The sequence below is a fragment of the Rhamphochromis longiceps genome, linkage group LG23, assembly GCF_057381845.1.
Source record: "Rhamphochromis longiceps isolate RC_006_pf linkage group LG23, R_longiceps_female_GT1.1, whole genome shotgun sequence".
Lineage (NCBI taxonomy): Eukaryota > Metazoa > Chordata > Actinopteri > Cichliformes > Cichlidae > Rhamphochromis > Rhamphochromis longiceps.
In genome coordinates this window covers 968070-1101722 of record NC_140578.1, presented here as the reverse complement: position 1 = coordinate 1101722, position 133653 = coordinate 968070, and the positions used below count along the sequence as shown (strand labels likewise).

Here is a 133653-nt window from a genome sequence, read left to right as displayed (position 1 = left end):
CGTGTGTGTGTGTGTGTGTCTGCGTGCATGTGTCTGTGTGTGTTTGCGTGCATGTGTGTGTGTGTGTGTGTCCGACCCTGTATCTCCCGACCTCTGTGTCCTTTTTTTTGCTCTTATAGGGCTTCATAGCTTCCTGGTTGTGTGTCTGTGTGTTGTGGTTTCCTTCTACATGAACACTAAAGGTTTTGTGGGTCATTCTTCACAGTGTGAAAGCTGACGTTTCTCCTGAGTGTGTGTTTTTGGTGGTTTGTTTTCCTAACAGAGATGTTTTGTCACACCCCGCTTTACTTCTTTTCCTTCCCTCCTTCTTTGCCCCTTCTCTGTTTCCCCCCCACCTCTCCTGCTTCCCCTCCCTCCCCCCTGTTTACGCCGATTGTGCGTGTGCGTGCGGTGTGATCAGAAACATGCATGCAGAGATCATCAGCTCCATTAAGAACTTGCAGCTGGATGGTGAGGACCCTCGCAAACTGCTGCAGTCCTGGGGTCGCCTCCGCTTCCCGCGACACGTCCTTCAGTGAGTCTGCAGACAGACCTGGCATCAGCTCCTGCTCAGATCAGTGCAGCTCAGGCAGACCATGCTCATGTTAAACTTTATTTAAATAATAAAGTAGATCACACGTCTTTGGAGCTGGAGTCGATATTTCCAGCAGTGACTAGTTTCCGCGGTCACATTTAAAGCCAGATGATTCCAGTCTGATGTGATTTGATCAAATAAAATATTCATTATTGCGTTTTCATATTGTTAGCTCTGGTGTGTAGGTGCCGAGGTTTCTTGAAGGCTGAAATGCCATGAATACTTTTGCTGCTGCATGAATTTCTAGACTGTTGGCATGCAAGGTCCTTCAGAGCATCTTGTGACGTAATGGCCCAGCAGCCTTGCAGCATGTTACATTTTACAGCAGAAGCAGCGGCGAGGATTTGAAGTTTAGGGTTTTGTTTTTATGCAGTGATGAAAGAGAGAGTACGTCTGAGTACGAGCCTCTGCTGGGCTCATTGTGTAGAGTTACATCCCGTCTCCTGCAGCATACATCCTCTTCCTCTGTCTGTCGTCCTTCCCTCGTCACTCACCTTCTCATCAGTCTTGCTTCTCGCGCTCGTCATTCATCCGATTCAGGTCCAAGCCTAATGTTCATCACTGTCTGCGCATGAAGGAGTCACCCATCCATACTAACCTGGCCTTCACGTACATCATCCGCTTCCTCATTAAGTCGTCAGGCGTTCAGCACTTCTGTCCGTCAGACTCAAAGTTTGTTTCTTCACTTTTTGCAGGAAAAACAAGGGCATCAAAATAAGGCAACCCATCCCAAAGGTAAAGTGTAAAGGCAGATAAACCTGAGATTGTGCTCTTCCTCAGTTTGAAGATTGCAAGCAAAGGAATTCATCTTCCATTTATTGCTCTGCAGAGTTTGCTGGATTCTCGATCTCTAAAGTTCATCGTGAGCCTGACGTTGCAGGATCGCACTACCAAGTCTCTGCTCCACCTGCACAAGAAGAAGAAGCCTCCCAGCATCAGTGCCCAGTTCCAGGTAACTTTACCTGTAACCTTATCTGCACATTGTGCTTGCAAACAATCGCCTCTGCGAAGCTTCGGCAAACCGCTGTTTTTGTTGTCCTCAGACTTCTCTGACCAAACTCTTAGAGACTCTAAACAGAGCCGAGCCTTTCTTCATTCGGTGTATCCGCTCCAATGCTGAGAAGGTAAGCGCGATTCTTTAGTCGTTGATGTTTTCTTTCCTTTTAAATGCAATAACAGCGTAAATTCTTGGTGCTTTTAATAACAAGAACTCGTCACATTGTTACCACTTTGTAAATGAGGATCGTGGGTATTTATGTCAAACTGAGCAGAAGGAGATGCATCTGGATGAAGCCTTGGTGCTGCAGCAGCTGCGATACACGGGTATGCTGGAGACCGTTCGCATCAGGAGGTCCGGCTACGGAGCCAAGTACACATTCCAGGTATTGCAAACGTGCCCTTCCTTTGGGAAATTTACTTCAGGCGTGGAGTTCATATTTTCATGTTGATTAGATGTTAATATTCTGGTCTGCGTCAGGGCACATGTGAAAAACAGAAGTGGAAACTGCTCCACCTGCTGTATTCATATGCTTTTCTGTTCCTGCAGGACTTCATGGAGCAGTTCAGGGTTTTGCTGCCAAAGAACGCGACTGCCTGCAAAGAGGACATCTCAGCGCTGCTTGAGAAGAAGATGGGCCTCAACCCGACCACATACCAGATAGGCAAAACAAAGGTACAACCTGTTACGCTCCTATAAACGTGGTCCTGCAGACACCAGCATCCACATTCGTGATGCCACCCTGGTGTGTTTTGTCCTTTCAGGTGTTCTTGAAAGAGCTCGAGCGACAGCAGCTGCAGGACGTGCTGCACAAGGACGTAATGCGCAAGATCATCTTCCTGCAGCGCTGGGTCAGAGCTCACCTGCAGAGGAAAGAGTTTCTAGAAATGAGGCAGGCGGCCGTCACGATCCAGGTAAACACAGACCCGATTCCAAACTCTGGGAGGTATTTTAAGAACGGTGCTGATTGTTTTCACCGTCGCCCTCTCTCTCAGCGTTCATGGCGTCGGTACCGCAGAGAGGAGCAAAGACGGCAGGCGGCCACTCTGATCCAGGCGGTGTGGAGAGGCCACAGACAGAGATCGGCGTACGCCAAGCAAAGAAGAGGCGCTACCAAAATCCAGGCCCTGGTCAGAGGACACTCTGCACGCAGAAGGTAGAAAACACACTCGGCAGGGCTGCCTGTGTAATCTGCTGCGTGAGAGGTGACGCTGACAGTCTGGTGTCGCATTATCTGCTGTGCATTTCAGGTGCCTTTCAATCCGTGAGGAGAAACGGAAGAAAGAGGAGGAGGAAGAAGAGGCTCGGAGGAGGGCTGCAGAAGAAGAGAGGATGCGAAGGGAAGAGGAGGAAGAGGCAAGAAGAAAAGCAGAAGAGGAGCAAAGGCGAAGAATGGAAGAAGCAGCAAGGAGAAGGGCAGAAGAGGCAGCCAGGAAAGCAAAGGAGCAACGACTTGCAGAGGAACCTCAAACGAGAGAGGACTCGGATATAGAGCTGGTCACTGAGGAGATGCTGGATAAAAACCTCAATGCACAGGGTTTAGAGGAGGAAGAGGAGGGTGAAGATGTTAATAGAAGTTCAAATTCAGAGGAAGAACGTGGCAAAGAGAAAGAGCTGGAGCGTGAGGCAATGCATTCGGAAGCTTGCAGTAACCAAGCTGAGGCTGGACCCCAGCTGGATGAGGAGGAGGAGGATCTGGAGAGCCAAACACTAGAAGAGTCAAAGGCTGATCTGCCCTCTGATAGGCTCATCTCCAGTGCACTTACGCCCACATCTCCAGCTGAGGGCGAGGATAAAGAAGCTAGCACAACCTCCACACCTCCAAACGCTGAACAAAAGAGACCACAATCTTCGACTGTTAACAGGGGCCTGTCAACCAGGAGCCAGGAGAAGAGGGAGCAGAGGAGGCAAAGAGGGCTGGAACACAGCCGCAGAGAGTCCGAGCGAGTCGCCTCGTCTTCATCCACCAACAAGGATCCCACGACCACGCCGAAGAGCAAAAACCAGGAGCCATCGAAGCTAAAAGAGCGCTCAGACAGCAAGGAGCTGGACCAGTACACCTTTGTGAACTGGAAAGTGAAGGAAGACAAGGGAGCGAAGAAGGAGGCAAAAAGTTCTCCTCCCTCCGCCGGTCCTGTCCGTCCGTCTTCATTACCTCTGGCGCCCGCCGACTCTTTGTCGGAGAGAAACGGCCTCAGCGAGAATGTCGGCGCGGTAAATCTGCAGCGTCGGCCTGGGGCGATAAAGGAGAAGCCGGAAAAGTGGAGGGGGAGGAGGAGTAACGGGGAGCTCTCTGAGAACATCAGCCCTTCTCCACCTCAAAGCAGAGAACAGACCAAAAAGCTGTACGTCTCATTCTGCTGGCTGAAGCTACTTTACAACAGTTGGTTCAGTTCGGCTTTTCTTTAATCGATCTTCCTCTTCTGTCTACGTTTCAGGAATGAAACATTCTCGTCGATCGACAGCTTGTCTCCCGGCTCTGATGCCGGCGCTTCCATCAAAGAGGTATTTTCCGTCGATTCAATGTAAAGTGACCGTTATAGAGAAACGTTTGTCAGTTTGTGGAAACATCTGCGCTCTGATGTCGTGTAAGTAACTGGATATTCTCTGCTGAACAGCTTTCCCCGACTGACAGCTCTGGTGATGTTTCAAAGGGAGGCTCCGTGAGAAAGAGACAGCAGGAGGCTGCCGGGTACCAGGATTCAGCCCACTCAGTCGCATCCACACCTGACAGGTACCACAGCTGCTGATGGAGTGCAAACACATGTTCTGGTTGCATAAAAAGAAACGAATGAATGTCAGGCGTGTCTGTGACGTGAACTAATGTGTGGTCGTTCTTATGTGTTTTGCTTCTGTGGATCGCAGGCCCAGCGGTTTCTTCAGCAAAATCTTTAAAAAAGGCAAAGATGCCCAGACTCCAGACAACGGGGAGCTGACCTTCGCTCAGACTCTCAACGAGAAGTCGACCGCATGGGAAGGTAAATCGCACAAGAGGAGTAGCTGAAGCTGCTTTGCTCACCTGCTGTAGTTTCTGGCCTTAACGACTCGGGACGCATTCTCTCTTTCAGCCCCGATATCCGGACACGCGCCCCGATCTCAATCCGGTGACCGCGGCGGCAAAGCTATAGGCAGAAATCCCAGCATTAAAATCAGCCGAGCCACACGAGTCTCTGAACAGTGGAACGCCTCGCTGGATCGAGAAATCACCAACGCCAACGAGCTGCGGCACCTCGACGAGTTTCTGGGCAACCAGGTGAGCGAAAGGCGACAAGATGACAGACTCGATGAAGGAAATGAGATTCGCACGTTTCTAAAAGGGTTTTATTCCTCTGCAGGTGAACGATTTCCGCTCCAGGAGCAAGACGCTGTCAGAGACGGAAAACATCTTTGTGACAGCCACCATGCAGTTCAGAGAGAACATCAAAGCCATGTATTCTCTTCCTGTAAGTCTCTGAGCTGCCATCAAAGCAGCTTCATCACACGATCAACGTTCACCCTCACCATCGTCTCTTCTTCCTCGTTTTCCCTCCCGTCTCCTAACAGAAACCCACCATCGGCTACAAAGGTCTAATGTCAGGCTACCAGAACAAAGTGATGCACCTGGCAGGGAGCAAAAGGAAGGAAGAAGTCCAACTGGTGGTGAACCTGTTCCAGTCGGTGCTGGATGGTTTCATCAGAGGAGAGATGAAGAAGGAGGAGGCTGAACCTGCAAAGGTAAAAACAAAGCAACTCGACTTGTTCAGCCTCGTCACTGCGAATAAGAAAAACAGTGTTCACACCTGTGATTTGTGCCTGTCTGTCGTCAGCCCGCCAAAGCGAGAAAGAAGAGGAGGAAGAAAGACAAAAGTGTAAGTGATGCAGCGTTTGACGTCTTTTATCACAGTAATGATTTTGTCTTTAATTGATTGGTTGTCTTTTCAGGTGGAAAATCCGCTGGATCACATTTTCAGTAACTATCAGGTCAACATTATGCAGTCATGTGACCAGTGTACTTCCTACATCTGGGGCATGGAGAAGGCCTACATGTGCAGCAGTGAGTGAGCCCGACGAAGCGTTTTCAGCACAGCATGCTGTAAAAGACTCAAGTTCAGCTTCGACTGAGTTCAATTCTTAATCTTTTCTCACAGATTGTAAAATGGTGTGCCACAAGAAGTGCATCTCCAAGATAAACATCGACTGCTCCACCTTCTCTGCCAAAAAGGTGGGTTTTCATCATAGACTGTAAGTAAAGGATGGCTGGTTTGCATTTGCCCACCAAAGGTTAGACCTGCACACTCCTGCAGCATGTCGGTGCAGTGGTTCTCCTCCTCCCACCGTCTGCTAACATTCACATCTGGTTAATCCGTGATTTGAAGTCGTGGATGAGAGGAAGACGAAGTGTTTAAAGTTTGTGGAATACTGTAAACGAGTTAATCCAGTGTTTTAAATGATTCTCATCTACTTAAAATTACCTGCTGTTCCTGTTAACTCAATTTAAAAAACACAAACATAATAAAAATGATGTGCTAGTTGACATTGTGTGTAAATGTATGTTCAAAGGTGGTGTGTAGTCTAACCTGCACGGAGAGGTCAGGAAGACTACGAAATGTCACTCCCTTTCATGTCATAGCCACAAAGTAGCCACGCCCAGAATCAAACCTCACTTTGTTTTTAAATGTAACCATAATTTCCTATCATCATGAAGAAGTTTGAAACTCATGTTTGGGACCATGAACTCATCACGAGACGTTCACTGAACTAAAGTCGAGTCATTTTTCTCTCCAGTTGAGGTTTGTTACCATCAGCGTTGCCCTCTACTGGCCATTGGAGAGAATGCAGTTTTAAGAACATTGGCTTCGATTTGCAGTGGTATCCATCTTTTATATACAGTCTGTGTTGTGCATTAAATAAAATACAGGGCTGGGTTAGTGATTAGTCATAAACACTGTGCATAAAAAGTTTTCTAATCCAGCCCCTGTTCCACTAGCTTTGAATAAAAAATAAAATTTTCTAATCAAGTAATTTTTTTTCTGCTGGTCTTTTTAAGAAGCATTTTTGCACTGTCGCCGTCGGCTGCATATTTATCTTTGATCATAGACACGCAGTGTTTGAAAACGTTAAATAAAGTTAATGAAAGCGGCCCTTCGGGAGGAAGCAGCTGCCTGGGAAGCACGCTTCCACGTGTTCAATAATATTTGGGAACATGTTTTTATATATAACAGCGCAGTGAAGTTTGTAGTGAAGAATGTGTGATTCGGATGTTGTGGGTGGATCATGGCGAGGTCCGACTGACCGCTGCCGTCTGGTGACTCCACAGAATGATGACGAGTTTACCGGGCAGCACTTCGGGGTGCGTGTGTGTCACCTGCTCAATGAAAAGAATCCGGTACCGATGGTGCTGGAAATGATGCTGGAGCACGTGGAGATGCACGGCCTCTACACGGAGGGCATCTATCGCAAATCGGGCTCTGCCAACCGGATGAAAGAGCTTCACCAGAAACTGGACACAGGTCAGACATCAACTTGGTTTCTGCTTTTTCTGACTCCTAAAACGACATCGCTGAGCTGACGACGACTTTGTGTTTAGACCCCAACTCAGCCTGCCTCGAAGACTATCCCATCCACACAGTGACAGGCTTGGTAAAGCAGTGGCTGAGGGAGCTGCCAGACCCACTGATGACCTTCACACATTACAACGACTTCCTGCATGCAGTCGGTGAGGAGGACGTTTCTCACTAGTGCGCTCGTGTCTTTGCATTTTTGTCTGTTTTTGAAGAATTGATTTTTGTTGCATTTTCCTCTCGTCAGACCTTCCAGAGAAGCAGGAGCAGCTTCATGCCATCTATAAAGTGCTGGACGAGCTCCCGACTGCAAATTACAACACCTTGGAGAGGCTCGTCTTCCACCTCGTCAGGCAGGGATCCTCGTTTGTTTGATTCTGATCACTTCTCCTGCGCTGAGATGGCTCATTGCGTCCCGTCTTATTTGTTATGCGTGTATTCAGTTAAACGGCGAGGTGATCATTTACAGCAGTGTGTGATTCTCCTGCAGGGTGTGCAAAGAAGAGGCTCACAACCGCATGTCTCCCAACTCACTGGCCATAGTGTTTGCACCGTGCATCCTCCGCTGCCCGGACAGCGCAGACCCACTGCTCAGCATGAAAGACGTTGCCAAGACAACCACGTAAGACCGCCAAGAAATCTCATGAATGTAATATGAGGGTTGAATTGGGTGGGTGTGGGGTCTTTGTGTTCACTTGGACTCTGAAAGAGGAAATATTTACATTTTAATTTGTTCGGTTAAGTCAGTTTATTTTATATAGAACCAATCCTCAAGATGCTTTGTATTGTAATGTTAAGCCGCTAAAATAGTAGAAAGAAGCCCCACCAATCACATGAGCCCCTCCCGTGAGCCGTCTAATCGGTCCAAAACCTCCCAAAGGCTGGAAGGAGTGTGGGTCCTGATCGCTCTTTTGTTTGCAGATGTGTGGAGATGCTCATCAACGAGCAGATCCGGCGCTACAACGAGAAGATGGAGGAAATCGAGCAGCTGGAGTACGCCGAGGCTCTAGCCGTTAACCAGCTGAAGCTCAAGAGGCAGAACACGGTGAGGAAGAGAGCGCCGCTCGCCTCTGTCCGCGTCCTTGTCCATTTAGACAAATTAAGTCGACACTAAGAAGCTGGATGAAGGTCACGTAATAAAGTCGACCCCACTGTCAGAATCTGATATCTTTAGCTTCCGTGCGTAACGTGTCCAATGTTCCTTGTCTCTCTTTAGCACTACTGGCGTTTACCGCTCAGGCTACCAGCTCCTTACAAAGGAGCGGTGGTACGTATCATCGATTTCTCTTGGTAGAGTCGACCTTGTAGTTGTAGTTTGTAGTGGTCTGCCATGTCGAGGCGCCTGTGCATGGCATGTAAGATGTGGGTCAAACTTTGGCTGTCGTGTGTGTGTTTGGGGGTTTTTCTTTCCTTAATACTGTTTATTCTTCCATACTAACTGGGAATAGACTGCATGTTGCTGTTAACTGGTTTGTGCCCTGCTTGTGATGTGAGAGCACACCGTGGTTCTGGGTTTGAAGGACTGTTACTACCTAAGAACAGCTGTTTTGTGACTGATTTGTTCAACCTTAAGAGGAAAGAAGGCCACAGAGCTCTGAAGGTGGTGTTGTCTACAGAGCAATCACTCGGCAGCACATTTTGGTGAAAAGAGTAAAAGTGTGTATTCACTTGGATCTCTTTGAATACTTTCTGTAAGAATTCCTATGCAGGTGCATGAAAACCTCCCCATCGACCTCACTAACACCTTTTGGTTCAGTTTCAGGTTTGGGTTAAAGTCATGTGTGTCTGTTTCTTTAGCGTTTGTTATACTGTGGACGTTTTCAGTTTGGGTGAAGGTGTGATCCTCTGTCTTGTGCAGATGCACGAGAAGGTCAGCACTGATCTGAGCGTGGTCCCCGAGAACGAGCCTCTGGATTCGGACACGGAGGCCGAGAAGAACCTGATGGAACGTATCAAGTCCATCAAACAGGAGAAGTAAGATTGCGCTCTCAGCACTTTTCAGTTCCTCAGGTGTGCTGTCTTCATTGTCCAGTTCCTAATGCATGTGATTTCCTCTTCATCTCACCTTCAGAGAGGATCTTGCCTGTCGCCTGCCAGAGATGGAGCAGCCTGGTTCAGACCAGGAGAATCTCGACTCCGAAGCCTCGCTGAGCTCTGAGAGCCTCTTGGACGAGCAGCAGCGCTCGGCTCACAGCTCGGAGCCTGAAGGTCAGTAGTAAGGTACAGTCTGGACTTCCTACCTGTTTCTGTCTCCTGCGGGTTTCTGACCAGACCGCGGGGCCTGCTGGGCGGGGCCCTTCCTGTCTTTTGTGGCACAGGTCTGGACCAGTGATGGTGAAGGTGGGCGGTGACGTCTGCTCTGTAGCAAAGCAGGTCGGAGGAACGGCAACCGTGTTTTTGTGTGTTTGTGTGCATGTAAATGCATGTGTGGCACGGCTACATGCTCACGTTTCACCCAAAGTTGATTTGCTGAACATTTGGCGTCCACATCAGATCAGATGCTTGTAATTGTAACTCACTGGGTGCATTTTGATTTTTCTTCTTGCCTAACATGGTTGCATGATCTTCCTTTTGGCTTTCACTCTGCTGTGAGCCTCTTGGTTAAATATTCCTCATCCTTCCTCTATCCTCTTCTCTTCCAGGACGCGGTGCTCATCAGCTGAGGAGATCCAAAGCGCTTTGTCTTCCCAAACCTTCAGATCTGACCCAGAGGCCTAAAGTCCCCAGTGGACGCATCTCTGTGTCGACCCTCACCCCTGCTAGCTCCACCTCTTCTTTGGCTAGCTGCACTTCTTCAACTTCTGAATCCTCCAACGCCTCCTTCAGGCATCCGCTTCAGCGTCGCAACCCCATCATCCCAAACACAGTTAAACTCCCGCAGGGAGTCTGCTCCCAGGCGCCAACCTCGAGTCCACCTCAGTCTCACGCCCCTCCCGGAAGCCGAGCGCCTGCCTTCTCGGCCAAGAGACGAGAGCAGCCTGGCCGCCGTAAAGACAGCACCCAGTCCCTTTACCTCGACGGGTCAGAGTGCGACTTGCTGCTGCGTTTTTCTTCCTGTCCTCCTTCAGCCGCCTCTTCCTCTTCTTCCGTCTCCACGGCTGCGCCCACTCCTCAGCTCCAGCACAGCGACATGAAAGTCTCAAACGTCCACAGACGGTTTTCTGACCCAGACATCCCGTACATGGATGATGAAGTCTGAGCGGGGAGGAGCACAAACGACTGGAACGGTGAAGAGGATTAAGGACGGCGACCCGCAAGCAGACAAACAAAAGGAATTCAACCGCTCTCGGATTCGACGCAGCAGAGCGCTCGGACAGGCTGGAACTTGATGTGTGTAAAGGAAAGGAGAGACGCGACGCAGGCGCAGCTGCTGCGGCTCCACATGCATGAACCCAGCTCGCACAAACTGCAGCTGCTGCTGTCTGAGGGAACTAACGTGTCGTTAGTCAAAAGGACTGGACCACATGTTGCCAAGCACCTTTTCAATCTTTTTAATATGTTGTCCTCACTGTTGATTACTTCAGTGGGACCAGAGGCAGTTTCCTCCCGTAGCCTCATAATGATTTTTTTATTAATTTGTGCTAATTCAAGAAAATATTGCAGGTTTCAGTCGCACTTTTCATTTCTTAGTTCTCCCAGTGAGTGAAACCCGCTCGCTGAAACGTTAGCTAGTGCCTTGATGTTGTACATTGACTTGTTAAAAAGCTCATTCTCATGTCATGATGATGGAACGGTGCTCGCAGAGGGAGGGATGTGTTTGTCGTGGAAAACAAGGACCTAAACCTGCACATTGTGACTGTTGCACACACACAGCATTCTCTGTTCGCCTTCATGTTTTACCCGCCGCACAACACACCAAATAGGAAGTCATTGCATTCACGCAGCAAAGGGAACGGGAGCAGCACACGCCACTTTCTCCACGGAAACCCACACAAACCCAGCCACGATCCAAGAGCGGTGCCACCGCGTGTCCTTGAACTTCCCCTCCTCTAAAATCACTCGGTCCCATTATTAGAAAAGTCTGCTGAAGCACAGCTCCGGCCAACTTTGTATGAGATGTAATACTAATGTTCCTCTCTGACTGCTGATGATGATGATGTATGATGATGTTAGTTCGTCTGGATTATGAGGAAGATGTTCTGATGTGTAACAGAGTGCATGGTGACTTTGACTGAATGAGCTGTAATGTTTCTTAGTATTAACATGAAAATACAGTACATGATGCTTGTAACGTGCGCTGCTCTGTGTTTCCATCACGCACAATTAGAACGATTTTCTTTTACGCTGGAAACAGAAGCTGGTGATAAACAAGAGTTATTAAAATAAAACTGTAGGACGTTTATAAACTCTCCAGGAGTTAGTCTGCTCCAAATTAGGTTCATAGGTTGACTTGGACCTTCAGCACAGACAATATGTAGTAACATGAAACTAGAAATACTGCACATCATGGCATTACATTAGGTACATGTTGCTAGTACTGGGTACAGACCACCTGGTGTGGTCTCCTGCTGGTGTAGCTCATCTGCTTCAGGGTTTAACATGTTCAGAGATGATCTTCTGCACTCCTATAAGCTCCAAGCCGTCGGGCCAGCCTCTGATCTTTAGCATCAAACTGCCGCTTGCTGGATATTTGCTCTTATTTGGATCTTTATCTGTAATCCCCAGAGATGGTTATGTGGGACAATCCCAGCAGATCAGCAGTCTTTGAAATCCTCACACCAACAACCAGCCCTGTTCAGTATCACTTAAATCCCCTTTCTTGCTCATTTTGATGCTCATTTTGAGCTTCAGTAGGTCGTCTTGATTATATCTGCGTGTTTAAAAGCACTGACTCGGCTGATTTGATATTTGCATTAACCACTAGGTGAACAGGTGTACCTAATAAAGTGGCCGGAGTGTGTATGTTTAACATTTTGCTTTAAGATGGCTAAAACTCCCAGAGGTGGGTATAATTTTACAGTCTCACGGAGCCATTCCTGCCTTAAACAGTCATTACAACTCGGGTCAGGTCTTCTTAAATGAGCCGCTTCTTTGTCACAGTAAACTGCAGCCGTCTGCACAGACCTCGCTGCTTTTGATTTTGTGTGGAGTGGAATTAATGCACCTTGAGCACACAAAGGCTCCACAGTTCAGGATCAGCTGCCACAATGCAAGATCTGTTTTTCAAGTGATGTCATACAAGTCATTTCTTCAGACTTCATAAAGCTGCACCAGAGCCGCGCACAGGAAATTACACCAACATGAGTTTTAACAGTGTCACGCAAGCGCCCCTTGAAGTGGTTACATTTATTTTTGCCGTTTTTACGCCCTGAGCTGTGGTCAGCATTTTCCTTCCTGGTCATGGGTGATTTACCAGCCTCGCACACCATCCACTGTTAAGCAAATTAAAGTTTATGTTGTGTCACGTACCTCCATGCGGGTTGGGATACGTGAGTCTGATAGATGATTGTTCTCCTCTCTGCACCACCCACACAGCTGGGCATGCTCAGGTGGAAGGGCGCTGCAGTGATAGGTATGTGGGGTCTTTGAACTAGGTTAACAAATCATTAAACAAAGTCCTGAACAGACTGGGACTATTTTTTTGACATGAAGACTAAAATTGTTGCTCTGAAGATTTGAACAGGCTGTGTCATGTGACCTGCCGGATGACCTCCTTCTTGGACTTGATCCACAGATGCCTCATATCTGGAAAACGCAGCTCCAACTTCAGCCCGTTGGTGGTGCAGAAGTTTCCGGCTACAGATTAAAACTTTGGTGAGAAGATTCAGTCAACTGTCTCCAATCGGTGCTCCACGTTGCAAAAATAGTTATGATTCTAGGAGCTGTAGATGATGTAGACCATAAGAAAAGGTCTAAACACTGAGTGCCCTGACTCATCTTTGCTGCGCCACTAAATAAAGTGATGCAGACCGTGCACTAAATGGGCTATTATACTTTACGCACTGTAGTGTAGTGATAAGCACAACATGACTTTATATCCAGTGCTAATCTTTCATTCCATCTGTTTACATGTAAAGCAGTTTGAGTGTCATAGATACCGTACAGCAAAATAACCCATGTATTATAAAACAAAACATAATCAATACAGTCAATATAGGCATACATGGATACTTGATAAACTATCAGGCCACCACCCAGTGTAATGTTTATGCCACAATTACCCTAAATTAACAGTACTGAAAATATCAAACTCATTTTCTATGTTTCTGTAACGACTGAGACGCCAGTTTGTCCAAGCTTGTCAGTCAAAACTCATATTTTTAATTTTATTTATGTAATCTTTTACAAAAAAGCAGAAAAAATAGGAAAGCACATTATTATTATTATTATTATTATTTACTGGCATTGCGTAAAATAAAAAATCGTTGTGCTTGACTCTCAGAGAAGTCCAGTATGGCGCCTCAAATTGGGGTATAAAAAAGTGAATTTAGTGTTTTATTTGCCCAATAAATAAAATTTACAAACAATATTTTTAACTTTGTTTTCTTTTAGTGTTTTTATGGCAGTATTTTTTTTAAGAACTGTATATAAACACATGCAAAACATACATAAATAAAAAAGTACTACATACAGACATGTTGTGGGTTTCGTGCCAGAATGATGTGTTTTATATTTATTTTATTATTTTATTTCTCTCGAATAGAGAGAAATAGATTAAGATAAAACTTTGGGATCTGGCGAGATTATTATTATTAATATAATTAATATAATAATTAATGTATTATTATTATTATTATTATCATTATTATCATTATTATAAGTCTAGCTTTTTAAAGTAAAATTTTCATTGACAACGTAAAAAAAAAAGAGGCGGGGCGACGCTCCGCCCATAACGTCTGCGCCGCTCGGCTTGACGTCAAACTGCTGCGCCGCTGTGTCGGCTTCAAACCAAACATGGCTTCCAGACTAGAAATCAATTTCATCAGGTTATTGTCTCGCTGTGAGTCTTTGGCGTCGGAGAAACGGGGAGAGACGGAGTGGAGGCTTGAAAAGGTAACCCGGCACGGCTCGGAGCGGCTGTAACGACCGTGTCGTGATGACGTTAGCCTGACTGTTGTTGTTGTGAGCCGCTGTTAGCCACGTCGTCGCGCAAACCGCTTTCTGTTTTTGTCGGGAGGCACATTTAAGCTGTTCGCCCCTCAGGCACAGGTTCAATCACAGCCGAGATGTCACTGTAGCGACACACGGCGAGTCTGCTGCAGCAGATTTGCTGTATTTTAGTGTTTAATCTCGTTTCCGAAGCTTTCCTTTCACCCATGTTCCTCACAGAAGATCCTCCATGTGTTCATATCTTTAACAGTAACTGTATTTATTTATAGCTTCTTCTTTTTTTAATAAGAACGATCGGCTGAGAATCAGCTGCAACCCGAGTTTTCCTCCAGCCGTCCAACCCCTGCTGCCTCATAGACAGTTAACCTAGTCAGGAGCTGCAGACTCAGCTTATGCGCACCAGCGGGGTGTGATGCAGCCTTTAAATTACATCGCGATATTTCAGAGAAATATTTGCGACAATATTTATTATGCTATGGAAAATAGTGCGCATCATGTTGGGTGAAGGACAGCCATCCTTTCTTCCTTTCCAGTGAGCTGGTGACCTTAAAGTGTGACTAAGCAGCAGTGACACAGCAAAAGTCAAATGTAAGCACACAGGTGCTCTAGCTAGTCCCAGAAAGCTGTTTCTGTTCATCTGTTTGTTTTCAGTGGGAGAAACATTTCATCACTCACCTGTGACTTCCTCATTCTCAGCTCACTGCAGTTTCCCAGCCTTTTAAACATTTGCATATCAGCCAAAACTAGCACCAGCCAAGTTTCATGATCTTCAATATACTGTTGTCATACTCATTGATGGTGGGCATGAGAACCATTCAGAGGTCACAGGGGAATGGCTGCAATCACAGCATTGTAAGAAAGTGAAAGACGTGCTCTTAGGCCCCCTCCTCGGTTCAGAGATGGACTTTCCCTTTTCACATAAATGACCTCCTTTCCTCCTCACTCCTTTGAAAGCCGCAGAGTTGCAGTGAGATACTCTGGGTCGAGTTTTCTCTGGAAGTGTAGTTTTAGTTTTTGTTAAACTAAAGTAACTTAAACTTGTAATTCTTAAGTATCTGCACAATCCATCAATATTCCTTAGGGGGGGGGGCTAACCTTAACTGTCAAAGGATGAGGGGGAGGGTACATCCTGGCCAGGTGAGGTGTGTCACAGGGCTTACATGGAGAGACAGATAACCACTCACACCCACACTGTTGATCTGTGGAACCAGCACCCCCAGTACAGGAAGTCTGGATCGACTCCCTGTCTAACTAATCTGATCTCTGAGTCTTAACCAGTAGGCAGTGGAGATCTTAGAGCCGATGGGTGAGGGGACTGGCCCGATTTAGAATCACCAGTTAACCACAGATGCATGTCTTTGTGCTGTGTAAACTCCACACAGAAAGGCCCCACACTGGATTCCAACCCGAGACACCAGCTCCTGGTGTCTCCTCCTTCGGAGTATTTGTGCCTCTAGTGGTGAAACATGTTTGTTGTTGCCATTTTCATCAGGAACAGCTCTTTCATGTTTTGCAGAGCAGTGAGGTTGTTGAGTAGCTCCCTCATTAAGTCCTCACACTGCTCTCGTACTCAGATATGCTTGGGCGGGGCCTCAAATCAAAACAATTGAACATTTTACCTCGATTAACATTAACGAAGGAGTTTCCTTTATGTACTTGTTCTTGCCCCGACAGTTTGCTGGCAGGGTTTGACCTGTAAATGCGCTCGGCTGTAAAGCTGCGATATTGTGATTGTGCTCCAGCTGTTGAAACAGATTGGTGGTATTACGTTTGGACGCTGAAACTGTGTTGAGGTCTTTTTACATCATGCTTCATGTCATGGAGACACGTTACTGTGTGAACTCTCATTGGGTGAAATGTTAACAGAATTTAAATTTAAAACAAAGATGACATGGACCAGATCACATCTGTTGAGAGTTCAGAACATCAGTTTTGATTTATTTTCAATTAATTACGCGGCTCTCTGTGCGGCTTATGTGCTAGGAAACACGAATGCATAGAGTTGCTATATGATCGATGTCGTGATGTGACACTTCTGTAACGTAGAGATTTGTACCACCGTTTTCATGGACGATTGTGGTTGTTCGGTGATGGGAAATTACGGCTAACTTTTGTTACTAAAACTTTGACCACCAGGGGGCAGCACTGCTAACAGTTTTCTTTTTAGTAAAGAGCCTCGTGAGATCTCGTCTTTTGCCAGGCTGTCATATAAAACAGCGCTCTCCAACCTTTTCTGCGCCATGGACCGGTTTATGCCCGACAATATTTTCACGGACCGGCCTTTAAGGTGTCGCGGATAAATACAACAAAATAAAACTAGTACCGGTACCGAAAAAAAAGAAGATTTATTCATAACACACGTGTTACCAAGTTAATGATAAAAACCCTGAAAACCACACATTTCACACCTGAGCCTCAACTCTCGCGGCCCGGTACCAAACAACTCACGGACCGGTACCGGTCCGAGGCCCGGGGGTTGGGGACCGCTGATTTAAAATACACAGGTTACGGTGACACACTGCACTGCACCCTCTTGTGGCGCAAAGTGGTCTTACAACAAAGTGCAGCTTTTATCTTTGACACACACGTGTTTGGTTAAATTCAGAGCATTTGCCTGTTTAAATTCCACTGAAAGCTTTAATTTAGTTTATGAGGTTTAATATTTTTTACACCCAAGAATGAACAATAAGCAGCTTTAAAGGAACAGTCGCTGAGTTAAACGTGTGACCTGTAGCTTTAACGCAAACGAGTAACAACAGGCGTCGCCAGGCCACTTGGGACTGAATAAATCAAGACGCCTCTTCTCAGTGACCTCGTGTCACGCTGTACCGAGTGGCTCCCTACAGCTGAGCAGTGAAGACCCTTTAATCTGAACCAGCAGGATGAACCAATCAGCTGCATGGTTTTTACTTTTAGAGTAAATGAAAGGTTAGAGTAACTAAAGTAAGAACAGTCAGTGCGACTCTGACAGCTGTCAAACACGTTCATCTTGCACTGCTTCCTCCTTATTACATTTGTCATTAGACCACATGCACACTTGGTCTGATGTGGTGAGAGTCTGTTTTGTTTCTCTCAGTGAGCCGACTCACTGTGACAGCAGACGTCACCAAATCAACAATTTGACTCATCCGTGCCAGCGTGGCTGGAAACTGCAGCTTGACTGGTTGGTGGAGATCAGCAACCACTGGGCGTTGGTGGGAGTTTGAGATACGGTGCATTTTGCCGTGACTTATTTTCTAACAGCTGCAAACTGAAGGTGTGTTCAGTGTGTGTGTTAGTGTAACCTCAACGATGCTTTGCTACAAACAGGAACTATTAAAGATAAATTTAAGGAGCCTCCACTTGATGCTGTTTACTGCACAGAGTCATTTGCTTTTCTCAGGAACCGTCTCTGCAGCGTCACAGCTGTTTTTCCGCATTATCTGTGTGTGTGTGTGTCGATGAAGACTACACTAGTGTCCACCTGCAGCAGTGAGTGTGTGCTGTCATCAGTCATCCTAAGCTGGTCTCAGTGGCTTCTGTGTGGCTTTGTGACCCACCCTCTGTAAGAAACTCAGCCTACTTTTACAAGAACCTCGTCAGTTAAACTCTGTTATTTGGCCCAGTGTAGTCTATGATATACGGATGTTTATTTAACATTTGTTACTTTGAAATAAAGATGTGATTGATGAGATGAACGAGAGCATGTGAGCAGCATCACTGTTTCTGTTTGGTCTCCTCCAGTATGTGGGCGCCCTGGAAGAGATGCTGGTGGCTCTGAGGAAAAGCCCGAGGTAACACCAGCCTCCACTTTTCTGTCTCAGTGTTTTCTTTTTTTGCCTGAAATGTACATATATTACTAAGAACCTATTTTAAACATGTTTGGTGTTTAGGGAAAAGAGTATATCTTCTAACAGGTCACATCAGGCTTACGTGTTATGAGCGCAGATGTTTGATCTGCTCGTTGCAGCTTAATAACACAAAGCTTTGTCAGTAAGCGGTTGTGTGTCCTTGCAGCAAACCAACACCAGAGGTCCTGGCTGAATACACGAGAAAAGTCAACTTTCTGAAAGGAACTCTAGAAGCAGAGAAGCTGGTCAGTTTTTCCTGTTTTTAACACGACACAACTGTGTTTTCTTTATTTTGAAGTGAAGCTTTGAGTTTTCTGACTTCCTGTCCCTCCCGCTCTGCTTCAGTCTTCACCAACAGAAAAAGCTTTAGCTAATCAGTTCCTCGCCCCCGGTCGGACGGCCACGATGGCCAACGAGAGGATGTCTGTCACTAAAAAAGTCCACACGCAGACGAAGGCGCGGTGCACGGGAGAGATGAGGGACGAGCTGCTCGGCACGGTAGGACGCTCTGACCGTACTGCAGACGTGACCTCTTTGTACGAACTGCAGCGCGCCTCCTAAACTACCACAGTGTGGTAGAAACATCTAAATAAAACGTTTCCCACATTTTGTCTTGAACTCATAAATGTTCTTTTCTGTCACTGCAGGGGTCGTCGGGAAAAGGTACGAAGTACTCGGCCTCTTGGATTTAATAACATCAGATGGAAATATGACGAATTATATTTCGATAGGATTGTATTTGTTTGTTTTTAAGACGAGGTGATTTTATTTTTCTTTTCTCACGTTAGACGGAGACTTGAGGAACCGAAGGTAAAGTCGAGCTTTTCTAAATGATCTTGTGTGTTGGACTTGTTTTTGGGTGTAAAAGCTTCAACCTGTGTCACCTCTGCGCAGATGTTTTCCTCTGGACGAGCGTCAGTCTGCCGCAGAGCTGGACGCCGTCCTGCAGCATCACCACAACCTGCAGGAGAAGCTGGCTGAAGACATGCTGAACCTGGCCAGAAATCTGAAGAACAACACTTTGGCTGCGCAGAACATCATCAAACAAGACAACCAGGTAAGCAGACAGATATATGGAATAAATAAATAACTCACAGATTTGATGCAAAACTGTTTTTGAGTCTGTGTTTGTGGAAAAAAAAAGTTTAATGGCAGATTTGTTTCCAGATGAAGAAGTTGAAAAAATTCACCTTTTAATTTGCATCTCTAAACCGAATGCATGCACAAATCTAAACGCACAAAATAGTTAGCAGTTCAAATAGACGCTTTTCAGACCACAACGAGCTCTTGCACCTGGCTAATCGAGCCAAAGCACGCCCCCAAGCTGCAGCGCGTTCAGCCGAAACAGTGCGAGTCCTCCAAGAAGGAAATGCAACACATGTTGTTTGCTCCCAGTCAGCTGTGTCTAAACTCAGGAGCAAAATGGGAAGACTGTGGGAACATATGGTCAGAACAGTGAGTCAGTGTGGTGCTGAAGCTAAACAGGAAGTCAGCTCCCACACTTAACAGCAGAAAACACACAGTGGGCTAAAGAGAAGCGTCCTGAATGTGCAGATGATTCTGGAACTTTAGCTGTGTCGAGGTGAAGCACAACCAGCACAGTTCTCATTTAAATATATATTAAACTCGCCGATCGTGACCAGTTCTGACACTTTGAGCTGCTTCTGTCGATTTCTGTAGGACACGGGGGCGACACATTCAAAGCCTTTCTTCCTGATTCACTTCTGACTCTGGGAACAAACTTTTATGATGGTTGGGTCGGTAAAAGATATGGGAATGATTAGCTGAGGTTTGGCCACTTTCCTCAAGTTGTTTCAGGGTGATCATGCATCCTGCCCAATATAAATACAAGCTGAAAGTGAGAAATTAAATCCAAATAAAGTGAAGTCAGAGTATACAAAGCCCAAGCAGAGGGGTGTGCTATGAGGGGAGGTTAATGGTCAGAAGGACCTTTCTTTTTACTAAATCACAGAGATCACTTGTGATGAAAATCTCTGTGGGAGCAGAGGATGCTGGAAGGGCCAGATTTCCACTGACTTATTATTTACAACAGCCATTTAGTGCAGTATAGACCCTCTGCTGTACCCATATACATTTTGTGTAGGTAGGCTGTTAAGCCAAAAACTGTCTCTAATCTGCTGCCGAATCTCTTTTACGCTGCTGGAATTGCAGCTGCTGCATCAGGTTGCAGGACGGGAGCAACGTTTAAGCTGTAATGCTACAAATAAGCAGCAGCACTAAAAGCGCACTCAGAATAAATCTATTAAGAAGAACAGCCTTTGGGCTTTTTTTTAATGTTTGACATAGATTTTTATCATAATTATCCGCTAGCTTCCCTGATTGCAGTAGGGAACACTCGTAGGGATCGTTTTGTGCAGAGGAGTCACATGATGTTTCATGTGAGCACGCCCAGAGCCTGAAGAAGAAAGAGGCGGGCTTCCAGCTGCTCCCAGGTCCTCCTGCAGAGTCTCTCAGCAGCTGGGGATCAAAGCTAAAAGCTGCCCTTTCCAAACCTTTAGTTACGTTAATAAGAAGATTTGTGCTGAAGGACCTGATGTGGCCGCCAACCGGCCCAAATCTGAGTCTTATGATGGAAACTTGGAAAAAACTTGGTCCATAACAAAACTTGTTTTAACTGCTTATCGGGAAAACTCGAACCAGCTTAAATAAAAAATAGTTTTCCATGAGTGAAGCCCACACTTAACGAATTCAGGGCATCATAAAAAGGTGACAAAGTGCTAATTGTGATATTTTTATTGAAGATCCTTTTTTCCCTCCTCTCGTGCTGGCAGTATTTACATTTATTAAATCTTTGAAATCATTTATTTTAAGATTTATTTATTTATTTGTTAGAAAGAAAAAAAGTTGTGCAACCTCTAGAGCTATTTCTGCCTCTCTTTGAGAAACTTGGAGGAGTTTAACTGATTCTGGCCACAAGGGGGCAGTATAGGCCAGCTAACAGCCTTTGGAGCCACACTGTGCATAAAGACTCCGAGTGTTCCCGTCAGCGGGCTTGTTTGTCTGTGGTTTTGATGTTTATATCGGCGACGTCTCCCTCTGCCTCCAGACTCTGAGCCAGTCCATGCGTCAGGCGGACCTGAACTTCGAGAAGCTGAAGACGGAGTCCGAGCGGTTGGAGCAGCACACGAAGAAGTCTGTGAACTGGCTGCTGTGGCTGATGCTCATCCTAGTCTCCTTCACCTTTATCAGCATGATCCTCTTCATCAGAATCTTCCCCAGACTCAGATGATGACCGTGATCATCCTCTGAACTCTTAGTCCCGACACGCTCCCGTGTTTACAAGAGCAGAGTCTTCACAGGCCTCCGTAGAGCTACAGCGATACAGATCAGTAGCTGTCAGCACCAAAACAAATCAGTTTCACGGACTGTCACTTTACACTTTTGAAACTGAAATCTTTCTCCTCCACATTAAAGTTTAAATCACGACTCGAAGCACCAGAATTCTCTTTTTTGACACAGCAGAATCTGCTGGGAGCAACAGCAAAGTCTTAATGCACGGACGGCAGGACCTGAGCCTTAACTATTTTAACCCTCATCAGGACGGCTGCGAGCCAATCAACACATGTATGCACTTTGTCACCAAGTGAAACTACAAACACACACACTCGTCTTTGGTGGAGCATCTGTTTAGTACCCGTGCACACTGAAAGGCGTTCATGGACCGTCGCCGTCAGCTGTAACTCAGTTTGTAACAAATGTGCCATCGTTTGCTAATGCTTTACCTTAAATCCCCAGTTTAGTATATTTGATTTAAACATCATACTGTGATGTGGCTGTAAGCAGATAGAAACATGCTGTACATTTTTATGCTTGGTCATGTTTCTACACATCCAGTTCTGACCTGAGGGGCTGAAAAATGAAGAGTCAAAAACTGCAGTTCCACCAGTGGCCACTTGAGGCCCACTCCCAGATTGAGTCATTTACCCACAGACTCGCATGTTAAAATGCAGCATTACAGAAGAAGTAAGCACATTAACAGCCTGCTACTAGAACCAGTTTCATCTTGACCTTTTTGACAACTTTACTGTTTCTTTTCTTTCTTACCTCACTTGTTTAAACTTTGCTGAGGCTTAAAGTCGGGCCGAGGTGAATGTGTGACAGGCAGCTGCAGGCCTGTGTCTGTGATTCACCTCCAGTGAAGTTTGCTCTCACATGTGGTGGCTTCCAGTCCAAAAAACAACAACGTAGTGATGACCAAAATCACAAACCACAGGGTGATGTTCTTTAAAGTAAAGCATCACCAGCTGTTCACTGAAAGCAGCTCGGTAAACTCGCACTGGTGTTTATCACTTAAATGTTTAAACGTCGTTAAGGGTCAGAGCCAGCGTCGTCAGCCCTGTTATAGTCGGTTTCCTGCGTCAGGTGATCCTGTTTGTTCACGTCCTGTTTGACGGCTCACGTGTTGTGCGTAGTATCACTAAAATGTCATCTGATTCAAGAGAGAAATAAAATAATTTAATTTCCCTCCGTCGTTGTCATTGTGAGTCCAGAGTGCGTTTTCCTGATAGATGCCTGAAGGCGTCCTCTTGTCAGTGTGGAACTAACTAATGCAGTGGCATCACACGGCCAGTGTGCGTCAGTCACAAGCTTTGAGTATCAACGCACACAATGACCTCTGTGACCCCGGTGGCCCGAGCGAGCGGTGATTCCCAAATTAAACCTGCTACTCATTTAGGAGTGCCCCAAGGATGAAGTAAAGCTAAATAAGAGCCGCTGGCTGCGGAGGGGAAAGCACACGGCGATCGTGTGTGAGTCTGTGCGTTGTCAGCTTTTGTTCCTCCTTAATTTAGCCTGACAGCAGCTTCAAGTCTGAACGTTTCTCACAGGTTAAAGTTGCTCTTGTCAGCCTGACTCTTGTTTGAGGTCTGTGAGGCTGCAGCTCTGCCCCTAGCCCTTCCTCTCTTCCCCTCCCAGCCTGCTGCTGAGACCTGGCCTGCTGTGTATTTTAGGATCCCTGGGGGGCATTTCGCCTGCTGGAAGCCAAGGTATGCAGGCCACCGGGAGACCAAATGAGGCTGTGTCTCAGCAGAGGATCGTCATCCCTCAGTTTAATCACAGCTGTTTGCGCCTCCATTCTCAGGCCTTCGCTAATGCTCTTGGCCGTGTGATCAGCCCTGCGAGCGCGCGGTGCCGCTTTTGAACCGAAACGGCAGCGCATGACTTCATCCTTGGTGCGGTTTCCCATGTTCATTATGGTTTTACCCCGACGGCCGAACGAGACCGGAGGCTACGTAGAAAACCAAAGTTCAGCAGGGACCGAGACGTGTGAAGTTCCTAAAGTCAGAAAATGTATCTCCTGTGACGCCTGTTGAGGGCGCTTTTAACCTCTGACCCAGGAAAGCTGAATGGGTTCCTTCCTGGAGTCTTTTCCCACAGGGATGAGCTGAAAATAGTGTTGGACTGCCTGCACTCACACATGTTTAGTAAATTTAGCTTAATTCAGTGCCATTTCCTAATAGGGTGCTCATTACAGGGGCTTAACCAGCAATCCTTTAAAAAAAAGCTACAAAACACAACTGCTTCACTTTTCACCCTAATTTATATACTTCCCTTTCAAACTCTACAAAGTTCATTTACAAGTGCAGATAAGCATCGACGGCTGCAGAAGCACTGAGTGATTTAATGGCCACGCGCTACCAGCAAAAGCTACTTTCTTCATGGGTGTTAATGGGTCACGCATTTCAGACTTCATTTCAAATGACTGTTTCCAGTCAGCTTCCAGCAGAAGGAGAAAAGCAAACGACAGTGAGCACAGCTTCTAACCCTGCAGTTACTTTCTGATATAAACTCTCCAGTCATTTGATTACTCGTTATTTTATTTTGTTAGTCGCTGGTAATGTGTTGGACCCTTTGTGCCCCTGGAAATGCTTTGAATCAAAGGTTCAACAAGGTGCTGGAAACATTTCTCAGAGATTTTGGACCAGTTGACTCAACAGCATCACACAGATGCAAATCTCCTGTTCTCTACTAATCTGTTGGAATGACATCCGGTGAGTTCATAAAGGGACAGACACGGTTACCAACAGTAGTCAGGTAGTGTGTAAATGATGCTTAACCCCCCCCAATTATTACATCATCACCAGCAACATGAACCAATAAAACAGGCAGGATGGATCCAATCTTTCTAATCAGATTCTGACCCCACCATCCAAATGTTGCTACGGAAACCAGGACTCATCAGATCAGGAAGCGTTTTTGTGATCTGTAGCTCAGATTCCTGTTCCTAGCTGACAGGACCCAGTGTGGTCTTCTGCTGCTGTGGCACATCTGCTTAAAGGTTTGCCGTGTGATGAGAGATGCTCTCCTGCAGCCTGGTTGTGATGTGTGGATTCTCAGCCAGAGCTGCTGCTCACTGGATATTTCTTCCAGGGTGATTCACAGATCACGCTGCGCTCTGGCAGCGACGGTGTTACTGTCCAGTTGATTTTGGACTCTGCTGGTGGGTCTATGACGATGTTTTCTTATCAAAATCTGTATCTGAGGTTTACTTTGTGTTGCAGTATGGTTGTCGTGTTGCACGGCCGATGAATTGTGGCTTTTATTTTGGCCATTACATATTTTACAAGCGCTTTATAAACCTTGACGCCAACAATAACTCCTGAGCCGCCGAAATTAAAACGAAAGCTGCTTGAGCTCAAACAAAAGCTTCACACCCTTCAAAGGGCTGATTGATATCTGTGACTCGGTTCTGGGTTAAGGTTGGAATTAGCTGGGAATGCGTCAGCGAAAGTCCTCACGGAGACACGAAAAACGTGTGTGCGCTCGTTTTTCTTTTAATTGGTGTGAAGCCCCTAAAAGCCGGAGAGCACGGGGACAAATGGCGGGACAACCTCCGGCCGCTCAGCTCAGGGCTGCGCCTGTCAAACATCCCAACACTCCGGTCTTTTTAATTTGGCTTTTGGCCGCAGCCTCGGCGAGGATTTGGGTTGCCTACAGAGATGAAGGAGCTTTTTATTTCATTCTCTCTTTTCTTTTTTCCATGCACTTCCTTTGAGGGAGCAAAAGAGGTTAAGAGGGATTTTTCTCCCCCCTCCCACCAGCACCACCACCACCCTCCTCCTCCTTTCTGCCAATGCTTTGAATGTGCTGTAACGTTAATGAGCTAATGGGAGCGCAGAAAGCTGCACTTATTAAGCTTATAAACTGACTCACTGCCTTGAACACACACACTCAGCTCCAGGCCTCGGAGCTGCAGAATTTATACATTTTATAGCGGAACCTCCACCAGTCAATAAAGCCCTTCAATGTGTTTTTTAGTGATAGTTTGTTTTTATGGTTTCATTTCCCAGCTATTAGCGTTAATTTAGTTTTATGTATTTCTTAGATCAGACATGGGAAGCCTGTGTGAGTGTTGATAAAGGCTGGTGTTAAAACCATGACAGTAGTTTTCATCGTTCTGTGGCAGAAAAACAAATCTGTCAAAAAGCCTGAATTTGGTAAACGTGCATTTTTGTAGAACAACTTTTCTTTTCCACACCGTGTCTTCTGATGTGAGGCGCGCTGATTACAATCTCATAATCTCTCGTCTACACAGGTGTCGTGGAAGTTTGTGTGCTTTCATTTTGCCGTTACTGTTTCCCTCGGCAGCACCCGTCTGACTGTGTGGTTGTGTTGTGTCTGTGGCTCTTCCTCAGTCTTAACAGCCTAATGAGGGTTCCTCTCTGAGCGCGCGCGCACACACACACACACACACACACACACACAAAGCTGTGTTGTGGGTTTAGTACAGAAAACATCTAGAAGGACACTTTCACCTACAGTAAGAGTTCCACAAGATCACCCAGACAGACATAACCTTTCTGCTTTTGGTCTGTTTCCGTGCATATGCACATATGAATTCCAGCCACACGTCCTTCCCTGCAGCCACCTATCGCCCTCCGTCTCTCTGCTGCCAGCGTCAACATGTGGGTTAAAGCGCTGAACCTGGCAGCGCTGAGCAGGGAGGTTTTTCCTTCCCGGCTGGTTTCAGCCTTTGATGTAAGGAGCTCAGGTAGTGCTGCTGCTGGGAGGCTTAATTTCTTGTTTCTTTGCTCCTTCTCCTTTTAGTGATTCGGGATCTCCCAGTGGGAGTGCGGCTGCTGGTATTACTGGTGGCTTTGAGGCTTGAAGCAGGCAAGACAAGCTTGTTGGCCACAAAACAGCAGATTTCATTGTTAACTATCCAGGGAGAGAGATTATTATCAACTTGCCAAAACAAAGAGATGAACTAATACAATTTAATAGGGGACTACTTTAGATTAGCCTAGCAAAAAAACCAAATCACAAAGGGAAACTGCTAGCTTAAGTTAAAGCTTATTTATTAACACGTCTCTCATTTATTCATTCATTTTGAACCAAAGTGTAAACACAGCAGGTTTGTTATCTTCACTAAGCTAGTCGTTTCCCACTTTGTCCAGTCTGCAAGCTAAAGTAAGCTAACAAGTCAACCGGTGGACCAAAACGTCAACCTCCAGACCAGAAAATGAAGCTGAACGTACCAAATGTACACAATATAGACACAATATCAACACAGACACGTGTTAAAAAGCAGAAACCCACACATAAATAACAAAGGCTCGAAATTTTGACTTATGATTCGCATGAACTGTTTACGTATTGCTATGTAAGGATAAAAGGATCTAACAATGTACTGTGTCTGAAAAATAACGAGTAACTAAAGCTTTACAGTAATAAATATGGTGGAGTAGAAGTAGAAAGTAGAATATTACTCTGTAAAGTATTCCTGGTCCATCCATGCTCTCATCCAGTCCGTGGTTTTGGGCAATGCTAGCTTAGCTGTAGCTAAGCTAGCATTGGGGTCAGTCATATTTGGGGGGGGGTCAGCCTTGGAAAGTAGCATAAAGTGTAAAATAACAAAAACAAGTTTAGTTTTTTGTTTCCAACATTCGATGGTACCAAGTTTACACAAAACGAAAACGTTAGCCTTCCTCTGTAACTCTCGTAGGAAAAAGACGCTGTTTCACAATCTGGTGATTTTTTTTCCTTCAAATCTAGAAGTAAATGCGGCAGGAAGTTGCAGTTGGCTCAGATTTATGGGGCGCCGTTTGTAAAGTGAAACATGCTGAAATTAACGGCAACATTTTTCCACATTTAGCTCAAAACCTTACAAAAACATATTTTTTCGAGTAATTTTTTACAACATTTAGTAAAATATTTGTAACTTTTCATCAAATGTTAAATCCATCCATCCATCTTCATCCGCTTTATCCGAGGCCGGGTCGCGGGGGCAGCAGCCTAAGCAAATGTTAAATATTAAATCTAAATGTTAAATATTAAATCTAAATGTTAAATGTTAAATCTAAATGTTTAGGCTAATATGCAAATTTATTGTACGGATCAACGGAAATACCAAAATAAAAGCTTCCCGAAAACCTCCGGTGCAAAATTGTGTCTGTTCTCCTCCTCACTTCTTCCCGCCATGTGCTGCTTCACTTCTTGCCTACGAGCATGTCCAGCGATTTTACTGGACATGTGCTGCAGCGATTGTGAAGTGGAGACTGCAGCTGCTAAGAGTGCACTACTGCTAAACCTTTGGATGGCCGACAAAACGGATCTTCCGATGTTTTCAGCTAAATCGCCGGACGTGCTTTTTCATGGCCGGGTTATGGCTGAATTCCAGTGGAATGACGGTCCCGCCATAATGGACGTTCCAGCCAGTGGCGTGTCTAGAAAATTTTTGTTGGGGGGGCCAGGTAGGGGCACAGATTTGGAGAAGGGTGGCAGATGTAATTGGCAGATAATGTTAAAAACAATTCTACCAACCGTTAACCATAATTCAATAACCCTGTAAACCTAATAACCGTAACCTTATTAGAATGAGATTTTAACCACTACGGTGCAAAGTGTTTAGATACTGTGTTGATTAAGTACAAGAGATACAATCAGTCAGTGTTTATTCAGCATTCAAGGACATCAATATTTGCATAGTATTTTTACTGACATGTAGTGCACATGTGTTTTGGGCAAAAACATTTTTGAATATTAAAATACGAACATTTTTAACATACAATTGGCAAATTAGCCAATTCCAATGCAAAACCAATGCCTGTTAAAAAAAAAAAAGAAGATAATCTTCTCACAAACTGGTGTTTGATTTTGAAACAGGAAAAAAGTGGAGAAACAACTGAAAAGACTAACATTTGAATAAAACCTGAAAGCAAGTAAATACTTTATATGCTGCCTTACTTTGGTAATATTGAGAACAACACTGGCTGATGATGAAATGCAGTCAGCTGGCATGGTGACACTGCCAGTATTAACCTGCAGGGCTGGACTGGGACAAAAAATTGGGCATTTTCACTACAGATTGGCCCACCAGGTATTAAAGCCATAAAGCCTTTGAATGAAAACAAATGCTGTTGTGACAGTGATGTATAGTCTTTTTGGTATATGTATGATTTCTATACATTTTACGTCAGATAAAAACTTTCTTCGCAAGATTCAGATAATTATTTAATAAAAGCTAGATATTTTAAATGAGAATAAAAAAGAAAAGTATTTCTTTATGCCCTCCTCTCCCTGTTAATGCCCTACCTGCCCCCTGGCAACACTTTGCTAGACCCGCCCCTGCACAGTTACCAGCTGTCAGCTACATAAAAAAAGGATCCTGGTGTTATTTGTCTCTCAGAAACAGTTCATAACTTCAACTCATTCATGTCACCTAAAAGGTAAACCTGTTTCTCCATCACCTGTTCAGCTCTGATGGTTCAGTAAGGACATCTCCTGGTTTCATCTTCATGTTTCCCTCTCACCACATATCTAAACCGACATCATGACCAGCAGCTTTACAGCTGTGGCTCCAGCAAACCTTCTAACTAAATAAATTCTAACAACAGCTGATCAAGCTTAAACGTGCTGCTGCTGTTTAGCGCGACATCTGCTGGTTTCCTCTTTCTGGCTCAAAGTGGGTGATAAACAAACAAGAGAGACGATCAGCTGATCATTGATCAGTTTCATGATTGAAGTAGCAACAGGAGAGAGAGGAGAGAGAATGAGAGGAGAAGAGGCAGCTGTGCAGCGTAAACACACAGAATAACTCCAGTTTTGTGTCTTTTTCCATCCTAGCTGAAGTCCGGGACAAACTGCGTCTCTTCTCAGCTCAATACCAAACGCGTAATATTTTCTATGAATGAGGGACCATTCCATTTTTAAGGAGCTGTTGGCAACTCTACTAACTAACCTTATGAATAAAATAAAGTTCACTATCAGTAACATCATAGCAACCGAACATCTGTATAAACTTGTCATGCTAGCTCACACAGTATGAGGTATTGTAACTGACTGTAAAAAGTCAGCACAACGAAAATAAACTCCACCTAAACTTGGTTTATATCTGACCCAGATAGACTGCAGCTCATAACTTCTTACCTGAAGTTCAGTTCACCTGACACTCGGACTGGTGGCCGCCTCGGGGCTCTCCTCCTGCCTCCCCTTCCCTCATCCACCTGCTGGCCTCTGTGGAAGCCCCGCCATAGCCACCACCAAACCACTGAGTTATTTTTACACATCGACCTGCATCTTATAACTCATAACTCTTATGTTAGCTGCCCTCTGTAGCATACTGTCTGAAATATTCGATGGTTGCAAAAATTCTTTAAGTGTTATTTTTTCCTTGGTATTCTAATTTCACCGAAGTTTACTAAACTCAACAAACTTAATATTACTTACCGGGACATTTATTCTGTCCTCATTTTCTTTCACCGAAAAATTGTTTCCTGCAGTGTTGTCCTTCGCGCTTGGCTCTCCTACCTTTGCTAACGTGATGCACATAGCGCAGAAGCCGATGCTGCATTCACTTACACTCGGATATCTGAGCTTCACCGTGAAAACATAATCGTACATTTGATATTTGATTGAATTTTATTGTTTTACCTTTGGGGTGGCACCTGGGGTGGCCAGTCTGGTTGGGGGGGTGGCCTGTGCCCCCCCAGGCCACCCCGCTGGACACGCCATTGGTTCCAGCCATGTGTTCCAGCCCTAAACCTAACCTTATCTAACTATAACCTTATTCCTAACCTTTACTAGCAGTTAAATGACGTAAAATAGTGTTTTCCAAAGCGATTTTTAGAAAATGAACGACCGTGTAGATTGAGTCCAAACGGTTCTCACGTGCTCTCCTTTTTCCGTTACCGTAATTTAGGAACGTGTTGGGTACCCGAAAGCATAAAATGTTGACAATTTGTCACCTAGCGAAAATTATTACGCTTTGGGAGTGAGAACGTGTCTGACCACTACCGGCACACTTTGGCACCGGAGGTTTTCGGAAAGCTTTTATTTTGGTATTTCCGCTGATCCGTGCAATAAATTTGCATGTTAGCCTAAACATTTAGATTTAACATTTAGATTTAGATTTAAATATAATATTTAGATTTAACATTTAAAATTCTGTTTTAAATATGAAAAGTTACAAATATTTTTACTAAATGTTGTGAAAAATGACTTGTTTTGAGCTAAATGTGGAAAAATGTTGCCATTAATTTCAGCATGTTTCACTTTACAAACGGCGCCCCATACAGATGCCACTCTCATTTGTTTGTGGGTACACTGGGCCTCGGACTGGGGATTTGTGCTCAGACAGGGAGACGACCTTGAGGATAAAATCTATCAAATGTGCTACAGATGGGACGAGGTGGGGTAGGAGGAGACGGCTGTGTATGCTGTGGGGTGGCGCTGAGGCCTCAGCCAGACTGGGCTGTGTGCAGACACACCTGCGCTGGGCCCCCTTTTCCGAAACCCCCAGTGCCCCAGTCTACCACAGTAGGTGCTCCTCCTGACATGAGGGAGGCTGCTGATTAGGCAGCTTTCTGTTTTTGTTTTCATCTGTCAGGTTTTGGTTCCCAGCAGAAAAAGACCAAATTTGTTCGGAAACAAATGTTTGACATAGAAACACTAAAACTGACGTCTTTGCATGGATGCAAAACACTTTGTTGATACAAGGACCAAATCCTTGGCTGTGCTGTTATTTGTGAGGATGTTTTCAAGCCAAGGTTTCTTTCAAGGTTAGCGTGAGCGTCATTCATCAGACGTGGTATGTCGAGGCCGGCCAAACGATCCACGATTGAATACAAACATGCTACATTTTCACAAAATTCTTCTCCAAGGTTTTCAACAACTTGTCTCTTTCTCATGTGAAGCCTTCGAGAAAGCACAGATCGAATCATGAATGTCATTTCAAACTCAACAGTTCTATTTTACAAAGCTCAAATGTTGTACTTGGTCATATTCTCAGCTTTTCTATCCGTTCGTACCCCAGCGAGTGGAGTGGGCAGCACAGTGTTCACCACAGTGAGGTGACTTGTTCAAACGTTAGACAAAAACCAGCTCTTGTAGTCTGGTTTTTATTCTTCTCTCTAAGTATTATCAAATGACTGGATGTATCAGAAGCAAATGTCACAGGTGCAGTCATGTCAAAGAGGAAGTCTGCCCTTTTGTGTTTAGCAAAGACAATAAAAAAAATCATCTGGGCCTTACCGGGTTAGTACCAGGCAACAGGACCGAAAACCCAAATGAGAGGATGAGAGCGACAATAACAGCAAAGAAAACATGACGGTCTGTCAGCGAACTCACAAAGTGATTTGGGAATGAGGAAGAGGTGCTCATCTCTTCCTCATTCCCACAGAGTGGGTGTGGGAGTTACCCAAAAATCCCGCTGAGGTGTTAGTTTGGCCGAAGGCTTTCCTGGAGGCAATAACGACATCTTCAGCTCGTGTCGAAAACACCTCTGCTGAAAATGTAAATGCATGTAAAGCAGCAAATACTTTAAATACAAATTTCTGTTTGTAGTATTTTGATGTCGAAGTTGGAGTATTTTTAAGCTCTTTCACCACAGACTTTATTAAGTGTCTTTTTGGGGGCTTTCCTGCACAGCCTGGTGAGAAATTCTCAGTAAATGTCACGCTGACCTCGACCACTGCTGCCACTGATCTTTCATCATCTCTCCACCTGCGTCTCCTCCACCTATGCCGTGCTCACGTCTCCCTGCGTACTTTTACTCTCTACACCGTTTGTCTTCATCTATCTCACATCGCCGCACAGCAAGAAGGGAAATGTTAAAGCTAAATAGAACTTCAAAGGATGAGTGAGGAGGCTGGAAGAAGCCAAACAGAGTGGAGTGTTTTTAAATGTAGAGACTGAGAGATCTTCAGGTTAAATCCTTACCAGGGCTGATAGCTGAGCACATACAGACTAACTGCACTCCTGCCACGATATCAAATATTCAGAGCAACTGAAACAGGCAGCTGATCACGGCTCAAACATGCCATCAAACATCACCTTGCGGTGGAATATTGAGGTGAAGGAGGTTTTACTGCGTGTCCAGTATTCGTCAGACACTTGATATTTTCTCCCATTTAAAACAAGAACAATATAAACAAAGTTGAAATGTTTTTTCCCCACTGTGTGTACGAATGTTCCTCAAATGGAAACACAGGTGAGTTTGTTCTAAAGAGAAGCCTCAGGAGCAGTAAATGCAACGTGGAAGTAACAACAACTTCCTCCTGACGCCGGCTCCTGTTAACATCTGTAAAGTGTTAAAAAGCAAACGACACACAGTTTTCACCTCCACAGGAAGTTTCTGCCTGTGTCACAACTCGTTACTCTTTCCTGTGCGCTATCGGAGCCTTTGGAGTATTTCTGACTAATGTCACGGCTTAGTGTTTGATAGACGAGCCAGCTAGCGCGTACTTCAGCGCTGGTGAGGTATCTAATAGCTTTATTGTTTACGTGGCACCGAGGAGCAAATACACATGCAGCTGACATCAGACGTTTATCTCCATAAACATGTTCTTGCTGAGTTTATCGTCTCACTCGATTGGGTCATACTGCGAAAAAGTCCATGTTGTAAATTTTGGTAATTGCAGGTGTCCGAAAGGAGGAAATGACCCACGCCTCGTTGCCACGCCCAGTCCCAAACCTGCGGGTGGTAGCTTTGTCCAGCCTCGTGCGTGTAAGTGTCCGTGCACTGGACTCTTAAACCTGAAGAAAGCACCTTTCTGACCGAGTTTGGTAGAATTACTGGCTAACACAGCCTTCTTGCTGTCAGTTTGGGCTCCAAAATGTTAATATTCAGGATATTCAGGCTTCACAAACCAACAGGTGAAGTCGTGGTGGCTACGTCCGTCTTTTCTACACAGTCTATGGGCAGTAGTCAATGTTTTTGTGACGGTGACTCTGTTTTGGCCACTGCAAAAGCCATTTGGGTGTTATTTGATAGCACTCTGGCTAAAATGTAACCGTAGAATCTGGACTTGTGTGTCGTATGCGTCGGGAGCACTGCAGGGAGGTGTGACCTTTGGGCGTAATCAGGGCGCATTTTGTTTCAGACAAATAAGTGAATTTCACAATCACTGTGTCACAGAAAAAAGTTGCCTAACGCGTCAGTATTTAATGAACGCGGCGACGCCACACTCGTGTCGTAACAGCGCGCTCCTCAGCCTGCACGCTTGGTCAAAGCGCTCGTTTTTGCACACTCTGAATACTTATGTCCTAATTTGAGCTATTTTTCTCTAATGTTTTCAAACGGAGGTTTATTTATAGTTGAGCAGACACACTATACTCACGCAGGCGGCCTCTTTCAGGCATGCGAGCACCACTGCCATTGCATTACAATAATTCCAGCTTGCGTAAGTCTGCAGCCGCAGCTTGTTTGTTGACTCTCAGACCTCTCGCTGAACTTTTACACTCACCCTACTTCCCTGATCCCCAACTTCCTCACGTCTCTTCCTCTCCTTGTGAGAACATAAACAAACAGTGTTTTTATTATAGTCATTCTTGGAAGTTTCAAGACACCCCCCCCCCCCCATCCGTACCGTGGTCCCTCCCTGTTCCCAGTGTGCGGCGTGCTGGCCCTGGGGGTCATAGAGCAGCGCTGTGGTCAGTCAGGCCTGAGTCGCAGGATGTTGAAGTAAGTTGCCTCCAGGCTGTGTCTACAAATAGGACCTGAGAAAAGTGAACAGTTAAAGCCTCGATGCCTGGCTTCACCTCTTCTGTGGGTCAGAGAATAACAGACCCCCCCCCCCCCCCCCCCCCTCTCCGTCAAAGAAGTGACGTGAGCTCAGGGCCAGCACTTAGGCTTCATTCCTCAATGTCAGTAACAACAGTAAAAGGCAAACTGGAGGAACTAATCAAAGACTTTGGCCGATAGTTTGGTGATTGAGTTTCTTCTAACTCTGTTTGTGGAACAGAGTCCGTGGAGGAAGTAGCTTTGCAGCCACTGGGCCCATGTTACAATCCAGAGTAGCAGTTATTCTCCCGCTGCCCTGTAATTGATGCTGTCGTGAATGCTGCAATCTGTCTTTGATCCTCGGAGAAGTACAAGTTCTCACCTTCGATGTGGCGTTTGCAACGTCCACGATGGGTGGTGTGCGCTGGGTCTGTTTCCTCTGTAAACACCAATACAATGCTGCTGCATTTATCCCATAACCATGCCTCTGTCACTCAGGAAGCAATTAAGTGTTTCCCCTTTCTCTCATTTGGACTCGATCGTGTGAGAGAAAACTCCCACCGTGCTCAGACCTGCAAACGCCCGCCGGCTTTGTTTTTGTAAATACATTTCAAGGAAAACTTGACTTTTTGTATTATTGTTATTATAGTTCTTTCACGACACATCTCTGCAGTACACAGTGCAGTTTGCTGTCAGGAGCAAGCTGTGCTATATTCCTTTTATTATTATTAGATGAAGGATTTTAAAAGATCTTCTTAACTTCCTACTCAGGTCGTGGATCAGGAAAACACACTGATAAAAATGCTTTTTAATGAATATTTAGATCTTTGTCAGTGTTATTGCTGCTGCATGAAGTGATTAAAAGAAAACAGAAAACTGCTGCCACATGAGAGCAGCTGCCCATAGACTGTACATGGAAGATGGCCACAGATAGCCCACTGGTTTTAGTGTCTGTGTTCTGAAAACTCAAAGCTAGCACTGTGTATGCACACTGCATGATTCCAGTTCACAGACATATATAACAGACATGTAAGGGAGGAGAGCCCCTCGCTGTCCCCCCAAAGCCTGGGGAGAACACAGAGCTCTCACACAGACACGTGGGGAGAGAAGTCAAGAGAAAGAGCTCTCAGGTGGACTGGCCAAGATAGACCAGAGCCAGCTCACCGGCAAGTGTACGTTATGGAGCTACAAGTTCATCCTCGTTCAAAGAGGGATGTGGCCTCTGAAGATGAGCAAAGTCAGAAGATACAGAAGATGGGCTGTTACATCCAGAAGTGTCTGGGGCTGCTGAGATGTTTCTCTGACATTGGCCTGGACTGTAGGGAAACCACAGATCAGTTGGTAAGAGCATCTAGCAGCCAGGTATGAACAGGGAGGACATGGAAAGCTGAGGAAGTTGTTGACCAAGCAACCAGTAGTCGTCAGTCCCAGGAGGTTGTCGAAAGAGTCCAAAGAGTACCCACCAGAGGTTGTAGTTCAGTGAATTGAATTAGAGGATATATTGGTACACCTATCACCCAAACCAAAAAATCAACGACTGAACAGATGTTACAAAGAGATATTTTAAATTATCCAGAAATAACACACTTTTTAAGCTGGTTTAGCTGTCCATCTGTGGGGACTGACTTTTGGAGTCTCAACCCTGGAATCTGTCACTTGGTACTTCCTGAAATACTACAGGTAGCCGTGTGCCGCTTAAGACGTCAGCCACACAGGCCTAGACTGGTCTGCGACCCCTTGAGAATCTCCTGTGAGGGGAAAACGGATTTGCAAGTGGCTGCTGGCAGTTATCGACTGAAATCGGTTGCAAAGAATGTGCTCCACCAAAAACCTCTTTATCATAGGTTTGGCTGCTTGGAGCGTGCTGGTGGCCACAGATAATGCCGACTTCTCTGCAAACATTCACCAACTAATCACCAAGTGATAACTTGGAAAAAGTGCTACACAAACTGGAAACAGAATGTTCACTTTCAAAGTAAAAGTTGTCCCTTGGAGCTGAAATGTACTTCAAAAAGCTTTTACTTTGAAAGCACATGGTCTCTATTTCCAGTTTGTGTGACACACTTCACAGTTTGGTGCAGGTTGGCAGACAAGTCAACATCCTAACTACCAACTAACTACTAACTTTAGGCAGTGGCGTCAGTCTGGTCGTATACCTTGTTGTGACCAGTTTCACCTAATGATTGCCACCAACCTCTAGCGACCAGTCAGTCAAGGAGTACACATTTTTCCCTGGCGACCAATGAAATGCTGGAAAAGCTGAAAAGGTGTTGGACATGGAAATGAAATTCCTACCCTGATCATCAGGGACTTGTTGTATTTTCTAACGTCATATATACTCTTATCGTAGTGGATGCTCATACATAACAATGGCAAAAGTTTTGTATGATAAGGTCGGTGTTTGCCTTTAGTAAAGCTCAGATGTCAAACTGCTCCAAACACACAAACTCAGAGGTGTTGTGTCCTCTTAGATGTCATCGAGAACATGTATCCTTAACATGGTCACTTCCAGCACACCCATGTTCATATCTCCTGTTTGTACGAAGCAACCAATCACAAAATAGGAAGAGGAAAAAAATATTGGTGTTTGCACCAAGGCTCAATATAAGGTAAATAAGGATTTTTTAAAACTGTGAATCATGCAGAGCTACTTGGTGCTGGAAATGAGCACGATGTGTTTTTTGGTTTGAGATTTCTTTCTGCAAATAAACACCAGCTTCAATTTGCGTTTGCATGCTAAGACATTTATTTAAGACCTTGAAGTGCAGGATCTGTCCATTTAGCGAGGAGACAGTGGGTCATTGTCAGGTCCCCACGTCACTGGAATCCTGGGAATTTTTATCCCCACTCTGATCTGCACTCACAAGTCTCCACACTGCTAATTTCAAATGCAGTTGAGGAAAGAGACTGAGGGGGGAAATGACACAACAGACGTTTGATCACTGGACTTAGTGCAATGAAAAAATCAATTCAATTCAATTCAATTTTAATTATACAGCAGTCACCCCAAGGAGCTTTGTATTATAAGGAAAAGACCCTACAATAATACAGGGAAACCCCAACAAGCAGACAACAGCCTCTGAGCAGGCATTTGGTGACAGTGGGAAGGAAAAACTCCCTTTTCTGAAGAACAGGAACAGGATGAAATGTCTGGTAGAACCAGGCTCAAGGCAGCTGTGTCCAAATTCATAGGCTGCACCCTCCAGAGGACCCGGCCTTTGAGGTCTATGTGGGCTGGGTCCTCCGAAGGCCGGGTAGGCTGGAAGTGATCAGCGTGAAATGGGACTAGCCTTCAGATTTACGTCACCGCTGTCTCGGTGGAGTTTAATAAACTCCTTGCTATCGAAAATATAACAGGACACTGGCGTAAACTCTCGGCCGTCTCACACTTCTGATGATCAGCTGTCTGTTTGATGTTTATTCAGCTGTGTAAAAACTATAACTTTAATCTCAGCCAAACCGATTTACTCAGGAACAAATAAAAGACCAAAAAAAGCCAAACAATAACATTTTTAAGTGACTCATACATCATGTTTAACCTGAGTAGCGAAAGACCGCGGAAAACGATTTGCCGGGAGTTCACTGTTCTCGCTGGTGTTCTGAGAAACCATCCTACTCTGACAAAACGTCCTACCCGTATTATAGTTTGACGGTGACTTGTGACTAACCCTAAACCTACCCCTACCCCTAACCTAACCTTAAGAAGTATTCCGGATGGGTGAGAGATAAAGAAGTTAATTCGGCGTTGGTTTTGTGCGCATGCACCGCGTCTGCGCAGAAACATTGGGTAGGATGTTTTTTCAGGTAGGATGGATTCCCAGAACACCGGCTCTAGTGAGCCTTGAACCCCGGCTAGCTATCGAGCTGTTGACGTCTCCGAAAACGTCAGAGCGCTTTTACAAATATGGGGTGTCTTGATAAACCGAGCAGCTACATTCTGGTCTGAAAATATGTTAAAGTTTATTTTGTGTAATAAGAGTAATATTAAAACTTAGTAGCTGCTGCCATTGTTGGAAACTGGGAGTGGCTGAGCTGCGCTATGAATCCTGTAGGATTACATCGCTGTGAAGTAATCCTATGGTGGCCCTGCAAAAACGAACCAAAACATGCTGGTAAGTGTGTTTTAATCTCATGAGTCATATAATACTGATGACGGATGTTTAGGCTAGTTAGGTTAGCACACTTACCTCTCATCTTTTCTTTCCTCACAAACCGATAGATCCTCCACTTCTTTTAAGTGTCTCCCAGCGCAATTCTTAGAATATTTTGGTTCCTTCAACTGGTCCGTCGGATTATTGTCTCCCCAGAAACACTTCCCTTGTGCTTTTGGAAATCAGTTTTTTCCTATTTCTGTTGTGTTTTGTGTGCTTTTGCAGCGTTTTTCTTATTGCTGGTGTTTTCTTAAGCTCCAGTCTGTTTGGCCTCTGTAGTAATCGGCCTACAAATGCGGCCTGAGGAGGATGCAGCCTATGAATGTGGACACAACTAGTGTGTGAAAAACCCACTGCACCCTTCCTGCATACATAGAGATTATAAGAGGGTAAGCAGCATAAGCAGCAACCAGGTGCTGTTAATCAAATGCTCTTTATTAACCAATTATCAGCAAGTGTGAGGATCTCTATAAAAATTGAGGTTTTGGCAGTTTGTCATGTGTTTGTTAACATGATGCCTGGACCCTGGTGGGTCTGAAGTCCATCATTGTGCTGTGTGAAGAGAAGAGCTCCATCTCGGATATCTGGTGAAAACAAAACACCAAACAACACAAACACCTCACAGCAGCTGTCAAGCACTCTGGTGAAGAGCTGATGGTTTGGGCTTGTTTTTCAGCCACAGGACGTGGATATTTTGGAGCCACTGAGTCAACCATGAACTGCTCTGTGTGCCAAAGTATTCTAGAGTCAATATGGAGGAAAGACAAAAGAGTCAAGGTGCTTCAACGGCCAGAAAAAGTCCCGGACCTTCAGAGGGCTGTGCATAAACAAATGTCTGCGAACTTCATTAAAAGAAGCCAAAATGTGTCCGCTGATGAAGTCAAACAGGAAACAGTGCTGCTAATCTGGTTCTAATACTGACTGAATCCTGGGGTGTACATGGTTTTTCACATGCGTGCATGGAGTCCTGTGTAAACCTTCATTTTCACATGACCGTCTCATTTTCTTTTTCATCACAGACAACTCTCCTCTTCACCTCTTTGTGCCTCTTCTGACTATCTCAACTCTTTCCGGAGGAAACGTTTCCAAGAACTGAGCTTGCATGCATATTCACACGTGGCAAGGAAGTAACAAAACAACACTGTCCACAGATTCCCAGTGCGCGAGGAAGTACATGGCCATACGTTGATGTTGTGCAGCACATACTAGTTTCCTGCAGCCAACACACATTTTCCACTCAAGCCTATGCTGGACCTGTAACTCTGAACTGACCTTGACTGCGCTACGCATTTTCTCTGCCTCTTACCCTGGATGTGCTGCTCTTAATGTCACTGTGACAATACCTGGATAAAGCTGTCGCTGACACATCCTCTAAGGAAAGGCATCGAGGCGCTGCTCCCCAGTTCCTTATCTATGTTCAAGCCTGCGCACTGCTGAACTGCCCGTCAGTGTGAGACCGTTTTTCCTCTTGTGAGTAGGAGGAGGGAGCGAAGAGACAAGGAAGAGAGATGAAGGAGCAAAAGAAAAAAACAGAAGACAAAAAATAATTCAGTCTTGGCAGTACGACCGGAAAGAGCAGGTGATAAGAGCTGGAATGGGGAACTGCAGAGGAGTGGACAGCAGAAGTGACCTTGACAGTCTAATCTGTTTATAGATAAGTGTGTTGTGATGCATGTGTGGGAAAACAAGGCACTCTGGAACAAGCGCGTGACCCAGGGTTAAGTGTCTTACACACAGACGGGCCTCTATAGACACAGGAACATGCAACACACATGATGGAGCAGGTTATAATCAGAGTGAGGCCGGTGACACTGTCAGAGACAGCTGTGTGAAACAGGAAGTAAAGTCTTTGCTTTAGAAAATAAAACTCTTCTTTTCTTACCTCCAGAGGGATTTGACAATTCACTTGTTCAGCATGACACGTTGAGCGATGGGAGGTTGGGACTAATTTCAAATTAGAACCTACTGAACCCGGAATAACCACAAAGACAGTTTTGGCTGTGATAGTGTCACAACTCTGGAACAGTCACTAAACCTCACCAGTGTGAATCCAGTCTAAGCCACGAGTACTAAATAAAGGGCATATTTGTGACTTCCCATATAAAGTATCTTCACTCTTACCAACCGCGGCAGCATAGCAGACATTGTTTTCACCTTGTGAGTCTTCGTGTGTGTCATCGTGGCAAAATGTGGCGCTAATGTACGTGTTTGTCTGCGGACAGATTTTGGCATCGGGTTGGTGTCACAACTGTGCGAGATACATTGACGACACTTCGCAGGTGTGTAGCTGACACCACAAACTAGGCTTAACTTAACAAACGGTGTAATCTCATTCGGGTCCAAGAAGGTCTCCAGTTACCCCGTTGTAAACCGACGTCCATCATAAATTTGGCAAACGTTCGGACTGAAGCACAGCCGAGGGTGATGGGAATGGTTTTGTAGGTTATACATCCTGACAGTGGACTAATTTTCAGCCTCACGATGGCACCAGTAAGAGGTGATCGAGGTCAGTATTGATTCTGAGCAAAACATGAATGAATGGGAAGTTTACAGTCACAAAAGTCCGGATCTACTCAAAGTACAGCAAAGATATTTCAGTCTGGATGAAAGCGGTTGGCCATTCAACCCAGTGATAATTCCATCCTAACCTCTGGAGATTTGCTTAACCTGTACAGGTCTGTGCCTCCCCGGACAATCACTGACCCAGCACGACGTTCTCAGATCTGTCACGTGGGCTCTGGTGAACCTGCTCACATCTGTGGAAAGCCCACGGTGCCAGTGGTGGACCTGCCACTTCTGGCATTATATGGCAAATGCCCATCAGGGTCCACAGTGCTTGGCAGTGAGCACAGGGCCCACTATTTTCTGATTGTTTGGCAGAGACATTCACATGCTGGAGGTCATTTGTTAGGACTTGCAGTGGTCGTCTTGTTCCTTTTTGCACAAAGGAGCAGATACAGGTCCTGCTGATGGGTTAGCTCTCCTGTTCAGCTCTTCTAGAGGACCTGCCTGTCTCCTGGAATCAACTCCATGCTCTTCAGACTGTGCTGGGAAACCTTCTGCCATTCTGGAGAAGTTGGACTACCTGCGCAGCCTCTGTAGTGTAGAGCTGATTATGTATTCTCCAACATGAGTGTAATAACACAGCTCATTGTTTTTACGTGCTGACAACAGCTGAACCTCAGTTACTTCACTTGTGCTATGAAACAAATGGAAATCCACTCGTTTGATGCACATCTGTTCTGCAGATGCATGAAAACCCACCGCATCCTATTTGAACTGATAATGTGCATGCACGGTGTCAGGCATATATTATGTTGTATTTACTTTTGGAAGCACACTCTCTCCACATCACAGGAGTTTTCTCGTGTGAAGTGGACATAAGAGGGAAAGGTGTGGACTATTTGGCTTGAATGATAGTAAACTGTGTGTGATTATGCTGTGTTTGTGTGAAACGACATGTGAATCAGATGGTGAGAAATCCTGCTGTTTGTCTGTTTTGCGTTGGTTGCAAGCTGCAAGGCCTGAAAAACTAAACAATCCGAATAAATAATAGTGCAGGGAGCCATTCGAAGACGATTCTCCAGGAACACTTTGTCCGTTTAAGCTCATGACCCCTCTCCTTTGCGGTCACAGCCTATCTCACACGCAGAGCCAGATGCCCTTTTGCATAAACTCTCTGACACGCCGAGGCTGAATGGAGGCTCATGCTTCCTGGCTCCTTATGTAGCCGATTACTGAGCCCTCCACGCCAACAAAAAGAAAAAGCCGCTCTCCGTTCAAACACCACTCTGTTTGCATGCTGCAGCAGAGGCGGCTGCTGCCAGAATAAGAGGAAGTTTGTTTTGCCTTCTTCATCTGCATCTGTGACCAAATGACAGCCCAGTTCAGTTTTTATTGTCATAGATTAAAAAGATTTTAAATTAGTAAGAAAGAGGACTATAAGTATAGTGCGGGAGGTTTTGCAGTCGTTCATTATCAGTCGTGTTTCTCTCATCACCCCTAACCAATTGCGACAGATGGCCCCGCCCCCTTGTTCTACTGGAGGTTTCTTCCTGTGAAAAGGGAGTTTTTCCTTTCCACTGTCCCCAAGTGCTGGTTCAAAGGGGGTCATTTGATTGTTGGGGTTTCTCTGTGATATTGTAGGGTCTGCCTTACAGTATAAAGCCCCTTGAGGCGGCTGTGGTTGTGATTTGGCGCTGTATAAATAAAACTGACCTGAATCCTGTGTGTAAAAAGGACCTTGAACCACTGTTATCCAATTTGAGCCCAGTGAACCGAGGTATTGTCAACTTCAAATATGGCCATGCCATCAGGGGGAAAAACATCAGTTGACAGAAAAACCTGCCATTCAGTGTTTTCAGGCGGTCAGCTGGCCTCAGCTTTTGGAAACATGATGTTGCTGAACCTAAGCTGACCAACCTGCTTCCACAAGCTTGTACAGTCGGCACCGGGCCACATAACCTTCTCCATTGCAAACATTGAAGATTTTTTTCAATAAGTGTCACTGATGGTTTTCTTAAGGCTACACAGCTGTTTAGTCCCAGCTGCTCGATGTATCGTGTGTGTGGAAATGGTTTTACTGTCAAACATGGCCGTGAGTTCTGCTGTTGAGTTTCTGTGATTTCTCTAATGACAGTCACTCAAAACTTCATTCTGACCACAATTATTCCCTGAACCTGTGGTTCATCACCATCCTTCTGGCGTTACTAATGACTTGGATAGTTCTTAGCCCAGTTTTAGTTGTAAATCATCACAGTTGTTTTCTTTGCTTGACTCAGGTCAATAATTTGCCCCACGTGAAGCTGTTTTTGTCCACGACCATGTCTTCCAACATGGTTGTTTGAGAAACTATTCACTGCATCAGTTAGAGTTACATAACACAGCTGAAACACATTAATGAATGCATTAATTATCCAATGAAAGGCCCTCATTTGTTTGTTTAGTTAAATCCAGGCGGTGGATTTGAAAAACTGCAGCAATTTTTTCTCCAGTTTTCAAAAAAACTTGTAGATTTTTGTAAAAAAAAAAAGAAAAAGAAAAAGAAAAAAAAGACATTTTGTGGCACAAAAGATAAGATTGATCCCATATGATCGGGCAAAACAGGTTATCTACTAATGAGAAAGTTGGTTTTCTGTGTGCCAAAGTATCCTCGGGAAATCTGAGTTTATTGGTGAGTAAGTGTGCGCGAATATTAGACAGAAAGAGATGAAAAGTGCTCGTGTGAATGACACATGTTGTATAAAGGGCCAGAGTATAAAAGTGCTGTATAAGAACCAGCAGATTTCCCACATGTAACATCATTTCCTCAGGGATTAATAAAGTATTGTGATTCTGATATATATTAAAAAAAAAACCTATAAAATGTATGAGTTTCAACACTCAGTGTGCATTTGTGTGTCTGTGCACAGAACGGCCTCTGTGCTGTTTTTCTTTTCTTTAAATTCTTTATTCGATACACGTGGATCCACAGTTTCCCGTTGGACATCGTGCTGATAGACGGCGTGATTCGGACACAGATGCTACGTGTGCTGCCGTCTGACAGAGAGGAGGCGAGCTTGAAATGTTGCAGTTTCCACAGTGAGTTCTTGCATTTGCTTGTTTTTGTCCTTCTTTGTACTTATTTTACACAGAGTCATCTTTTTTGTAAACACACGGTGAGCAAGGTATTGTTGCACAAAACCAGAATGTCCACTGCTGGGTACAAATTAGTCAGCAGCAACTTTCCAACTGGCTTATCGAATGAGAAGTATGGGCAGAAATCTGTGCCATCAGAAACTGAATTTGAATAAGTTAAATTTGAATTTGAATTGCTCAGATTGAATCTGAATTGTAACTTGAATAAATGCTTTTGAAAACTGAATTTGAATTAGTCTAATTTGAAATTGAATTTATGGTTTGAAAATGAATTGATTTGCTTTGAAACTGCATTTTATCCTTTAAAAATTCAGCTCTCGAATACTTTCAGTTTCACTTCTCACCATTCAGTTTCAGGTCTACAATTCAATTTCAGTTCCAAAATTCAGTTTTTTGGAACTTACATCCGGTTCCGGTTCAAGCGCAGATTAATAGAACTACGTTTTACTAGCGGACCGAAAGTGTTACTGACGGGAATCTACAGCGTCTTGAGCTGAATTAAGACTTCAGAAGTCATTCGTCATGTCGAATGACCAGCGGATAAACTCTCAGGTTGGTAATAAATGTATTACATGTATAAGAACAAGCGTCATGTTAACAAATGATAGCCGTAAGGTAACTTTTATGCTTATTGTAGCTGTTAGCTAAAAACGGTAATTTAGCGTAGTTTGCCCTGAATTCAGCTTTGACAACAAATATGATCGACTGTTTCTAGTAGAATTCCAAAGTTGTCATCTTGGACCCTCTCAGAGTGCCCCTCTGTATGCTTGCAGAGACCCCTACAGTAGGGAAACATGCAAAACGGTGCCCAAACCTTTGTGTTTTAGCTTTACACAGCATCCCAACTCTTTAGCTAACTTAATAACTTTAGCTAAAGTGAATAGTTAGTCTAATTCATTAGTGCAGCATTACTGGATCATCTCTGTTTGAAGTGATATACAACTATCACTGTGTTTAACTACCATAATAATTCTTAGGGTACTGAGTGCATGCTTAATTAGTTTTTTTTTTTTTAAACATACTGCTCCATTGCTATGTTTGACAGGCTGAAGTTGTCGGGTCACCTCCTAAATCGACCATCTTTTACAGGAGTTTTGTGCCAGAAATGGAGTGTCCACTGAAGACTGAAGATACTGAATCTCTACGCCTTGCCATTGATCCCTCTTGTGCCTTCATCTAGACAAGAGACATTAACTTAACCACTCTCATATGCTCTGTACCTACATCACCTTCTCTGACAGTCGTAGCTTGGCTCATCTGAGGGTGAAATTATAAGAATGTGTTATTTTGCAAAGTGCTCTCTAGGGTTCCTAAATAAAATATGGCATTGAGGTCATTTCTTTTGAATTAATCCCTTCTTCTGAAATATAAGAACCTCTCCTGGTTTTAATGGCACTTTGGATTTCTTTACTTTCTGTTCCACTCCCAACCCCAAATAGATGCTGACAAGCTGCCACAGTAACATGGAAGAGGGAAAGACGTTGGAAAGGACTACTACAAATAAACCTAATGTCTAACAATGAAAAGTGTAAAATAAGAACAATAATAATAATAAAGATAAAAGATGAAGTAACAAGTTTTTAGTTTTGTTTATTCCAAATGATCATCCAGATGTCTGTGACATGTGATGACAAACACCATAATGGAAGGCCTTTGTCATCACATGCTTAAACTCATATATTTTTGCATATGCTGAACAGGCAGTCAGACATGCTGTAACTGTGGAGTGGAAAACAGCATGAACACCATACGGCAGGGGTCTCAAACTCCAGTCCTCGAGGGCATGGAAAAGTTGCATGACACTGGCCCTTGAGGACTGGAGTTTGAGACCCCTGTCATATGGAATTTGACAGGTGTGGTTGAACTGCATGAAGACTCTGAAGTTTCTCTTCTCTTCTGGCAGGACAGGAATGTGGCCTTGTCCTGTGAGCCACTGTAAGGATGTACTTAGAGTAGAACTGGACTGTCACCGGCCTCAGGCTCTTCACCCTTTTCAAAGACAAAGCAGTCATTTAGATAAAATATTAGATATTGTTTACCTGTAAATGCACAAAGTCAATTTAGAAATGTAATTATTGTCAAGAGTGAACAAGCACTGATAGTGTAATCTACAGCTGTGGCCAAACGTTTAGAGAATGAGAAGTGTTGTTTGCTTATTTACAAAGTTTGCTGTTTCAGTGATAGTTGTATATCATATTATATCACTTCAAACAGAGGTGATCCAGTAATGCTGCACTAATGAATTAGACTAACTATTCACTTTAGCTAAAGTTATTAAGTTAGCTAAAGAGTTGGGATGCTGTGTAAGACATAAATAAAGCTAAAACACAAAGGTTTGGACACCGTTTTGCATGTTTCCCTACTGTAGGGGTCTCTGCAAGCATACAGAGGGGCACTCTGAGAGGGTCCAAGATGACAACTCTGGAATTCTACTAGAAACAGTCGATCATATTTGTTGTCAAAGCTGAATTCAGGGCAAACTACGCTAAATTAGCGTTTTTAGCTAGCAGCTACAATAAGCATAAAAGTTACCTTACGGCTATCATTTGTTAACATGACGCTTGTTCTTATACATTTATTACCAACCTGAGAGTTTATCCGCTGGTCATTCGACATGACGAATGACTTCTGAAGTCTTAATTCAGCTCAAGACGCTGTAGATTCCCGTCAGTAACACTTTCGGTCCGCTAGTAAAACGTAGTTCTATTAATCTGCGCTTGAACCGGAACCGGATGTAAGTTCCAAAAAACTGAATTTTGGAACTGAAATTGAATTGTAGACCTGAAACTGAATGGTGAGAAGTGAAACTGAAAGTATTCGAGAGCTGAATTTTTAAAGGATAAAATGCAGTTTCAAAGCAAATCAATTCATTTTCAAACCATAAATTCAATTTCAAATTAGACTAATTCAAATTCAGTTTTCAAAAGCATTTATTCAAGTTACAATTCAGATTCAATCTGAGCAATTCAAATTCAAATTTAACTTATTCAAATTCAGTTTCTGATGGCACAGATTTCTACCCATAGAGAAGCTTTGCAGGAGTCGTTGGCAAACCGGAGCTCTGGCCTTCGTGCTGAACTTCGGCACAGTCGCCTCCTGCTTGAGGACATTTCTGTTTTGGGTTTTACAAAGAAGACTCTGTCTGGCTGAAAATAACACTTGACTTGTTTATACTTCAGATACTGTTTTAGAACCTGAGTGAACAAAACAGACCTTGATTTAGAAAAAAGAAAGAAAGGAAATTCTTATCTTTTGTTGTGGCAACACTGACAGTTTTCTATGTGGATATGGGAGCCGGTTTTCCAGAGGAAGAAATACAATAAAGAAGGAGGCTTGAGGAATAGTGTTTCTGATGCAGTGGGAGTCGAGGTTCAGCCATGACTGTATGTCAACTAGTCTGAATGACAGGTGGAAACTCAATTTTTCCCTGACATTGTGATAAAAAGAGAAATGTCACTCCATCCACGGCAGGCGCTACTGCTTCACAATATCTCAGTGGAGAGCTCTGACTGTGAGCGAGAGGTGAGAAAATAAGGAGGAATTTCAAAAGCTCGGAAAAAAGCCTTACGACCTCAGAAGTGTGTTACGTTCATCCGATGTAGCACAAAGCTCCGTTCACTTGGCCTCTCGGGTCAGATTTAATCCTATTTGTTCACAACGTTGTGTCCCTTTGTCCTTGTTTGACATTTGCAGTTGGCGGTTATTTTTGGTGCTACTCAAATGAATTCATAGTACAGAGCAGGAGCTGCATGTGTAGACTCATCTAACAGCACTCTAGGTAGGTTAGTGGGATAAAAAGCCATTCACTCAACCTATTCTGCTCCCACTGAAAAAGAAAATAAACTGGCGCTACGCACAGCACCTGAGAGCGAGCGGGACAAGCGTGAGGAGAGGAGGCATGTGCGTGCCTCCAGCTGGCGTCAGACAGCGTGACCACCACAAAGAGATCTGTTTGGAGTAGATTCCACAAACTTAGTCCTTCAGACCTGTGACATTTAATCTCACTAAGACCTCATTTACTCTGTTCACCGGGTAACAACATTCCTAAGATTAACAACGAGCCCGCGCCACAAGCCTTTAGTGGAGCAGAGCAGTTTGTACCCATCCAAGCACACACACTGCACCTCTGTGTGATAAATAAGAAGCCGTTGTTCTGCTCTATACAAATATCAGCCTCGGTTTCAGGTGGATAAAAACTGTGGCAGAAGTCGGCTTTCCCGTAGGAGGAAAAGGAAAAACAAAAAAACTTCCAGGTATTGTGTGAGGACAAGCCTCGTCAATAGTGCTGGTTTCATTATAAGGATATTTGCTATGCAAACCTGAGGGAACAATGTTAGCTTTCTTACTGCAGGTATGTTCTGGCTGCCAAAACCTGGGCAGCGTGTAATGTTTACACTCCTCGGTGCCAGACTTTGTTTAGCCCACAGTGTCACTGGTGTATGACAATGGGACCAATGTTCCCATCAGGCACTACGATCCTGTTGTGTGATGTCTTTAATAAGCGCTGGGCCAGCTCAGGTAATCAAATATAAATGTGAGTGTTTGCTTGAGCAGTGGCTTTCATGAGTGAGGTGGAGGGGTTCCTGATCATCTCTATCAGAATGGTATAGGTGTAATAACAAGCGCCTGATTGGCTCATCATGTACAGTGTATTATTGGTGGCCACTTCTTTAGGTACACGTTCTCCAGACCACCCTTTGTCTTCAGGATTGCCTTCAACAAGTTGCTGGAAATGTTCCTCAGATTTTGGTCGGTCCTGCTGAGGTCTGTCAGCTGTACATCCACAGTGGGAATTTCCACCACATCCTGCTCTACTGGATTGATGTCTGGTGACTGTGGAAGTCTTTTGAGTACAGTCACGTTCAAGAAAACAGTTTGAGATTATTTGAACTTGATGAACTGACATGGCATCTTATCCTGATAGAAGCACAACCAGATGATGGTATACTGAGGTCAGAAAGAGATGGACCTGGTCACCAACTATACTCTGGTAGGATGTGGTGTTTAAATTATGCTCAGAGATCCAAAGTGTGCCAAAAAACGATCTCCCACACCATTACATGAACACAGCCCGCCTGAACTAATGATTGAAGGCAGGACGAATCCAAGATTTAATGTTGCTCACACCAAATTCCCACACTGCCATTCAAATGTCGCAGCAGATGTGAAGACTCATCAGACCAGGAAACATTTTACAAATCTTCTGTTGTCCAGTTTGAGTGAGCCTGTGTGGACTGAAGTTTCCTGTTCTCAGCTGACAAGAATGACCCGGTGTGGTCTTCTGCTGCTGTAGTCCATATGCTTCATATTGTGCATTCAGAGATGCTCTTCTGCATGTTGTAGCAAGTGCTTATGTGATTTACTGTTGCCTTGTTATCAGCTCCAAGCAGTCGGGCCAAACAACAAGGCATTTTTAAGCATATTCTCTGTAAACCCTAGAGATGATCGTGCAGGAAAATCCCAAATCAGCAGTTTCTTAAATATTCAGACTCGCCCGTCTGGCACCAACAATCACCTTTTCCCCCATTCTGTTGCTCACGTTGAACTTCAGCAGGTCATCAGGAGTTGCTAGCCCCGATTAGATATTTGGGTTATTGAGCAGCTAAACAGGTGTAATTACCGAAGGGGCCGGTGAGTGTAGAGTATGTTTGTATAAGGGATTACCTGCAGTATAGGAAAGCTATTTTGGTAATTTAAAGTACAAAATATTACTTCAATAAAAAGATAAAGTGATCTTTTCCTATCTGTCTGTCTAAAGGGCATGTTGGTAAAATATAGTGAATAGTGGGTAAGATACTGACTGGGTTTTTTTGGGTGGCCCTCTCATTTTATAAAAAAACCCCTAAATTTAATCTAAATATCAGCTCTATTCATTTATGTTACAGAAAATAATGCGTTTATTTGCTTTTCTTTTGTTTTTGTTTTTTTTTTCCCCGATGGGCTAATTAACAGTTTATTAATAAAATAAAAGGCAGAGAATTTGAAAATAATTTGCTGCAGCTGTAAAACTGGTCTGGGCTAGTGTGTTCCTATTATTTTGTCCACAGACTCTTCGCTCTGCTTCATCTGATTTTATTCCACATTAATTATATATTTTTTTAATTATTTCCCTGTGTTGTGTCTGCTTTTGTAATAAAACGTGTTGCTATGCGAGGACGGCGAGCGCAGTGAGCAGCGCAGTGTCACAAAGCGCTCCGTTCCGGGTTTTCCCGCAGACCCTGCGTGGCCCAGCTGAGGTGACTGGCAGGACTTGTTTACTGGTGGGGAGGCTCGCAGAGAGAGAGACGGAAAGAGGGGGAACCTGAGGGAGAGCGATCGCTAAACGGGAATCCAAGTTTTTACACTTGACCCGTCTTTTTAAGTCTTTTTTACGTATCGTTACCTCATCGTTTTTTTCTCCTGTCCTTTTCTTCTGGGCTGGCGGACTCGGACTGTTCACTTTAAGCGTGTTTTTGATTTTATTCTGATTTTGAACTCTCGTCGCCGACACCGAAACCTCGTTTGTTTTGGATTAGCTAGCTAACGTTAGCCGTTTAGCCCCCTCCAGCTAACGTTAATCTGAGGGAAGGAACGGGCGGCGTGGTGTGGCGACTTCCCTCACCTCACGGCGGCAGCGTGCACGGTGAATGCGGGCATTGTTGTTGTTATTTTCTGGCTTCTTTTACTCCTCGCGGGGAATGTGAGAGCAAAGTGGCGTTTTTTCAAACCTTTCCAGGTTAGTTTTCCCCTCTCTGCCGTTTTGTCGTTTTTACGGGCTTGCGGTGGTCAGCGGGGGTGAAGGAGTTCAGAGGGAGGTCGAAGCGAGGAAAGCTGCACGTTTTTCCTGCCGGAGTTTCCTGGGATGTGCTCCCTGCTCAAAGAAAAGGGAGACGAGCTTGTGTGAAGACACCAGGACGCAGGAGGTGATATAAAGACTTCTGAAAGAAAACGAGAGCTCAAAGGCTGCCTGTGTTTTTTTTGGGGGTGCTATTCACAACTCCAGCGCGTGTCTGCGTGAGGAAAACAGCGTTTTGTTTTTGAAATACCTCCCGGGGTCCTCCCTCACTGGAGCGGCACATTACAGGGAAATGAGCCCGGGGCCAGCGGACCTTCTTAGGGGATCTCCAAACTAGCTCTGTCTGTGTGTGGGATTATTATTATTATTAATAATAATAATAATAATAGCATTTTCCCCCCCTTGATTTAGCGGGGCACCAAAATCAAACAGATGAACGTGGACTGTCGACTTCACTTCTGGAAAATGAAATTTTTTACTCGCACATGTGTCGCCAGAACCCAGGATCACGTTATTTAGTGTCTCACGTACATAACACATTTGGCACAGAAGACAGTTATCAATTTATAACCCCCTTACAGGGGGAGGAAACCTCAAATCGGCTGGCTTTATTGGACCTTTTTAAGTTTTTAGCAATTTCTTAGTTCACTTTAAACATTTCTCCCTGAAGATTGGAATTTTTTTTTGAACGACTTCAAGAAGCGAGCATAACTTATCCTCCAGCCAAAATGAGGCGGCTGACGCTTAAACTGCGAGCACAGATGGTGTTGTTTATCATGTGCACCTGCATTATATGCCAGTGTGGACTAATAAAAGGAGAAAGTGAGTATTATTTCATTTTTTTAATGACTTCTTATAACTCATAACTTCACGTGAGTGTGAAGTGTGTGTTCGCGGGAAATGACCCTGTCCTAAGCGCAGATGTTTGCATTATAACATGAACAATAGTGTGTTTTTCTTGAACCTTGCAGTCACTGCTGGGGGGGCATTTTCTTCTTTTTATCAATCAGCGTGATAATGTGAGTCACGGGACTGTTGCTTTCATTTTGGCGCATGCTCAGATTCTCCTCCAGGTCTAATTAAGGGGCTCGTAATTTCAGTTTTGTGCGTGTGGCTGATAACTTGGCGCACAAATATTAATTATCGGCTAATAAACCCCGCCCCTCTCGCGCCGGCTCTTAAAGGTACATATTTTAGCGGCCCGCGCTAAATGCGCCACCCGAGGGTCAGATTAGTGGCTGTAACTGGACGAGGGTGGTCCGCGGCAGCGAGCCTAAACTGGGGGCGGCAGGATTGGCCCTGCGAGGCTTGCTAGGCCTCTCACGCGCACACGCAGCCTGGATGTAAACAAATTAGCCGCTGAGAAGTGTCCGCATAGGTGGCGGGACAGCCTCCATCTGCCTTCCGCTCCAGATCTTCCTCCCCAGAGTCTGCGCCTCGGTTTTATTTCTTTTTATCAATGAATTAGCGCGGATGGTGATTACAGCTATACAGATGTGCATTGCCACAGATTAAGCACGATCCAGCTGTGCGCTGTTTTGTTTTCAGCTGGTGCTTTAACACAGGGACACCGTGCACCATACTTGAGCCCACATTTTATGGGCCGAATGAAGTTAATGAGCACTGTTGCCCACTCTGGTATTTCTTATTTGTGTTATTTCTTATTTTTAAGGGTGATCTCAGTGAAATGAGAATTGCAGGGCCAGCTGTGAGGCCGCATTAGATGATACATTTCTCTGTATAATAGGTCACTTGTGTCTTATATCTCAAATTAAATGAATGAATGAGACAAACAAAGTCTGGAGCGCCCGTGAAATCAATTATTGAACATTTTGGGTGTTTGTCAGCGGTTTAACCTTTGGCCCACATTAATCCTTGTGAGATTTGTGTTCAGTGATTTTTGGACGACGTGTTGCCCAAGCCTCAGTGTTTTGTTTTTTTGGGTGTGTGAACTTGGTCCAAGTGAGCAGGTCGACCACGTAAATGTGTGGGCACCCATTCATAAAGTGGAACCTGTTGTTTTTCTTTTTGTCAGCAATGGTGGGACTCTCCAAGCTTCAGGTTGTGTTGCTTAAAATGGCTCCCGCCGGCCAGGTTCAAAGGAAACGATGTGGCTACTTTACACAGGTCATGTATGCAGACAGAACAGAGGCCCCTGAAAGGGGGTCTTATGAGACGGGCTGCTGGTACCCCTCCTTCCTGGTCTTTTTTATTTTTTTCCCTCTCTCGCGTCTCTCTCTCAGGGAATGGGGTACATGTCATTGGCTGTGAGGACTCTGGGAAGTGACCATATTTGGCACTTTTGAGATGTTTACGCCAAAAAAAAGGGGGTGGGGTCGGGGCAACAACCAAAATACTTTGAATATTTCATTCTGGATCCACATGCTGCCTGATACCTCCATCTCAGACACAAGAACGAGAAGAAGCCGTCCTGATAAATAACCCACGCCGTAGCCGACTGCACCTCAGAAAACATGTAACAAATCAGCTTTCACAGGCTGTTGTTTGATTGTGATTGGCCCATTTGTCACAGTTAATCAGGAAAGGTTGTTCAGATGTTGCCGCTGAGCTGTCTCCTGGTCTGACTTGTGAAAAACAAGTTGTGCAACTGCCCACTTCTGGCCCCCGTCAGGCACGGCTGTGCTGCTTGTGAGCATGCATGAATATACATACGTGCACGGCTGTGTTTCTTTAACCAGCGTGGTCGCACAGATTGGCTCTTCCCCTCTTGCGGTCTCAATCAAATCTCCAGAGCGGTGTCATTTATTCAGGAGGAGCAGTTGAAGAGTTGCTCTGACAGCTCAGCTAATGGAGAACCGCGTGCTGTTGTAAAAATCAAGGCTCAGCCTCCATTTGTCTGCGAGTTTGTCTGTAGCCCCTTTTGGACACTCAGGCACTCTTCAGTGAAGTGCACGTTGGCATTTTCCGACAATGCTGTGCACGTTGTGGAATGTCTTTGAAGTGGCCCACCATGTAGGTGTGTGTGTGTGTTTCACTTCGAGTATGTGCCCCAGCCACCCTTTGCTGTCTGCAGGATCTCATTTTTCAGCTACTGGCCAGCCTACTTCCTGGCAATGTATGTTTTCTATTTATATTTATTTGTGTGTGCGTTGATGAGAACACTGTATTAGGCTTCATCCGCATGTTTATGGGTGTTTCTTTTCATTTTTAAATGGGCAGTTTGTTTTGACAAAAGCCTGCGTTGGCGTGTTTTCACGCTCGGAGGTCGTTTCCTCTGGTCCGCATCAGTTAATAAGTGAAACTTGTGGCTTTTTTCCTGACGCAGAAAAATCCAAGTGAACCCAAATGCATCACTACGTCACCACACGAGAACGTTCAGTTTGCGTGTCTGAGGCGGGAGCAACATGGATAATTTACATTCATTTCACGGCTGGTTGCAAACCTGTACAGACCTTTGCGATTTAAAAGTACCTTCATCCTTATGAAATGTTATTCCTCCTCAAACCTGCAGCGTAAACCTGCTTGTCGGTTCGGATTGAGGTCGGTTCACGTTGGTAAACAGACGCTGCTGAGACCACGTCCTCCACAGGGTCTCAGTATGGTTGTTTGGTCGGCACCCGGGTGCGATTACTGCTTTCACATCTTTATGAGTGAAAAGAAAGAAGAGTTTGATTTTAAGGGACTAAACACCGCAGGTGTGTGGACGTCCTCGGACTTCTGGATAAGACAGAAGAGGAAGTCTTCACGTCTGAGGTGGTCAGACAGAAGTGTAAACACAGAAAGCTGTATGTACAGGCTAATTTAGCATTAGCATTCACCTGCACTTTACCATAGTTTGCTGGAACAGCCTGTGCTGCCTGTTTCATTGGCAACACACTGAATCTTTAAGGCTTTCATATCGCGGCCCGACGTTGATTGCAAGTTGCTGCCGTTCATTTCGCACGGTTCCTCGTTCACAGAGGCAGTGGACAATCGGGGTCATGAACTGAGCCTCCACCGGCTGTGTACTGGGTCCTGAGTGTTGGCCAGGAAGGCGATATGTACTGCTACAGGAAATTAACTGTTGGGGTGCCTTTGCTAAGTGCTTCCTCCTTTGCTCTTATCTTTCCAAGTATCCCTTTCAACTTCTAACTTGCCACTGTGTGCATGTTCCCGGCAGTTTTTATCAACAGCGGAACAAGTGGGGGATGGAAAACACGAGACGACTCTTCTGACTCCCACAAATTCACAGCTTGATGAGCCACTGAGTAAATGCATTTCTGCAGCACATCATTACTGTGCTAGCATGTTAGATTTACTTTTAAAATGCAATAAACATAAAGCCTGATTGACACTGCATACCTGCAGGTGTCTGAGGCTACTAACCATAGCCTCAGACACCTGCAGGTAGTAGGTGGTCAGAGGTGGAGGGTCCACTCTGAGTTGGGAACGAGTTACTACCTCGATTAGAGAAGTTTAGGAGAATTTTAGGGTGTTGCTCACGAGTGAGGGGAGAGCTGAGCGTAAAAGCAAGGCTGTCGCTTTACCTGTCGAGCTACGTTCCCACTGTCACCTGTGGTCACGAGGGTGGGTGGGTAGTAACTGAAAGGAGGAGCTTGCTGATATGAACAGTGGGAAGGAGTTTCCTCTGACAGGTGTCTCTCCCAGAGAGAGGCCTGTAAAATCTGTGTGAATATTTCATGCGTAAAAAGACTCTCCCGTCTGTAATGCAGGTGTTGCACATCTGAATAAACAGATCTGACCAATCAGATCACTGGATTTGGCAACAAGTGCACTCGTACCTCAAAATGTGCACCTGTGCTTATTATACAATGATGTGGAAATGGTCTCCAACCACCATGATACTGATTTGAAACTTTAATACAGGTGAAAGCGCAATAAATGCAATCCATTATTATTAAATGTAATTACTTGGAATTCTTCTTTTTTTTTTAAATCACGGTGAATGAAAATTTTACTGGTTTTGATGCTTACTACTGGTATTGTGACTTTCCAATACTGTGCCAATACCAGCACTACTGGTATCCGATACCGATAGCCAGTCGTAACATGCTAGGAGGCAAATGTTGCCGCGCTGCTGTCACCTTGCAAAATAAGCAAACAGTCAAAACGCGTTGATCCCGACATAAACCTTTCATTATGAAGAGGAAACCACGCTGTAACATCTAATGGCCGTCGCCGTGATCAGGTGACGTGTTTCCAGCCCATCGCAGGCTGCCAGCGCCGTGATAGGTTGTTGTTTTTAAACACAAAGCCTAGCCGATGCCCTCCTCCCTGACTCCCATTCCTAGATAGAGGAGTGTGACCGTTTATGTAAACCCCTGCTCACTGCACAGAAATGTGGTCTAGCTGAGAGGGGAGGGATGGGGTCACACCCACACACACATGAACACGCAGCGCGCCGTTACGCCATGCTGCAACAATCTGATTTGATAGTCCTTGTTGCTGTTTGGATCTGCCCTATTTTAACCGTTGGGGACTTCACACTGTAAACTCCAAGCTGAGCCAGTCCCGTAACGCAGGGATCAACAAAGGGATGTTTTGCAGATGAGACAATAAACCGAATAAGGCCGTGCAACTGATTTCTCATTCTTTGGCTTTCAAAAAAAGCGTAGCAGCTTAATTGATCCCAGTTACAGATTTGTACATCTGCAATACTGTTTGGGCCAGTTTATAAAGCAATGGTAACGTCTGCATCAGAGACGACGTGAAGCCCAGCAGGAGACGAAACGTTTATCAAACGTCTTTGCAGTTTGTGACACGCGAGTCTGGATTTACTGTCACGTCCCCGCTTTAGGCCAATGGAGCGATATGGACAGAACATGGAGGCCTGTCATGTGACTGAAAAGTGTCTGTTTGGCGCCCAGTGAGGCTGCTGGCAGTTAATGTAACTGCAAGCACACAGTCGTGCTGTCAGATCAGTTACTGAGCTCAGGGACCAAATGATAAACGAAGGTGACGAGTGCTGCAGAGAGAAATCAGTGGTGGACATATCTGACTGTAAATGCCAACAACATTAGCAGCTAATGCTTTTACAGATTTCAGGCAACGAATCACATCTGTGGTCTGAGGCGATCGTGGCTCAAGAGTTGGGAGTTCGTCTTGTAATCGGACGGTTGCCGGTTCGAGCCCCGGCTTGGACAGTCTCGGTCGTTGTGTCCTTGGGCGAGACACTTCACCCGTTGCCTGCTGGTGTCCGGCAGCCTCGCCTCTGTCAGTGCGCCCCAGGGTGGCTGTGGCTACAATGTAGCTGCCATCACCAGTGTGTGAATGGGTGGATGACTGGATATGTAAAGCGCTTTGGGGTCCTTAAGGACGAGTAAAGCGCTATATAAATACAGGCCATTTACCATTTGAATGACAGCTGCATAGACTGTACATAAAAGATGAACAAAGCTTCTGAGTTTGAAAAGAGAAGGCGGGAAAAGACTCTTCTGTTCAGCTGTTACAGTTAATATCTGACCTCATTAAATGTTGTCCTGCAGTGTGTGTATGGGCCACGTTTCTAGTTGAAGCCTTTATTAATTCCAGTGTCTGGGTTAAAGTGACGCAGACGAACTGTTGCCATATGAGTTTGACATTTCTGGGTGATGTGGATACGGCAGCCTTTTAAATATCACGTGAAACAATGGAAGATGTTAAAAAGTGATGCAGCTTTTCACGTTTCCTCCACGACAGCTTCTGCTCCCTCTACTCCTCCTTTAAACTCGAGCCTCCTTCCTTCCCTTCGTTTCACGTTCAGGGGTAAGCGGGTTCGCCGCCCTGGGCTCGTTCGTTTTCCTTCACACTGCAGATGCACACAGCCTGCAGACCTTTCTTCCACGCATGCACACACCTGCTCTGCGCTGTGGGAAAGCCTCCTCTTTCAGGCCTCTTAAAGGTGTGAACAGCATCCATTTGATGCCTCTCTCTTTATTTGCTTTCTCTTATTAACCCCGCCTGCTCCAGCTGGGTCTAAGCGATGCTTAACGTGTTCACCTGCAGGTTGTGCGCCGCATCACGTGGCCCTCTAAGATGATGTTGTTTGCTGCGTTGTGGCTACGTGTGTCTGCACATGTTTGTGTCCTTTTTACGAGAGCTCACGTGTACACGTTTAGTGTTCGGCGACTCGTGTGCCGGGTTGGGGTCTCTGTTTTTGTCCTGATCGAGTAGCATGAGATGCGTTGCTATGGTGACAGCACTAGCTGTGCTGGCAGTAAGTGACAGACCCTGCAGACCCAGCCTCTTCCTGTCTAAAGACACGTCCCACTGCACTGAGCCCGGTTATACATTTTAATGTGTGATTGTGGAGACTGAGGATTTAAGGTGCCAGCTGTGGCTTTCCCCCCTCTTCTAACCTAAGGCAGATGTCTGCCATAAGCAACCTAATCATTCGTGATTGTTTTATATTTAAAAGCACTTGAAGTGTGAGCATCTTGTCTCCTTCCACAATCAGCCCTGTACTGATCGGGCCCTAACTCGCCCACGGTCTGTCAATAACAGCACCTTAAAGCTAAATTCTGTCTCAGGCTTGCTGCAGTAAAAGAAGTGATGCAATTGATTAATAATCCTGTGATAAATGCAGACTGTGATTCACTCTTCAGTTTTGCATGATCACAAACACCCACAGGAGTCCTGCTTTAAAGACTGCGGTTCCTCAGCTGCAGCGGATCTTCTGTGATAACGTCCTGCAGCGGCCACGGACGCACACTGTTGTCACGGACCGGCCGTTAAGGTGTTGTGGATAAATGCAACAAGACAAAATGATGCGGCCGAGACAAAAACGTTGGCATTTTGTAAATATAATAATAAATGAGAATTCACTGTGTAAGTTTATTAGCAGCGTCCTTAATGCTCTCTGGTCGCTATGGTAACGGGTAAATATTTCTTTCAAAATAAGACGCACAACTACAACACGGGAAAGACCCAGAGAAACAGAGTTAACGATAAAAACCCTGAAAACCGTAAATTTAACACCGAAGGCTCAATTCTCGCGGCCCGGCACCAAACGACTCACGCACTGGCCCGCGGCCCGGGGGTTGGGCACCGCTGCTGTAGTGCGCAGCCACTTCTCTGCAGCAGCGTTACAACAGCTGGAAACAGAGGTGGAGACTACCACCTGCACCACCTCCAGCAGAGGAGGTCACAGCCATTTTCCAGATGGACCTTTTCGACCAAAGGTTCTCTTTGTCATGTTGGCTGAAGCTGAACTGATCAGTGAGCGAGTTTGTGCTTTTATGGTGGAAATCAAAAGAAGATGCTGGGTTTATAACACAATGCAGGGCAACAGCTGTTTGATCTTGATTGTCTGGATGAATTGATTACATCCCCTCCTCTGTTCACTCCACCTCTGCACCACTTCATGAAGCCAAAGTCAGAATCTGGCCTCGCTTCACAAAACTATCGGCTGAACCGTGAACTGTTTCTGCGTTTTAGGAGCGTCAATGATTTCATTGAGTAACGGGTGACCTTCAGGCAGTCACACGTGCAGTAACGGAGCTACTAACACCAGAATACGTTTGCTCGGGGACGTTTTTGTTAAATCTGGAGAACGTTTACAGCTAATCAGTTGAGCCGCCTCAGATTTGTTCTGGATCAAACGACCAACCGTGGGGAGTGTATAGATACATGACTCACAGCTGCTGAGCTACAGACGTGAGTGAGTCATGACTCTCGACCTGTAGAAACCGATATTGTCAGAGGATTTAAGGGAAACTGACGAGAGTTATTAGAAAACAGCTGTAGGTTCAGCCCTGCTGATGCTGGGCTGTAGAAAAGAAAATGAGATCCTTAATTGAAAGTGCAGACAGGCTGCAGTTTAGCTGAACTGAACGTGCAAAAACAAGCACGACCGAACACCTGAAGCGGTCCTTTTATTGCACACTTAATGTGGTGATCCTGGCTCACTTTTATTTAAACCGTAGTGTGAAAATGCCTTGTTGATGTCAGAGATCAGAGATGACCTGATACTTTGGAAGAGCATCTCTGAACTCACAGCACCGTTCAGCCTTGGAGCAGGTCGGCTACAGCAGCAGAAGACCACAGCAGGTACCACTGTCAGCCAAGAACATGAGCTTGTTTGATTCATATCACTGATCTGATGAGTCTGTTTGTGCGGCTGCAGTTGGCTGGTAGGGTCTGAATTTGGCATAACGAGAAGGAAGCGTGCATCCATCCTGCCTTGCAGCCACGATTCGGGCTGATGGTTGTTATGTGTTGGAACGGGCATTCATTTATGCCCACAGTGCACCAACCTCCAAGGTCTGGTACTACCAAGGAGTATCTAATAGAAGTGTCTGCAGAGTGTGTGACGGTGACGTACGTGAAACGCTGACGGCGCCCAATTTGTTTCAGTCTTTTCTTTTTTGGCTGCACTCTTCTTTTATCCAGAGCATCAGAAACTTTCCTCGGATGCTTGCTCGGCCTGCATGTTCCTAAAGCGGTAACCTTCTTCAGCTCTCATTGCTTCCTCATGTTAAACACACCAGGGGTGTGTCAGCGTGGAGGTGAATCCACGGGCCCCAGATTTACAACTCTGCTCCGATTGGCTTATTCAGCATGAAGGAACACGTTTATGTCTAAGCTTTAACATTGATTAGTTGGGCCTGCGGAGCAAACCCGGCGGCGTCTCCCTTATCGAAACTGTCACAGCACGACTGCACAAACGACCCGTGGACGCGTTATTTCCCTGTAGAGACGAGGTCCAGTCAGACCCAAAGGAACGAAAGGAATTCAGCTTTTTGGTGTGAATAAGTTAAATCTGGTTAGTACAGAGGGCCACACAGTCTCCTCCCCGTAAACAGCACGGAGTAAAAGGAGCGGCTGAGTGGAGCCGAGGCTGTCGACGGGCCAGAGGCCGATGCCAAGACGCTGTGAAAGGGGACATAGAGATGGAGTGCCTGTGACCAGTTTATGAGGCCGCATCAAGCGTCCCTAATTCCGTTATAGTTAAAGGAGGCCATATTGAATTATGCCTCGCTGTTAAATGACAGCGTAATGAATGGAAGTCGTTTTACAATACCGCCGTGGCCACAGACGCTCCACTCAGGGGCCTGTCTGTCAGAGGCTAGGTAACAGCCAGTGATTTGTTGGCTGGTTGGGCTGCGTGAACATTAACATGATGTCAGTATTAAATGCCAGAAATACATATATAGCACGCTCGTAGATGTTCTGTATGGAAAAACAAACAGGATGAGGGGATATTTCTGATGAATGAAAAGTTTATTGATCACACCGCTGCTCAGCGTGTACCGATATGAACGTGACGTTTAAAGGTGGGAGGCTGGGTTTCTGCAGATTGGCGGCGTGTTTGTGCTTCGGTAAATGGAAGGAGGCACCAAGACTGCGGGCACAGGCCGAGCAATGGAAAAGGGGGAGGGAGGGAGAGATATGGAAAGAAGTGAAGGAGGGAGGCAAGCAAGCATGTGTGTCTGCATATTTGTGCAAATGTCTGTGTGCTTCGAGGTTTTCCTGCAGCAGCCAGTGAGAGCCGGTGGTCCTACGGTGCAGACAAACGGACCATTACACGGACGCCGGCCGCTCTGCTCGCCGTCCCTCCGGCCTCTGCTTTCTACCGTTTTCCGTCCGTGTTTATCGACCCTTCGGACATCAAATCTGATGTCCTGGTAGTCGTTGCGCTCTCCGTCTTCTGTCTGCTTCTTTCCTTTCGTCCTTCTGTTCCCACGTCCTGCGTTTTAACTTGACTCATCCCTCCTCATAGTTTCAGCCACACACACACACACACACACACACACACACACACACACACACACACACACACACACACACACACACATTCCCGTTACGCGAGCAGCTGGAGTTTCATTTCAGTGCAGTTAGAGTCAAATCATTGCTTCCCCTCTCTGCCTGTGTGTTGGTTTTTGCCTTCCCCCTCCTGCTCTTTGCTTGGAACAAATGCTGGATTCAGCTGGAGCTTGGAGTTGGCAGACAAGCAGCAATCCAGTCAAATCGATAGGATTTGCCATGCCTGGGATGAGCTTACTCATCCATTCACCACACGGGGAATACCTCAGCTAAAACCCCTAAACTGTCAGAGCCGGACATTAGAAGCTCAGCGTGTAGAAGAGCCATTTCCACGCCGAGCTACGGCGCGGGCAGCTGTGTAATCACAGCTATTGCATTGTCTTTCTTTTTTGTTTCCTAATGCTGAAGCATAAACAGTGCTTAATGAAGGAGTTTAGTGTTGGAAATGTCTCATGTCTGAGGCAGCAGACGGGTCGGAAGAAGAAAGAGAGAGCGAGGGAGCCGTACAGGGATAGAAGGAGCAGATTTGGCAGGGCCACCAGGCAGGCGTAGCTCCTCCAGCCTCATGTGTAGCTCTGGTTTGTGGGTCAAAGCGTTGGTGGGGCTGGTGGGGCCGAGCCCTGCAGCTGCTGCCGTTGTGGCTGCAAGTCAAACAGGGTAACTGAGCCCCGGCTGCCTCCCTCTCAGGCCGAGGCTCACCGCACTAAGACGCTGAGCTCGCTAACGTAGGAAGATGAAAAGGATCATCAGATGTTTCTTGCATTACTCACTGTGTGTGTGTGTGTGTGTGCGTGTGTGTGTCTGTGTGTGTGTGTGTGTGTGTGTGTGCGTGTGTGTGTGTGTGTGTGTGTCTGTGTGCGTGTGTGTGTGTGTGTGTGTGTGTGTGTCTGTGTGCGTGTGTGTGTGTGCGTGTGTGTGTGTGCGTGTGTGTGTGTGTGTGTGCGTGTGTGTGTGTGTGTGTGTGTCTGTGTGCGTGTGTGTGTGTGTGTGCGTGTGTCTGTGTGCGTGTGTGTGTGTGTGTGTGTGTGTGTGTGTGTGTGTGTCTGTGTGTGTGTGTGTGTGTGTGTGTGTGCGTGTGTGTCTGTGTGTCTGTGTGTGTGCGTGCGTGTGTGTGTGTGTGTCTGTGTGTGCGCGTGTCTGTGTGTGTGTGTGTGTGTGTGTGTGTGTCTGTGTGTGCGTGTGTGTCTGTGTGTGTGTGTGCGTGCGTGTGTGTGTGTGTGTGTGTGTGTGTGTGTGTGTCTGTGTGTGTGTGTGTGTGTGCGTGCGTGTGTGTGTGTGTGTCTGTGTGTGTGTGTGTGTGTGTGTGCGTGTGTGTGTCTGTGTGTGTGTGTCTGTGTGTGTGCGTGTGTGTGTGTGTGTGTGTGTGTGTGTGTGTGTCTGTGTGTCTGTGTGTGTGTGTTGTCTGTCTTCAGCAGAGTTCGGCCTGCAGTTGATTACCTGCTCCCGTTCCACAGTCGGTCCTGCGTCGGCTCCAAAATGCTTTGACTATGTCAGGATTGCCCACAATGCTTTTTATATGTTGCAGTGTCACCTGGTGTGGTCGACTTTCAACTGACTGCAGATTCATGTGATTGTATGTGGCTGTTAACGTGTGCTCGCAGGTGCAGTTTGCTGAACGTTTTGGAAAAAGCTGCGCACACGGGCACAAACGTTCGTTTCTTTGACACAGCAGCAACAGGACGGGATTCACTCTCACGTGTGCTGGTTTCACGCAGTCGCCGCTGGTTTTGAAAACGGTGACTCGCCGTCACACAGCACCTCGCTTCTTTGTCTCCCTCTGTCTGCGCTCTCCTTTTTTCCTTCTCTACTCTTTGCCAGTGCTGGAAGGTAAAAGGGAAGGAGGCGAGCCAGAGTCACCAGTGCGATCTGATTCGGGCCTCTTGTGTTGGCAGACCATCTGACAGCGCAGGGCAGCGCATGTTGCTCTTTTCTACCCGCTTCAATCTGCCGCAGCCTGGCCCCGCGCCACAGCTGTAACGGGACCCGGCGTTGTGTATAAATAGGCCGACTCCTTTCTGCCATGTTCCTCAATGGGAAGCTGAGGCAATAGAGGAACAGGTGCTCCAACCCACACACTGCCTCCACCCTGCCCTCCCTCCACCTTTATCTGGTGTCCTCGGCTGCCTCGAGTACAGGACGGTCTCCGTGCACGCGTTAGCTCCGCTTTCTCGTTTCGTTCCCACTTTTTCTTAATAGAAAATAGATTTGAATATTTTTCTGTGTGTGTTTTTGTTATTGGTGGCTCTGAGCCCATTTCCACTATTCAAATGCCCCCTCCCTCCCTGGCTCACGTACTGTTATTCTGGTCCTCAGTTCTCTTTGTTTTGGAGGTACATGTTGGTACACGCTAATCAAAATGCCTTTCATGCAATTTCTCGGCATCGTTTTTCACTGTGAAGCCACAGCTTGGCAGTGGGCGCACGGGGAGCTGGCTTTACTTCTCAGGACTTTCCACAGTTGTATTAACAAACAAACGCATTTTTCCACTGGCAGTCCACTTGGCACCGCGACCGCACGTTCCCTCCCCTGGGGTTTGTTCAGCAACTGAGCTGCTGACATATCTATAATCAGCAGATCACCTCATCAGGGGCAGCATGTGCCTAAGCTGACAGCGAGAGGAAACTTCTCACAGTCCAGAGTTAGCTGCCACCTGGTTTCATGCTAGACCGGTCTGGTTTCACTTTAAGTGCAGGCTGCCCTCCGTCACTCTGGACTCAGGCTGCAGTCCACGGGCGATAGAGGGCAGCCTGCACGCCACCGTGATACGCTTTCATCACCGTTAGCTGCTGCATATTACATTTTCTGCAGGGGACACAATTCTAAAAATAAGAGAAGAATCTGCCTGAAATTGTAGCTACGCTATAATGCAGGTCGCAGCTGTGAGAGCTCGCCGAATAGCGGCGACGGCAGTTTCTGTCCGAGAGAGCGGGTACGCGACCTCGGCTGCACCAGACGTACCCGAACTCGCCGAGCTGGGCAGAGGATGTTGGGCTCGTTCTGCTTCACGTCTGAGGTGAAGAGGCAGTAACGAAACAGAGCAGCGTGCATGTCCCAATTTAGAAGTCGCCTGATCTTTCTCGGGCCCTCAGTTTGAGAACGACTGATTTAGGGTGACAGTTAATCACAGAGCGCACTTTTTCACACTTATTAAAACAGTCTGTGCTGATTTAAAGCTGTCAGAGTTTACTGTGATTCAGCACAGGTCATATGTTGTCCTCCATAACTTATATATTGAGTTATGCATTTGGTGTTTAGCTAAAGAAAAATCAGGTTTTTTGTATTGAGGCAGGATTGTGGTGTGTTTGGCGTTGATCCAGGATCAGCACTGACCAGTCATGTTGCTGTGGTGTCGTAGGTCTGCGCTGTATCAAGTTAGGTTTGTTGTTAGCCAAACTTGGCTCACTCATCACAGCATTAGCTATTAGCTGGGCTCATGCTAACTGAATAGTCACACGTCATTGGTTGGTTGCGACGGACCTCTGAAGCTGTTCCTAGATAATCCTCTGCTTCTTCCTGATGCTCCCAAACTATCATTAAAGCAACAGAAACCACCGACTAAACTGCAACAGTTTATTCACTTTGATAAGCCTCATAACTGTTCAAGCAACAAGAGGACAAACTTTTCTGATTCACCATTTAATCTCCTTTTAAAGGCTCTAACGCTCCAACTTCACTTAAAATCCAAGCTTCTCTCTGCTCCTTCTGTTTGTTTGACCCCCCCCCCCCCAATATACCTCCCTCCTCCTCTTCATTCCTGCTGCCAAATTAAGTGTCAAACAGACAAGGCAGGCGGGTGGATGGCCCACATGTCTCCTATAGAGGTCTGCAGTGTGGTACAGAACATTTCAGCCAGCGCTCTGTTATCCCCCCACCCCCCGTTTATTAGTGGCTGATTGGGTTGTTATTGTAATTATGAGATGCTGTACGTGTAGTGAGGGCACTGGGCTGTTCCCTGGTGGGTGGTCCTCTGTGTCGGTGTGGGCTGTAGAGGGATCACGGTCATTGTCCCACCTGCATTCGTTTTATTGGGTTTTATTTGTTGTGTTCTTTAACACCAGAAGCGTCCAAATGTTAAATGAAAATGTGGATTTATTGAACCTGTTGAATCCTTTTATTTATACTTTAAATAGAAATAAATATTTAAATATTTTAAAACCTTTGTGATGTTTTTATGTGTTGTAGATGAACTTGGGTAGGGCTCTCGTGCGCGCGCGTGTGTGTGCGTGTTAGGGCTGCGTCGACTATCAAAATCGTCGACGACTGATTTAATAGTCGACGCGTCGTTTGAAGCTTTGTAAGATCACAAAAGACGCAGGAATAAGCAGCAGGATTTAAGAGTGTAATAACGGACTGAAACAGAAGATGGCAGCACTGCATGTACAAGGATGCCAGCTGCCGTTAAACCCCGAAGAAGAAGAAGCTGTGTCCCAGAATTCATAGCGCAGCCCAGCTCAGTTTCCAACAATGGCGGCAGCTAGTTAGTTTTAATGTTACTCTTATTATTCTTTCTGGGTCACAAAATAAACGTTTAACATATTTTCAGGCGAGAATGTAGCTGTGTAAACCTCAAATATCTGCTCAGTTTATCAAGACACCGCATATTTTCAAAAGCGCTCCGACGTTTTCGGAGACGTCTGTTACCCACTAGCTCGATAGCTAGCCGGGGGCTAGGCTAACTAGAGCCGTGAGAACACCGGACTCCCGGCAAATCTTTTTCAAACCCACCGCCGTCTTTCGCTACTCAGGTTAAACATGATATATGAGTCACTTAGATAACTTAACAATGTTATTGTTTGGCTTTTTTTTAGTATTTTATTTGTTCCTGAGTAAATCGGTTTGGCTGAGATCAAAGTTATAGTTTTTACACAGCTGAATAAACGTCAAGCAGACAGCTGATTATCAGAAGTGTGAGATGCTGGAGAATTTACTCCGGTGTCCTGTTATATTTTAGATAGCAAGGAGTTTATTAAACTTCACCGAAACAATCTGCAAATGTCATTAAAATTTAATAAACTATCATCTTGTCTTTATTTTTAGTTAGCACCGTAAACACTTAAAGCTGTAAGCTAATGATAGTTATATAAGAGCAGATGCTGCTGGTGCAATAAGCTGTACGCTGTATGTCCAATGGATGATGATCTGATTAGTCGACTATCAAAATAATGGTTTGTGGCAGCCCTAGTGTGTGCATGTGCGTGTGCACATAGCGGCTCTTCATTCATGCATGTGATCACCAACCGTGCTGTTGGTCCCTTACGTCACTCTGCGTTCCTGTCCGGGCTCAGGTTACACTTTCAGCCTCCCCCCCCCCCCCCCCCCCCGCGCGCTTCCCTCCCACCGTTTTTCTGGCCCCCCCCCCCCCCGCGACCCTCTTTCCTTCTAGCCACGCCCCTCCTCTCCCTGCTGGCTCACTCCTGGATCTCCTTGCTACCAAACCTGGGAGGAGAAGACTGCAGACACAGGGGCTCTAACAACCAGCCCCAGACTGCTGTTCCTCTCTCTTGTCCCCCCCCCCCCAGCATTCACTCCTGTCAGTTGAAAGCAAGACTCCATTTTGCAGTAGAGGCTCTGTGCACGTCCATGTGCTGCTTGCCCTCGTGGCCCTCTAACATTTCTTTGTGTCAGTGAAGCTTGCCGTCATCATGCCGGGCGACCAGAAAGGCCTCACTGCCTCTCACGTATTTCTTACCTGTGCTGTTTATAAAGAGAGCCCTCCATGTGTAAGGGGCTCGAGTCCTCTTGGTGTGACTTGAAGATAACTTTGGGCAGCGGTGAGTTGCACCCTGGCCCCTGTGCAGTTGTGTAACAGTTTGTTATGTTGTTGTGTTTCACAATAGGTATCCGGTTAGTGCTGCAGGCTGACAGCGAGCGGGTGACCTGTGTTCGATGTGTCCGTGAGATAAGGCAGGAGGGGCAGAGAGAGGTGTAAGGTTGCTGTTATCACTGCGACTTACAGCAACCGCCGCACGGCCGAGGAAGTAGCCTGTCTTGGTGTTTTGCGATGCAGGTTGCGCCGAGGCGTGGTCAAGGCACACCGGTTCGCTGATTGAGTTACTGTTGTTGTTTCAAACTCGAGTGTTATCTGATGAGTTGCTTAACAGTTAAATTGGATTTATTGACTACTTTTATGAGTTGTTTTTGGCTGCCGGCTGCCGGCTCGCCGCAGGGGGAAGTACAAAGTTGAGCTGGTGGAGGCTGCGTCCACACAAATGTGGGTACATGCAGCTGCACAGTTTGTGTTGTTCTCTGAGCTTGTTGTGCGTCTTCTCACTGGAAGCAATCTCAGCACTGAGCTAAAGACAGTGAAGGATGTGATTCATAGGTGAAGCACAAATGTGCGTACTGGCCAGTGGATACGTGGAGATGAATTATTTAATGTTACAGATTCTATTTTGCTTTTACTTGTTTCTTTTAAAGCTCGACACGTGTTCTTTCTCTGCTGCTGCACTGACGTTTGTCTTACTCGAGTCTCGCCTGGAAGAAAGGATATTTTTCTGCACTTCTCTGAAGGAGTTACTGCAAACAAGCGTAACGCCACTGCAGATATGGCATCAGATATTTTTACTCTTCAGTCTTTATGTTTTCGGAGGAAGGGAAGTGTGTTCCTGTGATTACAAGTACAAGTTTAACTCGACCTGCAGCGTGAATCTGTAGTAAACGTGGTTCAGTAGTTTCCTGGTTTTATAGGCGGCTCTGTGTTATAAGCAGCCACTTTGTTGATGTGTGATTCTGGTCGTAGGTTGAACCTGAATTGTTGACATGTTTTTCATGCTAACCATTAACCAAATGGTGAGTTAATGGTTAGCTCTCACCTGGGGAAATGGCGTGCTCAGGTGAGAAGTCGGTTTCCAATCAATGTACTGCAATAAATCTTCCCTATTTTGGGATTCAGGGTTCAGTGTTATTGACGCCTTTTTTTTAAATGGTGTGTGCATGTGCGTGCGTTGCGAGGAGGGTTCATGCATTTAGCTGCACGGAGCTCTGAGCCTGACGAGCGACTGAGAGCAGCGTGGTGCGCACAAGCTCGAGCCTGGCTGTGGGACTCACGTTCTCCTAAAGGAAAAGTCTAACCGAAACATTAACAGAGTGAATAATTAGCATGAATTATTACGAGCTTCCTTCATTCTGAGTACAGGGAAGAGTTTTTTGTGCTTTCTTTTTTCTGTCACTAAAGTGTTTAAAGGATTTTTCATCGTCTGTCAGACGGCTGCCTTTGAATCAGCCGGTGCTGTTTATGTCCACCACCATCTGTTTTTAGGCCGTGATGGCTGCTGTTATGGCTGATACAGTCCATGCATAGTTAAATCGAGGGAACAAATTAGGATTTTATGTCTCACAACTACAGAGTTTAATGGGCGTGCTCGTGAAATGTAAATGGGTGTGGCAACAGGGCAGAATCTGCGGTCAGCCGCCGTCCTCTGTGTCACCGTGTGACCCAGTAAATCACATCTCTTCCACTTTATACAGCAAGTCTGTTCATGTGAACTAAACACCTGCTCTGGTGGAGAAACATCCACGCTCTGTGCTTATTCCTGGCATTTGTGCTGCAGGCAGTTCAAAGAAACAGGACGTTTAAGGAGAACTGGCTGTGTTTATGAGGCTGGGGTGTAAATATGATGCTATATGGATGGCAAAGCTTTCTTTCCAGTAAATGTGTGCGAGCTGGTTTCTGTCGTGTGACAGCTGTTGGTTTGGATCCGCAGGTTTGCAAATGGCAGTGTTGTTGTTTTTGTGGCCGCTTTGCCGACCTGGAGTTCGAAACCTGCTTTGTCACGTCAACAACAGAAATACTGTTTTCATCGTTACACCTGTCTTGCACAATCAGAACGACGAAGTGTTTCTTCCTCCTGTAATTTGCCTTTAATGTGTTATTATGTGGAGCGAGAAACTCTCTGCACATCTCTCCCAAAGTTACTGTGTGCTGATGAATTCTCCACTCCTCTGATGCGTGCGCGGATGCGTTTGTCTAAACGTAAGCTTGTGTCTGCACCAGCTGAAGAGTGGATCGTTTCTGTTAACCTCGTGGCTGCTGCGCTCGATCAAACGCTGCTGTACAATAATACTGCTATAGCCGATGAGACTGTGTGTGTGTGTGTGTGTGTGTGTGTGTGTGTGTGTGTGTGTGTGTCAGTGTCAGAGAGAGAAAGGCAATTGCGGAGAGTCTGGTTTTCGGACTTGAGCGGCCGCTTCGTGAATGTCTTTCTTCACCTTGATGCAGGTCGGCGCTGGTTTTGTGGCTGAAACTGGGAGAAAGAAGTTTGTACTGATGTTCACATCCAGTTGTTGTAATGCAGCTGCAAACTGAGGCCCTTTTGTCTGTTCAGCCTGCCACAGTCGGGCTAATTGATGTGAATTAAAGCCAAAGCAACATTTTCCAAATGAACAGCTCTCTGAAGGATGCAGATGTCCTGCGGACAGGTTTTCATCGTCGCCGTGACGACGGGGATGAATGTTATAGGCAAATATTGTGCTGCATTCACCTGACCTGTGCAGCACCCTCGCTTCAGTCACAAACACAGCATTTCCGGTATAAAGTCACAAATGAGCCGCTGCGTGCTGCAATGTGTGAGAAACGACATCCATGGAAAATTTTCAGTCATCTGTGAAAACTGATTGTTCTGTATCAGAAGTACATTTGAACATTTCTGATTAAAATAAGATTAATCAAGAAGTAATGAGCTTATATTAATTGAAACGTGCTTGTTTCTTATGCGCTTCCCTCTGTCTGTCCTTTCAGTCTGCTCGAGCAAGGACATCCGGAATAACGTGACCAACCTCCAGTCGTTGGAGAACTGCACCATCATCGAGGGCCACCTAAAAATCCTGCTCATGTTTAAGACCAGGACGGAGGACTTCCGCGGCCTGAGCTACCCGAAACTGCGAGTGGTGACGGACTACGTGCTGCTGTTCAGGGTCTACGGCCTCGAGACGCTCAGCGATCTGTTCCCCAACCTGACGGTGATCCGCGGCAACAACCTCTTCTTCAACTACGCTTTCGTGCTTTACGAGATGCTGCAGATGAAGGAGATGGGCCTGTACAGCCTCATGAACATCACCCGGGGAGCCGTGAGGATCGAGAAGAATCCGGACCTGTGTTACCTGGCCACTCTGGACTGGTCCAAGATCCTGGACTCGGTGGAGGACAACTTCATCGTGGCCAATAAGAATGAGAGAGAGTGTGGAGACGTGTGTCCAGGCATAGCCCAAGGTCAGACCATCTGCCCTCAGAGCACCATCAACGGACACTTCAGGGGACGATGCTGGTCACAGACTCACTGCCAGAGAAGTAAGTGTTTGTGATCAGTCTTTAAACGTGCGCACACGATGATTCCTGCGTTCTTAGTGTGAGCAGCCAGGGGTCGTGGCCACGCCCTCTGATCAGCATTCGATGTGTGCAAGTGATCCGTAATTACAGGATCGGGATCTGCTCCGTGTGCGGAGGGACTCGAGTGAGATGCTGAGTCAGAAAACAGGAAACTCTAAAGCAGGCATTATGGGATGTAATGCCCTTTTAGAGCTGAGGTGAACGTTTGTTATAAAATTGTTTTGTTTTAATGTTTAGTAAAAAAGTAACAAAACCAAAAAAACATCTGTGGGTTTGCTCAGCGCTGCAGCCGCTCGCTCGTTCCTGCCATAAACACAGAGATCGTCCTCTATTGTAAGACTCGCTGAGAGGATGCTTATTATTTTGAAGGCGATTATAGCCTGTGTTGGTTTTTATTTTTTTAAACATTTTTCTTTTCTGTCTTGTGTCTGACGGACAGGCTAGCCTTCAAAGCGTGCCAGCCTCGGCCGTGTTTATACTCCAACATCGACCGCTGCAGCTGGCCTGTAGTCCCGCCTCCTCGATTGTCTGCCAGGTCTTACTGTCAGGAAAATAAGACAGGAAGTGCCTTTCTCCACGTCTCAGTCTTCCTCTCAAACATGATAGTTTGACTTGAGCAGATCGTTCACGACGCTGGATGTTTAAAAGGAATGGGACGTGGCTGCTATCAGTTTTATTTAAACTCACAGTGCAGCTTTTTACTGTGGCAAAGGTTTGAGATGATGATGTTGGCCTGTGCGCAAGTAATCCCAGAGCTGCCCTAACGGTGCTTTCCTGAATAAGCTGGAAGTCATAAATTCCGAGTTTCCAGTCAGAAATTTTGTGGAACGCCACTCTCAGCAGACCAGCGTCGTTCCAATCCAAGATGGCGGCGCTGAATCTAAACGAAATGAAAACTGTAAACTCTCTGACTCATTAAAGATGTCACGTGCACAGCAGCGAGCAGGTTTGGTCCATGAATGTGTTTTGTTGTTAGTGATGCCCGAATGGCTCCACCTCGCCAAGCGCCAAAAGGTATTCTGTTTCCTGGATTTTTTTGGGAGACGCTAACGTGACATCACTCCCGAACTCTGACATCCGAGTTTGGAGGTACATAAGTGCTGACACACAGATTTTTAAACAGCCTACCTGCTGTTCAAAAAGACGAAGGGCTGTCTCTAAAGGAGGAGGAGGAGGTACTCAAAATGTTGACCTGAGGGTCCAGGATGAAATAAATAAGGACTTTGTTTTTTTTTTATGCACTGTGAGTCATGTGATCAGTCCAGTAGAATCCATATTTACTGCACAGCTGATTAGGTTTACCCTGTATACTCTAAATAAAAGTCAAACAGCTGTGTCCATTAAAAACAGCACAGACAAAAAGCCCACTGACACGGACGTGAGCACATCTGTTGCGTCAGGGCGCAGGTCTGACGCTGCGCTCTGCCTAATGTGACCGACACCAGTTTAGTGAAGAGCTGGGTGTCAAAGCCGGAGCCATTTCTAGAATATGATGCAGTGCTGCCTGCAGCAGCGTGTGTGTCACACACAGGGCTGATACCTGAACGCTGATGTATGGCTGATATGCTGCTCTGCTCTAAACGAGAGCTACATCGCCACAGGTGTGTTTTCAGCCTACAGGAGCTGCAAACACGTGCTCGTCTGTTCTCTTAAATATTACAAGCCGACGTGCATCTGCAGCCGTAACGATAACAGCAGCGCAGTATCAGCAGTGCGTTTTGTATCCGTTCGATACTGATGCAGATGTGGCTGCAGATCCGCAGCGTGACGGAGAAACTAATGAGGGCTTCTGTGAATGAACGCTGGCAGTTTACGAACTTGGACATGTTCGAGCGTAGACACATGCACGGGTGCGGAGCAGAGGAACATTAGACGGGGCATTAAAGTTTATGTGTGAGTGGAAACTGTGGGGTTGTTTTTGTTGTGTTTTTATAGGGTTGCAGTGGCCTTAGGTAAGAGCCAGAGAGAGCCTGCATTCCTCTGATCTTACACTGCTGTGTGTGTGTGTGTGCCCCTAAATGACCTGTTCAAGCCGCATGTATGACCTCTGAGGTTCGTAGCCCAGTGCTGTTTGTGTGTTTCTGGTGTGCGTGTTTAGTTTGTTTGTTCGTATGTGCAGCTTCAGACGTGCAGCTCTGCTACAGTAGTTTCTCAGTCGGTTGCTTTCTGCACGAACAGTCTGTGTTTCCAGCTGATGCTCTGGAGTCCTGCAGCGATTGGCAGGTTTTCTGCACCTAGTTTCTACCTGCAGCTCCGTGCAGAACCCTGCGCTATAAAACATAAAGTCAGAGTAACCGTGTCTCTGCTGAGGGTTTTTAAGTAAAGACAAAAAAATCTCTGACAGTGCTCAAGTATGGGATTGGCAGGAAGACGAATGCAGCTCACAAACACACCTCCTGAAAGGAAACGGAAAGGGTGTCGGATCAGTGGTGTGTAGGCATGATGATAATCTGTGCACCCACATGTTTCACCCAAGATAAGTAAAGTGACGACGTACACGGACCTGCTTTGATTTGGAACTTTTTCATCTGAGCTTTGTTGATTTATTGAAACGTGCAAACTGTGTGAAAATGCAGTATTTTTTACACCACTTGAACTTTGTTAGACAAGCCTGTCGAATCCTGTTAGTAAAGATTTTTATTTTTAAACCTGCCATTTTTGCTTTCGTGCTCCAGTTTCCTCAGATTTTTTTTAAGGACACTTAAATGCTAAGATGTGCCCTACCTCAGATTCAGAATCGCACACGGTTGTTCTGTAGTTTCATTTTTGTGACAATATAATTTTAAAAAACGGTTCTTTGCTAAGTTTTCTGTTATGCGTGGACATGACACCGTTTCATGCCTCGAGTCGGGCGCCTTTCTGTGGTTAAACGATTCCGTGGAAAATAGTCAGGACTGGACTGAAAATGGGTAGAAAAGCTGAAAATGTCCAAAAGAAAATGTTGAAGGAGCTCCACGAGGCCCGGAGAACTACTCCTCAAGACCACCTTTAAAAAAAGAAATGACACGAAAGGGGCGACTCAAGACTTTTGCACAGAAGTGTAGAATAAATATCACTCGAAAGTGGTTTAAATTCCCCCAAAAAAGTCAGAAGAAAGCTGTTTGACTGAGAGGAGACACAGATATTCACAGGTGTCTGAGCTGAGTAAGGAAAAGGAGGTAAAGCGAGCGGAAACAAAGGAACAGTCAGCGACGAGCGAACGAGGGAACAGGAGCAAACAGTCGATCTCCTGTTTAGATAAGCTCTATCTGCTGCCGAGGCCTGGCACGCTGCGTTCAACCACACCAGCCTGCGCTCTGCTTGCACAACTCGCACACACAAAAACATCCACACAACCAGGAGGATGGAAAGCTTTTTGGGTCAAAGTTCACTCTGCCCACGCTTTGTTGTTTGCTGCCATTGTTTTCAGATACACGCAGCTAGTCACGGCTTCATCTCGTAGCGACAAACGGATTACCCGTGCCCCTTCGAGGCCACCGCAGGTTAAACCCGTAACGGTGTTTCTAAATGGATCCGACTGCGTCATCTGAAATGACCTTGTGGTCCTCCTGACCAGAGTCGAATTCAGGTTGGACATCGCCCAGCAGCGGTGCTTTCAACTTTGTGACACAGGCGTCTAAAAACCAGTAAAAAGCTGTGAGAGAAGCAGCTGCAGCACTGTGCACGCAGGTGTTTTCACTGGTAGTAAAACAGTGTAGAGGGGATTTTAGCGTGTCGCTGTAGGCATGTGTAAGCTGTACGCTTTGTTCTTTGCAAAAGGGGGAAAAAAGCCAGTGTGAGGTTTCGGAGTTAACCAAGTTGGTGTCATTTTTCTGTTTGTGTGTGTTTATTGCCAGAGTGGTGTCCTGGCAACAGTGCACCAGGTATTTTTGTACTTAGAGACTTCAGAAGTTACTTTGCACATACAGATGAGAATGAGTACGAATGTTTGCTCATGTGTCACAGTGTTTCTTTTTAAAAAATGAGTGTGTTATATTGAATTCATGTGAAGTGTTTTGTGCACTGAGCATATGAGTGTCTGTGATGCTGTCTCAGCTGCAGCTCGTGGGCCTTTTCCTCTGATATTTCCATCAGTTTTACTTCTCATGCGATCAAATGAAGCCGGCGCGTCGGTCGGGACACGGTCCAGATCGGGGGGGCAAAATAAACAGAGCAAAGCAAACATGGCGGGGCCTTTCAAGTGTGGCTCCCAGGTACACGCACAAACACACACTCGAAAGCCACAAACACACTTTTGCCAAAGAGGTGAGCGGCCCAGTTACAGGCGGCTACAGAGAGACAGAAATGACGGTATTAAGGATGGAGGTGCTCAACCGAGCGCCGCTCGCCGGCCTTTGTGAAAGCGTCTCTGCCTGACTCTCCTCTCTGTCTCTCTCGATCCTTCTCAGCTGTTTTCAGTTGTTTCTAATGAAAGGTAAACGAAGGAGTTTTCCTGCAGCGGCTGTTCGTAATTAGCTATTAAAGTCAGTGACACGGAGACGACGTGGATACGAACACAAAGGGACCGAGTGTCAGTTCTGTTAAAAGCTTTAAGGGAACAAGGTGTGTGTGTTTTTTATCTATGTTTCAATGGTTTGTGTTGACACATGTAGAGTGTCAGTGGTGCATATCATTTCAGGTCATTATGGAGCTGTGCAGCAGAAAGCTGCTGCCCTGCTGGAGTATCAGTTTATAACCTTCCCGTGTGGATTCAATGCAAACTGTTACAACTCTTACGTGCGTTCAGATGCTTCGTTAAATCGGACGCGTCGCCGATCTGCGAAGCGACAACCTTTGCACATTTACTGAGTCACTGCTCTCAACACACAAGCCTCCATCTGGAGGAGGAGGCGAGTTGTTTGTCTTATATGCCTGCTGCGTTCCAGTCACCTGTCGAGCGCGCACACACACACACACACACACACACACACACACACACACACACACACACACACACACACACACACACACACACACACACACACGTTTGCTTTCCCTCTGTCAACAACAGTTGGGACGAGTGTACCACGAGGAGGGAAAAGAACAAATGTGTGGAGTAAATACCCGAAGGCCGTGTTTGTGTTAAAACTGTTTGGGAGATGCAACCAAATAATCAGTCAGGAGTCCCCCGGGCGACGTGACCCAGATGTTTTCTCCTCCTCTCCCTCACTGGAATTAGCTCGGCTGCCTGGAAGTGGTTAAATAAATAACTTGTACACAGTAAGACGAAGCAGAAAGTGGAGGATTTGCCTGCGCTTGTAACATACGGTGGTATTTGCGTAATGCGCTGTTTTATGCATCTTGCCGAGCTCTAAATGGTTAATCTCAAACGCCGAGAGTTTCTGAAGGTTTCATTTATTTGCTTCACAGAAGATTACAGCCAAATGTCCAGTTTTCTAGACGCTCTCTTTAGTCCTGAGTCCCGACTCGCTGCGACTCCAATGATTAAACCGAAGATGGTGTTTTGTTCATCGCCAACGATAGGACACAAATAACAACCAGTTCTCGATTAAAGCACGACTGAGGCCGTCCTGATAGTGAAACAAATCAGAGCGCTTCGCACGTGTTCTCGTTTTTCTCTCGTTTGTTGCCATAGAAACGGGAACGCTTCTCTCCGACGCTCTCTGTTTGCGATAGTTAAAGCTTCCCCGTCGTGGCTTGCATTACATCAGTACACGCACTCACTCGCTGTAGTGATGGATTACCATTAATATCTTATAAGGGACAAAGAGTGCAAGAGGCAACACTAAGAGAGGAGGAAGAGGGAAGCACAGAGACAGACAGATGGGAGAGGTAGCAGTCGAGCTCCTGCTTTCCTCCCCGGCAGCTTGCATCCTTGTTAACAAATCCAAATTAACTTTGATAAGCTGGCATCAGTTCTGTATGTGCATGTGCAAGTGTGTGCGTGTGTGTGTGTGTGCACACTTCCCTCAGCCTCCATTTGTGCGTTCATGAGTACAGAGTAGTGCTAGCTGAGCACCCTGGGGGATCAGGAAAACTCCTCCCTCTCCTCTCTCTGCTTGCTCATCAATGGACTTGGACTTCCACATCCTGCTACACACACACACACACACACACACACACACACACACACACACACACACACACACACACACACACACACACACACACACTGTGTACTGGTACAATTCCCATAGACACATGCACAAAAAATACGTGGCTGCAGACTAAGCACACTGACACCGCTGCCCACGTCATGAGCCTGGCTGCTAGCAGAAATGGTAGTAGCTCATATAGTGAGGAGAGGGCGGGGCTTCTGAGGATACGAGCCTTCATGGCTACTGCTTTTTGTTTTGTTTTTAAACTCACGTTTATCATTTGTTAAATCAGTGCAGCTGGAGACCAAGAAGGAACTTGACGTCATCTTTAAGGACAACAGTGGTTTATCCGCTTAATGTGTCACTCGAATGTGTTTCCCTGTGTAGGAAAGCCTGCTGGCAAGCAAACAGTTGTTGCAGCCTGCGCGTCTGAAGGGACTTCCTCATTACTTCCTGCCTTTGTCCTGAAGTACTTCCTACTGCTGTACAGCTCCGGGGAAAAGCTGGAGAATTGAAGGAAGGGTTATGTACTTGTGAGGGTGGTGGATGGAAAGGGAAGATCAGTCAAATGATCATAGCCCTGCAGAGAAATGCTGCATTTGCTGTGTTTTGGCCGATCAGGTGACAGCTGCTTCTAGCTCTGACATCAGAAACACATTTGTTAGTGAGTATTTTCTATTCTACGGTGGTCCTGAGGGGTCAAACGGCGAAAAAGGCTGCAAAAGCAAGCAGATGATGAATATATCACAAATACATAAGTAGGAAAAAAAACGCATCGAAAGCGTTTTTGGGGAGATGCTAACATGCTAACAGTAAACGTGTGTCTGCAGTATTTCATAAATCATCATTGAGACTTGTACCGATGAACCTTCAGCCTCTTCAGTGTGTTTTGGTCTTTGGGTTTATGTCATCTGGTCCGTCACGTTAATGTGCCCCCAGAAACACTTCTGTTGTGCTCTGTGAGATTTTCTTTTCCGTTGTGTTTTGTCTGCTTTTTGCAGCACTTTTCTCTGCTTGCAGTTTGACCTTTCAGGGCCACCATCCATCCCCTCGCTCTGAGTTTTCACATCACTGCTAAATGTTCTGCCTTTAAACCCCAAACAGGTTCGCAGAGCTGGTCCAGAAAATGAGGCCACCCTCCTGACATCCTCACACACCATGTCTTCGTTCCAAATATCTAAAACTCACGTTGGCCGTCATAAATAGAACCGTATAAATACTGGCAGCAGTAAAACTCGCCGTGTTCAACAGTAGCCCGCCGTCATAGAGTTGTCCCAACGTGCTGACAGGTGACAAATATAACCGCAGTACATTGTAACAATTAACATGGCGCTGACATTTCCTTCTGCTCAGTGGAGGCTGCTTTGACCTTTAACCTTAAATGTATTGGTACTAAATGATTGCTGAAACCAACTTTGTTCTGTTTTCATGCATTAGCGGTTTGCTTTTGATGCAACTTTGGAAAATTCTGATTGCAACGACCATGAGAGACGACTTTATTCATATTTATGTCTGAAGGACTTTTGTCCTTCTTTTACATTTTCCAGTCATGACGCAGCAGACATGTCAGGCTCATCTTTGGGTTTTGGACAGAAATGTACATTTGCTCAGTGTCAGTGAAACAGAGCTGAGGACAGAAACCAGGGTGACAGCAGTAAAGCACATGACAGGCTGCCCTGGTTGAAAAGAAATACATTTAGCGTTACTGCACCGACAAGACAAACGTGGTCATTTTGTTCTGCACTGCTTGGATACAAATACATGCAGAATTGCAGTTTTAATTCTCGTATTTCCAAACAGACGTGCAACATTAAATCTGAAGTATTTTTATATAATCGGGTCCTGATAACAGTCAGTTCCTCCCTACGCCATCGACGGCTTTCGAAGAAGTCCCGGGTTCCTCAGCCGCAGCAGATGCAGCACCTACCTGTACATTCATTAACTCGCTGTAAAAACAAACACTGCTGGCTTCAGTGGAGCATAGATCCTCTGTGTTCATGCATACGTGATCTGAGAAAGTCCTGCTAGGGGCTATTAGTGCGTGCTGCGTTTGCGGTACGTGATGGTTATGCTCTGTTAAGTACTTGGAATTTCATGTCTTGCTTTGAGGTGGTAGAGTGGCTCGACTGAAGGGGTCGGGTGAAATGTTTGGACATTCAAAATTCCCGAGTTTTTTTTTCTTTCTTTTATCACCTCCTTGGGAAAGTACCGTTTCCCACAGTTTGAGAACTCTGTTTGATAATAAATGCATGCGCCTTGATTCGCTGTAGCAAAAAAAAGAAACCTCAAAAGTCAGTGCTGGAAATGAAACTTTGTTTCTCCTAAGCTGAACTCGTTTGTCCTCATGTGACCTCGCCATCCTTGAAGTTCCTTCCAAACCCAACTCTTTCCACTTTGCTCTGTCCAGACTCGGATCAGTCACTTCTCATGTCCTTGGCCTTAAAGAAATGCCTCTTTCCTTTAAACTGTTTAACAGGTTTCTGTTAGGGCAGAAAAACCCAGAGTGTCCTTCAGAGTCCTGCCGTACCCAGGATGTGTTAAGTGTCTGTGAAGGGAGCATTGACGGTCAGCCTATTAAAGACCCCGGTCACTCAGGCTTGGAGACTATCAGCAGATAATTGGCAACAACTGGTCACAAATTAAAAATTTGTATTCCGCGACCGACAAGTGGCGAGTGGTTCCTAGAAGTGGCTGGCTGTTGCTAGGCGAAATAGGTTGCAAAGTGCGCCAAAAGCCTCTGATTGGTTGGTAGCAGATTGCTCTGTTCACCCACATTTTGCTTGTGGTTAGTGTTTGCACAGAAATCGACGTCTTCCACGCAAAGTGGAAACTTGAAGTGTGGTCAAACTGGTGCCTCCTCGCTGCACCCAACACGTTTCAAACGGGACAACTTTTATTTTGAAGGAGAACGTTTTCTGTTTCCTGTTCGTGTCATACTTTTCACGCTCGCTACAGCTAGTTGGCAAGTGTTTGCAGACACACCTTCTGTGCTACAGATTTCAACTGCAGGTGAGCAGCAACCTGCTAGCAACCAAAGCAAGCTGAAAGTGGTTTCCACCGTAAACCTCTTTGTGACCAGTTTCATCTGGTGACTGTCAGAAACCATCCGCCAGCTTTTCGTCAACTGTTTCCATAGTGACCCGGAGTTGCCGGAGGGTCACTGACCGGTCTCCCGGCCTGGGTGATTAGCAGTCAATCTGTCAGCAGCGTCCAGCAATGGTTTGCCAACCAGTCAAAGAAAACGCATTTTTCCCTGTCGACCGGTCGTTAGGCCTCTGTGTCTGAGGTCAAAGCTGACACTTCTGTAACTTCAGATGAGTTAGTAACTGCAGAGGAGGATCACTGGGAGACTTTGGGACCACCGAGGTTGGGGGTGAGCGTATATAGAGGCAACAACACGGACACATAAATGGGTTCATGAGCACACTGCAGTGTGACTCACAAAGACGGGAGGTGCCAGTGTGGAGCGGTGCACGCGTTCCCGGCCGCGGCGCTTAAATGCAGACACGCTGGAAAAAGTATTGTTGTTTTTTTGTCATCCTCCTCTTCACAACCACAGTGACTTCCTGCACTTTTCATATCTAAACTTAGTCATATTTTTCCAGGATGATTTATGAAGCAGTGTAAACTTCCTGATTTCACTGGCATCCTTATATTATTCAGATGAGCAGAGCTCCAGAGGAAGCTGTGCCATTAAAGGTTGTAGTAAAGTTTTCCATATTTAGAAACCCAGCAGCTCACCCAGTTTGCGGTGGCTTCATCACCCCTGCTCCGAGTACGTCGGCTGGCACGGGTCCAATGTGCAGACTTTCCTCTGGCCTGCACCTTCCACCACTTTTCTGTTGAGACTTGTAGCATCGGGAGCTCGTAGAGGCCGTCTGCCCGAGTCATCGCGTAACACGTCTGATAAGAAATGTTTACGCAGAAACAAAAGTGGGTGACACGCTTTAACGTTCACATGAATGCAACCTGTAAGATAAACTTCGGTGGCACCGGTGTTCGTGTCGTCACGCCGCGCTTTAGCGTTGGGCCTGCTTCCTTCGGACTTGTCAGTCCTGATGATGTCATACGGATCCGGTAGAATAAAAGTAGTCCTGTCCGTGAGGCCGCTTGGCGCCTTTTGTCATCTTTACTGCCAGCCTGATAGCTTGAACAGCAATATAAATTTGCTTTTCAAATATAACTACGCTTTGATAACCACGTGTCTTCTGTCGATAGCAGAGTGGTGACGGTAACAATGGCTGCTGCTGTCTCCCTGTTATCTCAGAAGTGCGAGCGGTTGCTGTCGTATGCATTGCACTTGACCGTCTCTCCTCGAGCTCTTGCTACACTCTGATGGCCCCTCTGCCCTCGAGACGAGTAAAAGCAGTGTCCAGATATCTGGTCTGTATAAGAGATAACAGCTGAGACGGAGCACTAAAGAGGACAAAAATCTGTTTTTGCTTTCTCTCCATTTCTCTTCACTGCTTCTGATGCTCCACCTTATGGCCAGGATCCTCCCTCTGCACCTCCTCCCTTTTCCCTTTCTTCTCCTTTCTGTCCCCCGTTCTTTTACTTTGTACTCTCCCTCCTCTCTCCCTCTCCCCTCCCTCTCTCCTTGCATGCTGTGGTATGCAGACATGCAGGAATTTCTGGGCCTCAAAATGATAGACCAAACTTGTCAGCCCTGGCTCCTGTTACTAAAGATGGCTGCTTGGCAATGTGTTTGCCGGCGATTGGTGCGCGTCTGAGTTACTCCCCATGTGATTGGCTGTAACGTGTTTGTCCACAGTTCGTGTGTTGTTGGCAGAAGCAGTTTGCGAGCGCTCGGTGACTGAAAGCCTTTTCTTCTGCTTTCTCTGCGGCTCGGTTGCGTGTGTGATTTAGGATCACATGTGCTGCTGTGTGTTCTTGCACAGAGCATCTCACCGCTGGGTTTAGGTGTAGTGCAAAGGTCGTGTCAGTTATGCCTATAATAACATGACCCCATTGAGTTACTGCACAAAGATGAGAAAAATACTGGATTTTAGAAAAGTACTTTTTTTTTTTTCCCATATATTTTTATTGAAATTTTTTATAGTACAATACAAACAAATGTTGAACACCCTCACATTCACACATCCATCCATACATCAAACCTGCCTACATCACATTCAAATGTAGAAATGAGCATAGTTCTCACAGCAATACAAAAATACAATGGGTTTGGATAGACAAGATTCTCCCCTCCTTTCCTTCTTCTTTTCCTTTTTGTTCATAAATGTCCTTCACCTCCACTCCCTAAAATAGTCATATATGGCTTCCACATATTCACAAAGTCCCATTGTTTGCCCTTGGCAATATATGTCAGTCTTTCCAGGCCTAGAGAGATTGCAATTTCCTTCTTCCAGAGTCCCATGGAGGGAGCATCCATACTCTTCCAACATAGCGCAATGGCTCTTCTGGCTTGAAGTAGTCCGTAGTCCAGTAATTTAGTTTTTTCCCCCGATTGCTTAAATTCCCTTGGATATATTCCAAGTACACAGAGTTTTCCTATTAAAGGGATTTTTACCTTAAACACTTCAGACAGATATTTGATAACATCTTTCCAAAAGTCCTGGATTTTAGGACACTCCCATAGACAATGAAGAAGAGTTCCTTTTTCAACTAGACATTTAGTACAGATGTCCGGAATATCATTGGACATATGATGAAGCTTGACAGGTGTTATATAGGTTCTCATGAGCCATTTATATTGCAGTAGTTTAAAGCGTGTGTTTATTGTTTGTTTTTGTGCTTTTAAGCAAGCCTGGTTCCAGTCATTTTCATCTATGTCCTCTTGGATCTCCCTTCTCCAAGCATCCAGTTTATCTGCTGCTGAGTCTTTGGAGGAAAGCACCAGTAAATTATAATATATAGAGAGAAAACCTTTCCCTTTTGTATTCTTAACACATACCTCCTCTATTTTTGTCAATGGTGGAAGTTCAGCAATCCTTTGCAGTTTTGATGACAAATAGTTTTTCAATTGTAAATATTTAAAAAAATGCTTTGGGGGTATTAAATATTTTTTACACAACTGATCAAATGTGAGCAGCATGCCATCTGCATATAGGTCTTTAATTTTTTGAATGCCTTTATTTTTCCATATTTTAAATCCCCCATCACTTTTACCAGGCGTGAACTTTTCATTTCCCCAAATAGGGGTAAATTGCGAAAGCGATGGAGGATCGCCCACATATTTATGAGCTGCATGCCAAATTATAATTGTATTTTTCAAGAAAGGGTTCCTTGTAGTTTTTTTTAATATCTTAGTGTCTGAAGAATATAGAAAAGTGTGTAAGGGAAGATCTGGAACAGATTTTTGCTCGATGTCAACCCAGGCTGGAGGTGTTGTTGGGCAGAAATAATGGGTGGCTGATGTTAGTTGGGCAGCCATATAATACCATCTGAGGTTGGGGACTTGGAGACCTCCTTTTTCATAGGGCAAGTAAAGTAGTTGTAAGCGGAGCCTTGCCTTCTTATTATTCCAAATAAATTGGTTAAATAGTTTGTTTAAACTGTCAAAAAATGAAGTTGGTAGAGGCAACGGAAGTGTTTGGAAGTAATATAAAAATTTGGGTAAAATTGTCATTTTTAGGATATTTATCCGGCCTATCATAGATACAGGCAGGTTTGTCCAACGGTTTAGCATTTCCGTGACCTCTCCTACAAGGGGATCATAATTTATTGAGGTTATGTCCTTGAGGCTTGGAGTGATCCTAATGCCTAAATATTTAAAGCCTGTTGTAGTTGTCTTAAATGGGGTGGCCACCACAGGGCTTCTTCTTTCTTCCTCATTAAGAAACATTAATTCTGATTTAGAATTGTTAATTTTGTATCCTGAAAATTCTCCAAATGTTTTTATTAATGTTACTAAATTAGGGATACTATCTTTCAGATTAGTCAAAAAAAATATAATATCATCTGCAAATAAAGAAATTAGATGGTCTCTTCCTCCAATTCTTGTCCCTGATATTCCTGCATTTGCTCTCACAGCTATGGCCAGAGGTTCTATTGCTAACACAAAGAGAATTGGTGACAGAGGGCAGCCCTGCCTGGTTGATCGCTGTAAATTAAAGGGTTTTGATACGTTATTATTAGTTAAAACTTGTGCTGTTGGATGTGTATACAATAATCGGATCCATTTCAGGAATGTTTCACCTAGTCCATATCTGGGGAGCACTTGTAAGAGATAATTCCATTCTATTCTATCGAAGGCTTTGCACGCATCTAGTGATAGCAGCGCAGTGTCCTCCCTATTGTTTTTCTCATAAAGTACATTGAGGACACGTCTTATATTATGATAGCCTTGTCTCGTTTTAACAAAACCTTGTTGATCGTCTGTTATCAAATTAGGCACACATTTATCTAGTCTTCTAGAGAGTGCTTTACACAAAATCTTCGTATCACATCCCATAAGACTAATTCCCCTATAAGAGGAGCATTCAGTCGGAGGCTTATTTGGCTTCAATAAAAGGGTTATTGTAGCTAATCTCAGTGAGTCTGGGAGTATTCCGGACTTATATGACTCCTCATACATGTTAAGAAGTGGCAGTATTAATTTATTTTTAAATGTTTTATAGAATTCCATTGGAAGTCCATCAGGACCAGGCGTTTTACCGCTATTCAGGTCGTCTATGGCTTCTGACAGGTCTTTTATTGTTAAATGACTATCAAGGGCTGTTTTATCCTCTTCTGAGAGGGTTTGAAATTTTAACTGATCAAGAAATGCATCTTGTGTTTCTCTGTTTCCCGTATATTCAGATTGGTATAAAGATTGATAAAACTCTCTGAAATTTTCATTTATTTTTAAAGGGTCTGTTGTTATAATACCCAATTTGGACTTTATGTGGGTGATGGCCTTTTCTGCTTGCATCTTTTTTATCCTCCAGGCCAATAATTTTCCTGCCTTCTCTCCTTGGTCATAAAATAATTGTTTGGTCCACATTAAACTTTTTGCCACTTTCTCTGCTGTTAATTTATCATACCTGGCTCTTAGAATAGTCAGATTGTTTAGTTTAGTGGGATCATTGCTCTGGTAAAATTCTGTTTCATTAGATTTAATTTGCCTTTCTAATGATTTTAATTCTTGGTTATATTGCTTACTCTTGTTGCTACTGTAGCTTATAATTTCCCCTCTTATGTAAGCTTTAAATGCTTCCCACCTAATACTAGCTGTGGTTTCATCTTTATTTATTTGAAAATATTGATCAATGCAAGTTTCTATAAATTTGACAAATGATGGGTCCTTTAACAAAAATGTTTGCATCCTCCATCGCTTTACACCTTGATCAACTTCGCCCAATCTAACTGATAGACATACTGCTGCGTGATCACTAATCACAATACTGTTATACCAACAGTTCTCAACACAAGGTAATAACTCTGTAGAGATAAGAAAGTAGTCTATCCGCGAATGACTTTGATACGAGCTAGAATAACATGAAAATTCCCTGTTATTTGGATTCCTTGTTCTCCAGACCTCATTTAATCTCAAATCTTTCATATAGTTAAAAAGTATTTTTCTAGTCTGGGTATGAGTAGTGTCAGTTTGAGACGACCTATCCAGGTTAGGGTCCAGGGCGCAATTGAAGTCCCCTCCTATGATATAAAGGCCCTCCAAGGTTGATATTGTGAGAAATAGATTTTCATAGAAGGATGGGTTATCCTCGTTGGGGCCATAGATATTTATCAGGTTTATTTCTAACATGGAGATACGGCCCTGCACAATTACATATCTCCCGTTTGGATCTGTAATCACCCTCGTAGTTTGAAATGGGATTGACTTATGTATAAGAGTAATGACTCCTCTGGCATGTCTAGTAAAAGAAGAGAAATATACCTGACCCTGCCATCTTTTGGTTAATAAATGTATCTCTGATGCAGTAAGATGAGATTCCTGTAGGAAAATAATCCTAGAGTTAAAATGTTTTAGTCGGTTTAATACTTGTTTCAGTTTAGCTAACTTCCGTATCCCCCTAACGTTCCAGGTCGTAATGTTAACCTTCAAAATGTTCTCTTTAGTTGTCCTCTCCATAAAATATTGTCAGACTGTTCACTTAAATAAACAAAGTAAAGGGAAAATTGAAGAAGCAGGTTTGCACATACATTCACACACTCACACATACCAGATAAAGAACTTGTAAACAATTTCTGATTGAACATTTGCATTTCCTTGTTGGAAATGTCTCCCCCCTCCCTTGAACAAATTATTTGGAGGGCGTTAATCCACATCACTGAGGAGTAACTAGTCAACGCGACCTCTCCAAAACCCCATAAATCAGACAGTGTACACTAACCATACAACGATACTGATTCTTCCCCCACAATAAAGCAAAGTTTACCCTTGGTAGGACAAAACAAAACAAAACAAAAAAGACTTAGGTGAGGTTCAGCTGTTAATCTACAACCCAAAAACGATTGCAATCAAACTTAGAACGAATATGCACTTAAAAACGCCCAGTTATGGTAACATAAGTCCCACATAAATTCGAGCTCAAAATTTTATCTGTCTCTTATCAGTGACTCAATTACTGGTCGGTTATGTTGAAGCAGAGGCAGTCTTATGGAGTGTCTTAATGGTTAACCTGTTGTTTAACCAACTCACTGGTGATGAGCATCCTCTGCTGTTTCCTTCGGCAGATTCTTGTAGAATTTTTCGGCTTCTTGAGGTGTTGGGAAGAGGTGGATCTTCCCACCGTACAGGATTCTGAGTCTGCATGGGTTGTGCTGGAATCCACGGAAGGCATTGATATCAATAAACAGTTTGACAACCGGGTGAAATCCCCGTCGGATCCGAACCGTCTCCGCAGACAGATCCTGTGCAAATGTGATCTTGGCCCCATCATGTGTAATTTGTTGTTTTCTTGCTTCCCGATATACCAGTTCCTTCTCTTGGAATTTTAAGAAACGAATAAGCACCGCTCTGCTCTGGTTTGGTTTCCCGGAGGCAAGCGTGCGATGCACTCGCTCCAGTGTGAATGACTTGTCGGGCGCTAGCCCCAGCCACTTAGGTAGCATGATGTTAATAAAGTCGAAGAGTGATTGTTGCCCCTCTGCTCCCTCTTTTATGCCGAAGATGCGCAGGTTCTTTCGTCGTCCGCGGTTTTCCAAATCATCTGTTTTGGCTTCAAGAAGTGCGATTCGTTTGATAGCCGAGTTCAGTGACGTTTCTGTTTTCTCAAGTGTGCTTTCAACTTCGGCAATGCGGGCTTCGGCCTCTTCGATATGAGCCCCCTGGTTCAATATGTCTTGCTTTACCTCCGAGACTTTACCCTCCAGTGCAGTCACTGCGCTCGCCATCCCAGTCAGTCTTATATCGATGCTGTCCAACTTGGCTCCAAAATCCGACCGGAGTGATTTGAGTTCATCCAAAACCTCGGCTATGCTAGCCATGTTAGCATCTGTGTCGGACGTTGATGGTATAGCGCCTGTCTTGCGTCTTCGGGTAAAGATGTCACACTGTTTCACAGATGAAGCTTTTGACATGTCAGTGCCGTATATTCCAGACCACACTAACAGCATATGCAAGGGTTTTTTATAGAAAGTTTGTACACTGTCCTGAGAGCGACCTCGCTAAGCTGCCATCTTAATGCTTGGCCACGTGACCCCCCGAAAAGTACATTTTTAGTTTTTGTGCAGTTCTATCAGCAAACACAGCGACGCACACGCATCATTTAGTCATCACTTAATGACATTCTCAAGATACATTTAACAGTAGTCTAACAAAGTAAGAAAAGTTGTATTTATAAAGCACCTCAGAGCCACTGTGAGAGATAAAGTTGTGTTTTAGCAGCTTTTTAAGCCACAGATCTCTGAGTCGGTGGGAGGCAGATCAGAGTCCGCTGTGGCAAAATGCTGCGTCTCCAGTGGGTGTAAGCCTTGACCACCAGACCTCAGGGACCTGTGGGGATGATTGGACATGTAAAGCTCTAAAAGTCCAAACCAGCATCTTAAAGTGGGAGGCCAGTGTGAAGAGTTTGACCTGTCGTCATGTGTTGAGTTAAATCAACTAAAACAATGATACAAAATCTTGTTTCTTTTGTTTAGATGGCTGTGAAAAAACCTTGAGTCATGTTCAGGGATTTATTTAGATTAGATTAGATGAAACTTTATTAATCCCTCGGGTGGGTTCCTCCGGGAAATTCAGTTTCCAGTAGCAAAGCACCGAAAGAAGTTGCATGTTACAGATACATTAAGGGGAATGAGAGTAAGGATATAAGCATAAATACACCATATATACACATATATAGATACAGAATATACAATATGGATAAAATATGTCACACATATTTATGATGAAATGTGTGACAGCAGCAGCTTGTATACACTACTACCACCTAACATTGTGTGTTTGAGATTTAAGCTTTCACATTGACTGACTACAACTGCATGTGAGGCCTTCAGAGGAACATCTGTAGATTTCAGCTGCACATCTGCATGACACCGTGTTTACACATGCTTTGAAATTTGGACACCCTGGAGAAAAGAGCGGCTGTCATGTCTTCTTATGTTGTAGTTTTGCTCTTATTGCCTCCAAAGTCAAACGTAAGCAAAAACCAGCTTTTCCACCATCTGTTGTGTTGCTGGATTAGTTATGTCAAAGCAGCAAAGCCACTTTTTAAACAGCCTCTGCACTTATATATACTGACGATGACATTGAGTAGTGCTCGTTGCTTGCTGCTTAATTTAGATTATGAACTAGTGAGCTAGTCTCTTACGATGAATGTGCGCGTATCACCCGCAGAGTGACGTCCGGCCCAGCTGATGTTTAGCGTGCTCTAGCCTCGTGAAGGCATTGTTGCGACTAAAAAAGGTTGTGCACTGTGGCGCTGCTCGCAGCCTGTCACTCATGCATGCTGCAGTGCGCCGCACACACCTGTGGTCTGCTGGTATTTTGGATGAAGAGCGATGCACCTGTGTTCCTGTGCGTGCACTGAGCCTGTATATCATCTGTCCTCGTGTGATTTGTGTCTTGACATGAACGGAGTGGAATGAGGATCTTTTTTTTCCCCGTGTGGAATTTGCCGTCATGTGCTGTCAGTTTCCCACTTTTAGTGTGTGATGTGTAGCAACATCTGACCAACAGACTCTGAGTTTAGGTTAATGAGAACCAGGTGGAACCAGTATTTCCAGCGTGTGGACAACAAGCATGTGATCCTGTAAATCATATCAATCATGAGCGAGGAGCGGCGCACATTAGCGGACACATGACAACAACAACACCGTCCGTCAGCGGGCCACGAGCCAGCGAATCCAGTACACAAACCACCATTTTGGAGCTGCTGTTTCCTCAGTGTGGCTGCTTCTAAAATAAGAAACCCAGGAGGGGAAAAGCTCTCCAGTGAATCCTTCTGTAGTTTATACTGCTGCTGTTTTTACACAATACACGGTGCTGGGATTGCAAAATGAGTGTGAAGTTCAAGCTGTTCCTTTGACAAATGGCTTTGCTTGTTTCCCACATAAAATATAAGCCCCCAGGAGGAATGCTGGGTTAAGTCGCCTTTATCGCCAAACATCTCTCTTCCTGCTGCCTGCCTCGACCAATAACAGCAGAGCGAGGGGGGGCTGGTTCCACTGAGCTCATGGGGGACAAGGATGCAAGTTTGCGAGCTGAGTTTTAATGTCCATGTGCAAATATGCGAGCAAGGCCAGAGCTGCGTCCCATTGGCTGTTTTTGTGCCTCTTTTACTCCCAGGAGGCAAGAAAGGGAACACTGAGGTACTGGGCCGGGGCTAGAAAGAGGGCGATGGTCGGCATTACCACAAAGGAGGTGGAAGCGTTGGGACGGGTTCCTGTTTGTCGGTTAAAGCAGAAAATAATCTGTTGCACCTGCGACAAATATTTTACCTCATGAAACTTTGTACACTGGTTGTTTAATATTGAAGACGACGCTGCGTCAGTGGAGCAGCCTGCGACTGCATGGACGTCCACCAGCGTCCTTCTGAACATCGACGGTCCCTCTGATGCAGCTCGGAGTCTGTGCGCCTTCAAGGTCGCCTCTGCGGTTGCGACCCCTCTCATTATTGGATAGCAGTGATGGATGTGGAGAACAGCTTGGATGACAAACTCAGCTCCTAGTTGTCTTCGACTGGACGTATGTCTGTAGGAGGCACTGTCTGGCGCTATACTGCACGTGCTGATTGAGACAGATGCTCTCGGCTCTTTGTCTCACGTATACCGCTGACGGAGATAAATGAGTCAGTAGCTACGACACATGGAGCGTCTCGCCAGTTCAAGATGATCGTATCTGCATGGTGGCTGTTTGTTTGATCTTTAGGAGAAATACTGAAATTGATCTTTATTGGAGTTGAAATAATTTTGACATTTTGCGTTTTTTTTTTTACAGGGTAAAGTTGATTTAATTTGACTGAATCTTATAATAACACTAATAATTATGTTTCCTATTTTCATTAAAGCCTTTATGGCTGAATTGTAAAGCAAACCAAACTGATGTTAGTTCAGCTACCAGCTGAACTGATTCATGTCAACATTAAGTTTCAGCTCATTGTAAATCTTTTTACTCTTGTTTTAGAGCCAGCTCCCATTTCTTAGTATTTTGCGTCAGAGGAGCCAGACTTTCACGAGGGTTTTATAAAGTTTTTCTTTGTACATCGGCTGCTTTTCCATTCATGTTCAGTCTAGTCCTTGTACCTGACCGTTTTCATAGAAATGCTTATGCACTCGCTTATGAATCTCTCAAGCATAAAAAGACACCCAACCTAAGCAATGAACCAGTGTTGTGTCTGCACACAACCGATAATTTAGCAAAGAACCGGTTTTTAATTGTACGCAAATAATTTGTTCCATTTCTGCCAAAGACAACAGTTTAAAAGACATAAAGCAATGTTTTTGCACTAAGCATATCTCAGATTCAAGGAAGCAGCACAAATGAAGGGCAGAAGAGTATCTGAAGGTCACAGGAAAAACATCCAGCATCAGAAATGTGCTACGAGGAAGGGCGGCAACATTGTTAACGCAGTAAAACAGACAAACCTGGATCAAAAATAAGTAAATAAATCAGCCATGACCTCCACATTACTGAAGCAGTGTGAGATCATCTCGACAGAGACGAGAACAAAAAGGCGGCCAACATCCAACAAAGAGCTCTGAACGTCCTCTCACAGAAAGGCAAAGAGCGCTCGTCTCACAGAGTTCACGCTTATATCCTGTCTTTACATGCAGGTTTGAATAAGTGGCTGCACCTATCTTCTATTTTCCTAGTAAAATATAAAGAAATGAGCGCCGGCGTTCTGGTCTCACAGTTCTGTGTACGGCGAGGATGATACAGGACGGTCTCCTCTGTGTTACGTTTGGTCAGCCTGTCGACAGGTGAACTCGGCCGCGGCTGCTGATGTCATCGGTCAGCGGCACCTGTTTACTGTCTCCCCTCGACCGCTCAGACGCTCCCCTCTGTGCTGATTTAATTTAGTCCTCATTCTACTTTTTACTGTTTACCTCCGCCTGTCCAATGTTCTGCGGCGGAGAATCACATCTGTTGTACAGCGGCGTTGTGGTGTCGAAGCGAGTATCATATTTAGAAGCTGGCCGCAGAAGCTCGGGTTTTACTGCAGACTAAAAACTCATTGAACACTTTGTTCTTGCTTATTTTGTTACGCCGCGAGCAGCCAAGCGAGCTGCGTGCTTCGCGAAGCTCGTCGCTCACGTTTTTCCCATCGCTCCCCGGCGACGGGCGCTGGAGCGGTTTATATAAAAAGTGCACTTCCACAAACTTCTCCCCGCGCATCACATGCGAACGTTCTTCCTCCCGCTCACACACGGATCTGCACACCAGCAGCATTTCTTAGAATAACAGCGGTGCAGCAGCCAGCGGAGCTGCAGGGCGCCGGGCTCCTCTGTTTGCTCTCATCGTGTTTGTTTTGGCAGCAGCTCGAGAGAAAATTCTTGTCTTTCATTGTTTGCTACGTTTGTGTGTAAATCTGCTTCGTGGTTCAGTTACTCTAATGTGTGATGTTACGATGTTCACGCCGCTGGCCTTGGTGCGGTATATTCTGAGCCAGTTGGGGCTCGAGGATCGTTGGTTGGATGGAGTCTGGCTGAAGTACGTAAGCTGTCGTTTTCAGTCTGTCACAGGGAAAAGACAGAGCCGAGTTTAGGAGCTCAAGCGTGGACTCTGGTGCTTATTTCTTAGAAATGCTCTCGCTGTATGACTGCAACGTGCCGTGTTATAATAATAGGATCCTGTGAAGCACGTTCCTTACACTGAATACAGTGTTTGCCATTCGGGTCTCTCAGCATTCAGCACGATGAGAGGATGGAAACCAGTAAAGTAGTCGGTGTACACTGGAACACGAGGCTGCAGTAACATTGAGGTCAAATCCATGCTTGAGTGAGACTCGCTGGGATAAACAGGCTGCTGTTTCCTCAGAAATTAGGCCCAGTTCACCAGTTTGTGCTACAGAGAAATAAACTGGTGTGTTTAAACTGCAGTGTTGAGTTTTCAGAGCGTTTTCGTCTCTTGGTAACAACAGGCATAAATAACAATGTCAGCTCGGCTTCTCCCTGTTTACCTCTGGCTGCTGTGTTTCTCTGTGCACCACCCACACACCCACCCACTCACTCCCACTGACGGTTGGAGGGGGCCTCTGCTGACAACACCTGCACCTCCAAGGATGAGCAGGGCCTCTTCAGCCCCCCCCCCCCTCGTGTTGTATGTGCTGTGTTCTTTATTCTTTTGTCCTTCACGCTGGTATGAATTATTATTTCTGTGCACGCACACACGTATGGTGTTATGACACAAACAGGTACTCCTTTGTGGTTGGATGGTTCTCCTCCAGAAGTCGCCTGCTGGGAAAATCCCTCAGCTTGATTTTGTTCCCCCAGCCCAGGCCCCTGAAGGGACACCATGTGCCTCAGTCTGGCTTAAGATCCACGTTAGGCCCAGACTGCAGCTATAAGAGAGGCGAGCACCTCCAGTGTTGTTGGAATAAAGTCGTAGACGAATTAAAGAGCTCGTTTGCAGGTGTCCAACACGCACATGTAGATTTGTACCAATCTGGAGTTTAAAACACTTTCTGTCATTTCCAAAGACTCACTTATTTTGATTGTGCAACTCTTATTTCACTCTGATTTTACAGAAGAGAGGATACCGTGTCCTTTATTTATTAGAGGTGGGAATCACCAAACATCCCACGATACGATATTATCACAATACTTAACGCACGATACGATATTATTGCAATTTTTTAAAATATTTTGCGATATTCAGATTCTGTACATAAAGGTAAACTTCATCAATATTAATTTTATCTAATATCAAAGTCTCACACTCAGTCTTTCTCTCATCTCAGTTTTATTGTTGACAAACTGAACGGTTTGTATTACAGTCTAGTCCAACTTAACTGAAACCATCTGGTACAATTACAGCTATTCTGAACTATGCAATATGAAAACTATGCAGCCCCTTCAGCAACTGAAGAATTTGAAAGTAAATTAAAACAAAATATAATTTTACATTAAATAAAAAAGTTTTAAACGTAATTAAAATAAAACATGTCTTAAATTAAAATAAGTAAACTGTCATGTTTATTGCTGCCAAAAAACAGTTAAACACATTTGACAGTGTCAGGATTGTTGCTCAGAAAAAGGATCAACATGCTCTGAAGTCAGAGCACAAAAACCTTTTTCTGTAACAAAATATCGATTTGTGCCGTCCCTGCATCGATACATTATTAGCAAACAAAATATCACGATGCTACACAGTATCGATTTTTTTCCCCACCCCTATTATTTATGACATGAAAGTGGGCCATAAACATGAAGATGTTTGTTTTTTGGATACTTTGAGGGAATATTGAAACGCAGAATTCAGGATTACTCAGTTCAGACTCACATTTGCAGAAATTAAAGGTTTTGTTTCTTTGTCTTCTGCTGCCAACGGTGAAAAAGCAGCTTCGGCAGGTTTCCTGACAGAAACGGTGAGGGTGGCACTAACCTGGACTTCCTGTCACGTACTTTGAAGCAGATATATGACGGGCTTCAATATTTCATGTAGTGCTCTTTACAAATAATGTTTTTACGCTAAAGCAAAGTTTTATTTGTTTTGCTAATTTGTTCAAACAGCTGTGTTGATACTTCTGAGGGCGTTTACTTAGATAACAGCTCGTAAACCAGAGTGAGTGAATGTATTAATTATAGTTTTCAGGTGTCCATATAAATGCAAGAACAAGTTTGTTGGTAATATTTTAGATATTTTAAATAGACCATAAATGTATTTGATTTTGATTTAAGCTGCAAAACAGAAAAGCAAAGAGTCACGAATCATCGTAATGACTCTGTAAGTGAATAACATGTCGGCTAGGGCTGCCACAAACGATTATTTTGATAGTCGATTAGTCACCCATTATTTTTGCGATTAGTCGACTAATCAGATCATCATCCATTGGACGTACAGCTTATTGCACCAGCAGCATCTGCTCTTATATAACTATCATTAGCTTACAGCTTTAAGTGTTTAAGGTCTGTGCTAACTAGGGTTGCCAACCGTCCCTTAAAATACGGAATCGTCCCGTATTTCGAAACAAAAGTACACGTCCCGTATTGAGCTAATAAGGGACGCACTTTGTCCCGTAATATAGTGAGAATCAAAAGTAGTCTATAAATGTTTATGGAATTAACGCTTTGTTTGAAAACATAATTCCCAGCCCCTCTCCTGCTTTGTGACCAATGAGCTGACAGCACACTTATGACAATTCGAGTATGACAATTCAGATTATCTCATTGGTCGAGGAAAGGTCGCTTACAGAGAAAATACCGGAAGACAACAGATGACCACAACAACAAGCATGGCCAACAGGGAAACAAACGCCGACACTGCGGTGCAAGTCTCGGATGACAGTACACCTAAAGCTGGGCAGACACTGTGCGATTTTCAAACTGCACGATTGACTCGCAGGGGTTAGAAGTTCATAGGTCACGATGTACTCTCACACTATACCGCCCGATGCTCTGATGCGACCTGAGAGCTCACACTGTGCCTCCATAAAATGAAGGTTATAACAGACAATCTGTCGCTCGCTCTCTCTGTCTTTCACTCACACAGACACACCACCACCATCAACTTTGCTAAATTGCTAATGAAAAACATTGATCAGCTGTGATTAAGCAGCATGTAAATCCAACTATTTTCATGGTTGTTGTGGTCGTGATAATTTTGTGATGCCACATCGAAAAGGCTCGGATGAGCTTTCTAAAGTTCTACAAGTTGTGCCTCCATGGCTTGTGTCCAGATCACACGCTGCACAGCCGTGCTGCTCCGTCTTTTTCACCGACGTTTACGTGTTTGCGCGCGAGCAGTGTGAGCGGCTGTGGTGACACCCTCACGAGCGATTGATGATCGGGAGCTGGTCGTGAGGTGTTAATCGCTTCTCGTTACCCCACGTATACTACACGATGCACGATGAAGGCCAAAATCGGTCCGATCACTCAAAAATCGTCTCAAAATGGGCCAAAAATCGCACAGTGTGAGCCCAGCATTAGAGCAGCAATGTTTGTTCGCTCAGAGAAAGAAAAATAGGCTGCAAAAGCACAGGGAGGAATGGGAAAAGGAAAACACCTGGCTGGAAAAAGTTAATATGGGCATGTGCAGTGAATATCAGCGCTATGTGGCCAGAAGTGTGATAATATAACTTATTTTGTGTAATAAACATCTGTAAGGATAGATGATTACAACAAATAGATGACTAATACATAAAAGTAATACATAGATGAATAATGATGATGAGTTATGATGCGTAATCATGGGAACAAGCGGGTTTACAAACAGGAGCAGCTGATTAGCATTAGAAAAGCTGAAATAATACCTCAACTGAAGCCAATTGTACTAAATGCACTATATGTGCACAGTTACAAGAATATTTTTCTTTCTATTGCTTTCTATTAATTTATATAATTTTAAGTTAAGCAGGACAGAGTTCTTTTAAAGAAAGATTTACTTATATTCTCAAAAGTTAAGCATGACAGGCTTCTGTTTAAGAAAGAGACCTGTTTTACTGTGTTAATGTTGTCATTTTGAGCTAAAAATAAATGGCTAAATGATCATTTGTTTCACATGTGTTCATATCACAAAGAATATGCATCTGCTTAAATCAACTTCAAGTCAAATGGTTAAAAAATAATTTCACACACAAAAAAAGAGCTACCACACTGGGAAGCATAGCTGGACTGGCCAGCGGCCCACCGGGCATTTGCCCGGTGGGCCGCTGGCGATTTTTTGTTTTTATGGGCCGATGGATTTTTTTTTTTTTTTTTTTTTTTTTTTTTTTTTTAGGAAGGGTATATATAATGAAAGGTGTTGGATTGGCCAATTGGTCATGATCGACTCTGGGCTGGACCAATTACAGCCGAGGAGGCTGGATGCACCCTCCCCCTTGTTTAGCAATCACGTGATTTTCGCGCATTGCATGCCGGGAACTCGTGGCAAAACAATCCAAGTACCGCATCAAATGCAAACATTTGCAGCACCGCAAAACGTTCATTCTCCGGTTCCAATACCTTCTTTTTTTTCTTTGCCGCACAAAAAAGGAATGTACAAAACAAAAGGAGAACAATGCCGGTCCGTACAAAGACAGACTCGACGAAAAGACAAAGAAAAGATACGAGGAAAAAATCAAAGGAGTGAAAGAGTGGACAAAAGACGTCAGCGTGCTGCCCAACTTTCACCACGCTCAGATTTATAATTATACGCTTCTTGGAGTGAGTGCATACACTCATGAAGTTTAGTAACTTCAGGTCACTGCAACAAGCCCAGGTACAGTTTACCGACGGATGGGTACAGGACCTTGAAACGCACCGTGTAGAACGAAAGACTATTGTACATATCATAAGTTTACCAGTCTCACAAATCGTCTTCATAAATACACATTCATTAACAGTTTATTAATAGGACCTTTGAGCTCAACGGTAATTAATTAGTAGTGGAAATAATTTCTGGTAGTGTAACAGTGTTTGTGGTATTATTCCACTTGCCACAAATATCAGTGTAATGGGGAAACAGCGCCCCCCCTCTCGGTGTGGCTGGCTGCAGTAATCGCTGCCAGTCTGCCGTAGCCATACGAGAGGTGAGTTGTATTGTTCCGCACACAATATAGCTAAGTAGTACAGACACATAAAACATGTTTGATTAGCTGAAGAGCACCGAGTGTAATAAGTGCTTAGTGTACACATGTCCAACACCAGTTTTATGTACTTTTCATTTGTTTATTAATGTGTGAACCTGTATGCTAAAGCGGAATGCTAATGAGATGTTCTGCCGTAGTGTGCTGTGCGGAGTGGTGTGTGGCGAGCCTGTGTACTGATAATACACCGTTGTTTCCATTCAGGTACATCATTTGTTGTTGCTGTTATTTTATTGTATATTAGAAATTGTAATATTGCTGCAGTAATCGCTGCCAGTCTGCCGTAGCCATACGAGAGTGTGCTGTGCGGAGTGGTGTATGGCGAGCCTGTGCACTGATAATACACCGTTGTTTCCATTCAGGAAATAAAGTGGCAACGATCGATCAGAGACTCCTTGTCTTTTTAAAAACACTACACAACGCAGAGTCGAGGAGTCTGTTTGGGCCGAACTGTTGCAGCGGGATGAAGCAGAAACCGGTTACAGTAGCATTACAGAAATGTAGCAGTGACAATAATATTGTATGTTGTAATCGCAATGGACAATTAGTGATACAAAACAACTGTTTTATCTTGTGAATAAAAGTATATGGTTTTGTCAGTGTACCATGGTTATAACAGAAGTGAAACGCAATATTGTGTCAGGACAATTCACTATTTATGCACAATAAACACAATGAACAAAGGAGCATAGCACGACAATTTCTGTTCAGCGCCAGACTTGCTTGTAACCTATATCACCAATTATGTTAAGAAAAATGACGCATTAACTACTACAAAACTCTGACCTTTGTGGGAATGCTTGGAGCAGACTAACATGTGAGCTGGAGTGTTCTGGGACGTTATATTTGGTATATCCAGACCATCCGTCGGCTCTTACTTCGGAAACATGGCTTAAAAATTTTCACTTCAACGACGTAATCCGATAAAAAAAAACCGATCTCTTTACCCGTCGGCTTCCCGTGGCTGTCATGCGACCGGCTATTGCAGTTAATAATACAACAGCTTCTTGCCATTTTTTGGGTTTCTTATTATCGCTGTGTAACTGAGTTCAATTGAAAGCCTGCGTGCGCTAGTACCTCTTGCCACAAGTTCCCAGAATCCTTTGCGGTTTTATCCCTGAATGACGTCACATTTCAATCTTTATCCTGGTGGCAGCCCTAGCTTGATTGGCACAATCACAATCACATTATTGTGATCATGTGATCTTACAAAGCTTCAAACGATGCGTCGACTATTAAATTAGTCGTCGACGATTTTAATAGTCGACATAATCGTGACTAGTCGACTAATCGTGGCAGCCCTAATGTCGGCTACTTAATCTTGCTTTTGAGGAGACGCCCCACAAATTCGAGGAGAGGAAAACGAGTCTGGGGGAGGGGACGCAGTCCTGCCGCTCTGTGCTGGTAAATCCACGTGGTTTGGTTGTCGTACTTCGCTAAGTGTTTCCCCCACAGTGGCCGCGTGCCTGCACCGCCTGCTCGACCCCTCGCACCCCAGGCTTTTTTCTGGATCTTTCCTTTCAGCGCGTTTTCCTCCCTTTGAGCTTCACCCTTCCGCCTCGCCCCCCACCTTCCGTTCACCCGTCGCCTCTCCCGTGTGTCCGTATCGCTGCGTGCATTTCGCGCAGGCTGCATTGGCCTCTGCTTTTCCTTCCTGGCGCTTGTCAGCGCCGTCGTCATGCCAGGGCACAGGGAGTCAGATCAGATCTTATTCTAGCGCGTCCATATCACTCTAGGTGCTGCTGCATGATACGCGTGGCTCCTGGTAAGCTGTAGTGATGCATCTCCTCCCCTCCATATGTAAAGCTTGTCGTTATAGGCATGCACACGCGTGTAATCCCCCGGTTCTCTGTTTGGCAGTTAATTGTGTGCTTATGGCAACTCTCTTCATTCTGGCAGTTATTGAAACTAAGATTTTAATTAGGGGAGGTTTCAGAGCGGCGTGCGCTGCATTAATGTTGAAGTGGTGGATCGGCGAGCAGTAAGTTATCATCCCAGTCAGCTGACGTTAGGGTCCTGTTGAACATGTAAACTCTGTGGTATGCGTTTTATTCCTGTTCACACAGGAACGGGATGTTTTTGGGACACTTGGATTTAGTTGAACCGTTTGTTGGTCACCTGATGGCACAGCTTGTTCCCAGAGATGTAGCCGGTAGTTCGAATCCCGTCAGTGCACGTCCAACGCTCTTTTCCAGTCGCAGTTATCTCGACTCGACCGTGCTAGGTTTTTGAGGTTTGAAGCGAGATGACTTGGGCCAAAAATGTGACATCAGCAGCCTGAGTGACGTGGTAGGATGAGTCACGAGAGCGACTCCTTCACAAGACTCAAATCCGCCATTTTTTGAAACCTGGCAACGAGGGTAACGGCTGCACCTAAATCAACACCGTGCAGACGTTTACAAGCCGGCGTAGCATCGCCTCCATCGTTGGCTTCTGTTTGTGTCGCATAGAAATGACATCACGGCCGCCGCTCACAGTGAGGTGGGACTGGAGCAGAGTCGGTGCTGGTGGGAGAGACGCATTTCTCTCCTGGTGGATTCAGTCCTGAGGTTTGACTGGTGTCATCAGCACTTCCAGTTCAGGACAAAAGAAAAAGGGGAACGTGATGAAACGCCAGAGTACGGGATGTCTCGATATTTCCCAAAGTCTTCTGATCCATGTGAGTCTGAGTCACTGTTGTGATTATGACTAACACCCTCCATGATGAGCCACACCGGCCCCCGGAGACACCACGGTCGGGTGTCTCAGCTGTTTTCATTGGCTGCTCGCTGCGCTGATGGAAAGATGGCTCTCGCCGTTTGATAACCACAGCTTTATTTTTCCTTGGGAAAAATGTTCTAATCTGTATATGTTACAGTTTTTAACCAGGTACGTTTCAGGTCGGTGGCTGCTCTCTACACACCGTTGTGCACCTGATCTTATTTACTGTCAGCCTGTTACGTTACAAAGATTTGTGCCCTTTATCGAATGTAATTCTTCCAGACTTTAGTCAAGCAGCAACAGCACCACCATTGTTGTGTCGGGTCAGGGGTTAAAGGGCACGAAGGAAGGGTCTGTTTTCTTCCAACAAAGGAACGTCATTAGAACATGTTTGCAACACGTGAGCCGTGTGCTGTGTTTTCAGTTTGGGAATGTGACAGGCCTGTTTCTCCGAGTCGTGATGAAGAGTTTCCCTCCTTCCTCCCAGACTAAAAGGTTCTTCCTGAGGCCCTGTGGGAAGCGAGTGGAAGGAGGAGACGGGCAGAATGGGAGTCTTCCGATTTTTGTAAAAAGAGCAGAGGGGGCATGTTTTTAACTGAGAGCTCTTCAACTTTAGCTGTTTTGGTTTTTTGCCACCTATATTTTTCCATCTGTCGGAACGAAGCGTTCCCTTGAAATTCCTCAAGTCTTTAGAAGCCCTCCCATCTTTTCTGAAGCTGCACGATTGACATGTGCATCCACATTGTGCTCTTCTCTGGGCGTGCACGCACGTGCGCACACCTCTCCCCATGCACCGTGGCTCTATGTAGTGCTATGCTGTGAATATGAAATAGGACAGCCAGCATCTGCACTGCAGCCATCCCGCCCTGGCCTCACACTGTGACTGCTGCTCGCTGCCGCTGGTCGGCCTGCACAAACACACCAGCACGGAGCTTTGTGCGCGCGCTCGTGTTTTCTTGTCTGTTCATTTGTTTGTGTGAAATCATTTCCTTGTTTGTCCTGCTTTTGATTTCAGGCAGACGTCGTGTTTACCTGCAGACGCTCTGTGCGTGTTTGTCTTCACGTTTGCCCGCATGCTCGCTGCTACCTTTTAATCTGCACGCAGCATCTGTGCTGCCGAGTGTAACGCAGTTAAAGGAAAACAGAAACTTGGCTCCAGCTTTCATCGTGTCGCTGAATAAAGACCACATGGTCCAGTTTCATTATTGGTTTGTACATTAAATATTATCAACCAGAGAAACACACAACAAGCAAAAGTTTAAGTGGTTCATTTGTGTCTTAATAACAAGAATTTAATCAGATAATCTGTTTATTCATTACTTATACAGTTTGTTGATGTCCTTTCAAGGCTTCAGTAAAAAGTCAGTTTCTTGGCATCCTGGACTCCATGCAGCCCTCGCCTCGGTCGGAAGGTCTACACGAACTCAACGCCCCTGAAATACAAGAAAGCCTGAAAGAGGAAAGGAGGCAGGGAAGAAAGAGGACAGGAGGAAGGGAGAACTGTGACAATCGGGCCTTTGAAAAACTTGAGGAGAGAGAGCAATTTGAGTTGTGTCTTTGACTTTCTCTGTGTCTAATGTGAGGAGATAATGGGCGGCTGAGGCAGAAGGAGAATGCTTTAAAAAACACCTTAGTCATGAGCGGGCCACGGCGCAGCACCGCCGATTAAATTAACCCGATGTGGACGGGTATTTATCCAAGAACAGCTACGGTCCATAAAACGGCACCGAGCAGCGCCGGGCAAAGGTGTCGAGTCACCGTCTGCAGAGTGTTTTACATGTAAGCTTCAGACAAACAGGAGCTGCAGGTGTTCAGGTTCCTCCGTCTGACGGCAGAGTTTGGGCCTGTGGGATTATTTCCTCCTCGTCGGTCGCTTTCACGATCGATTCATCGTAAACTGTTAAAGGCTGTGTTTGTGTGTGTGTGTGTGTGTGTGTGTGGATGCGAGTAGTCCTCTGGGTTAAGGAAAATCCTGAGGTCTGTGATGCAGGTGTCTCACTGTCTAGATGAATGTTTTGTCCGCCGTGTCTCTCCATCACCTTCCCACCAAACTACCCAGTCAGCAAATCCTGCAAGACTTCTGTGTGTGTGAGTTTATGTTGATCTCAGTGATGTCTGACTGTTTTGTCTACCACTCTGTGTGTGCGTGTGTGTGTGTTCCCGGCTTGTTTTTATTTGCGGGTGTATTTCATGTTTGCGTCTAATGTCAGAAAAGCTCGAGCTGGTGGCAGTGCGACAAATTAAAGCTGCGTCACAGAGGAGGGGGGAGCAAGGAGACGTGGCTCGTCGCAGGATAAGGGTTAACAGGGATCAGTAGGTTCGGAGGTCGGTAACGACACGAGCATCAGAAAGTTGCAGAGAGTGTGTGAGTGTGAGTTCAGTTCCACCCTGAGCATCTGCAGTGAGATCCGGTGACTGGGGTTTTCTCGGCGGGGTGATTTATCACCTGCGACGAGACGCACTACGGTGGGGTGGGACCGAGGGAAAGGAAGGTGCCGAGGAGGGTCAAGAGGGGGGGAAAGAAAGAAGAAGAAGCCGAGTGGAAAAGGTCAAAGTGGTTGTAAATCTTTACGGGGCAGAGAGATGACGGGAAGGTGAGGCGTTACCGTGAAAGACAGGACACGAACACAGCCAGAGGGGAATCTAAGAAAATGCCTGTTGGGAGCATGCAGCTAATTACTGCAGACGGTCTATGTCTGGACTCGTCTCCATGGTAACAGGACGGGCCAGCAGGGCTGGCCGGCGCACAGGAAGACACAGACGAGGAAATCGATGAACAGACAGACAAAGCGGGGAGCGAAACCGCGCTCATTAAACCACATTCCCCCCTTTTCAAACTGTTTATCTTCGTGTCTGCGTTCGTGAAAATGAATTAGCCTCACGTTAAGGAGAGCTTCAGCTGCAGCAGGCCGAGCTGGAGATCACAAGAGATAAGGAAAAACAGTAAGTCTGGCCATGTGTGGAAAAGGTTTCTCCGTTCTCACAGACTCAGTTTCCTTTCATTGCGATCGATGGACGCTTCGATTAAACTTTGTAGCACTGAATCGCAGCTGTAGAAGGAGCGCTATAGCTGCACGGCTGTACAATAAAGCACGCGTGTGCTTGTTCGGCCATTGGGGTGCTGCAGGGTCATGATGACGGGCTATCAGAGAAGGAGGTGCAGATATTCGGGCCTTGCTTCTTGACACTCGTTTGGGGAGACCGGCAGAACGCTTCTGTTTATGGAAGTGGAAAGAGTCGACATGTTGAGACGGGCATGTCAGATATGTGGCAGGAGCGTGCGATAGGAGAGAATAGTGCGCTGTGAGGTATATACCCTGATAAAAAACAAAGCACACAGGCCGTAATGACACTACAGCCTGTGTGTGTTCTGTTTTCTAAGGTTTGACCTAAAGCGAAGGCTGAACTCGTGTGTGTCCGAGATGAACCAGGCCCTGCTCTTCCAGCCACTTCCACCCTCGGTGACCCAGCCTCGTTTCATTTTGCCAGCACACATGTTGCCCTTTGTTCTTCGTGTCACTTTTGTATCAGGTTTCTTGTTATAGATAAAGGTCGTGAGCGTTTCTTTGAACGCAGCTTGGCACAAACAGTCCATCGTCCCAAAAAGCCTCCAGGTCAGCAGCAGGTTCACAGCCAAAATCTTCCCGCTGTAAGGTGACCCTGCTCACCGCTGCACCACCCAACCCCACACCTGATGCTAAAGTCAGACCCCGTGGCTCGGTAAACCACCCGGTTTCATTTAGATGTCCAAACATGTTGGATCCGGGCTCCAGTGTGTGAGCGTCACACGGTCACTGACCCCGTGATGGATCCACGGGATTATAAAAATAACGCCGATGGAAAGGGAGGAGCTGTGGTGGCGATACGCTGCCTGCAGTTTGTTTTTCCTCTCTGCTGTCTCAGTATTTACTTATTAGAAGTGATACACGGAGCGCTTCTCAGGAAACGGCGATCAGTTCCTGAGAGCTCGTTTGAATAACGTTGTTTGCAGCTCTTCCTCTGGTTCGCTGCACTGTGAAGTTAGTCTCGTTTCTTTGGCAACAGCTCACCAAATAAAAAGTGCTGGACAGCGTACGTTTTTCTGGCAGATTAAAAACGAATAAAGTTTTGTTGTTTTATGCCACGGATGGTTGTTTTTGTAACAAACCTGCTGTGGTGCTTCACAAGGATTTAAGACTTTGTTCTTCTTCGTTTGAGGTAAAATGAGTAGAGAACAGACGGGCTTGTTCAAACACTGGTGTTCAGCCTCGATTCTGCAGTCGCTCATTCGGACTTCAGCCACTAGACTGATTGTTGACAGGAGAGACGGCGTGATTGGTGTGTGTGTGACCTGTGGGGGAATATCGGCTCGAAGCATAAAGGGTTAGAAAAGATCGGACGTTGGTGTTCGTCAGAGCCCGACTCTCCTCTCCTCCACCTTCTGCTTCCTCACGTCAGCTGTTTTCTGTCTTCCTCTCCACCTCCTGTCTTCCCCCCCTCTGCTCTTTCCGTAGCCTGTGTTGCATTTCCGTGAACGGCGGCGTGGCTTTCGTGCTTCTTGACGACGCCGGTGTCACTCTGGTCCCTCCCAGCAATCAGCGTGTTTTTGTTTACACCCGTTCCCCTCCCTCCAGTCCCTCAGGACAAATATCTTACATCAGATCACTCGAAGCATTTATAGCAGTGCTTTTGGAGCTCAGGACTCCCACCGTGGCCAAATATAGTAAACTGTGTGTGGATGAGTAAGAGCGTGCGTGTCCTGAGTGAGCAGCTCTGGGGTAAAAACCTGTTTGTTATTGTTCCCAGCTCTTTGCCTGTAGACACCGCGGCCAATTAAAGGGGAGGTTTTAAGTGTTATGAGCAGGAAGTGTTGCGTGTGTGGCTGCACGCTATTGGCTGCCCGGCTTTCTCCCGCGTTCTCCCCCGAGGATCGAGCAGCCGGGGCTTTTACGGCCGTGGCCAAATGAAAGGTAAACGTAGCACACCTTTGATCACGCCTCGCGTTTAAATACCTTTACTGGAACTGTGTGCATGCGTAAGGAGGAGGCGGGCAAATGATTCAATGACACAGTGAGGTTTTACGTGTGTTTGTGTTTGGCTTAATGAGAGAGAACCTCTCCAGGATGCTGCCTCCTCGTCTTGTTGTGCCAGCGAAATCATCCCTTCGTCCGTGCCTCCCCCTCCCCTTCCCCACCCAGCCAGCCAGCATGAAAACAAAACAAGGCGCTGTATGAATGAAAGTGGGAGGGGCAGAGTGGCCTAGAAAGGCAGGCAGGCAGATAGAGCGGTAGATAGTGGTGCAGGGCAGGGTGAGACTGGGATGGAGAGGACAGTGGAGTAGGAGGGGATGAGTGAGCGAGCGTGTTTGGCATAGTAGCTAACCCGCGTTAGTGTGAGCAGACACGGTCCTGCTGCAGTGGTGGTGTTTGTGCTGCACATGTGCAAACTGCACGCTGCTTCTGTGAAGAATAACAGACATTTTGTCGTCTCGTGGATTTGATTGAAAAAAATGAGCCTCTGTTTCTGGCTTTGGGTAAACGGATCGAGCCTTTAGCTTCGCCCCCCCCCTCGGCAGCCGGTCTTCCCTGGCGTGTTGGCTTCTTAGCTGCATCTGCTCCTTCCCACCTGTCCCAGCACGGCCAGGGTTAACCCTGGGAGTCTCTCCCCTCCAACATGGAAGAGACCATTCAGTGGGTGCCTCCCCCAGCCAGCTAGCACATTGGCTAAAGCTTAGGGTGGATCCAGAGGGCTGGAGCGATTCCCCGGCATGGATCTGGATCAGCCCTCCCCGTCACCATTATGCGGCGGAGTGGAGGGTGAGGGCGGGGGAGGAGCTGTGCATTCTTCTCGGTTGTGCGCAGCGGCACTTAGTAAAGAAGATGTAGAGGAGCGACCTCCGCATGAACTACCCCAGAGGACGGAGATGGTGTTTTTCCCTGCATTAGTCATTCTCCCTCTCCGGGGTTTTTCCCCCGGCTGCTCCCTTCATTATTGTTCCTTTCTTTAACCTCGTTACCCCACCCCATCCTCACCCCTAGCCACAACCCTGTCTGTCCCCTCCGCTTTTACTCAGGCAGCACAATGGGCCGCCCTCTCGTGCAAAAGGAGGCATGCTGGGGTGGGAAGGTGGGGGCCCTGGATGTAACCTTGGCAGCAAGAGTTGTCCTCAACAGAGGCTGCATCCCACAAAAGCTGCAAACATTGCCCCCCTGGCACCTTTTTAGGCTGTTCATCAGCGTGACACCTGAATAATGTTTCCCCTTCAGTTCTTCGCTGCTAGAAGAGCGATCGCAGCTCGGCTCACGCGATCAATTCAGACATCGCACACGCTATACAAGCACACGTCACGTGGGTTAACGGACACGGAGCCCTCATCCTCCAGACTAAAGCAGGACAGAGGAACATGAAAATGAGCTGAACCCGCCGGGGACACGGTGAGATGACCGAAGGGCTCGTCCGGTCGAGACGTGTTTTACTGAACAGGCTCTGAATTAAGGGGAACTCTCTGAAACAGTGTTTGTAACATTTTTACCACCTTCTCTAACACCTGCTGAACTTTCAGGCTTAAAACACTGATCAGTTCAATCTTCTTTTATTGCCAATATTTTACTATGAAGACCAACTTCCAGCCTTCAGTTATCACTTCTCCACTGCACAGCTGAGGGCAGTTTATCGGCGCTGTGGGCGCCGATGATAAAAAGGTTGGTGGTCGGTGTAACGTGAGATCTAATGAGTCTGTGGTCAGAGACTACTACAGTCAGCGGGTCAGACCGGACTGCTAATCTGATCACAGCTGACTCTTAGGCTCTTTCCCAATAGGTCCAAAAACTCTGGCGTGAGCCCGTGTCACATAGTGTTCAGCCTTTCAGCAATTAAGCCGGTTTCCTTGGCAACGTGGGCTGCTGCTGACCCTCGGGTGTAAACTGCTCAGGTGAAGTCGTACAGTTTTCCAGCCTGAGCTGGTTTGATTTGTGCAGTCATGTGTCCATGAAGTACGTAAAGCGCATACTTACTAATAACATGTTAGTCAGTTCAGTCCACGTCACATACAAACACACCCCCCCTCTGCTCCTTCAACCCCTCCCAGTATCCCAGTATCCACTTGCAGTGAACACTGGGATGTGCGTGCCTGAAGAGCAGACGAGCCTTTGTAGCTTCTCTCAGGTATGAGATGACAAAGTCAGTGGTGCAAATACCAGCGAGCGAACAAGGAAGTCCTCGTGTTTTGGGTTTTTTGACCTTTGTGTGGAGGTCAGACGTTTTCCATCTTGTGTTCTTCCTCATGGCTGCGCACGCTCCCGTTTTCTCTTTGAGCGACCGCAGCAATAACAAAAGGCCAACTACATACACACCTGTTTATAGTTCACGTGTGGATATAAACACCCAAAATGCACGCGGTTCACTCGCTGCTCTCAGATCAGTGCGAACCACAGCTTGGTGGCCATTTCGCTGTGATGTTTGGTGAGCTGTGAGATGCTAAAAGGAGCAGCAGTGAGCAGCTGTCAGCGCAGCCTTGTGTTTGAGCTCGTCACAGAAGCTGTCCGAACGGTGACGCCGGCGGGGGAAGCGGGATAAAACGCGTATGAGGAGAATATGTATGAGCTCACATTTAACCGCCTCTTCCTCCTTTCTGCTCGTCTCCTTTAGTGTGCGTGGACAACTGTAAGCACAGTGCCTGCACCCCCCAGGGCCAGTGCTGCCACGACCAGTGCCTGGGCAGCTGCTCTGAGCCGGGTAACGCCAGCAGCTGCGTGGCCTGCAGGAACCTCCAGCACGGGAACGCCTGCGTAGAGAAATGTCCTCCTGGATACTATATCTTCAGAGGGTGGCGCTGTGTCAGCTTTGCTTTCTGTCAGGTTGGTAATAATTGCAGTTAATCACCAGTTCATTAATAAACTCGTGTAATTACATTTTCCCCCCACTTGTTGTACTTGTTCATATACTCAGGACCTCCACAACCAGTGTAAGCAGACTCGGAAACAAAACCAGGACCGGGACTCGGGCTGCCATGAATACGTCATCCACAGCGGAGCCTGTATCCCAGAGTGCCCTTCCGGATATTCCAGTATAAATTCCACTACGTACGTCTGGCTGACACACGAACGCACGCACAAACCTCGCTGATGGTAGCTGTCGTCACATGGTTGTAAATGTCATCCCACCGCCACTCTGTGGTCACCGAACACATTTGCACAGAAGGGAACTTTACATTTGTTTGTTACACTCGATAAGTTATGTAGCGATGCAGGTAAGTCCCCGTCTGCTCCAGCTTCTCCTCGTGTTGCCTCTTAATGTCTTCTGCTCAGGTGTTCACCAAATCTGAAATGGGACAAAGAGCAAAGCACACGCAGGCATGGGGCAACCTGTATGTGATTGTTGGCCCCGCTTTGTGCAGTCCTTAGTAACCGTGCGTTACTGTTTCACTGGAAACCTGAGCAGGATGAGTCACAAACTCAGCAGCACATCAAATAAAGAAAAGGCAATATTTGCAGGAGAAGTTACCACGCAGCGCTGAAGACACAGTTTCCATTTAGGCATTAGCTACATGATTTCATATGCAAATTAGTCCTCTGATCTCAGCCGCTGCAAATACGTCCCCGGTTTGTTTTCACGGCCTCCGTCACATTTTGTTCTCGGTGATTACTCAGCTGCATCGGCGAAGGCACAACGCTGTCCAGAGAAGTTTATAAAACTTTTAGTACGGAGATTATGTGTTTTTAATTTGCTTAAATGAGGTTTTATTTTGCGTGCAAAAAACACTTGAGAGTTTTGATTCGTCTGGAAACCACATATGAGGGTCCTGTGATGTTTAAACAGTCTGTGCTGGTGAGCGCGTCTCCTGCAGTTTTCATGTGAAATTTAGCAAAACACTCTGTGTGCATTTCAGAAAGGGTTTAAGAGTCAGTTTTATTTATTTATTTATATATACATATATAAAAATGTTAATTCACAACAACTCTCCCTTAAGACTCTTTATTTTGGAAGATAAAGACCCTAAAAAATGAAAAGTAACCACACAGCAGTGCCACGGTCATATACAGCCAGGAGACCAAGTTCAATACAGGAGCAGAAAATTAAAGTCAGAGTAATGAGGAATATCACAAACTAACCACCTCCTATGACCACTTTTAATAAATGTATAGAAATACATGTAGCTGTACATAATTGTATGTCTTTAACGTGAATTTCAGTTTTGACTGCGTCCCACCTGCAGTACCTCCGTGGCTCACCATGGGGCCGCAGCCCACACTTTGGTAATCACGGCGCTAAAAGCAAACTCTCGACGATATTGGGGAGCGTTTAAAAAAAACCCAACCCTATGAACAGGAAGAAGAAATCTCGGGTAGATCCAGGCTCGGGGAGCGGCGGCCATCGCTGTGACCGACGTTAGAAATCTGGAGCCTCAGCTCAGTCGTCTCTGTTAACCAGATATACTGAAGTCAGACAGGCGAAGCGTCAAAGTCGAAACACCGGTTACAGTTTTCCACAGTGCACGTGTAACCTCGTCTTATTGATGTCTTAAATGTGACAAGAGCTTTTAATAAACAGACGTCCAACCTGTTTACCTCACAGCATATTCAGCTTTCTACTTGTAGTAAAGGGGGTGAAGGAGAGAAGAACATCCTGTCTCGTAGCTGTTGCTAAACACGGAGGACGTGCGTTTGTTTCGAAGAAAGCGTGTGTTTACATGCTTCCAGTGCACACACATACAGCCGAGGCAGCGAGGGCAACACGTTTGTCTCAGCAGCAGCTCGGAGAAATCCTCCCGCAGTCTGTCTGTGGCCGACGCTATCGATAGAGACGCGTTTCAGACTTAATTATTTCTTTTCTTTGAACACAGCTTGGCACAAACAGTCCATCGTCCTTATTTACTTCTTGATTGCAAAAAGGGTCGTCACCTAGCGTGAAGAAGAAGTGGAGTGAAGTTTGCAGACAGATGGTTAGGACTGTTGAGAAAGACTAAAAGTGGCGAGTGTGACAGGAAAAGCAGCGTTGGCTCTAACAGCAGCAGGTTGTGCGCTGCAGCCACAGGTGGCTGAATGATTGATGGTGTTTGTGTTTTTCTGGCGTACCTGCGTTTGTGCGCGTGCGTTTATTGTTTATATATTTGCACGTGCGCAAACACACGTTAGTGTTTATACGTGCAGAAGGTTCTGGCTCATTACCAGCAAAGTGTACAGACGGGTTACTTTTTCCAGGTGCAGACATGATGTTACAGAGAAGACGGAGTCATATTGTGTGTTTATTAGATAAACAATACCAACGAAGGCGTTTTAAAGCTTTTAGTACAAACAGCAGAAAAGGTAACAGCATTTAATCGTCACGCGCTTTAGAGAGAAATGCATCTCGCCAGCCTGCGGGGAATATCGCGTGCTTAGACGCAAAAGAGCATCGCTGTAAATCTCAGTCACACACCCCGAGGCCGAACGGCAGCCTTTATGCGCGCATGTTGTTGTTTTTTGTGCGTCCTTGCACATCGATGCGTAATCCTGGGCAATACTTTCAGGCATGTCAAGAATGCCTTGGTTGTTATGTGCCAATGAACTACACAAAATGGAAATATTGGTTGGTCGCCAGGTGACGTCCACGGCCTGAAACGAGGCTCGATGTCCACGTCGTCATTGGGAATCTGTTGATTTTTGCGACATTACAGCCTGTTTTGGTTATAACGAGAACATGTGTCATCATCTGGCAGCAGCTCCACCCAGACAGACACGAGCACGCCCCGTCCGCCACTGCTTTCACACCCACGCCGTCCAACGTGAGCATGGCCCACCCATCGGTTTGCATCATGTTTTTGCTGGGACTCTTAACAGACTGCTGAGTAGGAGACCCTGCCTCCCTTTGGTGCCTCCAGCATTGTGCATGTGTGCATATGTGCATGTGTGCATGTGCAGCGCTGTTAGCACGCATCTAAAACAACAACGACATGAGAGGTGTTAGATATGATGGAAGCTGCCCTGTACTTCATTTTTCCAGGTAGATATTAGAATAGAATAGAATTCAACTTTATTGTCATTGCACACGTCACAGGTACAAGGCAACGAAATGCAGTTTGCATCCATCCAGAAGTGCAGAATTAAGTAGAATTAAAAATTATCGTATTGTACAGAATGATTATTTACACAGAATTATACAGCAGTGCAGGTAAGTGAGATATGTGGATGATTTCTACAGAGGTATGTAAAGTGCTGGTGGTTCAGTGCATGTTATTATACTGTGTATTATGTTATATTAAGATAATGTGAAGAAACGCTTCATAACTGCATCTTCATCCTCCTCTGCCAGTCTAAAAAGAGTTTCCTCTTTCCTGGATGTGACAGCAGTACCGCTGTGTGTGCACGTACGCTCGCTCCAAACCAAAGCCTCTGTTCTCGACGGTTCGGGGAGTCCGAGTCACAGAGTTCAGCCGGACGGATCAACGCTGTCCCTTTAAGAGCTCCGGTCGGACGCCGCCTGTCTGCCTGTGTGTCTGTGTTTTTCACTACAACGACCCAAAACATTCTGTCTACGCTGCAACTAGAGCGTTACTTCTGAGGAGCTGAATATACAATTTTCCATGTGGGAGAAAGAGACACAAAATATGCTTGGAGCTTTTCTTAAAAGTCACTGTTGTTCTGCAGAATTCATTACAGTGTATTTGCCACTGTGACTGTGGTAAATGGGGTCTTCATCGCAGCCTGGCTGTCTGGGAGGGGTGGGGGGCTTATTTTGGATAACTGCGTGTATGTGCGTTTGTGTTTCCTGCACAGAGGGAATATAATAGGAGCTGCACAGAATTAAAGCAGGGTGAGCTTATGAATAGCAGTACAACAGCTTCCTTTGTTGGCTGCTTCCTGGGCACAGGGGCTCCTTTAAAGACGTCCCCGGGGCCTGAGTTTGGTGATCGGTATCTTTTCTAATGATCCAGAGCAATCCCCTGCCCCGGCTGACATGCACTCTACCTTTTTTAAGCAAACGTGAAAAACATTATAACTGAACATCCTCGATTCCCTCAAAATAGGAAATGGGGAAGTATACATGGAGGCTTCCTTGCCCTTCAGCCAGTGTGCAGCGTGTATGGCTAAAGCAGGTGGGTGGGGACATCGAGGGTGGAAATGAAAGCTGGATTCTGCTCATTTGAGAGTGCATCAAAAAAATAAACAGTGCTCATTTGTGAATGGAGCAGCACGTACCAGACTACTCGCTGCACATGCCAGGCCTTTTGTGAATGATTTTCTTGAAGGGCGCTATCAAGGCCTCATCGCCGCGTGCGTGCGTGTGCATATGATTACGTGCAAAAGCACGTTTGCAGTGGGAGGACATCGCTCTGAGAGCTGCAGCTGGCGCGCGAGTCTTGTTTCTTTTCTCTGTGATATTTTTTGCACTAAAACTAGCGGCAGAACATTAATCCTGTTAAATAAACCATTTTATTTTAGAGGTTATTAAATCATTTGAGAGAATTATAGAGATTCACATAAGTGCAGCAGCTTATTGAGCGCATGTTTGATGGTTTCTTGTTTGATTCACCACCGTCACTTCCATTAAAAACAGATATATATGATTATATAAAGTATGCCCCACCAATACACCGATATACCGGTTGGAGGTCAATACTGATATTGACAGATTTTAACCATTTCGTCATCAATCCACATTTCCGTTTTAGCCTTTAACGTGGACGTCTGTGGGGATTGACTCATTCTTGGAGCCAGCCTCAAGTGGACATGAGAGGAACTGCAGTTTTAGACACTTGAATGTTGGCTCGTGTTTGTTTTCTAATTTCCTTTGGACAAAGGGAGAAGAACCAGCAGCTATAACAGAGCAGATGGATGTCTGCCCATGTAGAAAGTCTGAATAGACCTCAGAAAAACTCCGCTGAACAGATTCGTCCTTGTTGTTTAAAACTGCGATGTCATCCCCGGCTCCGACCCACGGCGCTCCGCTATGTCACCGAGCATTCCTGCCTCATTCCAATTCTGATAACTGCACGCAGAAACATTTGAGGCATTTTCTGTGTGTTTCGCTCAGAAAACAGTTTTGTTTGCTTTAACCGAAGGCGTTTCTCTGCAGCGTCCACGTTGTCTCCAGAAGTCCTGACCTTCAGCTAGTCGTGGCTCGCACACAAAGCTCGTTCATTAGGATTTTGATGTTGTGTGTTTCTCTGTGTAGGCTGACTTGCTCACGGTGTGCGGGCTTGTGTCCTAAAGAGTGTGTGGGAAACAAGACCATCGACTCGGTAACGTCGGCCCAGGCTTTGAGGGGGTGCACCATTCTTAAAGGCAACATGATCATCAAGATTCGAGGAGGCAGTGAGTACCACTTCCTGTTTCTCTCTCCGTGTCGCCTTCTTGTCCATTACTTGGGTTTCTTGACTTTCCCCCCTTTGTTAAAACTTTTTGAGCCTTTATCTGTATGTACCTGACCTCTGTCTGCTCTCATCAGCTGGTAGCTGTTTATGTGATGAACTGTCGTCTTTATAGATAACATAGCAGCCGAATTGGAGGCGAGTTTGGGTCAGATTGAAGAGATCACAGGCTACCTGACCATCCGCAGAGCTTACGCCCTGGTCTCCCTCTCATTCCTCCGCAAACTGCGTGTCATCAGGGGGGAGCAGCTCGAGGCAGAGTAAGTCTCCTCTCCTCTCTTCTCGTCTCCTCTCCTCTTGTCTCCTCCCCTCCTCTTGTCTCCTCCCCTCTCCTCTCGTCTCCTCTCCTCTTGTCTCCTCCCCTCTCCTCTCGTCTCCTCTCCTCTTGTCTCCTCCCCTCTCCTCTTGTCTCCTCTCCTCTCGTCTCGTCTCTTCTCGTCTCCTCTCGTCTCCTCTTGTCTCCTCTCCTCTCTTCTCTTCTCCTCTCCTCTCTTCTCGTCTCCTCTCCTCTTGTCTCCTCCCCTCTCCTCTCGTCTCCTCTCCTCTCCTCTCCTCTTGTCTCCTCTCGTCTCGTCTCTTCTCGTCTCCTCTCGTCTCTTCTCCTCTCCTCTCGTCTCCTCTTGTCTCCTCTCCTCTCTTCTCGTCTCCTCTCCTCTTGTCTCCTCCCCTCTCCTCTCCTCTCGTCTCCTCCCCTCTCCTCTCCTCTTGTCTCCTCTCCTCTTGTGTCCTCTCGTCTCCTCTCCTCTCGTCTCTTCTCGTCTCCTCTCTTCTCGTCTCCTCTCGTCTCGTCTCGTCTCCTCTCGTCTCTTCTCGTCTCCTCTCCTCTCGTCTCCTCTCGTCTCGTCTCGTCTCCTCTCGTCTCTTCTCGTCTCCTCTCTTCTCGTCTCCTCTCCTCTCGTCTCCTCTTGTCTCCTCTCCTCTCTTCTCGTCTCCTCTCCTCTTGTCTCCTCCCCTCTCCTCTTGTCTCCTCCCCTCTCCTCTCGTCTCCTCTCCTCTTGTCTCCTCTCCTCTTGTGTCCTCTTGTCTCCTCTCCTCTTGTGTCCTCTCGTCTCCTCTCCTCTTGTCTCCTCTCATTTCCTCTCGTCTCCTCTCCTCTTGTCTCCTCCCCTCTCCTCTTGTCTCCTCTTGTCTCCTCTCCTCTTGTCTCCTCTCCTCTTGTGTCCTCTCGTCTCCTCTCCTCTCGTCTCTTCTCGTCTCCTCTCTTCTCGTCTCCTCTCCTCTCGTCTCCTCTTGTCTCCTCTCCTCTCTTCTCGTCTCCTCTCCTCTTGTCTCCTCTCCTCTCGTCTCCTCTCCTCTCCTCTTGTCTCCTCTCCTCTTGTGTCCTCTCGTCTCCTCTCGTCTCGTCTCTTCTCGTCTCTTCTCGTCTCGTCTCTTCTCGTCTCGTCTCTTCTCGTCTCCTCTCTTCTCGTCTCCTCTCCTCTCGTCTCCTCTCCTCTCCTCTTGTCTCCTCTCCTCTTGTGTCCTCTCGTCTCCTCTCGTCTCGTCTCTTCTCGTCTCGTCTCTTCTCGTCTCGTCTCTTCTCGTCTCGTCTCTTCTCGTCTCCTCTCTTCTCGTCTCCTCTCCTCTCCTCTTGTCTCCTCTCCTCTTGTGTCCTCTCGTCTCGTCTCTTCTCGTCTCCTCTCTTCTCGTCTCCTCTCTTCTCGTCTCCTCTCGTCTCCTCTTGTCTCCTCCCCTCTCCTCTCCTCTCCTCTTGTCTCCTCTCCTCTTGTGTCCTCTTGTCTCCTCTCGTCTCGTCTCTTCTCGTCTCCTCTCCTCTCGTCTCCTCTTGTCTCCTCTCCTCTCTTCTCGTCTCCTCTCCTCTCGTCTCCTCCCCCCTCCTCTCGTCTCCTCGCTGTGAGTGATTGATTTTTCTGATGTCCGATCTCTTTCAGGGCCTATGCCTTCTATGCGCTGGACAACCAGAACCTCCGTGAGCTTTGGGATTGGTCCAAGCACAACCTAACCATCCTGCGTGGTCGCACATTCTTCCACTACAACTCTAAGCTTTGCATGTCTGAAATCCGAAAGATGGAGACGGTGACTGGAACCCGGGATCGAAACCAAAAGAACGACATCGCTTTACGCAACAACGGGGAGCAAGCTTCCTGTAAGAGCACCAGAATACGGGACTGCCTTGTTTTTGGGATTGCTCTGACCAAAAACTAACGTGAACGTGATTATTGTGTTTGGTCCTTTAGGTGAGACGAAGCTGCTGAACTTCACTTTGATAAAGACCAAGTCGAATATGATTATACTGAGGTGGGAGCCATTCTGGCCAGCAGACTTTAGGGACCTGCTGGGATTCATGGTTCTCTACAAAGAGGCGTAAGTAAATCATTGCTTCGTGTACAGACGAGGACACACAAAAGCCAACACTTTACTCTTCAGTCTGTCTGACACACGGATGCCTAACAATGTTGGGACGTTTTCGTTCCATGTGCAACAGGCCGTATAAGAACGTCACCGAGTTTGATGGACAGGACGCCTGCGGCTCTAACAGCTGGGTGATTGCCGATGTCGATCCGCCGCCTCGTTCCACGGAGGGAAAGAAGGCAGACGACCCGGGGTACCTGATCCGACCGTTGAAGCCCTGGACCCAGTACGCCATCATGGTCAAAACGCAGCTGTCTGCGTCTGATGAGCACCAAGTCCACGGAGCCAAGACCGAGATCATCTACGTTCAGACGGATGCTTCCAGTGAGTAACGCCATGAACACCGACGTTTGTGTTTGATGGATACTTCAATGACTGTAGAACATCTGACGTTTTCTAAGTGATTGTGTAAAACTACTCTGGACTTCTGTTGGGGGGCTTTTGGTAAACACTCCAACTGTTGTTAATTGTTTTATATGATGGGATGTATTAAGAAGCCATTTGGGCTTAAACTGAAACAACTTTGGGACCTTGCTCACGTTTGGATGAACCTTCCTTGATGAGGGGGGGTGTTGCCCTCATACTACTGTCAGCACTCATTTCTTTATATTTTGTTTCCAAGTTGCTCGACTTTATTGTAACTTTTTAAAGTGCTCTTGAGCAGGCTCTCTGAAAGTTTTCCTTTTTGTTTGTGCAGTGTTTGTCCCTGATCATTTTTATTTGTTTAAACCTCTTAACACTGACCATGAACCAGGAATCATTGGAACACAAAAGGAACCAAACTTGAGGGATGAACCAGACGACTTAGCAAAGAGCCGCTTTTCAGTTGTGCCTGTAGACACTCTGTTACCTGCAGCAAAAACACATTTCTTTAGTTGAATCTGTAAAAAAAGCCAAACATAAGCCGCCTGACAGGCAGAAAATAATCTGTGTGAACCTCAAACTGATTCCAAAAGAGCTATTAGCCAAAAGCTTCACGGCATGCAGCTTATCCTTTAAAAAAGTGAGGAAAATAGAAGAACAAAGGAGAAGGAAGACAAACTGTTTACAGCACATGAGCAGCATCTAAAAGTCAAGAAACAGGACAATAATCTGGGAAGGCTGCGACGCAGGAAGATGCATCTGTCCCTTCAGCTGATCCATCTGGTCTCAGTGGAGGGTGGACTGCACTGTGCTGAGGAATAAACGTGTTTAAACAAATATCGACTTTTAAGCTCGTTAGAATTGTGCAAACTGTTATGTTTGGTGTTTCCATGGATGTTTGCATATTTAATAAATCGTTGGACCTATTTTATTTTCCAAACAAGGTAAAAAGAAGGATGGAATGGTGCCTCTAGACTCTAGTCTGATGGAGCTAAAGTCCTTTTGATGCACTTACATTTTGTTCTCTGTCCCCGTCAGAACCCTCTGTTCCTCTGGACCCCATCTCCTCCTCCAACTCCTCCTCTCAGATCATCCTGAAGTGGAAACCGCCCACCAGTCCCAATGGCAACATCACCCACTACCGGGTGGTCTGTCGAAAGCAGGCGGAGGACAGCGACCTGTACAAATTCGACTACTGCTTACAAGGTTGCAGTTTAAATGGTTCGCCCTCTTCAGTCATTTGAGGGGCTTTCCCTGACTGCTGTGTTTTCCCGTCCAGGAATGAAAGTGCCGTCTCGCATCCCGACCCACCTGGACAGCGAGGATGAGCACAAGTGGAACCAAACAGATGAGCCCACCTCGGGCGGCAGGTGCTGCGCCTGCCCCAAGACGGACAGCCAGCTAAAGAAGGAGCAGGAGGAGATAGAGTACCGCAAGACCTTCGAGAACTACCTGCACAACGAAGTCTTTGAGAGCAGGTACGAGAGCAGGTTCATTCCCAGCATCTGAACATGCGACGATGCCTTGGCTGCATCGTTTACCCACATGCTAAATGAAAACTTAAATAGAGACGCACCCCAGCACCTAAATTAAAGGTTTAATTCGTGTTCCTGGAGCCGCTTAATGCCCTCGAGTTTTGCAGAAATGTAACAAATTCTTTTGGTGTGAGTTCAGCTTCACACCGAGCGAAGCACCAAAAGGAGCTTCTTGTCTCGTTTGTTTCTCTTCGTGACCGGAGTTAAACCAGATCACTCAGCCTTGGTGTGAGTCTCTGTGCCAATTCTGTGTCCTCCACCACTGTGTGTGGTTTTTATAGACACTTGTTTTTGTGCTGGTCACCCACCGTCGGGGGCTTGCAGCGGGAGGTGCAGTGTCTGGGCCCTGGTGCCCCTACCTTGTTCTCGGACACACAAACACCCACAGTCTCTGCCTCTGCTTCCCTGGGGGGGTGATTACTGTGCCCATTATCATTCATGCCGGTCAGGAGCGCAGTCATGCAGACTGCCATTTGGAGACACGCACACACACAGCCGTGCGCACATCAGCCTCATTTTGAATTCCTGCTTCTGAGCTGGCCAAGGTCAGCTCCATACAGTGCAGGACACCAGAAGCGGCTCACGCTTTTCTTATTTTGTCACGCAAACGGACACGAGCTCCCGTTTTTTTCTGCTTTCACTCGGTCCTAAATGCAGCACTCGGGTTCGTCTCTTCAACAGTTCATACGCAGCCTGTTAGCTGGGATGGTGGCTCGCACTCAGATTCATCTGGATGGCCTGGCACCACCTAGTGGTGAGAGTCAGTATGTCTCCTAGGATGGTGTTTGTGCATAAATGTCATGAAGTTAGACACACAGGAAAGGTTAGTGCGAGCAGAGGTCTGGTTTGCTTCCACAAAACACCATCTGTCATCTGCAAACACTTGATGCACATGAAACTTGACGACTTTGCAGGTCCGCGCTCTGTCACTCACTCATATCCTATTCTAACTTTTACTTCTGCAGACCATCCCGGCGGCGCCGCTCGGTGGGAGTTGCTAATGCCACCCAGCCTCCTCTCTTCCTTACTACAGTTCCCAATCTGCAGTTGGATTCAGGCACAATCGCCCCCGATGGCGAGGATCAAGAGGAATCCAAGGTATCGAGCGTTTTATGTTTACCACATCTTTTCCCTTCACTTTATTTCGAGTTGCAGTCGAAGTTCAATCTCTTTTCCTTTCTGCTCAGGTGGAACAAAAGGTGTTCTCAAAGGAGTCGACGGTCATCTCCAACCTGCAACACTTTACCAGTTATAAGATAGAGATCATAGCCTGCAACGATCCGACAGATCCCAAACGCTGCAGCATGGCTACTTATATCAGTGCCCGAACTATGCCTGAGGGTAAGAACGGGCACACGCGTGTGCAAATAGGCTGCTGGTGCACCGAATATCAGATTCTGGAGATAAAATCGGCTGCGCCTCACTGTGAAGTGCTTTTCTCTGTCTGACACCTGCAGAGAAAGCAGACGACATCCCAGAGCCCGTGACCCACGAGATTGTGCAAGGCGAGCCTCCCTATGTGTTGATTAAGTGGAATCCACCCATCAACCCTAATGGGCTCATCATCCTGTACGAGGTCTTCTACAAAAAGGTCGGAGACTCAGAGGTCAGTATGAACCACTGGCAAACCTTAGAGAGCGCTGGGCCTGGAAAATGTTAGTGGGAGGACTCGGGGTCCTTTGTTTTTCAAAACCAAAGGGCACAGAGGTGATGTGGGAAAACAGCCAGCAGAAATGATCCCGATTTGCTCTGCTGGAAGGACATGCACAGAAGGAAAAGTAGACGCAGGTGAGAAGACAAGGAGTGATCTGGGTAGACTCCAGGGAGGCGAGGCAGGCCGGGAAGGAAAGGCTTCCTGTAAACACCCCAATTTGTGTCTGTTCATTATAGAAGGGGACAAGGAAATATTTGTTTACAGCCTCCTGGTGCTGCGTGTCGACGCTGTCGGACGCGTTCGTTTGTGGATGAAATTCTGGGAACGTTTGCGTGCATAAGGTCTCGTCTGTGACGGCGCGTCCAAGTCTTGTTGTTTACTTGCTCTAAATGTGTGAATTCATCTCTCATTACTATTCATTGCTGCACCGCCTGACCCCAGGAGCCAGTAGCAGATCTGTTACCATAGTGACAGAGGCAGGATGGAAGACTAGTATGCAGTGGCAGCGATGGACTCGTCTCACGCGACATCTCGCTGCGCTGAAAAACCGCCCGTGGCCCAGACCGATGTGGATTCATTTAAAATGATGTTTGGGGCGCGTTGGAGGCTCACATCGATGACAACGCTGAGAATGTTACAACACAGTTATGAAGGCTGGATGCATTTATCACTGCAGCGATCACTTCCTGCTGCTTTCAGTGGAACGGACTTCAACTGCGACAGTGCAGTCGCGCATCAGCCAACCTTAAGCGTCCTTAACACAGAGTCAAACGAGCCCAGCTTTTCACTTCTATCGAAGGGCTACAGGCCAATTTTTAGATTACAGTCTTATGTGTTTTTGCACATGTCAGCTCTTTGGATACATTTTAATTCAACAGCATCCACTTTAAAAAATCGCTCCTTCGTGTGAGTGTATGCAGTGATTTGGTCGGACCCTGAGCACAAAAAGCTCTGGTTGTTCTTCTCACTTCAGCACAACATTCAGGTTTGCACCAAATCACAGCAGCACTCCCCTCGAGGCCCTTTATACTGCAAACCAACGAGCCCAACAAACAGCAGCAAGAACGTTTAAGCGTTGGCCCTTCAAAATAAGAGACACGAGCTCGAGCAGGTCATTCTGTGAGGTGAAGGTTCGCTTCACAGCAGCATGAGAAGACGGGGTGGAGTGTGGGCTGTCCACCCAGTCAGGGGTTAAGAGTAATTGGCTCAGCAAAAATACTTTGGTCACTTTTGATTGGGTGGGAATAGAGCAGCGAGTGAGCATCATGCGTGTGCTGCGTCCTGCACGCTCTACCCTGGCACCTGAGTATTTGAAGTAATGTAAACACATCTGAACTGTAGTATTTCCTGCTGTGCCACATGTGTGTAAAAGTAACCTGGAAATATCCGGACCTGTTTGTCCTGAAAGTCTCTTCCGTTATTTATTTAAGCAAACTTTTAGAATAACATGGGTTTTCTCTCTTTTCCTTTTGGGCCCAGGTTCACACGACCTGCGTGTCACGGCCGGCCTATCAGAAGCTCGGTGGCACCAAGCTTTCCCTTGTTCAGCCTGGAAACTACAGCGTGAGGGTTCGCGCCACCTCGCTGGCAGGAAACGGCTCCTTTACTGAGATGATTTACTTCTTCATGCCCAACCGTAAGACTCTAAGAGTCGGACTTCTGAACTTAACAGAAAAGTGGAAGATGTGCCAAATTTACTGTCTCGTGACCGCTCTGTTATCTGTTGCAGCTGATCAAGGTTTGATTTGGATTGTCATGGGTCCCGTCATCTGCTTCATCCTGCTGCTACTCGCGGGAGGTGGAGCGTTTGTGTACTTCAAAAAAAGGTTAGTCTTTAACCAGCAGGCTGCCCATTACAGCCATAAACTCCAGTGACTCTTAGTGACTCTGTGTGGTCGTGTTACAGGCAAACCGAAGGCCCCTTAGGAGATCTCATCACCTCTCCAAACCCCGAGTACTTCAGCGCTGGTGACAGTAAGAATGAAATAGTTGTTTTTTCCGTCATACGATGATTTGTTCCCTCAGTTCGCTCTGTCAAAACGGTCATTTGCACCTGTGTTGTGTAGTGTACGTTCCTGATGAGTGGGAGGTGCCCCGGGAGAAGATCGCACTGCTCAGAGAGCTCGGTCAGGGCTCCTTCGGCATGGTGTACGAAGGAGTCGCCAAAGACATCGTCAAAGGCGATCCGGAGACGCGCGTGGCCGTCAAGACGGTCAACGAATCGGCCAGCCTGCGAGAGAGGATCGAGTTCCTCAACGAAGCCTCCGTCATGAAGGCTTTCAGCTGTCACCACGTGGTATGACTCTTTAAACCGTTAAACCCTCAGACAGCGTCACGGCACGCCGAGAGGACACCGGAGCAGCTGCTCGTCAATTACACTAAATTACAGCTTTCCCGTCGTCTCGCTGAAAGCGGCGGCACACGTCTGACTCACAGTCGTGTCTTGTTTTGCCGGCGCTGCCGTGTTCACGCACAGTTTGACTCTACAAACAAATGTTGTAACTGTTACTGTGGACCTACAGAGCCGGCTGATCACTAGTTTAACTGCCAAAGGTTAAAACGTCAGCTGTAAAAATCAGATTGAGGTGTAGCTTTATCATTTCTAGTCATTAAATTGAAATTTTGGCTACAAAGTCTACTGCTAGAGTTGAGCGCGCCGTTTTAACACGATGAATTGTTTGCAGGTGCGTCTGCTCGGCGTGGTGTCCAAAGGTCAGCCCACCCTGGTAGTGATGGAGCTGATGACCCACGGGGACCTGAAAAGCTACCTGCGGAGTCTCAGGCCAGACTCTGAGGTATGTAGTCCTGATTAGTGTGCTCCCACCTATTTACACACTCTGGTATGTAAGCCACGCCCCCAAACATCACTCATGTGGTTTAATACCTGTATTATTTACATATGGATGCACTCCCTGAAGCCTGTTTGCTGAAAATTAAGCAAACTAGGGCTCTACAAACTCTGGGTTTTTCCACCTGTGTATAGCGAGTCACTCAGACCGATGGGCCCATGCACCAGCAGTGTTGATGATTTGGGACGTGCAGTAAAGCCTACAGCCATTTGGTTCGCCTAATGGTTGTTCATAAAATTTCAGGTGAAAAGAAGTTGCACGTGTTATGATTTTAGCTAAGATTCCTCTGCTAAGGCTCAGTAATGAAGATGGTGATCAGTAAACGATAGACTCACCTGCTCCTGCTCCAAGTAACCTGAACAGTACACGGACTGGTTCTTATGTAGTGCTTTTCTACTCTTTTATACAACATGCCTCAGTCGCCCATTCATACAGGATCTTTTTTCTAAGCTAAAGTGTGTTCTAGCTAACATTCACACGCCGATGGATCGGAGAGTATCCCAGAGATATTGGGCATGCAGACTGGGAATCGAGCCACCAACCTTCCAGTTGGCAGTAGGGATGGGTATGGTTTAGGCTACCTCCTGAGCTCCAGCCACCCCACCTTTGCACTCCACCAATCCTACGAACATCTTTGAGTTTAACTAAAATGCCAGACAGTAGCTGTGGTATTGGGGCAGAATATGGATCGCTGTCTTCATTTCCCCTCCACGGGTAGATGATCCAAGTAGTCGTGCAGTAACATTTAGCTCGCCAGCGTAGCGAGTCGGTCACGTGACTGAAAACTACGCCCGAGTATTTCAGCAGATGTCCAGCACAGCGTTACCTGCGGGAAGCTGTGAGTGGGTCTAACCTGTTTGTGGTTTGTAGAACAACCCGTCTGGTTCCCCACCGCCGACTCTGAAAGACATGCTCCAGATGGCTGCAGAAATCGCCGACGGCATGGCCTACCTCAACGCTAAAAAGTTTGTCCACAGAGACCTCGCAGCCAGGAACTGCATGGTGGCGGAGGACTTCACCGTCAAGATCGGAGGTACCAGAACGTGTTTGGTGTTGTCGATACCGCCGCGTAGTTGGAGGTGTTGTCTTAACCTTTGTCTCCGTCGCTCTTCCTCTCAGACTTTGGTATGACACGAGACATCTATGAGACGGACTACTACCGTAAAGGAGGGAAGGGCCTGCTTCCTGTCCGGTGGATGGCACCCGAGTCCCTGAAGGACGGAGTCTTCACCGCCCACTCTGACTGCTGGTGAGTCACAGCTCACACAGTGGCCTACCGTACAGCCGCACGTCATTCGGCCTGATCTCGTTTGTTTGTGCGTTTGTACATCTGCAGGTCGTTCGGTGTTGTGCTGTGGGAGATCAGCACGCTGGCCGAGCAGCCTTACCAGGGTTTGTCCAACGAGCAGGTGCTGAAGTTCGTCATGGAAGGAGGATTCCTGGATCGACCGGAGAACTGCCCTGAGAGGATGTGAGTAGATGCGGAGCTGGGAAAACTGCCGTCCACGTTACACAAGACTAAATTGGCCTTTCTTCATCCCTCTTCCCAGGCACAGCCTCATGCAGATGTGCTGGCAGTACAATCCCAAGATGCGTCCGACGTTCCTCGAGATCATCGAGATGCTGCGGGACGACCTGGACCCGTCTTTCCAGGAGGTCTCCTTCTTCTACAGTGATGAAAACAAAGTCCCCGAGACGGAGGAGTTTGACCTAGACCTGGACAACATGGAAAGCATCCCCCTGGACCCTTCTTCTTACTCCCAGAGAGAGGAGAGCTTATCCAGGGACAGCGGGCCCTCGGTGGCCCTGAGGGGGAACTATGAGGAGCACGTCCCCTACACACACATGAACGGTGGCAAGAAAAATGGAAGAATTTTATCATTGCCCAGATCCAGCCCTTCCTAACACTTCCCGTTTCCTCAAAGAACTCTTTGAAGCTTTCCCTTTTCCCCTTTCCGATCTATTTTTCTGTCTCCTTCGTGTTCCTCTCATCATTTTCGATGATGGTGATTTTCTTATTCTTCAGAGAAGCCCTTCAAAAAACAAAAAAAGAGACACAAATCTCAGGACTTTTTATTTTCTTCCCCGTGGCTCCAGAACACAGGCAAGATGATGCAAACGTGGTGTAAGACATCAGACCAGAAAACCATCGCTCGTCACTAACGCCGCGTTTCCACGACTCCTTGTGATGGAAACGGGGAAAAAACAGAAAACTGTGAACACAACAAACCTTAGACAACCAAGAAGGCTGCTCGTGCTCGACCTCCTCGAGACTCGCCCCTCCTCCTCTCCCACCGATCCGCATTTCCACGATTCTGTGCTTTTTTATTTTATTTCCCTCTTTTTACTCAGATAGTGGCCTTTGTGTACGTGGCCTGTAAACAAAGTGTCTACACTACTTGTCCTTTTTGAACAATGACTTAATCAGTGGGATGACTTGCAAAGACTTGATGGTAGAACAAACATCTATTCCTAGAGGAATGTTTTTGTTGTTTGTTTGTTTGTTTTGCTTCTGCAGAATTCCAAACGACAGATTCGTCGGGTGTTTGGTGACAACTTTTAATTTATTTGCTTCAAACGTTTCTTTTTGTGTCCTCAAGGCTGAAGGATATTTAAACAGTTAAGAATTGGACAAAAAGAGTCCCTCAGACTGACCAATAACTGCTGCTTTCATATATTTTAGTGGGTATAGAATTATATGAGTATATATAATACACATATATATGGAATATTGGTATTTCCCTACCAATATTTTATATATATATAAAATATTGGTATTTCCCTACCAATATTTTATATATATATAAAATAGATGGCATTGTAAATAGTTTGTAATATTTTCCATCAGGAGCTTTGCTTGTTCTTTGTTTCGTCGGGTTTATTATTCACATTTTTTACTTCCTTATTTTTATCGCCCCAGAAATCGCTCCAACCTACCGGCAGTGCTCTCCGTGTCTTAGGCCTCCCGCCTCCCTCTTAGTCTTTGTCTGGATGGGAAACCTGGAAATGCTGTAAGCTGACTGCATTTCTTTCCTCTCAAAGTGCACAATAGTTCAAGACTTCACTACAGCTTTGAAAATAAACTAAAAACAAAACAACCAAAAAGAGAGAGAAAGAAGCTTTATGAGGCGTTTGTAGGTCGGCGTGCCCGGGTGCGCCGTCTCTCGTGTCTTCGGTGGCGTTGAGGCTCCCACGTGTTTGTTCCTGCGGTTTTCATTTTTTTATTTATTTTTGTGGTTTCTCCGGTTTGCCCGTCTGTGTCAGCCGTTGGCGAGGTTAGACGGCGCGGTGCTGCTCGGAGTAAAGGCGGAGCATGAACTGACAGCAGCGGTTGGGTAGGGGGGGGGGGGCGTTCTGCGTTAGATGGAGGGGGTTATCAGAGTCACGCGTTGCCCCTCCACCCGTGCTTGGTCTCCCTGAGGCGTCCTGTTTGCTGCTGATGTTCAAGATTAGCCTGGTGGAAAATTCCAGGTTTTGTGGTCGAAGCCTGAAGGAGACATACGGACAGTTCCACCTGCAGATGGAGGGGGGGGCAGTCTCCCTGTATTTTTGAGAGAGCACAGGGAGGGGGGGCTGCCAGTTGGTTGCTAATCCCATTATTCTCCCTGCTATCACTGCAGACTGTGTGCAGCAGCTGTTTCACTCAGGTCTGACATTCCAGTTGAGTTGGAGCTCCTCGTTCCCTCGAGCCTTTCCTGCCTGTTGGCAGAGCTCACACTATCACACAGGGACAGACGTTCGCTTTTTGATTTTCCTCCTTAATAGATGACTTCAACACATACGGTGGCAGACAGATTTTTCTGAACATTCACACAAGCAGAAACTTGTCAAATTGCTCCTGATGATGATTCAAAAACATTCCTGTCCACTGATCCAGAGTTCAAAACAAGTCAAGTGTCCTTACGGCTGACCTTTCACTGACCCGCCTTCATCCAGAGCCCAAAGGTCACCGGTGTTTCGCAGCGGGCCAGCCCGCGGCCGCTCTTCTGTGGTCCTCAGGCATCAGCCGATAGTCAGCGGATCTTCTTCTCCCCCTGAACACACAGAGCAGTGCGGGTGCCAAACTGAACAGACTCACAGCCAAAGCGTTGCTCTCTCACCAAGAACCCAGAGAGTCGAGTCAGAGACCGCCGGGAAGCTGCCTCCAGATATTTACCAGTGCCTTCTCAAACCCTGAGCCTCTTCCAGGCTAAATCTATTGGCTGTAGTTCAACACACACACAGACGACTCACTGCTTTCTCATATTTTTTGGAGGCGGTGTTTCTGCTGCAGACACCGTCGATCACACCGAGCGCGGATCGGCCCGAGTCTGCGCCGTGGCCACTAAAAGGGGGCCGGAAATGATGGAGTTGTTTTTAGTTCATCATACTGAGGAGTGAAAGCCGCGGGCCGGTGGTAGTTTGTTTGGAAAGATAAAAGCAGACTAACATCAGCTGCGTGTGCGTCGTGAAATATTCCAACTGCATCACGATCCGATCGCGCAGCCAAAAGCCGCTCAGAGTCGGCACGTCGCGTGTTCCTGCAAGTCGCGTGTTCCTGCACATCTGCAGCTCTGAACATTTTCTTATGATCATCATCCTGTGAACAAGAACACCGTCAGCATGTTTAGAGCCGCTGAGGGTGGAGTAAGTGCTGCCGGCTGGTCAGCTGTAGAGATGGAGTCGGCGGTGGTGAGCGGCAGGAGTGCTCGTTAGTTAATTAGTTAGTGATGATTGTCGTCTGTGTGTTTGGCCGGAGTCTACCTCAGTGCACACGGAGGAATCGGTCTGCGGAGCCTGAGTCATGGATGGGTTCCCAGGTTGCCGTCTTGCGTCCGTGGCGTGCTCTTATAGACTCTCACATCTTATGTTCAAGCCCGCGCGTCGCGTTTTTAAGAGCACTCATCGCCCCTCTCCTCTGCACGTTTCATGAACATTTCTTCACACAAAGCTTCCCACGGTCACTGGAAGCAGCACCGTAGCTTTACTGGTCCCCTTCTCCGCGCTCACCGGGCCTCTGGGCTGTGCGCAAAGCGGCTCTGATATCAGAGAACGTGACACTGACAAGAAAAACCAATAATATCGTGACTCTGTTCATATCTGTGATTGCCTTCACGCAGCCAAGGCTGACCGAGCTCAGCCGTGGACCTCACGCTGCTTTATCTTCTTCGGCGCGTCGAACTGTCTCCGTGCGGTCGAAACAGTCGCTGTGTTCACATCTCGAGTCTCCTCCTGTTGTACTTTTGTTTCTCTGTTCTGATTTCATTCTGTGCGTATGCTTTTGCTTTTTCTACTGTGAATGTCGAGTGATGACCTGTATTTCCTGTCAATGCCGTGGATTGGGTCTGTCGTGGCAGGACGCAGATGCCCGGGCTGCTTACAGGAGGACTTTAACCCCCACCCCCTCCTCCGCCTCTGAAAGGGACTCGGACCATCCTGTGTGCCATAACAACTATTAACTGAAATCTCGATTGTAACTTTTTCGTCTCAGGGAGGCGGCCCGATGCTTACGGTTGGAGAGTAAAGAGGAGGAGGAGGAAGAGCTACCTACCTACCTTTCATCTGCTCTGACTGAAGCGCAAGTTCTCAGCATCCTTGCAAAAAGGCGACAAAAACCTAAACACTCTTCTCATAAATCAGTTTTTCCCAGCCTGTGAAATCAGTCAGGACCGCTCCACTCACACGTGATCTGGTGTGGCCTGCCCTCTAGTGGTCGGATGGGAGCGTTGCGCGTCAGGGGCTGCAAGGACAAACGGCTTCCCCGCTCCTGCGCCAACCCACAGTGCCTAAAGCTCCGTCTGACCCCCTCCTGAGCAGAACCGCCCCTGACAGTCCACCAATCACAAAAGAGGATTTTCCCGCCTCCGAACATGAAATGAAAATCACATAAATTTTGTTCTTGGCGAAACGATTCTGCTTTTTTTGTTGTTTTAGGAAATCATTGTTTTTCTTTTTAACCTTCCCTCCACGCGGAGAGAAAATAACAGCTGAACTTGTGTCTCTGCTCTGCTAAGCTCTGGCTTGCTTTGTGCATGAAGATGAAACATCTGTACCAGCAGATAATTTGATGCTTTTTTTTTTTTTTTTTGATAGCCCAAAGTCACGCAAACAAGTGAGCGCACAAACATTGAAAAGTGCGTTCGTTTGCTGCACGATTTGTATGTTTGTCATTTTCGTTTTGAATGAACCCAATAATAAGCTCTTACGTGTAAATAGCAGCAGATCTTCTCGTCCCTGGAAACAAAACGAGAGCGCTTCACTTTTAGGGAAGTTTGGCTTTGTTTTGCTGAACTCTGGTTGGACAGAGCATGCTAGTAACGCAGCACAGGGTGAGAACAAAGCATTGTATGTATTATTGTTTTGTTTTAAAGAGAAAAGTATTACGTTTTAGAGATGTTGATATCTATTTTTTTTCTAGCCAAAGTAGGGAGGCCGAATACGACGACCTTTTCTGACTGTAAACTTTTACTACTCTTGTACATTTTGAATTTAACATTGTTATCAATGTGTATATAACTTTTTCTAAATTTAAAAAGGTTCTTTTTGTTTTTTCATGAAGCAGCCCACTACACAGAGAAGTCTGTTATTGCGCGGCTGCAGTCTCACAGCTTCACGAGTACGCGGCCTGAAATGTTCCGCACGCCGACCCCGCTCTTAGTCCGATGCATGTCCTGAATGTTGGCCCGAGAGGTCGTGCGATTTCGGCCCGCCCCCGCCTCCACCCGGCCCCGGCGGCATGCCACCCTGTCACCCGTAAAGCCTTTCTCACGTCACACACGCTTCACCTGTCGCAGGTGTTTTAGTGTGAAAATGTTTCCAAGTAACTTGTTTGTTGTTGTTGTTTCTTTGTGAGTGTGGACAAACTGGAAAAGACCACTGTGCGTTATTTTGAAGAAGAAAACAAAAAAACACAAGCGAGAAAATCCTGAATAAGCTAAAGAGAAAACGTGTTATTGGAGAGGCGTGTCCTCCGCCAGGCTCTCGGCTGCAGAGCTGGAAGGCTGTCACAGGAGTCGTGCATGTTTTGGTGAATTCCCTCACGGAGAGGTGAAGCGGAGCTATTAGTCACTTATTTTTATATGAGCTGTTACAGGGTGAGTTAAGCTAAAGTTTCCCAAAAAATGACTTCAGTGTGTGTGCATGCAATCCCTGTGACTTTTTTCTACTCTTGGCTCTTTGTGATGTCATAGAGAGCGGCTAGTGTTGTTTCAGGCAGTGGATAAAGTAACTGGTTGGACCAACCCTGAGATTTGGATAAACAAAGGACTCATTCAAAGCGACTGTAGCGTAGCGGGTCCTCTCTAAACATAAAGATTAGAAAGAGCGAGCGTGACTCTGATTAACCAATGAACACATCACCTGGATGGTTTAGTCCACAGAAGACCAGCAACAACAGTTTCTCACATTTACTGGTTTGTTTGTGTGTGTGTGTGTGCGTGCGTGTGTGTGCGCGCGCGTGTGCGTGTGTGGACTAAACAGATTAGTTATAATGTGTCTAATATTGAACTGTAGGATTTTAAGGTGTTTTATCCTGTATGGAAGCTTGTTTCTGCCACTGGAGCAAAAAAAATTGAGTATCTCGGAATTTCAGCTCGACAGTTTAGTTTAGTTTAGGTTAGTTTAGGTTTTTCAATTTACTTCTGCATAAGTCTAAAAATGTGACTTATGCAGAAGTAAATTGAAATGTTGTCTGATGGGCTTTATTCGTCTTCGATTGGTGGAAACGAGCTTGGTAGCTTCGCTCAGAGCCACACTCGCCGTGTTCTCCAGTGTCGGACTTTGTGCTAAGCTAGCTGCCTCTGTGCTACAGCTTGGTGTTCCCCCATAACATGAACAAGCTTTATACGAGCGTAAAGGCTGAACCTCTCCTATGAATGACTTCCAGTCCTGTGTGTCGCAGCCCTTTGTCAGGTGACAGACATGAGGACGAGCTTGTGAGAGTCACCCGCCGGTCCAGTGGTCTGCTCCAGTTTACACACCAGTGTGCGATGCTCGGTCCGAGTGTGTCGTCGTCCTCGGTTGAGATCTTCACGAGCGCTCTCTTCGTCCTCCTGTTACTTCACGTTTCCTCTCTCCTCGTGCACATAGGTGGTCCCCAGAATGCTCTGTGTTGTCTTGCAGGATACCTCTTTGTTAATGTCATTTTATTGGCGATGAATATGCTGATGTATTCTTTTTGGGATATGTTGTGTATATGTTATGTTGAAATGTCGGCGTGTACGCATACAGCAGGTGTATATGTGTGTATGTGCAGTGCAAAAACAAAAAAAGGACGCCTCGCCCCAAAACCCGCAAGAGATTGCTTCATCCCTGACACTGGATCCAGATGTGCCATTATCTTTATGTACCACAAAATATCGACTACACAGTCTCACACACACACACACACACATGCATATTGTACAGGATCAAAAATGTGCCATGACGAAATGAACGCTTGACAATTTATTTTTTCTATGTTTTCAAAGGAGAGCCAAGTAGTGACGTGTACAGAAAGTGTTGCAATGATATGAAAATAAAAATCTTGCTGTGTGTAAATTATTCAACAATTAACTGTTTATATTAAAATTATGAATAAAATTATTGGAGAATATGCGTCTTTGTGCACTTTGTCAGCTTGGGGAGTTAAACTGATCGCACACTTTGTGTTTTCAGTCACGTTATCGAGGTTTGGATTCATCCTGTTTCCTGCTGTTAACACTTGAACCCTGCTGATGCATTTCAGGGGAAATATTTTCTGTTCCATTAAAATGATGAACATTATCTGCAGGTTGATTCAATTCCAACATTTAAAGCTGGGCAAGGCAGCAAATCCGTAAAAGAGCTCAATCGTTTTTCATTATTCTGTAACTCGGTCTGATCCAGAGCTAGACTCTCATCTCAGCTCCCAGCCTGGGAAAGAGCTTTAAACTGGGATGTGAGCGTCTGACTGATTACTGCGAAGGTCTCAGAATAAAGTTTTGTTGGATAATGTCACCATGCCTTCATCCAACTCATCTCACATGAGCACTCCTTTGTCACTGCCATATAAAAAGCAGCACAGGGTTAGAACAGAAGGATCTGCCGTTGGGATGAGTGATGATTAAACCCTGTGGAGCGCAACAGCATCAGACGCTCCTCTTTGTTGGTTTTGTCACTGATTAAATCAGGATATTCATTAAATGTAACGAGTGAGAGGAACTTCAAATACAATACAAACGACACCAGTGACTTTATAAATAAACGTAGAGCTGCATTAATGAATCTTTGTGTATTTTGTGTCTAAGGATCCAGATGTCTGAGCAGCTACACTTGACGCAGTAACACGACTGTTACTTTGTTGCCACCTGTTCTAAAAACTACTTATGCGAGTGAATCGAGTGCCAAAGATAAGTGACGGCCGCCAGGCTTTGTGGTTTCAGTGGTCGGGTCTGCTTTTTGCTTCCTCCTTTTCAGGTCCTAATGATTTGCTTCTGTCATCTATTACAGGAAGTGACATCCTGCACATCACCAAAGCAAATAAAAGCCAAGTTGGAAACCATCTTATATGGAGAAGGTTTCCAACTTGGTTTTTATTTGCTTTGGTTTCACTGCGCTCTGGTCACTGGTTTGAATGCCTTGATGCTATTATTCATTAGTTTAGCTCTTGTTTTGCTTTTCTTCACCTTTACATGTGGACCTCATTTCTTTGTTATGCAAATGAACAAGTTGATTGGTTAAGCTAATTGGTTTTTTGAGTGAGATGTTTTGGGCTGTTGGTTCTTAAGAAATAGAAACAAATGTAGTTTTTGGTTTCTTGTATGGTTGATTGTGTTAGTTTCCTTTTTTGTCCGGGCTGTCCTAGTTTTGTCTCTGTGCCGTGTCCTCTGTCTCCTGTGGAAATGAGTCTAGTCTCCATCTTTGTGTCCCCATGTGTGTTTCTGTGCCGGTCTCTGTAGTCGCTCGTTTTCCCTTTTGTTCTGTCAAGTTAGCCTGTCTAAGTTCTGGCCCTTGTGTTAGCTACTTCCTGTTTTATTTTGTTAGGTCCTTGTCCCATGTATGTCATGTTCAGTTTTACTTCCTCTGTCTCCTCAGTTAGATTCTGCTCAGCTGTGTTCCTCACCTGTTCCCTTGTCGTCTCTGCTGTGTCTTCCTAGTGTCCTGTAGTAAGTTCCAAGTTCCTCGTATTCCTGGTATATTTGGCGTACTTGCGTTCCAACAGTTACCTTGTTTCAGCAGTGAAGCTGTATTTCCGAGCGCTTCCCTACGTTTGGCTCCAAACCTGCCAGTCACGCAGTTTGAGTTACGACTATTTCACACAGGAAAACTGCTGATCGTGTTTTCCTTTCGGGACCGTTTGTTATCTTGGTGTGTTGTCCATGTGGTTGAAGTGTTGGGAGCACTGGGAGTACTGGCTGGGACTTCTGTGTTTCCCAGATCCAGAGATACTGGTAGTATTTTCACATGATGGGAGGAAGCTGTGTGACTATAGTCGCCCTGTGGTTGTTTTCGTCTGGATTTGTCTTCAGCACTTCCTCCTTGTTTAGTTTAAGTTATCTGATAAATATAAAACATGAGTTTATGGACTAGCTGGCAGTGCGGGCTCAGGTGACACCAGGTGGATGTCCTGTGGCAGCATGTAAAAATGAGCTGATGGAGTTTTTGGGTTAGCAGGACATCACCACAGATTTGTAGTCCTTTCTCTGAGGAGGCTCCTTTCACCATCCTGTTACAAAAAAGCACTCCCAGCTGTCATGTTGCTTTAACATTTCTTCTGCTTCTGATCCTGGAGCTCAAATTTGTAGAAATCTTTTATGATGCTGGTTGGATGCATTTGTGGGCGCTCCTGGAGGCCGGGGGGGGGGGCAGAGCTCAGCATCCTTGTCGGCTTCTTTTCATGGAAAGTTGGTCATCAGCTGAATTACTCTGAGCGAAAAGGGCAACCTGATGCTCATTTGGGCCCTCTGGGTTTTTTAGGGTCCACTGGACCATCACTACCAGTAATGTTGCATACAGATCATAATCTGCTGACTACTACTTTTTTTTTTAATGCGGTGTGCAGAACGGTTACTAGAGACTGCTTTGGCTGCTTTTGTATCATATTAAAGGTTAAGAAAATTGTGCATTTTCTCAAACACTGATGCCTCAAATGACCCCAACAAGACGATTTGCAAAGAAACCTGGCTTATCTTGGTGTGATGTGCAGTATATTCTTAAAAAAATGAGTAAACAGGACAAGTGGAAGACAAGCCTAAAAAACCAAATGCACAGCAGATAGCATCCATGATAGTCTGAAGGTCATGCCCTTGAAGTCCTGCAAGGATGACACAGGACCTGAGAGATGGATCTGACCCTTCAGTCGACCCATCTACTGCTCACTGAAGTCTCGTCAGAAATGGTCTTGGTGTTAGCGTGGCTGTCAGGAAGCCATTCTTAAAGACGGGAAATGGTCTGAGAGACACCAAAGGGACAAATCCAAATGTAAATTTCTGGATCAGATCTTCATCAGTCAGGTCAGGAGAGAAGCACTCTACTGTCCCTCATTTTTTAAATGTATTTTTCTCAGAAAATGGAAAGTAGATGCAACGATTGAATGAAAGGAGTAAATAAAAATGGAAAAACATTTAAGTTGTACATTTGGACTCAACATTACTGAAGCATTCTCACACTTCAGCATCCTAGTTCAGACGCAGAGCCGTGGCTGGCAGCTGATAAAAATCGTCATGTACCTAAACAGCTCTGCAAAGTGGTATCTTGATGGTGGTTGAGGAGGAGCTAAGTCTTACCTATTAGCTCTCGTCGTCGTGTTTTTCAGCCTGAGACCTGTTGTGGTGAAGCCATGCACTGCAAAGCAGAAGAGTAACTGATGCACCCCCATCTGGCCAATTTAAGCTTAATGAAAAAAATAACTACAATAGGTTTGTGTGTTTTTCTGAAGCACAGAGACGTCTTAAAGCTGCACATTGCAAATACTTTTCTTTCCATTCGCTGCATGTAGGTTGGGTTTCAGGGGAAAAACACAAAGACTGCACGGCCGGTTTGCACAAGCCTTAGTTTTGATTCAGAAAAAGATCTGAAAGTAAAAGAGCAGCAGTGCAGCGTTCGTCGTTATGCACTGAGGGAAACCACTATAAGCACATCTAGTTCCTCCCCAACTTGTTTTATGTAAATGCTTTGCATGGAAGCACAAAGCTGCACAATGAGAAGATGTAGTAGCAGAAA

General features: G+C 45.9%; 3 protein-coding genes across 11 annotated transcripts in view; all 3 read left to right on the top strand.

Moving 5' to 3' along the window:
• The window catches only part of myo9bl (myosin IXb-like), a 58509-nt gene extending 47167 nt beyond the window's left edge, over positions 1–11342 (top strand). For 3 of the 7 annotated variants that reach the window (XM_085399177.1, XM_085399179.1, XM_085399178.1), the window contains 27 exons: positions 401–514; positions 1270–1309; positions 1404–1526; positions 1618–1698; positions 1846–1956; positions 2121–2246; positions 2336–2485; positions 2567–2727; positions 2822–3916; positions 4010–4076; positions 4190–4305; positions 4437–4549; positions 4640–4824; positions 4907–5014; positions 5115–5285; positions 5378–5419; positions 5493–5604; positions 5699–5772; positions 6868–7060; positions 7138–7266; positions 7359–7464; positions 7602–7733; positions 8033–8156; positions 8328–8378; positions 8970–9085; positions 9183–9319; positions 9754–11342. In XM_085399177.1, the coding sequence (XP_085255303.1) occupies positions 401–514; positions 1270–1309; positions 1404–1526; positions 1618–1698; positions 1846–1956; positions 2121–2246; positions 2336–2485; positions 2567–2727; positions 2822–3916; positions 4010–4076; positions 4190–4305; positions 4437–4549; positions 4640–4824; positions 4907–5014; positions 5115–5285; positions 5378–5419; positions 5493–5604; positions 5699–5772; positions 6868–7060; positions 7138–7266; positions 7359–7464; positions 7602–7733; positions 8033–8156; positions 8328–8378; positions 8970–9085; positions 9183–9319; positions 9754–10310 (4534 nt within the window). In that variant the 3' untranslated portion in view covers positions 10311–11342. Of the gene's footprint in view, positions 1–400; positions 515–1269; positions 1310–1403; positions 1527–1617; positions 1699–1845; positions 1957–2120; positions 2247–2335; positions 2486–2566; positions 2728–2821; positions 3917–4009; positions 4077–4189; positions 4306–4436; positions 4550–4639; positions 4825–4906; positions 5015–5114; positions 5286–5377; positions 5420–5492; positions 5605–5698; positions 5773–6867; positions 7061–7137; positions 7267–7358; positions 7465–7601; positions 7734–8032; positions 8157–8327; positions 8379–8969; positions 9086–9182; positions 9332–9429; positions 9485–9753 lie in introns of all 7 variants that reach the window. The other 4 variants (XM_085399181.1, XM_085399180.1, XM_085399182.1 and 1 more) reach the window with 3 other exon arrangements.
• Positions 11343–13956: 2614 nt separating this feature from the next.
• Positions 13957–22475, top strand: use1 (unconventional SNARE in the ER 1 homolog (S. cerevisiae)). The gene is made up of 8 exons (XM_085398513.1): positions 13957–14104; positions 17885–17934; positions 18158–18236; positions 18337–18489; positions 18639–18654; positions 18780–18801; positions 18886–19048; positions 21059–22475. Exons 1-8 carry the CDS (start codon positions 14006–14008, stop codon positions 21239–21241), a joined length of 765 nt encoding a protein of 254 aa, XP_085254639.1. The 5' UTR covers positions 13957–14005; the 3' UTR covers positions 21242–22475.
• Positions 22476–49998: 27523 nt separating this feature from the next.
• On the top strand, positions 49999–125955 carry insrb (insulin receptor b). Of its 3 annotated transcripts, XM_085397177.1 has the most exons (23): positions 49999–51337; positions 69957–70505; positions 107041–107249; positions 107341–107474; positions 112546–112685; positions 112857–113001; positions 114613–114827; positions 114919–115045; positions 115167–115417; positions 116495–116662; positions 116736–116934; positions 117957–118089; positions 118179–118332; positions 118449–118597; positions 120125–120281; positions 120375–120471; positions 120552–120619; positions 120712–120941; positions 121330–121440; positions 122365–122527; positions 122614–122743; positions 122831–122965; positions 123045–125955. In XM_085397177.1, exons 1-23 carry the CDS (start codon positions 51244–51246, stop codon positions 123397–123399), a joined length of 4113 nt encoding a protein of 1370 aa, XP_085253303.1. In that variant the 5' UTR covers positions 49999–51243; the 3' UTR covers positions 123400–125955. The 3 variants fall into 3 exon arrangements, with proteins under 3 accessions (XP_085253303.1, XP_085253305.1, XP_085253304.1); XM_085397179.1 differs by lacking the exons at positions 49999–51337; positions 69957–70505 and adding an exon at positions 97922–98479; XM_085397178.1 differs by lacking the exons at positions 49999–51337; positions 69957–70505 and adding an exon at positions 98509–99373.
• Positions 125956–133653: the final 7698 nt, after the last annotated feature.

Coding starts and splice junctions, on each gene's coding strand:
- insrb (XM_085397177.1), top strand. CDS start 51,244: ATGAGGCGGCTGACGCTTAAACTGCGAGCACAGATGGTGTTGTTTATC. Junction 113,002..114,612: donor GGGGAGCAGCTCGAGGCAGA/GTAAGTCTCCTC, acceptor GATCTCTTTCAG/GGCCTATGCCTTCTATGCGC. Junction 120,942..121,329: donor CTTTCAGCTGTCACCACGTG/GTATGACTCTTT, acceptor AATTGTTTGCAG/GTGCGTCTGCTCGGCGTGGT.
- use1 (XM_085398513.1), top strand. CDS start 14,006: ATGGCTTCCAGACTAGAAATCAATTTCATCAGGTTATTGTCTCGCTGT. Junction 14,105..17,884: donor CGGAGTGGAGGCTTGAAAAG/GTAACCCGGCAC, acceptor GGTCTCCTCCAG/TATGTGGGCGCCCTGGAAGA. Junction 18,802..18,885: donor GGAGACTTGAGGAACCGAAG/GTAAAGTCGAGC, acceptor ACCTCTGCGCAG/ATGTTTTCCTCTGGACGAGC.